The sequence below is a fragment of the Pseudochaenichthys georgianus genome, chromosome 13 (assembly GCF_902827115.2).
Source record: "Pseudochaenichthys georgianus chromosome 13, fPseGeo1.2, whole genome shotgun sequence".
NCBI classification, from domain to species: Eukaryota; Metazoa; Chordata; class Actinopteri; order Perciformes; family Channichthyidae; genus Pseudochaenichthys; species Pseudochaenichthys georgianus.
This window is the reverse complement of record NC_047515.1, coordinates 17336248-17480426: the sequence shown is the minus strand read 5'-3', so window position 1 is coordinate 17480426 and position 144179 is coordinate 17336248. Positions and strand designations below refer to the sequence as shown.

Below are 144179 nucleotides of genomic sequence, written 5' to 3'. Positions count from 1 at the left end.
TTTGTAATCCAGTGAAGAAATTCAAGACCAGTAAATATTGATTGATTAAAAAACACTAAATAAAATGTTAGTGTTTTTTTCAAATTCAGACTCTCTGCTGCAGCTGTACCTCAAAGACGAAACAATTGTCTGATGATCTTTGTTGAACAAGGTCTGATTGTCCTGTACAATGTGGGGTATTTTTAAATACTTTACTAAACCACATTCAATATTATGTTAGACACAAGTTAATTATTACTCACATATCAAAGTCTTTTCATCTGCAAGATGGAATAATAGCTGGGTGCTGCCTGGAGAGACTGATGAGAGGGACACAGGCTGGCATCAGCAGCTTTCCACACAAAGCCATCACATCTTCTCTTCCATTGTCCTCACTGTCCACTGGTGCTCTGTCAAAAGAGTGAACATCACAGCTGTCATGTTAACCCTTTGTTACACAACATACAACCAACATGTGTCAAAAGCATAGACTGTATATATAAATGGACGTAGTGTCCGTGACGTCACCCATAGGATTCTGCAGAGTTGCTGTGACGCCCTTAGTAGGCGGAGTCGGCCACTAACGGCTCAACTGTGACATCAGAGTCTAATCCCGCCTGCTCCAGGGCAAAGATGCGGAGCCGAGGCGGGACCTCCTGCCTCCGAACTGGAAGTAAACAGAGCTAGCTCAGGCTAAGAAGCTAACATGAAATACATGCATACCAAGTTACTGCTAACAGTGTAGTTCCCCTATATAAGCGTTACATTCATAATCAAATGAGACAATCTGCAAGAGAATTAGCTATATTTTGTTATTCTTAATGCTTGTCATTCACACGTTGAGAAAAGACGGACTCCACCGCCCGGACCTAACGGAGCCGCAGTGGGCTAGCTCCGGGATGCCGGCTGGAGCTAGCCCCCTGCGGCTCCGTTAGCTCCGGCGGCCACCACTGGGATAATTGGGTCCCCTATTAACATTTGCTCCCGTTTAGTATTATGGGCGTCATAGCCATAGACCAGGGGTCTTCAACTAAAATTCAACAAGGTCCAGTTAGAGAAAATCTCCCCATGCAAAGGTCCGGAACATCAAAATGTCTAACTTGCTTCATGAATTAGTGTGATATATATTGAAGTGACCTGTAGCTTTATCAACGTCTGCATGTAATCAACAACTGACTGCCAATCAAATAAAGTACAATTAAAAAACAACAATATTTATTGTCAATTAACATTGAACTATACAGTAAATACTGTGGATATGTGTAATGTTCCTCTCGGGTTGCATTTACAAATAAAATAGAGAAAATAAAATAGCTTTTGAAAATATGTGCATCTTAAAAGTGCTTAATTTTAGATAAATAAAATAAAGTGTAGCAGCAGCTTGAGAGTCCCTTTTTCTTTGTTAACCGTTTCACATCATGACTTAACAGTTTCAGACGATTATAGAACAATATCAGTCTTAACACATCATAACAATTTAACAGTTTTAAAGTTTCTCTTTCTTTCCCTCTTATATTGCAGTCCCTCACTCACTTTTTTAAAATTCAGTGTAAGAATTGAGCTCGAGCTTGTCCTGCCAGGAGTTTGTAAATCTGGGCCGACATGGAGTCAGGGCTATTCTCATACACATGCAGGTGCTTATTGGTTACAGTGATGCAAACACAGGTATGGTGAAAAAAGAGAGAACTATACGAAGCAGAAAAAAAACAGCGTAATATACCATCTGACAAAGGCCTGTGCTACAATGCTTCAATTAACTGGCTATTCTTTATAATATACTCAGATCAATAGGAGACAGAGATGTTAAGTTAAAAATCAAGGGTTTTTATTATTATTTACAGCAGGGGTGGGGAATCTTTTTCCTTTCAATTTTTACAACATCCTCCGAGGGTCGTACAAATTATTGAACTCAACCTCTGCTTAAAAAAAACTAAAATCACAGCCCATTCATTTGGCCTTTCTGTCATGCTGTGCAAAGAAAAAGCAACCTCTTAATCCAGATATTTCACCATGACTCACGTATGCATGCATGTGTACGGTGTGGCGTGACCACCAACACAGAAAGATATGGACACAAGATGTGTGCAAATGTATTTAGTATCCTATCCATGTGAACATGATTTCAGTGGGGGGGGACCTAACCTCCTCTAGGGGGGTCCGGGGGCATGCTCCCCCGGGAAGATTTTTTTTTTTTTTTAAATATTGAAGTTAAAAGCATCAATCTGGTACACTTCGAGCGCAACATTAAGAGATCTATGGATACATCTCTCAACACCCATATGAAACAGAACTGTAAGCATATTTTTCTTTTTGGATATTTTACAAATCACTCCCATTTTAAACTCTATTCTTGTTATTTTTAACAACTTTTTTGTTACTGTCATATAGTATTTTATACCTGTTTTTCCATTTAGTCTCATTAATAACTATATTGATCATATCAAGGTGTGCCTTAACCTCACTGAGCTGAGGTTATTTGAGCCTCTCAGGAGAGAGCTCTCTTCCACCTGGTTGTAGAAAAGCGCTTTAAATTCGTTAGCATAGCTAGCTAACCAGATGCTAATAACAACAGATCTCCACTGTGCTTACAACTAAAGACACAGCCACGCAAACACTGCGGCATGTGTACGGCTCCTGATGGGTATTGCAATATTTTAAGGGCTGGAGCGGCGTTCCGGTGCTCTCTGTCAGCACTCCTTTCAGACGAGACATATACCACGTGAAGACACGTTACGCTCGTGTTGTGTTCAAGGAACCTGTCCTTGGCCAGGAAAAACAGGTAGGCTACTCGCTTGTTTAATTATTTTTGCGGTCTAGATTTCTTCTTCTTTTTTCAAGAGAGAAGTTGTCCGTCAGTCAGTCAGACTGACTGACTGAGTCAGTCAGACTGACTGACTGACTGACTGACGGACGGACTCCCCCCCCCACCCCCACCCCAAAACGAAAACTCTTCGGTTCTCCACGAATTACACAAGTCACCCAAATCAGCGTTAAAAAAGCGGGAGGAGCCGAAAAATCCCCTATTAATGTATTGATTATAGCTCCGGGTCCGTATAGGTCGGCGTATAGGTCGGCGTATAGGTCGGCGTATAGGTCGGCGTCTAGACCGCGGTCCGCCTGTTGCCGACCCCTGCCATAGACTATAAAAGTCTTACCCAAGGCTGAATCATAAACTAAAATGTATATGTATGCATAAAGGGTTACGTCCTTAGCTGGCTAATAAGTAACAAGCTAAGCTACCAAGCACAAACACCTGCGAACGGGGTTAACATGTATAATATTATCATTTTAGACTTCTTGGAAGTTCTGTTGGTACATTCAAGCGCACAGCACGACATTTTAATTGTCTGGCATTTGTAACAACATTCCCTAAAAGGCACAATCACCACGAACACGGCTAAAGCTAAAGGGTCAAGTACAGTACTATGACTAACTAATGTTGTAGCTAGGGATGTCCCGATCACCTTTTTTTGCTCCCGATCCGATTCCGATTATTTGATTTTGACAATCTGCCGATACCGATTTTTCCCGATCCGATATTTATGCAATGCATTAAGAAAAAAAAAGGAACAGATAACGGCTGGTCATCCAACGCGATGAATTCAGCTATCTTGGCTGTTATTGTTTGGCCTTTTCACTGTTCTGGGGCAGTTTCTCTTTCCTTTTTGAAGTCTCTGAAATTGTCGGTTGTTTCAGTGCCGTTACCTGAGTGGCCGCTGTGTACTCGTCGTGTTGTTGTTTGTGTTTGTTTCTCAGGTGGCGTATTAGATTGGTCGTGTTGAACGTAGCTCTGTTCTTTCCACCACGCGGAACCTCCGCCTTGCAAACATTGCATCTGGCTGTTACACTGCCTTCACTTTCAATTTTATAATATTTCCAAACTCCTGACATTTTCTCTGTCCCGACTCCCCAGCTGAACGTAGCCTCTCGTTAGCTTACTGCTACTATTAGACACTGCGCCCACTCTGTTGCCAGCTTTGAGAGAAATAAGCAACCAGGTCTGAAAACAAGCCCAAAAGAAGCAACACATACATGATGTTGTCATTTTAAACCAAAACTAAGGCCTCAGGATGACTTTAAGACGTGAACATGGTCATTTTTGTTTTGTAACATTAAATATTAATAAAAAAATATTTTATATAAAGAATCCAGAGCCCCAATTTTATTCTCCCGATTCCGATCTTTTGAAAATCACGTGATCGGCTCCGATCCCCGATCACGTGATCGGATCGGGACATCTCTAGTTGTAGCCTCTATGGTTGTAGCCTAGCAGAGTGGACAAGTTGCTGTTAGCTGACAGTGAGGCATGTGTCCATCAAAGTGACCACGCCCTAATTTATGCAAAAACTTTAAGACCTAATATAAATAAAAGGGTCGTGTTAGAAAACAATTCACTCACAGATTCATAATCATGAAGGTGGAATCTAACTATATCGATAATAATATTTATTGCATCCATGGGTAGAAACATGTTTTTTTCTGCTGTAAAGTTGGGCATTTTAACATGGGGGTCTATGGAAATTGCTCCTTTCTGCAGCCAGTCCCTAGCGGCCCATGTATGAACTGCAGTGTGTGGCACTTCCGTATTGGCTTCCCGGCTGTTCCCCAGAGTTTGCTGCTTGGTCAAAAGTGACCCGAATTAGTTTTAATTGTAAATATATTTGCAATAAATTACTTTAACCATTCAGGATTCCAGGTATTCCTCAATTAACATGTTTTGGATCAACACCAATTCTAATTGTTCCCTTTCTTACTTTTTGAATAAAAATCATGTTTGTATCACTACACTTCTAAGGCACAACATGGGTCAAACATTACCCGTATTCTTTCCTATGTTATTTCATGCATGGCTGAGTGTTTCTTTACTATACATTTTCAAAAATAATTAATTTTAGCAGTGATTTGGACCAAGCATGTATGATGTAGTAATACAAAAAGTATTTTAGTTCACTGTGTGACATTAGCTAGTCATGTTAGCGTGTAATATATAGAGCAGAGCTAACTAGCAAGTTAGCCGAACGTTAGCGGTTAGCTGTTTATGCTATGCTAGCTGTTGGCTACTGAACATTAACAAACTAGATTCCGCTGTAAGAAAGCTGTGAAACGTTACATTAAACTTGGCGACAACACTGTGATACCCCACTGCATGTTTATGTGTAATTCTCCCGTGTTGGAGACGAGAGGGTGGGGGGCAGCACTGCAATAAGCTGTAAGCTAACGTTAGCAGCCGCATGTTAAGCCGGGTTTCCCGGGCGCAACATCTTGCAAGAAACAGCATCTCAGGGCTTCTTAACATTTAACAACCTATTAATGATGCATACCAACTTAACGGGAAGAAACTCAGCTAACTAGAAGAAGAAACGTAACCTTAAATAAAAAATAAAACATTCACAAACTAAGTAAGGATTATCTACATGTTTAACTCCATTAAAGTTGCAGGACTCACCAGATCTCAAGTCTTCTGTTCTTTGTTGACGTCCCGATGCTCATATTTAACGCGTAGATGTAAAACGATCCCGATTATCATAAACTCCTGTAGCAGACATACAGACAGCTGTAGCTCCAGGAGGAGACCCGCTCAAACTGACTTGGATGTTTCAAATGTGAACGACAGGCGCGGACAGTTCTCATTGGCAGGTTTCATCAGGAGTGTTGTGGACTCATTCAAAACATGCCTGACTCTTCTGCCATGTTTTGGCTGAATTCTATTTCAAGTGCCGTAGCTCTGGCTGTCGGCCGTCGGCCAGAATCCGAAAACCATACATTATACTGTAAAACTAAGGTTTATTACTGTAAATTGATCAATGGAAAAAAAGCACAGCAACATAAATAAAACAAGGATAACTGTGACTTATTGTTGAGTAAATAACAGTGTGTGTTTTAAACCTTGGTCCTCCCTGCAGAGATTTCTCCACTTTCTATGATTTTCATTTTTTTTAATGATATTGTCAACTGTAGATGTTTACAATATAGTAAGTTAGGAATTTCATGAAAACATATTTATTTACTTTTGTTTCAACATTGGATATTTTATGTTTGTGGTGGATTCAATCGAATATTGAGAAAATGATTTATGTAAAAATGTTTTACTTACATTTTACGTTTTTTTTATTTTACGCTTTTTTTTACAGTTTTATGTTTACCTTAAAATTACAAAGAAAATCTTAAAGTCTTATAATAGTAATACACTTTTATATTACGAGTTACATATTTAATTACAGAAAAAAACATTTTATTTTATGTACATCTGCATGTATTTTCTTGTGTGCAAGTGCAAAAATACTGTAAATATTATATAGTAAATTTACTGTAAAAAAAAAAAAGGAAATAAACGTTATTTGTTGTTATTGTCCAAATACTTAAAATAATGTCTGTAATTTTACAGGATTTTGCAAGTTATTTAAAAAAACATGATAATTACTATAAAAATGTACAGTTATTTCCTGTAAAATTACGATCTTTTTTACAGTGCAGATACCGAACCTGCATGGTCATTCTGTGTTTAAATGAAAACAAGTTGGCATCAAAACCTTCAACCAGTCCTGGACAGACAGTTAATATGTGATACTTTACAACCTGGTCAGACAGTCAATAATTATGTGATACTTTATCATTAGTCCTGGACAAACAATTAATATGTGATCATTTTTGTTTATCATTTATGTGATGATTCAATTATGATATGATGTGTTAGTGTTGTCAATAAGTACCGGTAATGTGATAATAAGTATGTCATTCAAAATGTGATAGCTTACAGTATTATGCCTGCTCAGAATCTATAAATCATACTAAAATATCACTTTAATCATGTTAATGTGTACACTATTCAATTTCACCCCAGTTTCCAGTTTCTGATTTCTTGAATTATGACTTTTGCTTCATAATCAATGATAACATTCATTTGAACTCTGCATAGTTTAATATCTCTACATAAAGTTAAACTGACTTACTAAATGAACTAAGTTGAGAATCTGATCACAATTTGAAATCTATTTTATTAATGTGACTAGTTTATGAATGTGACATGAATTGCTCATTAAATGCTCATTAAACAGTTGGTGAAAATGTAAAGACTATTTTATATACATTCATCGGGTGACGGTGCCTGCATGAGCCTCATTAGAATGATTGTCGACCATGGTTTCTGTAGACCATGGTTTCTTGAGACCATGGTTCAAATATTCAAATGGCTGACCATGGTTTCTGGAGATGACATTGTGAACATGGTAGGCTGACCATGGTAGACCATGGTTTCTTCCCCATGGTACTGTGACCATGGCAGGCTGACCATGGTGGACCATGGTTTCCGGAGTTGACATTGTGACCATGGTAGGCTGACCATGGTAGACCATGGTTTCTTCCCCATGGTACTGTGACCATCATGGTATTTTGTGGTCAACCATGGTCAACCATGGTCAACCATGGTTACGTTTCGCAGGGGTGAACAGCACCAAGCGGCTAAACGCACCAGGGTTCGATTCAACCGGACTATACAAGGCAGGTGTGAACGCACCCTAACAGACTACTGGAAACCAGGCACAGTTAATTATGCAACGCCATTACTTATTTTAATAAGTTTAAAACTTAAACAAACTTATTACCAATTATGTACTACTTAACCCACGTTGCCTTGAATTATTTTACATTTATTGTAATGAAGTTTTCTTCAAGAATTCAAGGTCGCACAGAAGAAACTGAGCCATATTGAGGTTGAGTATTCCAGTGGTCCAGTGATAGTATTTTCTGCCTCATACACATAAATGCTAGTCGATAGGAGACAATGAACAAATTCAATTACAGGTAACCTATTTAGTAGACAGGTCATGACCGAAAGAACGAGATCGCGGATACAAGCGGCCGAGATGGGTTTTCTCCGCAGGGTGGCTGGTGTCTCCCTTAGGGATAAGGTGAGAAGTTCGGTCATCCGGGAGGGACTCGGAGTTGAGCCGCTCCTCCTTCGCGTCGAAAGGAGCCAGTTGAGGTGGTTCGGGCATCTAGTTAGGATGCCACCTGGGCGCCTCCCTAGGGAGGTGTTCCAGGCACATCCAGCTGGGAAGAGACCAAGGGGTAGACCTAGGACCAGGTGGAGGGATTATATCTCTTCGCTGGCCTGGGAGCGCCTTGGGATCCCCCAGTCAGAGCTGGTTGATGTCGCCAGGGAAAAGGAAGTTTGGGGCTCTCTGCTGGAACTGCTACCCCCGCGACCCGACCACGGATAAGCGGGAGAAGATGGATGGATGGATATTTAGTAGAACGAGCAAAAGACGAGTATTTAACTGGACCAAACATAAAGGCTCACATCCATAGACATCATAAAATGACCTGGAGGCCTACTGTGGTTGTGTTCCATATCCTTAGTAGTATTTTCTATTGGTTTGTAAAGCTAAACAAAACAGAACTAAATAAAGGATATCCATGCCATATTACGAACTGTAGCACATAGGCTATGTCCTTAATAGACTCAACTTTGATATCAGCAGCGACACGAACGATAACAACCAGCACACCTGCTTTCATCAAATCATTAATGACGCTAGCTCTTGCAAAGCCTCCACATCTGTCAGGCAAAATGAATATGTGCATTAGAGTGTACTCACTTACTTGTCAAAGTTTCTTCCTGCAAGTAGAAATGTAATTATTGTCGGGCTACGTTTGTATTTTCTGTTAAATTAGCTTAAAGAACAATTTAAGCAAAGCAAAAAGTAAGCACCTACCTCGCGCTCTTTTCATTGGGCACGTCATGCGCAGTGTATATATACTGACGTCATATGTTATTTCCCGTTATTTCCCGTTATTTCCCATCAACCCATCGCCTGGCCCTAGCCTCTCCTCAGAAATGTTGACCAGATAAAAACTATTTTATAATGTCAAGAAACGAATGTGTGTAGGAGAATACTAAACCATGAATTAGTTTATGTTTTCTCCTAAAATGAGTCTTAAAAAACTGGAAAATATGCCAGAGTTTAAGGGACACTTCTAGGTGAAAAACTCAAGTCAAAATATTTGGGATAGGCCTACAGAGTTACAATCTCCTAATAATAAAGTCAGACAAATACAAGCTTTTTGCAATATTAAGATAAAGTTGCATTAATAAATGAAACAACTGACTGAGTATACTTGATCAGATGTATGTGTGCATGCTTCCTGACATTTCCTATGCAGTTACTATCTCTTTAAAAAAGACAAATAATAATATAATGTTATATTGTCTTACTTTCGGCAATAGTCGCAATATCACAAGAACACGCCCTGAAATGACTTGAGGGAGAGGCTTTGAATTAGGTCTATATAGCCGCTTTCACACCGCAGGACTTGCGGTACTTTAGTGCCGGCACTAAAGTACCACGGCACTAAATCCGCCAGGGGGCTAGTGCCAGTCGCATTCACACCGCAGTACTTTCCCTGATGCACGATTACGCTGACGTCACTTCGCCTTCTTCTTCTCTGGGTTTACTGGCAGGCCGCAAAACCACTTCACGGCGAGTACAACAAAAAAACGAGAGAAGAAGAACTACACGGGGGAGGGGGTATAAAGCCCACCCGCTGTATGAGGCGTTTGTTTACTTTCAGACCTCAGACATGATGGAGTTCAATGAGCTTGTTGTCTTTGTGCTCATGTTATACAGCTTTGTAACTGGGTTATTGCAGCCAACTAGGGATTTGACCCACTCGTCGGATGCTGTAAGTGCAATGCTGGTTCGGAATCGAAGGCGTACCATAACAAGTATTTCAACCGCAAAGGCTGGCACTCGCTCGTCCTGCAGGGTGTTGTGGATGCTAGGGGCCTCTTTTGAAGTGTTTTTGTTGGCTTACCAGGTAGCATGCATGATAGCAGAGTGTTCAGCATGTCCTCACTGGTTAGTTTTGTGGATAGGGGTGGTCTACTTCCTCATGTAACAAGGAATATTGGGGACATGATGTGGGTTACTATATTCTTGGTGACTCAGCCTACCCTCTGCAAAGATGGCTGATGAAACCTTTCCAGGACAATGGAAGGCTTTGTACAGTGCATTTGGTTCTCTCTTTTATTTACCACATTCAAGACAGGCACAATTACAATAGTGCACACACCTTTGTGCAAAGAAAATATGTCAGTATCAAAACAGTGTGGCAATATAATAACAAACTGCCAGGTGTCATATGCACATTAAATAGGCTCAGCAGTTAACACACCTTTATTATATATCCTCCTGAGAGGAACTCGGTACACTAACTCCTAAGATGTTCCCTTACTATAATTAATTAAAATATTGAACTCACAACACTGGTAATTACAAACTTAACCATTTATCTTTCAATAAATAGTGCTTGTGTTGATGGACGCCGTTTTGAAATACAATGAAATTATCTATTTCAAAGCCACATTGTGGGTGGGACACAACTAAAGCTTCGCCAGTTTATAACCGATGAAACATGATGGTATCAGAATAATCACTTACATGTGATTTATAGGATGCTACAACACAGGTCACTGTAAAGATAGTGTCAGAGGAGAAATAAGCAAGATACATTATCTGTTAAATCGCCATGGAGGTTATCTTTTATTTATCAGCAGCAGATCAATAAGTGTCAGTATCAAAACATAACACTGGCAAATACAATAGGTAGGCTCAGCAGACAGACCGTAGTGCAAAGTTAAAGTGTCACATGATTATCTACTAAATAGTGAATTCAGCATCAACTTCACCAAGATGAAGTTCAAAACAATGTAACAGACACACCTTAGTGCAAGTTAGGTGTCAGTATTAAAAAACAGTGGCAATATATATATAATAACAATAGAAAATCAACTTAAATAAAATGTACCCAAAAAAAATACACTTATAACAAATATATAAAAATAGCACCGTAAGAGTTGAACTGTGGGCTAAGCCCTGAATGTTTCCATGTCCAGGAAACACCGCTGTGTGTCAATATTTAAAACAATACTACAGGGAGGAAGGCCTGTTTGACTTCACTAGCTCTGAAAGCACTCCCAGAAACCCCTGCTGAAAAGCCTTTTGTTGCTCCATTTGCTGTGCCAAGACTGCGTCCCGTTCATCCTGGCGCTCCATCATCGCAATCACCCTGTCCTCTGTTTCCTGGGCCTTGTGTAAAAGCATCATCTGGTCCTCGTGCATCGCCTTGCTGGCCATGGCACGCCTGTCCTCCATAGTCTCGATGGTGGCAAAGAAGTTCTCATCATGTGTGTCCTGTGCGCGCTTTCCTAAGAGGAAACATTATTTAATCACCATGTAGTTTTACAGGCAGAAGGGACACGGTCAGGCTGTTAGGGCTATTCCGACTGATAGGGTTAGGCACAGACACACACACTCACAGACACACACAAAGACATAAACACATACACGAGAGACACACGTTACGTTTTCTTACCGGAAGTCATGTGACCTAGCCCGGATGTTTACAATTTTGTGAGCGTAAAATGGGCGCGAAAAGTGTAAACGCCTGCCTAGGCAAACACGTTTTCCACGGTGTTTCATAATTCATAATTGTACCACGAAGGAAGTAAACGTGATTGTGAAGCTACAGTGTGTGTGAACGTACTTTTGCGTTTGGTTGATGGAAAGGGAGACGAGCAACGGCTGCTGTTGCGATCGGGAAAGGAAAGTCCACTCGTTTTCAATCCAGCGAGTTGTCCCGCCTCGCCTGAAACAAACAAATGTAGTGTCATGAGTTAGTGAAGCACATTACAGAAAACACTGCCCACTTATTCACAAGTAAAAACGTTTTCATGGCGGCCGAGAATAGCTAGTTAGATGTTATGTTATTAGCCAGCTCAGGGCCGGCTAACAGTGTTAGCCAGGTCAGCCTGCTCATGGCTACCTCGATCTACTGAGCAAATAAAAGTACATCTGAGACCAGTAATGTGCATATTAAAAACCCCAGTACAAGTAGTTTATTTTACCTTCGTCGTTGTCGTCGTTGCTCACTTCACAGCCGACTGAATCCGCCGTTTCAGCGAGCTCCCACAGCAGCGTGCCCGAGTCGATGGTCATTTCAAATAGCTTTTGCGAACATCGCTCAAAACATTTAGAGTTGGGAACTGCTTTTTGTAGAAGCTGCTGCATCCCTGCATCTGAGTAAATTGACAGAAGCGCCGACACTTCCTCATCATTCCACTGCTCCGGTGCTGTACGTGTTGTCATAACTGCAAACAACCTACTCGCTCAGGTGTGGATGTGGTTTTGTAGCGAGGGAAAAAATGGCTGCCTAACAAAACAAATTCAGAGTCTAACGGGGCGTGGTTTGCAATTCGCCCAGCCAATAGAAATAGAATAGAAATTGGCACTCTTTTGTCACCAGGTTCGTACCACCTCTCTAGCAGGGACTACAAAGTACCAAAAGAGTTCCAAAAGAGTTCCCAGCACTGAGTAGTCCCGGCGGTGTGAACGCGACATTATTGGTACTAACGGAACTAAAGTACCAGGGAAAGTCCTGCGGTGTGAACGCGGCTATTGTTATCAAATGACTTGAAAATCTGAGGCCTGGTTCCACCTTCTCTGCTCTGCTCTGCTGTGCTGCTGTAGCTGAGGCCTGGTTCCACCTGCTCTGCTCTGCTGTGCTGCTGTAGCTGAGGCCTGGCCGGATTTTAAAAACCTGTGTACCTCTTTGAATTTTACCCAGATTATAGACAGTCATACTCGCCCAAATATTAAGTCCCCAAATAAATCCTCCTTAATTGATCTAATTTTAACAAATGTTCCACATAAATACTCATCTGTGGGAGTATTTGCTAATGATGTGAGTGACCACTGTGTTGTAGCCACAATTAGGGACACTAAGGTCCAAAAGGTTAAACCACGTATCATCACAAAGAGAGACAAAAAAACACTTTGTGGAGCAGGGTTTTTTACATGATCTGTTTGATTTTGATTGGGGTAAAATCAATCTGTGTGCTGATGTAGAAACTGCATGGTCTTATTTTTATCTTGGTTTTATGAAAATTATAGATAGACATGCACCTCTGCGTACATTTAGAGTGAAGGAACGAAACAATCCCTGGTTTTCTGCTAAGCTGTCCAGTCTACTTCATGAGAGAAATAATGCTTGGGCTAAGGCTAGGAAATCAGGCTCAGAGGTAGAATGGCTACGTTTTAGGCAGCTAAGAAATAGCTTCACATCTCAAATAAAAAGTGCTAAATCAAAGTACTATTTGTCAGTTACCACAGAAAACCTGAATAATCCTAGGAAATTTTGGAAAGCCATAAAATCGATTTCCACTGGTGATATCCCAAATGAGCTACCTCCGTGCCTCACCACAGCATCTGGCATTATATCAGACAGTGCTACTATGCTAAATTGCTTTAATAAGCATGTTGTGTCTTGTGGCTCACTGTTTGATTCTGTCACCGACTGTACTTCTGCTTCTGTGAACGCTCCAATCCTTGACTCTGAACAATGTGGTCTGGAAAACCCTTTCAGTTTTACTCCTTTAACTATTGGTATTGTTCATGAAGCATTATCCAAATTAGATCCTAGGAAACCGGCTGGCCCGGACAACTTAGAACCTTTCTTTTTAAAGATAGCTGCAGATTTTATTGCTCCACCTCTTACTTCTCTTTTTAACCTCTCCCTCAGCACAAATACAATTCCAAAAGTATGGAAGTCTGCTTATGTCTTGCCTTTACTGAAAGGAGGGGAGGCAACTATTTTAAATAACTATAGGCCAATCTCTAAATTGTCAGTTCTGGCTAAGGTGCTCGAACGACTTGTGAGTGAACAAGTAAAGGAGTTTTTATGTATAAATGATATCCTGTCTAAACATCAGTCAAGATTCAGAAAGAAACACAGCACCATCACTGCGACAATGAAAGTGGTAAATGACATTACTAGTATTTTAGATAATAAGCAGAGTTGTGCAGCTCTGTTTATTGACCTTTCCAAAGCGTTTGACACCGTTGATCATCGCATTTTAAAGCAGAGGCTACTCAGTATTGGCATATCCAGCCATGCAGTGGGGTGGTTTCTAATGGTGACCACAAGGTTCTGTTTTAGGACCACTTTTATTCTCCATCTACATCAACAGTTTAGGTGATAATGTGGATGAAGCTACTTTACATTTTTATGCGGATGATACTGTGATGTATTGTGCAGGTCCCTCCATTAAAGAGGCTGTTGTTAAATTACAGGCTGTTTTTAACACTATTCAGACTCAGCTCTCTGAATTAAAGCTTCTTTTAAATGTGGATAAAACCAAGGTAATGCTCTTTTCAAAAGCAAAAAAGACACCAGAGCCTGTTTTAGATATTGTAACTACGCAAGGAACAAAACTATAGGTTACTTACCTAACCCCAGTTCTCAGAGTAACATGAAGTGAGATGTCTCACTATGGGATGCGCCTCATCGTGGAGCAAACAGAAGCATCAATCTCATTACGCCAATCCTGATTGGCTGGTGATCTTGACGTCAACGTCAGGGGAAATCACCCCCTATAAGTAGCTTGCGCCACGACGCATGCGTCATTCAAAATAAGCACATCTTCTCGCTTCACCATAGCAAGGAGGGCCGTCTGGTGAGACATCTCACTTCATGTTACTCTGAGGTCTGGGGTTACGTAAGTAACCTATAGTTCTCATTCATAACACTCCGTTCGATGTCTCACTATGGGATATTGTAGCTCCCGTATTGCCAGACGAGCTTATCTCGAAGATCACCGATCAACCAGAATTTAACAGGTGGAGTCCCGACTCAACATGGTGCCCAGCACTGCTCGGGCCACGCTTGGAGCGGAGACGTCTAGCCTGTAAAAGCGGACAAAAGTGAGCGGCGAAGACCAGCTTGCCGCTGCACAGATGTCTTGGATGGAAACACCCTTGAACAAAGCCCAGGATGTAGCCAGGCCCGAGTCGAGTGAGCCCGCAGACCCGAAGGTGCTTGCAGATTCTGACTCGTATAGGCCAAAGCAATCGCCTCCACGATCTAGTGGGATAGTCGTTGCTTAGTAACAGGCTTACCCTTGTGAGGTTTAGCCCAGGACACGAAGAGTTGGTCATTAAGACGAAGCTCTTTTGATCTGTCCATATATGTGTGTACAGCCCGGACTGGACACAATAGATCCTGCTGCTGCTCCCCGGAGGAAACCAGCTGCGGAGGAAATGCCTCAATGTCAATCGGGGTACACGAACCAACCACCTTTGGTGTAAAGGCAGGGTTGGGTTTCAACAACACTCTCGTTTGCCCTGGGGCGAACTGAGTGCATGAGGGATGTACAGACAGTGCATGGATATCACTGACCCGTTTAGCGGATGCCAGGGCCAGTAACAGCACTGTCTTGAGTGACAGATGTTTCATGTCAGCTCCTTCCAGGGGTTCAAATGGGGTCATTTTGAGCCCATTTAAAACCACTGCCAGGTCCCATAAGGGCACCAGCGACCTGGAGACAGGGAGGAGCCTGCGCGCTCCCTTCATAAAACGGCAAACCAAAGGATGTTGGCTAGCCTTTTTACCCTCAAAGCCCACATGGCATGCAGCAATAGCAGCCAGGTACACCTTGATCATGGAGAAAGCTCTGTGTTTATCGATCAACTCACCCCGACAGGACATTGAAAAGAGATGTGCCCTTCTTGAAGGCACCACTCCTCAAACACCCTCCACTTTACAGTCGTAAAGAGACCTGGTGGAGGAAGCTCTCGCACTCTGAATAGTGTTTATCACCTTCTGAGGGAGTCCCACTGTATTCAGATTGTACCACTCACGGGTCAGGCCCATAGTGCCCCGTGCTCTGGGTGTGGGTGAAGGATCGCCCTCCCCGCCTGAGACAATCTGTCCCTGCGTGGTGGGGGCTGCCATGGCTGCCCGCACAACAGCTGATATATCTCTGCCAGCCCGTATATTACGGGCTATGGTGGAAACATCGGAGTAAGTGTGTGGCGTTGCTCCTTCACTCTGGCCAGAGTTAAGGGTAACAGAACCAGGGGTGGGAACGTGTACAGAGGACCCGGAGGTCAATCGTGTACGAGTGAGTCCCCGCCTAACGGTGCATTTAAATCGTGCATTAAAGAGAAACAGCTGTCATTGAGCATTTTCTCCCTTTGCAAACAGACTTAACGCGGTTCCGCCGTAACGCACCCACAGCGGACTCCCGATCCTTGGATGAGGAGTCCAGTCTGCATAGAGTGGTGCACCTTTTGACAGTAATTCTGTCCCTAGGTGCATAACTCCCGGTACCTGTGTCGTTCTCAGAGAGAGGAGACGTCTGCCGCTCCAAGGGATCAGTTTGTGTGCCAGTGTGTGTGACTGGAGACAACGCAATCTCCCCTGACGGTTCATACACGATATCGTGTTGTCTGTCCTCACGAGGACATGAAGTCCTCTGAGAGAAGGCAGGAAGCGTTTTTGGGTGGGGAACACCGCTAAAAGCTCCGGGTAGTTTACGCGTGCCCGCTGGAAGTCTCTGTTCTAGGGACCTCTCACCGGGCGACCTTCGTAAATCCCCTATCAGCAGGGGTTAAATTGGGCCGGGGCTGTCTGGGGCTAAGCACCGGCACATAGGAAAATGCTCTGACGTCATGCCCCTCGCATATTTTTAACAATGTATGCAGCATGCCTATATTATATGTTAACACAAAAAATATATACATATTAAAACTTTTCTTTCTATATGTTTAAGGTTCTTAATAATTCGAAAAATCAATAAAACACTCTTTCTAGCTGTAGGGAACATAAATAAGATGACGCACTTTTCAAATTTTTCGCGGGTTTCCCCTTTCTTTATTTTCTTCAAATCTATTTGGCTGATCGGCGACCACACTGTCTCTTCCGTCAGTCACACAGACAGCCGGCAGAGTGACAGGTGAATCCGGGAAAAAGTGTGGAGAAAAATAGGTAATACGCTGACAGGTTTCTTAACATGAATTCGTCTGATATTCGGGTTTTACGTTCGACTACCATTAAGTTAAATAACGTTTTTTTGTTTGACTAACTTTTGATCAAATCAAGCATTTCTTAAACTAAGAGAAAGACACCAGCCAATGGTCGATATTGTTGACTTTATTTTAGAATAGCAGATCTCTGCGACCAGCTATAGTTTGTCGGCTTTGTCAGTGAACGTGTGTCTCTGCTCCGATCGTGAGCTTTACACCGCAGCACCTCCCGCGGGATTCTGCTGCGGTTCTTCCGTGCAGAGCGCCCGTTTCATAAACCATGCTAAGGAGGGGCGGTTCTAGGGGGGGGGGGGCAAACCCTCCAAAAAAAAAGGTTACAATATCACGATTTATTGGAATTAAATCAAATCAGAGACCCAGATGTACAGTGGAGATTAAACTGTTCATTACCTTATAAAAGCAAATACTGTTTATGTTTTTTAATTAAATTGTCACTTAAATTTACCAAAACAAATACCAATTATTGTATTTTATGTTTATTTTTACAAAATTACTATATACTGTCTTTGTCAATTTAACCTGCTTTTATTGTACCCCTCTCATGAAACAACTGGCCCCAGCCTGATGCTATATATGTGTGTGCATAAAGCTGAGATATGCATATATTTATTTCCTTTCTCTTTGAAAGTTTCAGAGTTTAAAGTGAGGCATGATGCAGAAATGAGTGAAGCAAAAAGGAGGAAAGTTACAGACTTCTTAAAAAGGTATCAAGACATCACTGCTACTTAGCGTGTCAAAGCCATTTGTATCTTATTTATTCACCATAAGTTCCTTTGTTAATTATCCTACATTTAAATGCAGAGTTGAGCAGAACAAGGCAGGTGATGGGCGAGCAGGGCAGCTTGGAAAAGAGAGAGGATCAGAGCAGCATAAAGAAGGGAAGGGAGTGGAGGAACTTGAGGAGAGGAGAGCAGGCTGAGGAGAGCAGAGCAGCCTGACCCCCTAAACACACCAGGAGCGTCTGCGCCGCGTTACGTTGCGGCTGCGCCGCGCTACGACCTCCTCCTGCGACCTAACACACCAGGCGCGTTTCAAAACGTTGCGGAAGCGGAGCGTCGTGTGTGCAGCCTGCAGTTCTTCTTCTTCTTCTTCTTCTTCTTCTTCTTCTTCTTCTTCTTCTTCTTCTTCTTCTTCTCTTTAATGGCGAATCGCTTCCACTTGGAGCATATATCGCCACCTACTGTTGAGTTATTAAATGTTCATATTAAATTCTTATCCTCAAACTAGTGCTTTTGAGGAATTTGAAGATCAGCTTGTTTGCTTCATTTCTTGATTTACTTTACATATATTGACTTGAAATCCATGTCCTTGATGTTGAGTTGTTCCACTGCAGTTTTCAGAATGAGTCTTTGCCTTGTATATTCCGGGCAGCTAACAAATACATGATGTATTGTCTCTGGTTGTTGGCAACCATCACAATTGCCATTTGGATGTTTTCCAATCAGATGCAGTGATGAGTTTAATCCAGAGTGACCCAATGTTATCCTGCTGTTAATGCTCTGTTCTCTTCTACTACTCCCCGAGTGCTTCCTGTTCCCACTTCCCTTTGTATCTGGTATAAATGTCTTTGATGTTAGCCTCGCAGTTGTTGTTGATTTTGGAATATTTCCTGGACATTTGTACTTCTACAAGTAAGTAGGCTACGTAGTTAAATAGTTTATGTTTGTGTCTGTTTAAATCGGGTTTATTGTTGTTATTTCCTATGTTGTTGTGTTGTAGACTACAGACACAGTTAATAATAATTGTAATATTCCAGTTATAAACGACATGAATCAAAGATGTGTTGCTGTATTTTAGTGGTAAAAAAATATGCATTCATCATCATAATTATTCTATATATATATATAATTTACAGTGCCTGTAAACCGGAGGAGAACGCTGGCATGTATTCTCCTACTTGAAAGACTACGGGGGGATGGGGGGAGCCGGTTTTGGGTGCACCCCCTCAACCAGCAAAGGAGACAACAAGGTGATTTTCATCACCTCGTGGCTGAGCTGAGGCTGGACAGCCAACGACATCACCAATATTTTCGGATGAGTGCAGAGCAGATGGATGAACTGCTGTCCCTCCTGGGCCCTGAACTGACCAGACAATCCACAAATTACAGAGCTGCCATTGAACCCAAGCAGAGACTGGCTGTTGCACTTAGGTCAAATGCCCATTTCACAGACAATACATCACTGACCACAAATTTAATAAAGGTTTTATTTTTTAACAATTTCACCCCAAACAACACTTTAAACAGAAACATCAAATATAAACAATCAACACAAAAAAAGTAACTATTTACAGTAAAAAAAACAATGAACTCAATTGCTCAACTATTGTTCGTAAAAAGACTCCTGCCAAGCTGAGCTACTGCTGGAGGACAGCATGTCTGATGGCCCTGTAGGTGTTGATTGGGCGCGTGGGGGTTGGGGTACACTTGGCCGAAAGGCTACTGGCCTGGAGGTGTGAATGGAATGTTGAGTGGCGGGGGGATGGTCAATGGGCTGCCAATGTTGCTGGTGTTGGGTGTCTCTTTCCAAGTTGTGGAAGGTGTTTAAAATAGAGATTTTTGCCTGATGTTTTCTGTCTTTGTCCAGTCTTTGCAACATGGGCACAAGACTGAGAGCAAAGTAGTATGACTCCTCTAATTCTGAGTCTGGCATGTGTGGTGCAGTTGGAGGTTCCTGCAGTAGAGATATCAGCTGCTCTCCAAGGTCTGTGCTCTGTGGCCTCCTCCTTGTGTCCCGTGTGGAACGCTGGGCCGCTGCTGGTGTGGAAATGGGATCCCTGGGGCTACGGGACCTAGAGGGCCTTTGCCTCTCTGCAGAGGTTGTGGGTACCAGAGGTGGTGGGGCTGGAGATCCACATGCTGTCCTGGCATGTTCCTCTGTTTCCAATGACAGGGGTGTAGATGCTCTCTCCATGTCTTCTACAGGGGAAGGATTGCTCAGCTGCTTTTTGAACTATATGAACTATATGAAAAGAAACAACATGAAAACAATTAAAACCTTTTTTCTGGGGATTAATTTATGCAATAGGAACATATGTATGTAATTTAAAATAAAGTCTTTCATACCCTTTGCAATACATCATCACAAATTACAAAATTATATAAATTAAAATATGTGCATACATACCTCCTTTGCTGTACATAGGGCAAAAGGAAGGACATTATGTCTGTATACTTCCAGCCCTTTTGCGTGCCGCCTGCAGATCCACTTGGGAGAGATTTCTTCCTGTTTTTAACAAAAGCATCCCGGAGTGACTTCCATCGTGCCTTGCAAATGTCGACTGAAACAAAGAATAGATTCAGATTAATAACATGATTTCACATATTTTTCTTTGCTTTTTTTTAGCATTCAGCTATCGCCTAGGATGCGCTACTGTGTATGTAATACAATTTATAATAAATGGTTTTATCTGACAAATGACTGCCAAATTATTCTTGTCTGTCCTCACAATTTATCTGACTATAAATGCAAGATTTTCCACCACAGCATACTGTATTTAAACATTATTGAGAGTATTTTGGGTAGTTGTTATAACACATGAATAAAAACAAATTATAATACAAAAATATAATATCATTATAAAGAGTTAAACACAACTGTATTGATCCCTGGGCGAAATTCACAAGATAAAGTATAGTTAAAAAACCAATATTTATAAAAATATAAATACAAAATAATAATAATATAATAATATTATAATCTTGATATAGGAAATAAGATCTTACTTTATTGTGAAATGCAAGTTTACTGAACAGTTTTTTAACGACTTTCACAAGATGTTAAACTACTGAATGGCTCTGTACTGTACCTACAAGTATTAATTAACTTTAAAACATTAATATGTAGTTGTTACCTTCCACTCCACAAACTGCAGCGACTAAAAACCAGGCCTTGTCCTTTCTGATGTTGTCCTTGTAAAAAGCATTGGTTACATCGTATAAAATTGTGTGTTTCTCCACTTCCATTATGAACACCTCGTCGTCCATTGTGCGTATCGTAGTGGAGGTGTTGTGATGAAGGAGGGGGGTCTGCTAAATTAGTATATACGCGGGATGGGCCTGGCCCGGATGCTCACCTTTCCACTTCCTGCGAGGGGGGGGCTGCCTGCCCGACCTTACCTTACGGCTGCGCCGCGGCAAAAATAGGATTCATCCTAATTTTAGAGAAGCGCTGCGCCGAGCCGCTTCTGGGACGCGTCTGAGCCGTAACGCGGCGCGTGTGGTGGAACAGCACCCATTGACTAGAGTGGCCGCAATCCTTACGACCGCCGAGGCGCGGCCGTAACGCGGCGCAGACGCTCCTGGTGCGTTTAGGGGGTGAGGAGGACAGAGGAGCAGAGCAGGGAAGCAGTGTAGGAAAGGCTGACAACTTGCCTGACTGCTGGAATCAAAGTCAATTGGAATATTTTACACAGAAATATACATTTCTAATAGTTGGAAATAAAAAAAATGGGATGCAAATCATGCAGGGAAGCGGGATCCCTTGGGGCAATGAGAACAGGGAAACAGAGGTGCTCATTCTCTACTGAATGGCAGAACTGTAGGGTAGGCCCATATGGCAACAGCAATGAGAAGCAAATGAAATCTTTGAGAAAGAAAATAAATGAACATAGTGTCTCACAGAGTCACAAATTAACACAGGACATAGTAAAAAGACAAAATGAAGAAGCTAAAATCAAGCTTTCTAAAAACTCAAAAAGACATTTTGGCTTCCACCCATAATGTCTTTAGAACGGCATACTACATTGCAAAAAATAACCGGCCATACTCAGTGAAGAGGAATCCCTCTTTCAAAAGGTCAATGTTCTTGATACAAAGACATGGCCAAGCCCTCTACCATTAATGTATGGTGAGTGTGAGTAGTGATACAAATGCCATATCAATCTCATTAGTATGCAGAAAAAGTGACAGGTCGCCCCGCCCCTTTTCGGCCGGAAGTCCCGCCTTATTTGACCGGAAGTCCCGCCTTTTTATTTTGAAAACCGGAAGTCCCGCCTCGTTCGACCGGATGTCCCGCCCCCGCTTCCGGCGGATGTCCCGCCCCCGCTTCCGGTTTACAAAATAAAATTAAAATAAAATTAAAATTAAAAAAAATGAGAAAAATAAAATGCCGTTGTTTTCAATCAATTAATATGTCTAGGATATATATATCCCGCCTCCTAACCACTTCCTGTGTGGTTAATCCTGTATATAGTATCGAATGTAACTTACAAATACTTGCAAAATAACATGAAATTAATCAAAAGTAAAAGCATCTAAAAACATATATTTAAACCTCTCTGTTTTTGCAAACAGGACATGACAGGACATGAGGGGAGAAAACATATGGTGAAGGAGGGGGAACACACACACACACACACACACACACACACACACACACACACACACACACACACACACACACACACACACACACACACACACACACACACACACACACTTTCCCCGCCCCTCACCCTCTCCCTCTGTCTAAATAAAAAGCCAGCGTCTTTGGTCACTCTTAAATATTTTTCAAGTCGAGAGAAAATGGCCAAGAGACGTCTTGATATGAATTTAATCAGCGAGACACCGGTGACAACTTACAGCCATCCGTTGGGTGCTCCAATCAAGAAACGAATGCAGTTTGTATGCCGGGTTCAGACGCCCACAGCCGAAGAACTTCACGAAGAATGGATTCTAAAAAATGGCGATGTTTGGGGTTATATATTCAACTATATGGCTAATGAACTGCATTTCTACAATCTGAAGAATGGAGAAACGTATGGACCCCGTAGTGTTAAAGCGACACTGACCTCAACAGATTGGGCTGTGTTAACTCTGGTGTCTTCCCGAGATCTACACGCAACCATTGTATCGGAAGAAGTAGTGCATCAAGAAACCATCGTGGAACCAGAGGTGTACAAGATATTTGCAAAGAAAAACAAAGAAACACAAACAGCATGCGAGATTAAAGAAGAGCCTGCATCCTTACCCCTCAATGTGGAGGAAGAAGAAGGAGATATTCCCACACAACCAGAGGGGAGAAGAGTCCTGACAGGCACCGTCTGGGAAACTAAAAGCGGACCCTCTGGGCGTTGGTATTACCGCTCAAGCCGTTTGGTGACGTTGGGTAAGGACTCCTCTGATGATTTTGTTTTGGAGTATTTTAATTCTACCTGCGGGGTATTTCAAACGTCCTTGAGGGTGCCTCTGACTGCATGGATGGAAATGATTGATGGAAAAGCTACAAAGCTTAAAGAACTTTTTAAACAAAGTCAGACATCGATGGACATTATACTGGTGAAAAAGACCCTCACGTTTGCAGAGGACTCCGCCCCCCAGTCAACATAACAAGTCCCACCCACCTCAGCAGATCATTTAAAAACGAAGGACCCCGCAAGGACATTTTTAGAGAGCAGCAACCATGGATCTGAGAAAAAACACGATCTACAGCCTGGATCAAACGCCTACAGGACCGCCATCCTCACCAACATTTTGGACACCAGATCTGGACAGCGCTATGGCTGACATTGATATCACGGGATGGCTGGATATGCCTCAACCTCCATCCAAGTCTCCAGAGGAATCAACAACAACAGTAGGCATTGATTCGCCATGCTTTCCTTGTGCTCCCAAGGGTGATGCTACAGAGCGTATTAGGACATCGGCATTCCTGAACACGGTAAAAGCGGTTGTAGTTCATCTGTTGGATAGAGTCGTGTACCTTTACAGAAAGGAAACATGTAACGGATGTCAAGTCGATCACCCCAGTCAGAGGCAGCACGAGTGTTTATTCCCTACCGATGAATACTACTTGGATCGACACTATGATGAAGTGGTAAAGAGACTGTGGACCGTTCGTTTCATTCCAGCCATTCGGGACGCTCTGCACCAGAACCACCTTCATGTGTCAGAGAGGAGAGTCTTTGGAGCTACCGAGGCGATTCTGCACAACCTCAGAAACACCAGACTCTTTGAGGCTAAAATAGAGAAACTATACGAACAGCTGGTAGAGAACGACGAAACCCAAATGAAGATTACAAGAGCAGCTTGGGCCTTCTGGCAGCATTAGGAAGAGTTTTTATTTTATTTTTGATACTTTTTCGTTTTTTTTTATTTTATTTTTATTTTTTTGATCTGTTTTTATATTTTACTTCTTTTGTAACATGTTTTTTATATACATGGGTGTGACATATCAATAAAATGCATTGTAAGAAAAACTGTTGTACTCATTACCTCATCGGGGCTGTAACAGGAAACATGTCTGAGAAACGTGTTATGCATAGGGTGTATTACAATCCATCTAATCCAGGGAGTTTAGGAGGTGTGGATAAACTCCATAGAGCTGTACAGAATGAAATGGGTAAACAAATAAATGTAGAGAAAGTCAGAGAATATTTATCTGAGCAAGACGCATATACTTTGCATAAACCGGCAAGGGTGCATTTTGCAAGAAACAGAGTTTTCGTACTCAGACCGCTGCAACAATTTCAAGCAGATCTCTGCGATATGCAGTCGCTGTCCGAATATAATGATGGCTTTAATTATTTATTAACAGTCGTAGATGTGTTTTCGAAAAAAGCCTATGCTCAAGCATTAAAGAAAAAGACGGGTATAGAGGTTACCAAAGCTTTTGATACAGTTTTAACACACAGCGAGATCCCTAAAAAATTACAAACAGACGCGGGGAAAGAATTCTTTAATAAAGTTTTTCAAAACTTGTTGAAGAAAAGAGGTATTGCACATTATACAACAGCCAGTGACATGAAGGCATGTGTGATAGAAAGATTTAACCGTACGCTGAAAACTAAAATGTGGAGGTATTTTACAGCTAAAAACACTCATAGATATATAGACATCTTACCCGAACTAATTGAAAGTTACAATAATAGTTATCACCGGAGTATTAAAATGACACCAATGCAGGTGACAAAGGAAAATGCGGCTCAAGTGTTTCGGAACCTGTATAACCCCTCTAGCCAACGTAAAAAAGCTGCTGTCAAAATGAACTTTAAGAAGGGCGAACTTGTAAGGATATCCAAATTGAGAGGGGTATTTGATAAAAAATATGAGCAGAGTTATACTGACGAACTATTTACGGTGTCTGAAGGCTTACCTCGGCAGCCACCTGTTTACAAGCTCAAAGATTATGATGGAGAAGAGATCAATGGGACTTTTTATGAGAAAGAGTTACAAAAAGTGAAGATAACCAATGACAAGGCTTTTTAAGTCGAGAAAATTCTAAAAAGGCGTGTGGTGAGAGGGAAAAAACAAATGTTTGTATCTTGGCATAATTGGCCCGAAAAGTTCAACAGCTGGGTTGATGCAGGCGAAATCAAAGATGTATAAAAGCATACGGAATCAGCGCTCAGTCCTTCAGTACAGCCATGGAGATAAATGAAGGGTTCTACATTACGCTGCCGTCCAATGCCAGCATAGAGGTATTTCAAAACAATACAAGCTCTAGTTATCAAGTGAACCTGGCACAACCTTTACACTTGGATGGTTCGTGGCAGGTCGCCCTGACAGAAATATCATACCCACACACCTGGTATAACTTACCTAAGGAAGCAGCATGGTTTGAGTGGTTTAAGAAATCAAAACCCCCCGATATGACCCTGAATAGCAAGTTAAGGCTTCATATGTTTAGAGCTGGTTACTATAGTAGCATAACTCAGCTCATGGAGGAACTAGGGTCCTGCTTCAAAAAAATTGACTCTGATGTCAGTTTATACTATAGTCCGATTCACAGGAAAATCGAATTTCTAGGAGGGGCCCAGTATCGTTTCCGCTTTCCAAAACCCCTCGCTTACATGCTTGGAATACAATCAGACCAGTGGCTCAAATTTGATGATAAATCAGCAGCCTACTCCGCGGATATAAATGCTGGCTCAACACATCTATACTGTTATACCAATGTGGTCAGTCATCAGAGGGTTGGCGACGCTTTTGCTCCTCTATTGAGAACCGTAGATATAAGAGGATCATTCGGCGATACCGTAACTCAGTATTTTAATCCTGCGTATTACTTACCGGTAACCAAAACGCACATCGAGAATATACAGATAGAAATAAAAAACGATCAGAACAAACCAGTAAATTTCACCTACGGAAAGAGTGTAGTGAAACTTCATTTCCGACCGTCAAAAGCAGGACAATCTTTTACAAAACGATGATTGATAACGACCCCCAGCGTTTTGTGAGTTATTATGAAAATCAAGCGGGGGGATCCCTGCCGGGTTTTTATGGAGCCCCGGTGATGTACGGGCGAGGCATTGGCTCTATATTTTCGAGATTATTTCGTTTTGTAGCACCCCTGGTGAGAAAAGGGTTCGCCATAGCTAAACCTCATCTGAAATCGGCGGCCAAAAATATTGCGTCAGATGTCATCGGTAAGGCTGTCCGTAAATTCGGCCGCCAATCAGACCCCGAATCTCAAGAAGGATCAGGTGGTCTGATGGTTTTTGCAAGAAGGGCCAGGAAGAGACCTCCAGGCAAACGGATTCCGAGGGGTGTCAAGAAAGTAAAACACTCTGTCAAAAGAAAATCATTAAGCAAAAAACACCCTCGGAGAAGGAACGTATTGGGAGGAGATATATTTTAGAGTGTTAAATATGGCTCTTTTACATCATAAATCTGCAGAATGCAGCATGGCAGAACTGGATTTATTTTCTGCCCCTATGACACAACTTTCTATCGATGAAAAACACTACACAGAGGTCCTTCCGTTGTCTGCCATTACGGAGGACGGACCGATTGAATTTTTTATTCCCGGGGACGGGGATAAATACCTAGATATGAATGACACCTTGATACATCTCAGGATCAAAATAACCAACGCCAATGGGACTAATCTGGCAGCTGATGCCCCCGTGGCCCTGGTTAATTATCCTCTGAATACCATTTTTAGCCAATGCGACGTTATTCTAGGGGACAGGCTAATTTCTCAATCCAGCTTGACTCATCCTTACCGTGCTATGATTGAAACGCTATTGAATTACTCTGATTCTACTTTAAAAACTCAATTCACTGCCGGCTTATTTTATAAAGACACAGCGGGAGCTATGGACTCTGTAATGATTGCCGATGGACCAAACAAGGGTTTGGTAAAGAGATCTACATTCACAGCAGAATCCAGAGAGCTTCATCTGATGGGAGCCTTACACACGGATATTTTTTTCAGCGAGAGGCTTCTCCTGAACTCTGTAGATTTGAGAATCAAACTCACCAGATCTAACGATGCCTTTACTCTCATGTGTGCTAATGATTCTACATACCGTCTAAAAATACTGGGGGCTTCACTTTTTATCAAAAAAGCCACCATTTCCCCTGCTGTGCGATTGGGACACGCAGCGGCTCTGATGAGAGGTAACGCCCTCTACCCCTTATCAAGAGTAAACATCAAAACCTATAGTATACCCGTGAATTCCAGAATATGCAACCAAGAAAATCTCTTTTTGGGTAATATGCCAAAATACCTAGTTTTGGGTATGGTAAATCACGAAGCCTTCACTGGTAGGAGAGAGCTTTCACCTTTTAATTTCCTTCATAATGATATAGAATACATGGCTCTGTGTCAAGATGGTAGGCAGGTACCGGCCAAAGCATTTCAACCTCAATTTAACCGGGGGTCGTCAGTCAGAGAGTTTTACAACATGTTCACTGCTACAGGGAGACACATGAAAGACTTACCTCAGAGTATAGACAGAGATGATTTCGAACAAGGATACTCATTATTTGTGTTTAATTTAACTGCGGCGGAAGACGCTGAAGCCCTGTCTCCCATCACGAGCGGCAGTTTAAGATTGGAAATGAGGTTCAGAGTACCGCTGCCACAGACTACCACTTTAATCGTATATTCTTGTTTTGATTCGATTCTGGAGATTAATTCAAAACGTCAAGTGTTGGTAGATTATTACTAAGAAGACTACAACATGAATAATCATCAATTGGACAGTCTCCTGCGTCATATGGTGGGGGACTCTTTTGGGGGGGTATGGGCCTCAGACCAGCTCCCCCGAGGAAAACAAAAATGTAGATATCCTGTTTACCTGATTGTAAACACCCACCCATCCCACATGCCCGGAGAACACTGGCTAGCAGTGACTTTGGAGGAAGAGGAAGGGGTTGGAACCTTTTTTGACTCATTCGGATTATCACCAGAAATGAATTATTACCCAAAAACCATCTTACATTTTCTAGAAAAACAATGTAAAACTATTTTATACCATAATCGGCAACTTCAGAATGTCATGTCTACAGCCTGTGGTCAGCATTGTGTTTTCTATCTATGTAAAAGAGCATCGGGATTGTCATATGAAAATGTATTATCTCTGTATCAGGATGATGTGATAAAAAATGATACTGCTGTAACGAATTTTGTGAAAAAATACCAACGGTGTGAGAGACGTCATAAAGACACTCATTTTAATCACAGTGTTGGCTCTCTGCAGATGTTTAAAGATTGTTACAAAATGTAGAAAATAAAAAAGGTCTGGAGACAAAATTAATTCTGATGGCTCTGTTTTTTATTAGGAATAAAAAAAAAAATACAACTTTAGGAGGTAAAATGTAACCAGCTAGGACTTAATATTCTATCTTTCCTTATTCTTTTCTTCTTCTTAAGAGGGGCACTCGGAGGTTCTTCCTCCTCTGCGGGGTCCGAGATTCCAGCCATCTCCCAAGATTTATTATTTCCTCTTCTTCTTCTTCTTTTTAGGGGAATATTCTCTCCGTTTATTTCGCCCTCTCTGATTATACGATATTGTTCACGAGCGTGCAGGTTTTGAAAAGCTGATAAAGGAATGTTGAGCTCATTCAGACTATTTAAAAAAACCCGCCAGCCTTTAGGCTCGCGGACATTTGTTTTATACGCGTAGGACAAATGTTTAAATAAATCTAACATGTGTGAACCTTTTACAACTGTACCCTTTTCTATAAATTCCCCCGTCGGTGTCCATCCATCTGTACTAGTGGTTAATTTGTTCATAACGTAATCGGCATTCTTACGGTAACGCATAGGGAGGTTTTGAAGTACCTCATGTTTTATTTTATCAATGGACGTGGCATCCTTTTCTTCTCTTTTTACCACCCCCTTGTCTTCAGGTAGAGTTAGAGTAATATTTCGTTCCTCATCCCCGTCTTGTTTGAGTAAGGCGAGATATCTCTGTAGAAGGGTGTTGTATTTTCTTATTTTTTCATAAGGGGGTAATCCTGTTTCATTTAGCACGGCTCTCATTTTTTCATCCAGAACATCTTCGGCAGTACGTCTCATTGCTTCCTTACTATGAGGGTTGTTTACACCATTCTGATTGAGCTGATTAAACTGGTGAGGTGATAGCAAAAACATCTTTTGACTCATGATCGAACGAGCCCCCCTAAAAGTTGTCCTAGAATGGGGATCACAGCACCGAGCAGCGGCAAAAGAAAACCTCCAGATTGTTTTCTTAAGGCTTTGAATTTAATAGAAAGCATTTTATTTTTTACCTGGTAGTTTTTAATTCTCGAGCACAGTCTTTATTGAGGTTGTCAAGCCTGACTTGATGCAGAGATCCGAGCTGAGACCATTTCAGCTGTAGGATGGCCACAGCACCTGTTAGAGCATGTATGTTAAAAAACGTTATTCAGGATACTTTCACATCAATCTATCCTTCATTTTACTTGAGGGCTTCATTATGTATTTTGTATTTAGAAGGATACTTCATTAAAAGCTTCTTAAAAAAATTGCAATCTACGTTTGTTATATATAATAGAAAAACCAACAATTGCATAGAGGTTCTTTAACACACATCAAGCAGCATTAACTAACTAACTACATGATATTATAACATTAAAATAAAAGTACTTACCAGATATCTTTGTCTGATGGAGGAAAAGTGGAGAGAGGCTGTTTAGATGTTCGGAATTTACTTATATAGGCTAGGCAATATGTAAATGACTCTAAAAACAGCCAATAGGGTTATTCCTGTTTAACAAATTAGCGTTATATTGGCGTGTTTTTAACTGTAAAATACCTCCACATTTTAGTTTTCAGCGTACGGTTAAATCTTTCTACCATACATGCCTTTATGTCAATGGCTGTTATATATAATGTTGTATACCGTTTTTCTTCAACAAGTTTTGAAAAACTTTATTAAAGAATTCTTTCCCCGCAGCTGTTAGTAACTTTTTAAGGATCTCACTGTGTGTTAAAACTGTATCAAAAAGCTTTGGTAACCTTACCCTTCTTTTTCTTTTTAATGTTTGAGCACAGGTTTTTGTAAATACATTTATGACTGTTAACAAATAATTAAAGCCTTCATTATATTCGGACAGCGACTGCATATCGCAGAGATCTGCTTGAAATTGTTGCAGCGGTCTGAGTACGAAAACTCTGTTTTCTTACCAAAATCCACCCGTGTCGACTTGTACAAAATGTATATGCGTTATCCTCTGATAAATATTCTCTGACTTTCTATATATATTTAAGTATATTACCTACCTCCCTCTGTTTACAACATGTTTGTCTCCATAGGGGGTTTATGACTTCTCCATAGGGGGTTTGGGGTTTTCCCCCTCCCTTATCCTTTAGCAAAAAGGCTGACTTTTTAAAATATCTGTTTTTTATATGCTTTACTTTGATTTGGAGCACCCAACGGATGGCTGTAAGTTGTCACCGGTGTCTCGCTGATTAAATTCATATCAAGACGTCTCTTGGCCATTTTCTCTCGACTTGAAAAATATTTAAGAGTGACCAAAGACGCTGGCTTTTTATTTAGACAGCCCTAAAGCGAGAGGGGTGAGGGGCAGGGAAAGTGTGTGTGTGTGTGTGTGTGTGTGTGTTCCCCCTCCTTCACCATATGTTTTCTCCCCTCATGTCCTGTCATGTCCTGTTTGCAAAAACAGAGAGGTTTAAATATATGTTTTTAGATGCTTTTACTTTTGATTAATTTCATGTTATTTGCAAGTATTTGTAAGTTACATTCGATACTGTATACAGGATTAACCACACAGGAAGTGGTTAGGAGGCGGGACATATATCCTAGACATATTAATTGATTGAAAACAACAGCATTTTATTTTTCTCATTTTTTTAATTTTAATTTATTTTATTTTGTAAACCGGAAGCGGGGGCGGGACATCCGCCGGAAGCGGGGGCGGGACATCCGCCGGAAGCGGGGGCGGGACATCCGGTCGAACGAGGCGGGACTTCCGGTCGAACGAGGCGGGACTTCCGGTTTTCAAAATAAAAATAAAAAGGCGGGACTTCCGGTCAAATAAGGCGGGACTTCCGGTCGAAAAGGGGCGGGGCGACCTGTCACTTTTTCTGCATACTAATGAGATTGATATGGCATTTGTATCACTACTACGGGACTTCCGGTCGAACGAGGCGGGACTTCCGGTTTTCAAAATAAAAATAAAAAGGCGGGACTTCCGGTCAAATAAGGCGGGACTTCCGGCCGAAAAGGGGCGGGGCGACCTGTCACTTTTTCTGCATACTAATGAGATTGATATGGCATTTGTATCACTACTAGTGTGAAATAAGAGAGCTATGCACTCTTTTGAAAATCGGATTCTCTGATGTTAAGCAAAGTTATAGGGACTTTAAGGAGAATGCCAGTGTGCCGATGCACATGTCCCTTCTAAAGCTTAAGAATGCAGTGGAAATCATTGCTGTGAGCAGTGCAGAGTGTGAGAGGGGTTTCTCAGAAATGAATGCAGTTGTAATATCAATGCGCTCACAACTGAAAACTGTCTCTGCTCTAATGTTCATTCAAATGGTTGGACCTCCTCTTACCTCTTGGGACCCCACAAAATATGTGAGGAAGTGGGTAGCTACCAGAAGGTCTGCAGACCATTTAGCCTGTAGACAAAGATGCACGACTACGCAGGCTTCCCCTATCAGCCCATCGGGGATTTGATGAAGTAGCTGGTCGTACATACAGTAATGTTGTTGAACTGCTTATATTGATGTGGACTTTCATTCCTCAATCAATTCAGATAATATGTCTCTGTACTCATATAGTTGTTTTTTAATGTTCTTGAGTAAGTGTGCAGGGAAATGTTGACTTAAAATGGCAATTTGAAGGTCTGTAATTTGTGAAAAATGTTTGTGTATATATTAAAGGTGGGAGGTAAGTTTGAGAAACCGGCTCGAGATCGCTAGAATTTGAAAATACACAACCGGATACCTTATAGAGCCCCTCCTCCAACACACACGAACGCGCACATGACCAATGAGGGCACGAGATAAGTTTGTGCCCCGATGGAAGGCTGACAGGCAGGTAGGTCATCCAATCCGTTTAGCCGGGCCGGCTAAACGGATTGGATGTACTTTTTACAGTATTACAGCTTCTACAGATGACATTTTTTTATGAATTTGTTGTCAAGCACTTAAGATATTCATTGCTATCGGGATGTTAAGAGCATTCCATGGAATATAACAAAAAGTGTATCTCGAGCCGGTTTCTGAAACTTACCTACCCCACCTTTAATAATTTCAAATGTAAATTCATTCCAGTTAAATAATACTAATAAAAAGACGGTCTATTTGACATACTTTCTATGTTTACTTTCTCGATTGGTGGCATGAAATAGTGCATCTGATACAGGAGCAGTTGCTTTAGGATTGGGCATCATATATTGCCCCCCCCCCAAAAAAAAACACAGCCCCCCCACATATCAAATCCCAATTTAACCCCTGGATTCAGCCCGTCTGACCTGCGTCCGTGGTGACCACCTTCCGTGAAAGGACTGCACCCGTAGGCGCGTCCCGCACTGGAAAAGTCGGGTGTAGTGCCACTACGCATTTCATAATAACCAAAACTCTCCGTACGCCGCGGCGTTCGGGGTTTAGTTTTATTATGAGGCCCATGTTGAGCGGGTGCTTTACGAGGACATTTTCCTCCGTAATCTGACTCCGCTCGGTGGGCTTTATAGATAAAACCCTTCTTTCTAGGAGAGAGAGAACCTCTCTCCAGAATATGGGTTGACTCTCTCTGGGTTTGTGAAAACAGATAAATTAGAACTGTTTTGAGAAGCCCAGGCAGACATCGTGAGTATCTGCTGCTGTATGCTCCTTAGAGCCAGCTGGGATGTCACTCTTACGGCTCCGACCGGCACTGCGCATGTGCGTGACGGAGGTGCCTTTACAGCTCCAGACGGTACTGCGCATGTGTGTACCGGTGGTGCCCTCACAGCTTCAGTCGGCACTGCGCCTGCGCGTGCCGGTGGTGCCCTTAAAGCCCCGGCCGGCACTGAGCATGTGTGTGGCAGTGGCTTCACGGACCCGTCAATAATCCGTTCTTTGAGAGGTGCCCTAGCTGCTCTCAAAAGGGGAAGAATTGGCGGCTGTCCATTACAGCTCTAGCCGGCACTGCGCATGTGCGTGACGGTAGTGCCCTTAAAGCCCCAACCGGCACTGCACATGCGTGTGGCGGTGGTGCCTTCACACATAGATATATATAAACACTAGATGGCTCATGGGAGATTTTCCAGCGTAGCTGACTGGCCGCCATCTTGCTACAGTCAACAGTTACTCTGATTCGCGTTATGGTAGCTGTTGTAAGGTGAGTGATCTGCACAAAAATACTCTTAACTCGCTGAAATCTTGACTGATTTACAAACGGTTTGGTTTATTATAAACATTATTAGCATGGCTATGATACAGGATGCTTGGACATGTTGAAATTGCAGCTTTTCTTTGTGTATGTGGTTGTATTTATTAGCTGGCTAATAACAAGAGGCTGTCAGTGAGACCTAGTATTACAAAGTTCACCCAGCAACTTTACACCAGTGGGAGAGGCAGAACTGCTCTTTCTTTTCAACATAACTTAAGTTACACATGATTTCTTCCAAGTGGGTTGGCTTGTTAAAAACATCTTGCATTATGATACAGGAATTTGCTGGCTTTGTGTTTACAGAAGTACCTGACTATGCCGGACTTTTGTGCAGCCTACGGATGCTCCAATCGCCGCTGTCTGCAAACAAGAACCCGTGGGATCACCACATATGTTTATGTTTGCTCAGTCTAATAAACCCATAACATGGTTGTGAAAGAATACCAAAGCTGAGGCTGGACGATGATTGATTGTTAGTGTGCCATGTGTCACTGTGTGTCTTATTGGTTTTGTGGTATACTGTATTTTATTTTATTGTGTGCAAGACACATTTAAAACAAATAACCTTGAACCTTGAAGCCCCATCTCTCCCCACCTGCTCCTGCTTCCTACATCCCCTCCACACCACACCAAGTTGTTCTTCTTAATAATAATAATACATTTATGTTGGGGGGCCGCCTTTCATAACACCCAAAGACACCTTACAGGGGCATAGGGGCAATATAGGGAACAATTTAAACAGTGGATTTTGTGATATATCAGCCGGGGTGAGTCAAGACAAACCACAAATGGACTACAGAAGGACATATGGTACAGTTTATATTATTCTTGGTCTTTTTTCAATAACATATTTCAAAGGTTCTGGATTTGTTTACAAATCTAGAAACTAAATACAAAACTAGGATTATATGAAGATCTCATGTCAAAAATAATTGTGATAAATTAGACAGAACTGGCCTGTCTGTGAGCACATTTTATGTTGGTTTGGTTCTTCTGATAAAGGTGTGAATATCTAAATAATATACCAACATATGCTATTGTCATTAGTTGTGTCCCTGTTCTTCAAGCTAAGGCATTGCTCAATTAACAACTCTTGCTTTACAGAGTGGTAACATGAGACCGATTTTTATATATAAAATATAAATGTATTTTAATTTTATAATTTATTTATAATTTATTTTAAATATTGATAATATAATAAAATAAATGGAAATATATACACCGGCAAATATTTAATATAAATACCTTGTGTGTGTGTATAGCTATTGCTTTATCTGATTAATGTTATTTTCATATGAAAGTCCATGATTATAAGTATGCAGTATCATATACATCTTTGATGTTTATAAAAAACCAAACCGTTTGAAAATCGGTTGAAAATTGAGCAAGCTATGGTTATTTAAATAGTAAACCATAATGTTATGAATGAGAGCACTGCCTGTAGCAAGATGGCGGCCAAGTGGCAACGTCGGTCTCCATTGGCCAGCAGCGCGTGTGAGCCATCTAGTGTTTATATATATCTATGCCTTCACAGACCCGTTTATTATCCGCCTTTTGAGAGAGGCCGTAGCTGCTCTCAGAAGGGGATTTATAGTTAACGGACTGTTTATTGTCTTTCTTTTCATTTTTTTGAGCTGCGCCCTTGGCCGGAGCCTGGATGCATCAGCGGAAAATGGTTTATTCAGACAAGAAAGATGTGACATGTGTTTTATGCGGACTTGAGGATGACGTTGAGGCATCTCTCGAGGCGGCGGGAACACATTCACGGAGGGGAGAAGGAGGGGCTGTCACGCCGCTCGCTTCTTCTTCCTCGACTGCTGGCCGAAATTCTGGGTTGGCTGAGCCTGAGCTGCAGCCGGAACCGGAGATTTCCTCGGCCAACTTGCCCTTGTCTCCAGCCTGGGCTGGGGACTCGGGATGGGCTGCGACCTCTGCGTCTTCGGTGTTTTAAACCGAGCAGGGTTCGAGGCAGCTTGGGTGTCGTGAGTATCTCCTGCTGCATGCTCCTTAGAGCCAGCTGAGATGTCACGCTTACGGCTCCAGCCGGCACTGCGCATGCTTGTGACGGTGGTGCCTTCACAGACCCGTCAATAATCCGCCTTTTGAGAGATGCCGTAGCTGCTCTCAAAAGGGGAGAAAATTGGCTGGCTGCTTATTGGTTTTATTGATTTTCTATTCATTTTTTTGAGCTGCGCCCTCGGCCTGAAGCCTGGATGCGTCAGCGGCAAATGTTTAATGACAGAGGAATCAACCAACGTGTGACATGTGTTTGTGCGGACTTGAGGATGGCGTTTAGGCATCTCTCGAGGCGGCGGGAACACATTCACGGAGGGGAGAAGGAGGGGCTGTCACGCCGCTCGCTTCTTCTTCCTCGACTGCTGGCCGAAATTCTGGGTTGGCTGAGCCTGAGCTGCAGCCGGAACCCGAGATTTTCTCGGCCAACTTGTCTAGTCTGGCCGCAGCGCGCTGACACACGGCTTGTAGGTCCATACTGAGACAGGGCGAAGCTGGTGTGCTATCGCCGAGAGAGCAGCCATCGCTCCCGGCTTTGCAGCCTGAGCTGGTGACACGAAGACGTCGTCTTCTTGCTCGTCCGAATCAGACAGGAGGAACTCAGAGGCATCCTCTTCGTCCTCCATGTAATCCAATTCTAGGACATCCTCCGCGGGTGAAACCATGGTGAGGTCCAGCCGGGAGCCCCAGCTTGGTATAGCGTGGGGTCCCATTCCCGCGTCCTTTGCCGCCACCGGGTCCCGGCCTGATATGGCGCGGGAACCCGGTTCCGCGGCTGCCGCAGTTGATGAGCCCCAGGCCGTGAAGGTGAGGGACTCAGTCTCTGCGGCGGACGCCCCCGTGTCTTGATTGCCAGCCGGCCAATCAGTGGACATGAGGGGATCCTGTCCCGACAGGCTAGCTTGTCGTGCTAACCGTCGGCGGAGGCTCTTTATGGTGAGGCGGGCACAATGCCCGCATGAGCCGGGGTTGTCGATAGCCTCCTGGGCGTGTTCCAGCCCGAGGCAGGACGAGCAGACCTGGTGTGAGTCTGTACCTGATATCTTCAACCCGCAGCCGCAGAACCGAGCCTTCGAGTCCCTGACTCCTCTGGTGTGAGGGAGAGAGGCGTCCATGGAGAGGACCCGCTCTTAACAGGTACGTCGAGAAAGAGTGTCCCAATCTGTCCTTTATCCGGAGAAAAAAGGTAGTGTGGGTCTTTTCCTCTCCAAGAATATTACCTGGTGTGGCAATATTCTTTAAATCCTTTTCTCCTCCGGGGAAGAGAAAAGAAGAAAAACGTCCTCGCTACTTTGGTGTCGGCACTGCAGTGAGGGAAAAAAGCACAAGCTAGCAACTAGTGTGTTGCTAACTTGAAAGTCAAAATCTTACCTTACTTCCAGAGGAAGAATTCGGCGAGGTTGACTATAATACTCTTCTGTGAGAGAATAGGGTAGCCGGCTAACGCCCGTCGACCGAAATTAGCTTTGGTTCAGTCTGTGGACTGTTAAGCTAGCCCGGCTACCATTAGAGATGTGCTCTGAAGCGAGAAGAGGTGTTTGAATGACGCATGCGTCGTGGCGCAGGCTACTTATAGGGGGTGATTTCCCCTGACGTTGACGTCAAGATCACCAGCCAATCAGGATTGGCGTAATGAGATTGATGCTTCTGTTTGCTCCCGATGAGGCGCATCCCATAGTGAGACATCGAACGGAGTGTTATGAATGAGAACTTGAAGTTGTTGCCTGTTACAAATACCTTGGTATCTGGCTTGATGATTGTCTCTCTTTTAAACTTCATGTCAATAACCTGCTTAAAAAACTGAGGGTTAGGCTAGGTTTCTTTTTCAGAAACAAGTCCTGTTTCTCGCTTGAGGCCAGGAAAAGGCTAGTCACTGTGACCTTTTTACCTGTGCTGGACTATGGTGATTTGTTGTATATGAATGCACCTGCCAATTACCTGAGCAAATTGGATGCTGCGTATCACAGTGCTCTGAGATTTGTCACAAATTGTAAAGCGCTTACACATCACTGTACACTGTATACCAAGGCAGGTTTACCATCACTCTCTGTACGGAGGCTCAGTCATTAGTACACGTTTATTTATAAAGCTTTGTTGGGTAAACTCCCGTATTATATCTGCTCTCTGATAACACAGAGAGTTGCAAGCAGCTATTGTCTGAGATCACATGATGTAGTCTTGTTAGATGTGCCAAGAGCAAGGACTGTCTTAGGTAAGACAGCTTTTATGTGCGCAGCTCCACTTGCTTGGAACAATATTCTGCAAGAATTGAAACTGAGCAATCTCATTCCTCTGCATGTTTTTAAAGCTAGGCTAAATGAAATGCTTGCTGATACAATGGGCACTTGTAAATGTCTATAACTATGTATCCTGTAAATATAATGTATAATGTCCTTTATTGTTTTATGTTTCATGTGGAACCTATATGCTGCAGGTCTCCCTTGAAAAAGAGATCTATGATCTCAATGGGACCAATCTGGTTAAATAAAGGTTTGAAATGAAATGAAAATGAAATGTATGTATTTAATTGTAGAATATAAACTGCCCTGCCCTCTATTGCTACAACCCTCCAAATGTACACAAAACAAACCTAAATTGGGGCAACATTCATGTTATGCCAGGTGGAGCATATCTGGGAAATGATTGTTTGTCATCAGGAACAACAATATGGTCAGAATAGATATGCATACTAAACTACATTCCACGTTTTTTTCTTTCTTAAAAACTGATTAAAAGTACACAATTCTTTATTTGTCTCACTCCATCATTAGCCCCAACAAATTCATAATAATTCCAACAAGCAGAAGCAAAGCAATTAAACTTGTCTGCTGGTGTTAATGAGATGTTGAGGGTTGAATGGATTTCGTCTCATGAGAAGTGTCTGTAATTGCTTGCTTGACTTTGGTCCATAGAATATAAATTGCTTGAAATGATCTGGAATACTTGTTTTCCATACTTGGTGAGCAGCACTTGTGTTATATGCAAATTATGATAAATAAAAGACAGATTTTTTTTGGGAACGCTTTTATTCAACAGTAGAATATTTATAAACTCAAAAACGTGTCGGACAAATGGTAAAAACTATATATATTTTTAATAACATTTACATTTGTTCTTTACAGTGATTCGATAAACATATGTAAACTAACACAGAATGTGTTGATGCCGTTGCCGTGCAGGTTGAGTTTGCTGTTTTATTCAAGATTTGTTTGTGTGTAGACCATCCTATGAAGAATGTTGGCTCTAGGTGGGAGAGGGGACATGTCTCCGGAGCATACCAAGGATGATTAAGAATATCATTGGAGTTGCAACTGCTGCAACAGTAGTGGAGAACTGTGGGACATAATATGGCCAATATGTCAACAAAATGTTCACAATATCACAATAATGCCTGTTTACTTTGGCCAGTTATCATTATTGTAATAATAATAATAATAATAATTATTATTATTATAATAGTTATTATCAGCAAGGTACTTGAAATGACTTTTGGTAATTAATGCATTGCTAATTATACTTATGTACTTTCATTTTAAAATTGTTAACCTTTACTTAAGAATATCAAACTTACCGTGATAGCAGTGCTGTAGTCTTTTTGGAAAGATTGAAGATGCACTTTGAAGAGGGCGAGGCTGCAAGGCAAGTATGAATCTGTATCTTCTGAGTCTCTGCATCTTTTGGAAGAAAATATGTAACAGATATATAATTTAGAATAGAAAATAGTGTACTGCAATGCATTTACTGGACATTACCGATGTATAAACATATACAGTTTGAACACACCTTTCGTACAAAGTGCTTAGGAGCAAACTATTGTCTGCCATGTAGAGCTCTGAAAGGCCAAGTTGGATCAATACTGACAGCGGCAGCCTGTAACCCTCTGCAGTGAGAAGGCCAAGGTTGTACAATCCCTGTGGAAGAACAGTATGGCTTTCACAAACACATAAGTGCACTCTCAATAATGAATATAAAACAACATTGAACAAAAATGTACAGCAAGAAAATCTATTTAAAAGAAGCAGACCTGTGGTTCATCCCTTAGTGCTGCACGCGTGTACATCTCTGCTGCAGAACACAGATCTTTCTGCCCCTCACACAACAGGTCACCCATCCTAATAAAGGCTGGAGGGGTGGTAGAATTCAAGATTTTTCTTTTTATGGTTTACTTATGTTTCCAAAAACTGGAAAAAATAAATGTTAGTTACCATGAGGGTCAGGATTTTGACTTTGGATTGTAAGGTTATAATATCTCCACATACAGTTTGATGCAAAAGAAGGATCCAGAAAACCTAACTAGAGTAAAAAAATATATATTTAAAATGTATTTAAAAATGTAATATTTAACAATGAACAAATCAAACCATACTACAGCTAATAGAGATATCTCACCATATTCTGATCACAAAGATATGCGGCATTGAATTGTGCAGGAGGGTACCCAGACTCAGCAGCCATCATGTAATATAACAGCGAGCTGAACCTGTTGAAAAGCTGGCATATTAATTTTCTCCAACTGCTTTGAAGTAATCAGGATCATGGCAAGTGTGAATAGAGAAACAGATTACATGTCACTCTTGAGATTTGAATCCAAGGCCTTCCGTAAGATGCTGCCCAGGTACCCATTGTGTTCAGCGGCCCACTTTGCCCACCTGCAGTCAGTTAAAAGGACACATCAGTCAGGGCATAATGACAAATAATATATGGGAATCTAATTATTTGTTTGAAGTAAGTAGCTAACAAAACAGCATCTGATGGACGTCTGTTGACTTGGCCTGGTATCCCAGTGGTCCAGTAGCTAGCGAGTTGAACTGCTCCTCGGATGTGCCCTCTCTCTGCAGACTTCAGATAGTACTGATAGGCCATAAACTGTCAACAAACAAATTATGTACCTGTTGATACAGTATAAGAACTCAATACATGTATGTAAACACACAACTAGACAATAACAAAAAGCATACTTGAGCTAACCTGGTCTGCAGCTTTTCCTGGGTACAGACCCTGTGAGTGCATGACAGCGAGATTCAGAGCAGCGTCCGGACTCCCGAGCTCATCCGCCTGCTCCCACAGCTTCACCGCCTGCTCGTAGTCCTGGTTAAATTTCTCGTAATACCAGGCCAGGGCATTGATTGCAGGCACAAAATCCTGTGGGATGGAGTAATGAAACAACCAATATATGGAGTGAAAACCCCCAAAGAAATAAATAATACAGTAATTAGTGTTAATGATAATTAATGAATCATAAAAAACTTTTTCCATTGCTTTCTTCAGGAAAGTCAGAGCTTTTGGAATGTCCTTTTGAACTCCATGCCCCTGCAGAGACACAGTTTTAATCAATAAAGGCTCATACTAAATTATCTTTCAGTGGATTGTCATGTTTCTTATGTATATGAGCTGTAGTTCTCACATGCATTAGGACTATGCCATAGTCATACATCAACACAGGGTCCTCCCACTGGACAGCTCCCCGTTCGTAGTGCCTTGCAGCAGTCTGGATATCTGGAGTCACTCCCTGCTGACCCCAGTACAGCATGCGTGCAACTGCTTGCTGAAAAAACAGTTAAATAAAATATCAATCCTCTCCTTGTTCGATTGTCTGTAGCCATTCTTTTACTCTGAAATGCGTACCCTTAATAAACGTAAAGTTTATGAATCTTAAGATTATTTGTTTTATTTTTTATCCCACTTGTTTTTATCCCACTTTCTGTTCTGGTGTTTATAGGTTCAACTTAAAAAGACAAGATGCCAAAACAGGTACCTCTTCTTCAGCTGCTCCCCTGCGTGCCTGCAGTTTCAGCCATTGGAAGATATGATGATGTGTATTGGTCTGGAGACTCAACACCTCATCATTGTTTAAGTAAACAGCCTCAACATATGTCTGAAAAAAGGGAAGACAAATGTAAAATCAAAAGCCTTGGTGCATTGAATACAAAATGTAGCCCTTTTGAGCATTGTAATATTATCAAAGGTGTATAATACTTCTATCTATCTTGATAAAACAGCAACAAAGGTAAACAAATGTATGGAAATCTAAGAATTATAGCCACCATAAGGAGAAACTTTTTCTTATATAATATGTATAAAACAATTGATATCATGCCATTAATTACCATGAATTTATTTATGCAAGAGAAAGTTCATATTGACTCCAAAAATAGAAATCAAAATATTAAGTTCTAAAGAAATTGGACTGCATACTTTAATTTAGAAATCACATTCAAAATGAGCATGCAAACCATATAGTCACATCCACATACATTACCTGCTCTGGTGTGTGATTGTGACGGTCTAAAGTTGTCTGTTTAGCAATGTTTGCATAATATGCATAGGCCAGGTCGGGGTCTGTGGGGAGGCCATGGACACCCTGATGGTGCATGTGCCCAAGATGCAGAAGAGCTAACCGATCATCCTTCTGGGCTGCCATCAGGGCCAGGAGCCAAGCCTATACCAAACACAAGAGATAATATGGCAGAAATGTTCACCACAGGCAGAATATTCTTCTATAGCTGACCCAGTAGCACACACCTTATTGGGCTGCTCCTTCACTCCCAGGCCAGCGCTGTAGAGCACAGAGGACATGTGCAGAGCTCGGTTATCAGCTAAGCAGCCAGCTTGGAGCAGCAGTGGTAATATTCTGCTGACCACTCCAGTGCTGCTCGCTCTGCTCAGCTTATGAAGTGATAAGGAGTACAGTGCTCTGCCCAAAGCTGGCAGGCTGGCTCCTTCTCCTGCAAGTCAGCAAGTGAACTGATTTCAGTGCTTCATGTGGAATAACACATGGATATCATCAGGGAAAAACATTGGGAATACAAATTCTGATTGTTTACATTAGAGAAATGTGTCATTCGGTAAACAATTTCAGCGACACTTTGTTTAGATCACCCTTAACATTTAAGTGGATATCCTTGATGCAATCCCTAAGCTCTGGATGAACAGTGTTCATCGTGAAAAAGCAATTGGTTATCTATTTCAGTGTCGTTAATCCTTAAATTATTTTAGGTATGAATATGACATGATAAATCCGCAAATAATTTATTGCATGCAGGAAAAGTTGTATACATTTAAAGCATCTAAAAATGGGCTCGAGGTTTGACAGAATTTATTTCGGTCAAAAATCTTCATCTACCAATAAGAATTGTAAAAGTGTAATTGTTCCACCCTTGCAAACGAAAAAGTTAATTGAAGATTCATACAGATTTTTAATAAATAACAGGTTCACCGTTTTGGTGGTCAGAAGCTCAAACAAGTCAACAACGTATACCTTCATATTTGTTGTTACTTACCCATACATATATTGTACCAGTGCAAGGTTACTCACTTTTACGCAGGTTATCTCTTACCATGCTTGAAAGCCAGAAACTTGGCCAGGTCTGCAGCCTGTCTTCTATGAGGGACAGCTGCCTCCCACAGCTCGCAATGTGAGTACGATGGTAATCTGTCTTTTCCCATCCACTCATGGAAAGCATCAAAACAGGTGTCTGAAAAGAAATCATGGATAGTTCATTTGCACATTCAGTTGCACTGCAGAGAATATTTAAGATACAGTAACTTTAGCACCATCTGGTGGTTATATAAGCCTACTACCAGACTCTTTCTCCTGTTCAGCCCTGAAAGAATAGCCACTGATTTTAACATCCATCTCGAGACGAAATCGTTGACAGGTCTGCAGCCATCCAGTCAGGTTCAAGGCCCTGATAACATCTGGAATAACAACTTCAGACTGGAGAAGATAACAAAAAAGATCAGTCACAAATGTAGTTAAAGGCTGCAATGGGAAATAACCGTGGGCAGGTGCATTATATTACCATGCTGTACGGTGGTATTCTGTTGCGGTGGTAAACCACTGGCCCAAAATAACCCTCCACACCTCTTATGTATTTCCCTCCACCAATCACAAAATATCCCTCTGTGTCATCGAGCACGACAGCATGACCCATCCTGCAAGACACAACGTGAACATGTTGACCCTTGAAGTGCATTTTCATGTTTGGTATAACTGAATTATGTAATGAATCTATTTGTATTGTCAGAAGTACACGTACACATATTCTTGTGAATAAACTGTCCTCTGCTCTTTATCCATGCGCACCATGGACAGAGTAACCTGAGATGCAAACACATGATTATGAACTACTTATTTGTAGTTTCTACAATTATTCACATACTTTATAGAGTCTAAGGACAATCCTTTGCCAACAGGAGACTACTCACCGTTCTACCATGCAACATCACACTGATTTGGCACCACTCATTCAAAGACACCTTGAATTGAGAAACAAATGCAGAGGATTGCTCTGCCTCTCCATCCATCTGGACGTGTAGCTGTCCTGTACACATGAGGAAATTACTCATGTACGTCCAGATAATAACATCTAATAGTTATTACAGAGAGAATATCTGAGAGGTAATAGAAAAATCCAAATTATACCTGATTCTTTGAGGAACAGTGTTGGTGTAACATAGTTTAGATGGGAGTCTATGTGATAAAACACACCACACAATCTGTCCTGGCAGTTACTGGTCACAAATATCCAGATGGAAAACATACACCTGACAAAAATACAAAGCACATTAAGTTAACCATCCCTAAATAGTATCTGAATAACAGAAATCAAGCTATATTTGGTGTGACTTTTGATGTCTTACCATGGAAGAGAGATGGCTTTAACACGCAAGTACTCCAGAAACTCACTGCTGTAAGAGTCCAGTGTCTTCGTGATACCGAAGCTTTCTCCAGTTGAAGCATACATCGAAGGCAGGAAATGCACTGTTTCTGAATGAAAATAAAGCGTTTTGATTGGGATTTTAAATATATTTGTAAAATCTAAAAACACCACCATCCTTTCAAGACAAGTAAAGCACGACAGTAAAGTGGACATATTATGAAAAACTGACTTTTGTATCGCTTGTGCATATACATATGGGTTTTTGGGGAGCCTACCCACCCAAACACTGTCAATTAGGACCACCCAGTCAGCTTTTTGTGTGCTATGGGTCAGAATCTGTCATATTCAGACAGATGGTATGAGAAGCATGTTCTTATGAAATACAATTACCTGAATGAATCTCCCCCTTAACATGTTTTACACACCCTAAGATAATTAATTTGTATATCTGAATAGTGTGTTCTCTGTTGTTAAATGTTACATGTTAGTTGCCTTTTTCCACATAGTTTGAAGCAAGTTTTCCAACCTTACCTTGCTCCAAAGGGCATTGTTTCTTGGCAGAGTGTTGAGTTAACTTCAGCATTTGTGTACTCCAGGAGAAGCATAGTTGATGCTGCTTTACAGGTCGACTAAAGAAAGCTTTAGGCTGCAAAGTTGCCAAATTCTGAGCAGTGACAGACCCTTCGCTGTCATCAAGTCCACTGTATCTGACTGACGCCAGAAGGATGCAACTCAGCACCCACTGGGAGTCAGGGATAATCCCATCAGGTTGATACACAAGCCAATCCGGAAAGTTCACCACCAGGGTCTTTATTTCAGGGTCACCGGGGACACAGCTCCATTTTTTCAGCTGGAGTGTGGAAGTGATGCCACTTTCGAAATATACAATACAGTCCAGCTGTACTGTGGCAGGAGCATCGCAAGAGTAAAGTATTTTCAAAAGATGATCTGACAGAGGCTCGTCTGGAGGATTCAGGAGTTTCACCGAGTCTAAACCCCAGACGATCTGTTTGAGGCAGGGGGGATTAACACATTATATAATGTGTTTAAATCAAATAACACGGGTACCACAGATAATGAAGTTAAAACCAGCTCCTACCTGCACGAGACAAAACTGACAGATGTATTTGTATAGTATTTGGAAATCCATGTTTTCATTAAACACCCCATTAAAGAGTTTCAAGCTGAAAAGAAACAAGGAGCCTTAAGATCCGGCATTCATCCTGCTCCACCTTATACTTATATTGAACCATAGGTCAATATTTAACAGCACATAGCCCCACCCTCATTGCTATCACAGTGCAGTTTGGGTGGAGCTTTGTTGATAGAGTTGTATGTCAATACTTAACATATAACCACAGGGAAACTGCAATATTTCACCTGTTATGCTCCATCAACATTTAAATGTAAATTACAATTATGTTTGGGGGCAAACTTGTTGAGAAAATAATATTTAGAAGCCAACCTTTGTTGATTTCTACTGATCTGAGGTGTTGAATGTGGTGTAATGTTCATAAGAAATCAACTCATTTTTCATTCAAAATAGTTTATTGCTATCATGCAGGAGTGCCGTAAAAGTCTAGACCATCACAGAAGATGCAAAATTGTCATTTTCTCTGTACAAATATACTGTGTGAATTCATAAATAGAAGCTGAAAATGAAGAGATAGAAGTAGGGTGGGTCTTTTGACCCAATATAGGTTTGTTACAGCATTTGACATGCATCAACATTACATTATACTCGGAGCAGACGGACACACGCACACATTCAGATGGCAAAAACGTTAACAGCTCTGTCGTGCAAAGAGGTGCAAATGACACTTTAACAAAAAGTACCAGTAGGAAATCGATTTTTTTGTTGTTGCTGGTTTCTAAAATAAAGCATTCAAACAAGTCGTATACATTTAGACCACCTGTTTATTATGAGGCCGTCGAGGCCCACTGTGTCGTCTGCAGCACTTTTTGGTTGTTCATTGGTCAGGAACACCATGGCGTCCTTACTACTTTAGCAATCACCTACAACTACCGATGCATAGTTCTGTGCTCATATGAAGCCGTCAATATTAAAACGGGCACAATGTGTTTTGCTGCGATAATCTGAGAGTAGTAATTATCTGTAACAAATGTAAACATATTGTACTGATGATACTGTTACAGGAACATTACCCTCGGACATTCAGCGTTGAAGCTCAGGAGATACATTACAGACTGTTCATATAAAGCATGTGTTCTTTGTAAAGGGGGCGGACACACTACATATACAAAGGCTTCTGACAGTTTGGATAGATTTGGCACTTTGACATGACAAGCTAAGTCTTCAAAAAAGGTGAATTATAAAGTAGTTAGAACTTGAACATTTATATCGAACAGAGCAAATTAATTTGCCTGGTAACTATAGCCCTTACCAGCACCCACCGTACAAACTGCAGAGAAGTTTTCATTCTCAGCTAAAGAGTTATTTAAACAAAAGCAATAGGACTGGGGATAGCAGGAGCCAAAAGGAACGGTAAACTTGAACCAAATCTTAAAACACAAAAGATTACTCTATATCAAATAGTTCAGTAAAAATGTGCTTTAGTATTTTGTGTTAAAATATTTGATATATGTTGTCTCGGTATATAATGTACTAGTTTCTCTGATGTAACTTTTAAATTCAATACAAAGATAAATAAAAGCACAATAACACGCAGTCTCAGGTCATCGTGTTCTTGGTAATCGACGCACACGTTGATCACTACCTACTCCATTGAGAAAACGTGATATTCCAAATATTAATCAGTGGTTAAACTTGTTGGCATATTTTAAAAGCTAGACACTTAAAGCAAAGCATTTCTCTCACTCTCATGCACTCGACACCTAAATACTAAAAGTAAAGCAAAAATATCTAATGCTGGAATTTGATGGTCCTTTTGTAACTTGTTAAAGGGAAATGTACTTTATTGTAAACATCTTAAGATCAAACGTTACAAATTATTAATATCTATATTGTTTCTAAATCAACCAATAGCTGAAATTGCTGTTCCCAAAAGTATCTGTATGTCACTGTTGTACCCCTCTTGAGATTGTATTGACATACTCTTCAGTTTGAGGATCTCTTGATTGTGAAAATTGTAACCTTCGATAAAAAACAAAGTATTGAGTGAAACAAAGAGGTGCACATTCGCTTTGAACGTGTAGGCTAGGTAGTTAGGTAGTAATAAAAGAAACATCAAGTGTTGTCTAAGCAGGTTAACAACATAACCAAGCAAACACTAAGAGCATTCAAGTAGCCTACCAGTCAAACAAAAGTGAAGACATGCAAAATGTTAAATATTTAGGAACAAGAGAGAAAACTGGTGACAAAACATTTGCCTTTGGGACTGGCACAACTTCCCGCAGAATAAATAATACTTTACACTCCAATATACAAACTTACCCATTCCCCACATATTGAACATTGACCAAAAAGCAGATACAACTGAACAGCTGGTTGCTCCCACAGTTTCTTAGAGTAGGTGTCGTACCTACCAAAAGATGCTACGACAACAAATTGTGCCATCTTTTCACCCTTAAAGAACCCATAAAACTTTTCTCAAAAACAGACCAGAGGAACACAGTCACACAGCGTCGATAGCCCTGTAGTTCATGTAGCCCTTATTTCCTCTGTTTCTTGAAGATCTTGAAGGTGTGTTTCTTGCGACTGGCAGTGGAATCTGTGTCTTCTCCAGTAGAGCCGCTGTCCTCCTCCAGCGGGCTCTTCTTGGAGGACAGCTGCGGGATCCGAGTGTTGGCCTTTGCCCCCACGGCCCCTGGTTGACCCCCAGTAGGTGACGGCGTGTCAGGTTCAGTGGAGTTGGGGCTGAGGGAGCGGGACGACTCGGACATACTTTGGATCTCTGCCAGGGTGGGACTCTGCTCCAAGCCGTACATCTTCTTCATGAGTATTGGGCTGTCATGGCCAAGCTCTACAGGACTGACCTCAAGAATGCGGTTCCCTCCGTTGGGGGTGTACGCATGCAGAGACACGGTGTCATCTGCCCGACCAGATATGCTGTGGATGAGAGAGACGGGCTTGATAAGGTGGCCTTTGGAGCTGTAGGCAGATAGCCGATCACCAACTTGGGAGAGAGACAGGGAGGAGTCAGAGTCCGAGCGATTTAGGTCTCTGTGGGGGGACATAAAGCACAAGTTAGAGGAAGATTAAGTGAAAAAAAAAAAAAAGGTAAAGACTTGCATGCTGGGGTTTGTCTACACAATGCCTGCAAAGCCACGGACACACGCTGGGCACAGCCTGGACACTGGAACTCCACACTTGTTAGTTGTGCAGACAGAGAACAACAACACCGAGAGGTTAAAAAGAGTAAATGTGTAGATTATGAGATGCTTCATGACGTGGAAAAGAAACTAAAGAAAATATATTAAAAAGGGAAAGCAAGTGATTAAAAAAAACGCATCAACACACATGCGATGTGTGTAAAATAACTGGAAAAAATATGGATACCCGAAGCTGTCGCTGCGCTCTGCATTGGAGACCTCGGAGAAAGTGAAATCAGGAATGGGGTCCATGGGCTGGAAAGAAGAACCATGACATATATGGGAGGAATGATGCGCTGCAACACCGGACACAGAACTGGGCAAGCAGTAGGAAGAGGAGGACAAAGAGGACTGGGGATGGTGATTGAAGTTGGAAGCACAGATGATGGAGGGGTGAGACACAGCCGAGGACAGAGGAGGCAGAGGGAGAGAGTCGAGCTGCCCGAACGACTGGCTGCGTGAGTTTGAGAAGGCAGCCCTGGACCTGGGCGCATACAGGGCACCCTCTCCCTGATGCCCAGCCAACAGGCAACTGTCTACCAACCTCTGGGAGCCCATGGCCAGCTGGGGGTCAATGTGGCGTTGGCGCAGAGACATCATACTGGGAGCTGTGGGCACAAAACAACAGCATTATCAACAACCACTTGGTAAATAAAGACTGACGGACACAGGGAGACTGACTGGGATTAGTGGAAAGATACTCAGGTGCTGGGAAACATTTATCCTGACTTAAACCGATTTAAAGCTTGTAATATGATTAAGGCGCCAAGAAAAACCTCATTTAATAATATAAAATCCCTACACCACTGTTTTATGTTCTTGTCCTCACAAGGAAAAATATAAAAATCAAAAGGAGAAATCAAACCAACTTGAACTGCTTGTTTGAATTAATAAATAAAAACATAATTCAGTAATATTTTGCCCATTTACAATAAAAGTAATAGACAAATCACATTGGGAGGAGAGCAGGAGTGCACTGGGAAGACAAGATTTAGAGGAGAGGTGGAAAGCAAGCAACTAAGGAAAGGCAAGATGAACGCAGCATGGAGTCGTTGCTTATTGTCCAGTTAAATAAATATAAAGGCTCCGTGGGGTTTTGAGTCAGGGGAAGAGGCAGGGGTGTCAAACTGAGGGTTGAACTAGGGCATGAATAAATGGCCAACCACAAATGTTCCTCATGTGCCGACAGTCTGAACCGACAGACCACAGGTCGCTGGCTCGCCGCTCCAACAGTCGGGGGCCATCTGTAGTTAGCCCAATGAGACAGCAGTGCAGCCAAATGCCAAGAGAAGTGGTGGAGGAAGAGAGGGCAGTGAGATAGGGAGTGCAGTTAATGTTGATAAAAAGAATTACTCACTATTGCGGTCGGAAAAGGACTCCGCAGAACAAGTTTCGCCTGCAGTTAGTGAAACCCATACTAAGCGAGTCAAGGTCGGTCATAATAATAAGTCAAATATTGAGCTCATAACGAGGTGGAAAGACATCAAGTTTTCATAACGAGATAGGTGTGGTTGATGTGTTTACCTAAGAATTCTACAATTAAATTATAATGAGTTTTGTACATTAGGATTTTGTAAAAGATGATGAGGCAGTTTTAGTGCATTTGTTTGTCTCATATGTAACCTTAAGACATTAAGTTAGGCACTGGCTGCATTTAATACACTTCCATTAGTTTTACCCATTTCACTTAAATCTAATACTAAAAGGTTTGTAGCACACATTAGGACACAACCACTACAAATAAGTTTGCACAAAAAGGTGTTCTCATTAAGAGGTGTATTTTTCTTGACATTTCAATTTCCAGAGGAAAGTCACAGGAGTAAGTTCAGTCTCCATTATCGACTAAGTCAAGTTAACACTTTTATCCAAAAATGAGAACATTCAACAAAAAGCATTCAACTGGAATTGTGCGAAAAAAGATCAAGACAATTATGTGGATTTACAAGGTACATCTTACACAACTGTAAAACAACACTCATTCAATCGTAGACATGTGTGACGCTCACTATCTCCATCACCAGGAAGGCCACAAACACAATTTCAGTTTGTGTTATGGAATAAAGGTCCAAATTCTCATGTGGGCTGATATCTGGATTTTCTCCCAGCAGGCCCATGGAATGTTTAGGGGTTCGTTTGCTACTCCCCATAGACTGGCCCAGAGATTCGGAGGAACTCTTACATTGCAGAGTTCCATGCACGAAATCCTCGTCCATGTCGTCCATGTCCTCGGACATCATGAAGTGCTGAGGCGTCGCTCTGCCGCTCGAGTGGCTGCCATCAAGGTTGAGGGACGAGGCCAGAGAAGGGAGGCCGGGGTTGTTGACGATGGTGAAGCCGGTGAGGATCTCGATCTGCTGCCAACGGTGAAGCCTCTCACGCAGAGCAGCCGTCACCTCACCCAGGGCTTGTCTATGGAAGAGGAGGAGAACAAAGGAGAGGGGAAATAAGTTCAGAGGAAAAAGGAGATTATTATGAATTTATTAGGAGACAAAATATCCAAAACAAGTAAGTTACCTGTCAACCAATTTTATACTTTAGAGAACCAAAATGAAAAAGGAAACTATCCAAAGAGCAAGAAATCATTAAATGTGCTGTTGAGTGAGCTACAGTTTGGGTAGTCCTACACCATTTGTATTTCCATTATAGACCCACATCCTGTAACTCTGATGGTTGCTGTCAGAACAAGAGTCAAATACAGAGGAGTGCAGTGAATGCTTTTGACCCTCCCTCTGTAATGTTAATGCTGTCCAAATGGTCACTAACAAAGTCACTTGTTATTTTGAAATTAAAATGCTGCTTATTTCTAAAAGTGTAGGAAAAGTATTCCACCATTACATTCTGTAACTTACTTTGCAGACAGTATTTTGTGGTCCACATCATCCAGAGAGGAGCTGTGAGCCACGTGGAAAGTCCCAAAGAGAGTGTTTCTCTTCTTCTTTATCTTCTCTGCCTGAGAAAACAAATGAACAAACATTTATCTCGGCCTCATGGACGTCATCCACACACAGATAGTGCCACATTTAAGTGTGACAGTGAAGTTGTAAATAGCAGCTTTGGAATAGGATTCAGGAATTGAAACACAATCATTAAAGCAATATTATGAACTAAAACAGTATGGCTTTCCCCTTCAGGTTTCGACATGCTTACCCCTTCTTTGGCCACCAGGAGCTGCCGTTCAGCATTTTGCTTCTTGATGTTGTAGTACTGCACTTCCACCTCATGGGTGAGCTGCAGCCACTTCTGCAGAGACTCTGGAGGGGACCAGCTGCTCCGGGACTCCAGCTCCTTCTCTGCTTTCCTCAACGCCATGCGCACCTTTGACACATGAAACCATTAGATGCATTAACACATACAATGACACAACCAGAAATTGATCATTTCAAAGCAACCAAAATGCAAGATTAGTTTGTTGACCGCTTCTTAAAATGGACCACTTTGACAAACTAGATGCATCAGATGCACATTGACTGAATTACTGTAAATCATTTGCATTTATATGAACCACAGTACATGATTTGCTTACATGCAGTTGGATCATAAAAGGGACAACAACAACATATTGGTGAACGTCTGATGAAAGAAGTTATTGATGCAAAGAATACATTCACATAAAAAAATGTATATCTTTTGTTTGTCCATCTGCCTAAGCATAGAAACAATTATTATTACATGGGCAACGAATTTAAATACTTTAGTTTAAACCTCCATAATAATGAAACTTTAAAAAAGGATTTTCATTTCATTTGTAAAGATGATAACAATATATTTGTAAATCCAGTTTAAACAGACTAGGTGGTGGCAATGGTGAAATACATATGTTTAAGCTGGTTAATACCACTGTTCTAATTATATGTGGCAATACCTAATGGTATGGTGACCTATGGTGAAAAACAAGCTGAATATAAACGTGATGTTGAAACTCTAGAAGCCATGACATCTCTCCTTACACATTGTAGGCTACCTAATTTGCATGGGGGGTGTTTACTTTCCCTCAAAATGTCCTAGCATAGGGTAGGTAACATACTACACATATTAATGAAATGTGTACAGTTTTGCGGGCCTGTAATTTGATATTAATCAACGAACACACAATTTATAGAGAAATCTATCCAACATCTGAAAACAGTCACCATGTTTTCTAACACACACATTCAAAGACTTACATCTAACATTCTCCTAACCTCAAAGGCAATTAAAACCAACATGTTTAAAGAAGCAAGAGTTGAGGAATGATGGACACCTGCCTCCTGAATATGGGTCTGGGAAACTACGCAACATCTGAAGGCCTAGCATGTTTCTGAATACAAAACATACTGTGACAAAGGTGTGGATCACTGTGATAGTCCTTAAAGCTAGTATTCATGTTTTTTCTTAATTGTGTGGGATGTGCTGTGTTGTCCCCTGCCAAAGGCCTAATGGGACAAAGACTTCAGTGGGCGTATTTATATGATAGTCAGTGTGAATTTGATCAAACTAAAAACATACTGTGCAGTTGCCACCCTGGAGGTTCATTCTAGTCACTCTGTGTTGAAGAACCATGATTGAATCAAAAGGTACCTGATCCAGCTCTTCCTCTGCATACTTTTGGCGACTCAGTTCGTTCACTGTGCCCTCGCGCAGCTCCCTCAGACGTTGGGCCTCCTGCTTGGCTGAGTCAATCTCATCCCTCATCTTCTGCTCCAGGTTCACCTTCTCCACTTCTACCGTACGGTGCTCCTCTTGGGCGATCTGCAGCCTGAGACAAAGAGAAACAATTATTTTTCACATAGCGTAGTAGGTGCCAGTGTCTGTGGGAATTTTGCGGGCAGGCGTGACGTGATGGCATGCGAGTGCCATGTTATGTGTAGAATGCAAGACTTGCATCAGCTATGTAAAACCGGAAACAATGGCTAGCATGAAGAAAGCACAGAGCCGTGGTCAGCTGCTGGCCAGCAGTGACATCAGAGGGACACAGCGAAGAATAGGAACAGCTGCACAGTGTAACTCTAGAACAGTACAGTGTGGTACCCGATGCTCCTGGAGTGTCATGTGTGTTGCTTTGTACGGGGTTATTTTTAGGATAGCCTCTTAAAGAAAAGTCCTACTTTTGGCTAGTGATATGTGACGTGCTCCATCGAAATCAGTCGCATTGACCTGAAGACACATTTTGAGTTGTATACACTGCTGGAAAGAGGATATTCCTAGATTTCTAATGATATCAGGATTGTTGTTCTACTCCAAATATTAAGCGAAATATGTCACATTATATAATGATGACTGTCACAGAGTCCTCATTTTGAGAAAAAGGCCTTCAAAGTTTCCTCTTCTCTGGAATCCATCGATCTGATTGATTATTAGTGGAGCAAATGATCAAAATACTACGGAGGGAAGATATTTTCGTTTGGAGGGGAAGCTCGCGAGTGTGTGTGTATACCATAAGTGTATACGTGTGTGTGTGCGTGTGTGTAATTTTGCGTTTGTGTGTATTGTGTTTGTTTCCCGGGGAAAACACTCACGAGAAACACAGGCTGTTGTTATGCCTGCTGGGACGTCAAGTTACTCCGTTCTCCGCTTGTAATTATGCCGTTACAAGCTTCAAAGCTGTATTTATCATCTGAATTTGTCGAAACAAGTTTAATATTCTGAAAGACTGTGTTTAATTGAAATCAGATGAAAACAAACTGTAACGGACCCTGCCGTGTTATCTATGATTACTATACGCGTACATTCATAATTTCAGCCGGAGGGAGGGGGGGCTGCGCTGCGGAAGAGCAGATTGCGAATGAGAGGTGCCTGTCATCTTCTCTTTACAAGCTTCAAAAATGTATTTGTCGTGTGATTTTGGAAATAAAAGTTTTATATTCTGAAAGCCAAGACTTTGTTTGTTTAAAATCAAACAAAACACCCGAACCCCGAAAAAATTGTTTTTTACGTAAATCCACGTTTATTTTGAAATGAGCCGTTGCGACTTCCGACTGATTTCGATAGAGCGGGTCACATATGCAGTAGCTGTAAAAAGACCTCTCAGCACATCCATTGTGATTAAGATAGATTGGTAATCTACACCATTTAAACCAAGAAATAGACTATATTAACCAAGCTAATGTTGGTGATCTAGTGTGATAACACTTGCCATGAAATGTTGCTTTTTCATAGTCTTAAGACACTTAAGGGCAGGAAGCAGTATTATTTTTCAGTCTCTAGGAAGAAGTAGAATAACTCTTCTTTTGTCTGGCCACACACAACAGAGTGAGCACAGAAATGAAAGGTGATCCAGAGAGCTGGCCATGGAAATTGTGGGTGGTGGGCGGTCCAGCTAATGCTTTCGACCCTGACCCCTGCCATTCTCTAGCTAAGATTCAGGAGCACTGGCAGAGCTACAATGCTCAGCGAGAAGACGCCAAATGCTGTTTCCCCTGACCTGCATTGCAGGGATTACAGACTGCAGACAGAAAGTCTCTGCAAACACAAGGTAAAACACAACCCATATCTTATATGCTGATACTATTCTATTTATCTTACTTCCCTTACCCCCAACACAACTTTATGAACAGATAAAATGATATGTGGAAGAAAATAAGCATTTGAATGCTTATCACATGCAGTGTTTTTGTCCTTGTTGCCAGTCCTTTTCAAGGATGTCTGTGTGGTGAATTAGCAGTAGAGCAGTTATGCTTAACATCTCCGACCCGTGAGGCAGGGGCTAGGTCAAACAGGGCTTTAATAGGCAAGCATGAAATCCAGCTACAGCCAAAGCCCCTCCCACTGCCTCCCAACAGTGCAGTCACGGCTAGGCAAGGCTACTTGATATCACCACAGGATCTGCTTGAATGCATGGAAAGACAGCAGCTGGCAGCAGGGATCAGGAAGCAAAGCACGCTACAGACAGAGGACATCTCTCTCTCTCCCTCTCTCGCTCCATCAGCTCCAAAAACATGACCCGTCTTGAAGGTGTCATCTTGCGAGTCATACTGACCTACAATTTAATATAACATCCCTGAGTCCTTGGCTGTCCTTTTATAACACTAACACTTCAAACCAAGTGTGCAATGTCTGAGAATCTTCAATTGTTGTTAGAGTAGATACACAGGTACCTTGACTGCTAAAGATTGTCTTTTGATTATTAATACATAAGCTAGTGAAAAACTCAGTTGTAATTAAAAAGGCATTTTAAAATGTTTATGCTTCATGAGACTTTTTTTCTTTTCACAAGACAATTGGTTTGCTTGTCTCCTAATTCAACACAGAATGGATTTTTTTTTTATAGTCTGTACAGATAATGCTGAATAAATCTGCACAAGTGCAACCTTTACGATGTATTAAAAGTTATCTTGTTTTGATCTTGCGGGCTAGAATTAAGTATGAACAATTAGCTGAGCAAAAATAATGTCAAAGCCAACTTCAATGTTGGGAGTGGCAGGTGTGTTTTGAAAAGCGATTAAAGTATAAAGCCACAGAGGGAAAACATAGACTGGGCTGGCAGGCAACCAAAGGGAAAAAGCTGGACCTCAATTGTCTCACCCAAATAGAGCAGTCAATTGCTCTTCAGTAGGCAAACACAACTTCAAAAAACCTCTTCTCCTGTATTGCACTGCCCCAAAAAAAGCAATGCCCCTTATATTATACAGTATAAAATATGAATAGATGGGAGCCATGACTGACTTGCTACAGCAAAGTTGGAGGCGGTGTTACTTCAGAAGATTCAGGCCTCATTTCAGTCAGTGAAACCTAAGTCGTGTCTTAACAGTCTATTTGCTGTTCATCAGATCACGTTTCAACAATCTGCATCCCCTAAACAGCCAGCTGACACAAAGAGCAACTCATGTGGGTAATACGGGTACACATAACAGCTCATCCCCCCTGGTTCAATATCCCCAAGCATTGGACCAGAGACGTTATGCAGTTATGTGGCAACACATGTCGCTGCTCCCCAGAGGTCAATCTGTTTCCATGCTGGACACTCAGAGACCTTTCTATTACAAACAACTTGAGGTCAAATTCAACTTTGTACACAATTTCAAAAACAAATAAATATATTTTATGTAAATATCCTGCATTGGTCCACGAAGATGAATCCTTCGGTATTAAGTAATAAAACAAGCCGACCACCAACTTTACTTCCTTAACTAGCAAGTTCCTCTATGACGTGGTTTAATACGACTACAGGGAAGGAAGTCACCTATGAAAAGTTGCTTTTCATGTAAGGTTTTCCCCCACCCCCTGTGCACCTAATCCTATTAAAAGTTAAAAAAACAAACCCTGCTCTGTGTTAAAGAAGAAGCAATCTTTGAGTATCCTTTAAAGGAATAAAAGGAAACAGTGCACGCTTCAAGCACATTCCGAGCATACCTTGAAGCATTAACAGGACCAAAATAGTTAGATTTGGCTTGAAACACTCAATCATTCATCATGACACTGCATTTATTTTTAAAACATCTCCTCTCAAAATATTACATCATTAAGGCAGACATTGCCTGATGCTTCTTAGGGTGGAATACACCAGGTGTCAGCATGTAGTATTCTGTGATAATGCAGACACAACCTTTGTATGGCTTAACTGCTAGGTTACTTTTAATTCCTCCTCAAAGTTAAAAGCATGATTACGGGTGAGGCCTGGAAAGACACTGGGCTGCTAAACTGAGAATCTCTTCACCATAGATACACAGTTAGAATGACTCCAGCCAGTGCTACCAAAAACACTCACCGTCACAATCAAAAGTATGTCATTACCTGAAGTGGATGCCTTCATGATGTGCATACGTGTTCTCAAAGCAGGAGATAGCCACACTGTACTGCGATGTCATGGTCATGCTTGGGAGCGGGCTTAACCCTGATGGTCTTGACACACCTGTTCTTTGGCCTTTCAAAGGCCTGAGCAGAAATACCAGTGAAAATGTGGAGAACACTGCACTAGAGTGTTGCATCAGCTTGTAATGCTTGCAATACTGTGTTGCAGCCGAATGGTAACTTAGAGGACACTTCCTGATTGGTGACATGCACAGAGTTATAAAACCAGCTTTAATACCATTCCTACTGTCCAAACGACACACCTAAACAAAGAGTGCACTGATGTGTCCTTGAACCATTAACACATTTATATTAGAAGTATCTTGTCATATAGTTTATCATTTGATGGTTAAATGTCTGTCCACTGAAGCATAGCGCACCTCTAACTGTGTTGCACCTCCCATTTTAGAACAACGTGGCTCTGATCATGCAATCCTGTGAAAGTGATGACTTGTGCCAGTTGAACTATACTTTAGAAAAGATGGTGCGAATAAATGTAGTTCTAACATGAGGACTAAAACAGGATGTGCATTCATTTCCGTGCTTTATGAGCAAACTACTGGGGTGCGTGCACAGCGTTTAACATATTGCTTGTGTGGGTGGTGCGGGAAAACCCTCACTTCTGTTGCAGATCATGCAGGCTCTGCTCAGCTCTCTGCAGGCCGTCCAGGTCCTTCATCATCTTCTTCATGTGATCCTTAGAGTAGCGATTCTGGATGAAGGCAAACCAGCAGCCACCCATGCCAATGACTATTGACACAACCAGCATGAAGTCCTTCAAGTGGCTATGTCTATTCACTGGTAGAAAGAGAAAAATAAATGAGAAGTTACATTTTAGCATTTTAATAAACACAAACATCTCAAGTGCTGACAGGAAAGGATCTATAGTTCAGCCAGGCAACATCTATGTAGATCATACAGCTGTCTAACAATGAGCAAGTTTCACCAGGATGTGGTGAAGCTTGTGTTTGATATAGCCAAGTCATACACCCGAGTGACACAAATAGAAGAGTCGGTAGCACAGGTTCAGGTTGCGGTGAGAAGGCCTAGTGCAAAAGACCACGATAAAGCCAGCTTAACACTGCCTATTTCGGTCTGGTAACCAATGCTGATAAACATGCATAGAAAACCAAACAATGGCAACTATAACATTCTGGTAAACATAAGGAGCTTGAAATGGAATCCTTATATTTACAAAGTGTGGGTATGCTGTCATGTTGTCATTGTAAGGGATTCATAGCTATTACAATTCACAGCAGCTAAAAAGCAGCTATCATCTGTGAGAAATCTTTGTTTCATTTCAACTTTAATGAGAAGAACTTCTATAATCTTAACATGTGACCCAAAAAATGGTTTGCTTTTATTTTTCATTTGTAGTTGTCATGCAGCAGCTTGACACAAAGCTTGCATTTCAGCCTAGAAAGCCACACAAGGAGGCAAGTTTTTCTTGCAAAACCTGAAAAGGGGTGTGTGGGAAAGTGATGTCAAAACTATGACTTCTACTTCCTGGAGTGAGAGAAAAAAGAAGTAAAATTAGGATAAGATGTTACTACACAAGCTTGTTTCTCTTAAGATATGATCAGGAGTACATTTCCCTTAAAAACAAAGTTCTCTACAAACATGTTCCTGCACTACTGGCTGATAATGACATAGATCAAAGTGAAATCATCATGTGGATCAAACTTCACATGAGTATGGTCAAAGGCACAACACAAAGTTTCTAGCTTGTGATAAATGATCTTTCAGGAAGGCTGTGTATATTCCTGTGGACTTAGAATGTCCATAACAAACACTGGTGCAACAGAGTCAGCTGTGCCTGCTATTGTGTCAAAGCAAAAACTAGAAGTGAGAAATAGAAAATATACAGGGGAGGTGTAGGGTATAGGGAGGTGTGTGGCGCAGTGGGTTGTCCGTAGGTGTTCGGAGCAGGGGGTCACAGGTTCAAACCCCACTGCAGTCAGCATGTCGTTGTGTCCCTGGGCAAGACACTTCACCCCAAATTGCTCCTGTGGTGATTGTCCACAGTATTGAGTATGTAAGTCGCTTTGGATAAAAGCGTCTAAAAAGTGACATGTAATAAAGTAATGTAATAATAATAATACAGGACAGCTGTAAACTACTGCTCCCATGTGTTCTTTGGCCGGTAGATGCAGGCCATTACCTTTAAGCCACGAGAGGAAAATCCCAAAGATGAGGTCATGGTATTTAACTGAAATGCATGTGTGCTAAATGTGTCTTTGGTCTGCATAGTGACTGGGAACAGATGCTTAAAAAGGAAATACTGTGCATTATCTCTGAGATAATATAAAACAATGTCCAAATGCTAGACTGTTCTGTACTGCTACTATCAGACCTCAGCAGGAAACAGTGTGCTTCCTGTCATCACTCAAGTTCTAGCAAATACTACATTGACTGCCTTACAGAATTACCACCCAGAGAGCATTAAGTGACATTTAATTAACAACAAAACTGGAAATGTCCTTTGGTTGATTATTTTGTACACAACAGTCCACTTGATTAAGATCAACCCATTGTGAGATGTGTCTTAAAATGCTGCTGCTCTACACAGTGTGTCACACTGACTATTAGTGGGACCCCCTGGCTTTGAGAGGCTGTCAAAGCCAGAGAGTGCTCACAAATGTCTTCCTTCGGGTGTGATTCTAGCAAAACACAGTCACAAAGACACATGCCAGACACAGACGACTACACACTGTCGCCCTGTGCAATCTCTTTCTAATGAAGAAGACTCCTTTCTTTGAAGGTTCATTACATTTTCTATGATGATCACACATATCTGCCCCTCAGAATCAATTCTCTTCAGCAGGGAGTCCCTGCACAACATAAATATGTGTGTAAACTCGAAAAATCCATATTTTTTTCAGCTTAGTATTGCAAATGTTTCAGCTGCCAGGCTGTAACTAAGCTTGAAGGAACCAACCCTGTTTTTCTAGAAATCAAAAAGGAGTTGGTCAGACATTCTGGGAACAATATGTTAACACAGATTTCGTAAAAATAATATAATGTGCTGCCAAGAGGAATGAAAGAAGAGACACACCATATCCATTGTGAGGCAATGAAACCCTTAAGAGAAGAAAACAATAGTAGTTACATATATGGAGCAGTATAACTGGAGAAAGAGAGGAGAGGATGAGAGCATGTTAATCTTAGTACGCAGTGAAAAGCGTATCAAGTGGGGTCTAACCATCTAACTACGTCTCACTTCCTCAAACCGATACAGGTGGTGACAGGACTACCCCAACATATCAAAGTTGGGCCGACTGAAGTCAGTAAATCAGTGAGTAGATGATTGAGTGACTCGCATATTACAGGGACAAGGTGCTGATTAAAAATGAGTCAGTAAAAAGCTGTGGTCAGGAATCGGGATATAGGAAATGGTGGTTTGCCGTTGAAACAAACTCAAATCTTCCGAGTGATGTCTCACAGTAATAGTCTTCCAATGCAAGAGAATCAAGTCAAGTTTTCCCATGAGGGAGTGACATGTGTGAACAAGTGTTGACTTGGAAGTTGAAGATGATTTCTAGCTCTCTGATAACCAGTTTTCTGTGACGAAACCGGCTCCAACACATTGACATAGTATGAAAGCCTTATTTAGAAATAATGAGGCATTCTAGAAGTACATAAATGTCCAGGGTGCCGGATCCCAAACATGTTTTTATACATTTTTTTATCTGCATCTGGATCAATATCTACACAAAAATAATAACTGAAAACTAAAATATGCAAAAAAAAAAGGAAATGTGTATCCAGGTAAGCTTTGAATTTTTAAATCTTCCCACTATATTTTAAAGAATTTTGCTGACAATGTTTTGAGTTTTCCTGCTTTTCTATAGAAGAGGTAACAAGAACTGAACTTCCCTCTCAACTCTGCTTAGGGGTGTGAAGTACCAACCAACTCATGTTGTATGATTGGGTGTATGAGTGTGTATGAATAGGAGCTGCAACGTTAACAAAAAGGAATAACGTCACATACTCAGGGGTGCTCCAAACAGCACGGTGTCCAAAGATTTGAGCTGCAACTTTTGCACGTGGCTGCGATCCAGGATCTTCAGAATAGAGAGCGTCAGGGAGGTGTTCTTAACAGCCAGCCTGAGAGAGAACAGACACAAAGTCATTATGCAGGAACAAGGAAGGAAGAGCAAAGGGTGTAATCTATTCTGAGCCATGTGTAACGTGACCGCTTAACAAATCTTTATTATCTATCATTCAGAGTCAAATCACAAAAACGGTCACTCGATACACTAGCTGCGGAAAATCTCAATTAATGTTCTAAAACTGACACTGACTGATCAGAATAGGGAATGTAATAACTTCTAAAGAAAGTCATTTAAATGGGATTTAATAGCTGGCACTAAAGAAGATGCATCAAATCCATGTTATGTGTTGGGGTCATGTCCTCCACACTGGCATCACTGTTGTACATTTGTGAGTTTAACAGTTTTATATAAACCACAACTTATTTGTGGTACATTTCACTTTGGAGAAGTTAGAAAAGTCTTGACATGTTACCTTGGCATGACGCTTCCATTAAAATTCATCTTGCGAAAGGCCTCGACATATTGTGGCAGTTCCACATAAGTGATGAGCCATTCCACCACTTCATCCAATGTCCAATTATACACTGTGGGGGAAAATAAAAACACATTTAGTTATAGTGCCCACAGATACTTATTCATCCAATTCCTGCAGACGTCCAGTATTGATAAGGCTCTAAGGTGCAGTTAGGAAGTACAACTAATATGTTCTTTATTGTTGCTCTCTTTCAAATGAATAAAACATTGGCTATGTGATACAAAGCTGACTTGTATCATATGATGTTTGAGGGTCTTCTTATTGAATGGACAATGTACTTAAAAGACTTTTAGCTTTGTAGCGCCTCATTTGAGAACAGTGACCCTACACAGCATCTTTAAAACTCATTCCAAATGATCATGCGTTTTGCTCATTTAAAAAACAGGCTTACGGTAAAGATGCTACGATAAAATGACCCAGCAATAAAGATGACTGCAGCACAGGCCCAGCAGAGCATCACATAGTAGATACCGACTGTAGCAAAGGTTGTGCTAACTTGCCCAATAATGGCTGTCCCTTAATGCCCCCTTTCTACCTACACTGCTGCTGAAATGAATATCAAGAGTCAGCACTGACCTGGTGGATATTGTTTGATTTTAAACCCAGTGAACAGAGCCAAAACAACCACCATATGCAGCTACCATAACACTATCAAACTGCACTGTAAATACAACTTGACACATGAGACATATCAAACAAACATGGACAACTGTATCCGGAATGATCTATGATGTATCCTGTAGCGTAGCATACAGTGACCTGCCCATAGTGATAACCAGCAGAGACAACAGTTTGGGCTGTCTGTGTTAGTCTTATTTTCTTGGACAAAAACCCAGTTTCCTGGCTCCAAATCTCCAGAGCCTTGTCAAAAAACTGCATTGCAGGATAAGTCAGTGCTATGAGCAAAAAAGGGGGGAAAGGCAGCCAGAGCAAAGGGTGTGAATAGACATAAGTGCCAGATACGGCACATGAAAAGTGCTCTCTAAGAGTACACGATAGCCCAGCCAAACAGATAGGCAGAAGGAGGTGATAGTGAACATGTGAATTTTTCATGCTGACAAGAGTCAATAAGAGTGACACACTTGCTGGTGCTGATAACTAGACTGCACTTTGCTTGACATGACATCTGATTGACTGTTGGGCCAGTGAGTGTCAAGCAGGGGAATGAGAGACCCACCCTTTCAGTCAGAAGAAAAAACTAACTCTAATTTACAAGCTACTAACAGACACTCAAAGTTTAAATAAACAGTCAAATATCAAACAGTAAGTATTAGCAGAGCGTGTCAATGCGGTACACAGTTTGCAGAAACAAAGTTTACAGTCTTTAAACTCAAACAAGCACAACACAAACGGAGAGATTGGCCTTTGTTTGCAGTCACTGCTGGTTTTAGTAGGAACATGTATCAAAGCAATACCTTCCGAGCCCTTCCAGGCCTTCCACAAGTCCTCCACACTGATGAACTGGTCGTCACCATGGAAGGTGTTGTGCTTGGCCTTGGGGTCATGGTAGTTAAGATCTTCTCTCAGGAACTGTAGAATGACAAGGATGTTTGTAATGGTTAGAGAGAATACAGTGAAAGTATCGAGTCTTTGAAGTTTGAGCAATTCTAAATGTATCATATTTTTTTTAAAGTACACAATTATTATGTATTGATCTTGAACCATTTAGAACTGGTGATAATCTACATGAAAATAATAAACCTAAACCTGAACAACAGAGGTCTCTGGATTTATTTTTGTATCTCTGTTTTAAAATGGCATGTTGACACCATGGCACCAAAACCCACATTTAGGGCGCGAGTGGTAGTGGTCCACTACAAGATATGGAACCACACGGGTGGTTGCCCACTATATCGTAGGCTTACTCAGTCACAAACATAACATCTTGCACTCCTACAACATGGGTGGAAACCAGTAATAAGTCATGATGCCTTTCTTTCTTGCTATATCTGTGTGGGAGGATTTCACTACAGTGTATAGAGATAGTCTGTACTGCAGGTGAAGTATCACGCTCCTCAAAGTATCGTCTTTGTGCTAAAATGTGCATCATTGTGGCTAAGGCCTATAGCTTATTCTTTAAAGCCAGATGCAGACTTTGAACTGTGACATGAAGAATTCAGCTATCCTCTATTTATTTACTGTATGATAACAGGAAGTCGGATTATTGTCTTTAAGTGCTCTTAATCGTTTTAAGCTTTCTATTTCCTGGCTCTACAGATGTGGGTGCTCACTGTCCAGACAGGGGTAGACATTAAGGGTAAAATTCCACTGGCCCAAGAGCATTCGTCCAAAAAATAGACTAATAATGAAGAAAATTAACACATTTGTTGCAATAGTATTGTATGCACAAATTACATTACAACTTGTACTACAACATTTTAATCATCAGTTCTTCCTCATTTTCCTCAATTGTTCATATTTGGTTTATTAAAATAATTATATTGCAGTCCTTGTTAAAAAAGGTCTGCTATTATCATTATTATGAGTATTATTATTTGTATAATGTGCTTTCTGCCTTCCTGTCATTAGGAGTTAGAAAAGTAATGCTACGTAATAGCCTAGATTAGAACCTTCATTATCCTAAACGGCTAGGACATTTCCCTAAAGCCAATACCTTTATATTGTTTCTACTCGTCACTTACTTGTCAGCATAGGTCAGCATTGATGTACAGAGCCGACAAAATACCTTGTTTATGTTGGCATCATATTGAAGCCACCTCCATCCATCAAGCCAGTGTGGCTGAAACTGTCTCTCCCTCTTCTCATGTCACTCTCCTGGTGCTTTCATTATGCTTCACTGTACTTAAGAGAAAAGTAGCTAACACTATTTGTCATGCATATCTACCTACAAACTACACAGTCTGATGAAAGGTACACTAACCTTCTGTGTTACCATGTGTGTACTAATGTGGCAGCATGTACGCCAGTGAATTAGGTTAATTATTGACAAACACTTGAGTAAAAAGGGCACTGGAGCGGAAACAGAACCAATCCTCTTGTTACTCAGTGTAAGTGAAGAACATTACAGGGGTATGATTAACTGACCATGTTAGCAGCCAATCCGATGATCAGTTTACAGAGGATTACAGTAATGATACCTGTAAGCCTCTTGAACCTGAAGGAAGACCACCTCTGTGACTTTACAAACCAGAGTGCCCCCTTCAACAGAGCATCAGCTCCTGTTGAAGATGAATTCTGAGGTTGATACTTACGCCGTCTGTCTCGGACACGTCTACATTGCCGTTTGCGTCATCATCCATCTGCTTGTGAATACTACGGATCGCCTCGTAGCTGAGAACTTCATTCTCATCGTTGCAAAGCTTCTCATCGATGCGACAAAAATCTATTGGAGAATCAAAGTCATGAAGATAGTGTTAACTGGGTACTACCACAACAACAAAATGAAGATTAGAAAACATGAATCAAATGTCTTTATTGTCTGCTCAAGATAATTAAACAACATCTCTTTTTACAATAGGTGTTAACAGATCATTTTGCTTTATTTTTGTTACCTTCATTCTTGGGAAACAGCAAATATTTGACATAATCCTAAATCTGTGAGATTTTTTGTAGGCAATTTCTCTGTTGTTCTTGCTCCATCATAAGGAGTGTCCAAAACAACCAATATAGTCAGGGGTGCACATAACTGGTACGCATGCTCGGCAAAAATCTGAATTGCGTAACGTCACTTGTGTCACTACGCGCACCTCAAAACAAAACACATATTTCGTCTACACGTGTTTCTTGTCAACAGTCAATGAAGTAAACTACGAGACATGTAAAAAAAAAAACAAAGACATTAATCAGCTACGTTGCCGTTTCGCTCCCTGCAAAAACTCTTCAGAGTTTCTATGACTGATTGAACTGGTGCTGGCCGAGCCGCGCAGGACATAACCGACGGACCTGTGAAGCTTACAGGAGGCAGAGGCTTAGATCACCGGACAACAGAGTTGGTCGCCGTGTGCACAGACAGAGTTAACGTCGGTATGAACAACAGAATTGTGCCAAAACTCTGCCAACTGGCTGCAGTGGGAGACTCCCCTGAGCACACTGTGCCCCGCGCACACACTGGAGAACTGCGCAAAATCAGCTGATCACAACGTTCACGCTCTGTGGTCAAGCTGCTGCAGTTTTATTTACAACAGAGTGGAGTGAAACACACAGTTACAAACTTACGCAGGGTGTTATGGAAGAGTTTGAAATCAGACAGAGGTGGAAGACGTACTCAGATATTGTACTTGAGTAAGAGTAGAAGTACCAGAGTGTTACTCTGTTGCAATAAAAGTCCTGCATTCAAAATGTTACTCAAGTAAAATTAGAAAAGTATTATCATCAAAATATAGTTAAAGTACCAAAATTAAAAGTAGTCATTGTGCAGATTGGTCCTTTTCAGAATAATATATATGATATGTTTTGTAATGATTGATCATTAAAGTGTTCTCAAACCTGGTAAAGGTGCAGCTAATTTTACAAATTAGATCCAAGTAAAGTACAAATATCATATAAGTACAGTACTTGAAGAAGTGTACTTAGTAAGTCATGTGATCATTTCTTAGTATTTGATCCTCCAACTTGGCCTTAGGAAATGCAAGGACTTCACAGTTTTGGCAACAAGTTTTGGAGAAAGCAAATCGGAGGCTTAAAAAGAGACAGGGAGGTGCATCTTCATCATCTAGCATGCAAGAAGTGTAAATAGAGGACAGTGAAGGAGACACTGAGGAGGACCACGCTTCGTGTGGGGTGAGTACCAAACGCTGTCTCCTGGTACTCATCTGAGTAACTCACTCAAAAAGTTATGTGCACCCCTGAATATGGTTACACACAGAACAGCCCCCAAAGTATAAAATAATACTTTTCAAAGTAGGTAGGAATTAAATCCCAGACATTATCCTTCCAGCTGCTTTGTGATATTTCAGAAAACTGCTATATTAGCAATGTCAAGATTATACAATAACAAGTTTAAAAAAAAAAAAATAGAAACAACCAGGCCGATCAAGACAGACCAATACAAAAAGATACAATTTGAATAGTTAAATAATAATTTACTCAAGTACTGATTTAGCATCATACCTACGATAGCTCTTGAATCAAAATAATCCTGTGATGGCGAAAAAAAGTTCATGACTTTGAACCTTTTGTGTTTTTCAGAAGACCTCACTCCTCCTTTCTCTCTCGCAAATATAACCAACTTTAAAAATCCTTCAAGACAAAGAATTATTTATGTAAAGCCTAAAACTCAATGAAGGGATGTAACCCCCTATATGTAAATATACTTTAATATTGTTTTAATGAAAATCACCACAAGTCTGGGCATGTTGAGAGCTGTACATACACACAAGGGGAGTTAGTCGATTCCGTAAGAGCCAGCATGCGGACCGGGATTTGTAGTCTTTCTAGTTGCGTATTTTTCAGTCTTATATTTCAATAGTTTTACGACAAACTGTGACTTTTTTGACATGGAAATTATTTTTTAAGATTGACAAACATCATATGTGTGATTCGTGGCACAATTCAAACGGGATCGAAAGATACGTTTTTTCTCTCCATTGACTTCAATACACAATTTTTCCGAAATAAGGTCCCATGGACCGGAGGTAGATGGGGGTGACTTCGCCACTCTATTATTGTGTTGCATTGTTGGAGAAGCCTGTGACCGAAGATTTTCAACGACATAATTACTCTGTAGCTATGCTAGTTTGACAATAAAGAACCTTGAACTAACCAAGAAGCTAGACAGCATGACTGTCAGACCAAAAACTGGCCTCGTCCTAAGGCAAAGCAGCTTTTGATAATTGTGTGCTCTACATTTTTCACAGTTTAGACTTTAAAGTTTGATCAAAATTATGTTTTGGTTGTTAACATTTGTTTACTTTCAATTGTCTTTTTGACAGTCAGGCCTCTGTAACTTGTTAGGTTTTCAGTGTGAAGGGCTCCACAATCATTTGTAAATAAATTAGAAATGCATATATCAATGGCTACATATCATGATATGTAGCCATCTGAAAAGTATCTAGTGAAGCTCATCAGCCCTCTGCTTCCTGAGGGATTAGAGATCCTCTGCGCTAGATCAAAGATAACGCCAACGCTCCCTGAGAGGAAACCTTGTTTGGCCTGTTCTGCAGAGATTCAGGATCTGTGTGAATGTGCCTGTAGTAACAGTACATTTCATTTCAATGTAATCCATGGTTTGAGTGAATTCAGAAGAATCCTGCCCCTGAAACCTTCAGACATGTATATATATATATATATATTATGGAGTTCAACATGAGTCTTATAGAACCTCTATGTGCTGCTTCTGCTGCCATCTGATCCTGGACACTCCAGTTAATTTGTGATTACCAATCTCAGAGAGGTCTTTTCCTGGTTAAATTAAGTTAAGGGAGAAGCATATGTCCAAACAGTATGCTTTATTTAGTATTTCATTGCATTACAACCACAAAAAGAGGAAGCGGCCATGAGGGTTAAGGGGGAAGCTGCCTTGTTCACCAACATGAATGAGTGGCTTGCATTTCCTGGGCTTGGTTTTGTACCAACAACAATGTACCTCTATAAACCATTTAAAACTGAACTTTTCTAATTATATCATTACAGTCCTATGAATAAAATGCTTGATTCTTGTAGTTTATTCTGGTTTGCAGGGTAGGGGCATTCTTTGGATAAACACTTGGATGAAAGTCATTTATAGAATCATCATTCTCACAACAATAGGGTGCAACAGTTTGCATAATCAAACTCACTTCCCCTTTTATACATGGCCGAGCTCAAGTCCATATATCAATTGATACTGCTTTATCATTCATTAATGTCACCAACACAATAGTGTATCCAATGCAGGTGTTTGGTTTGCATCAGGCTGGCATTTACAGCGTAATGCCCCCCTCCCAAGAATCCCCTTATCATTACCCACCCATGTTTTTTTAATTCCCAGAACCATCTGGTATGACAGGCTGGCTCTGCAGTTAGAGACAAAACAGAAAGTAGGCTAAACATTGTCAGAGATTAATCCCTGCAACGGTACAGTGTCCATAAAAGCGTCTATTTAAGGGTTTTTGATTGGCAAATAGAGACTTATATTTCTGCTAGATGAACAAGGACGGCTTGACACACACTCGCACATACTGCACCGTAGCAAAAGGTTAATTTTTAAGCCAAAGTAAGCAAGAATTCAGTTTGAGAGAACCTGCAAAGCCACATACCAAAAAGGCAATTACTCTTCTGCATTATCCCTCATTCACACTCACCATGTTAAACAAAGAGTGACAGTTAGCTTAGTGAAAACCTACCACCTGCAACACTCTCATACACCCAACCTGGCCTTCATTCTCATTTGGCTTGCAAACCTCAGGATACGCAAGATAAGATATTTACATACCAGTCAGCCGGCCTTTTTTAAGAGCTCAAGTTACGCAACTCATTCTGTGTGTCTGCATGTGGCGGAATAACACACTCCAAACTTTGCTACTTCAAAAGTACCGCAGGTAATAGGCTCTACGCCATTCAGAAACACTGTCATGCTTTGAAAATCAGTCAATAATACAGTTTATTCTCAGAGGGGCCTCATGGGACATAAGTAAGAACAATGTAACTTTAACAATGTCTCAATAGATGCTGTTTAATTGTTTAGAAGTACTAATATAATATCTTAACAGAGCTAGGGTTGCATGTGTGGATATTTGCCTCTCTCCTGCTTAAAATTAGTGGGGAAAAAAACATAATCCTGAACAACTGTCATGCCTTTTGGGAGTAGACAATGATAATTACACTAGCACATTTCCAAAAACCCTGAGTCATGGTGTGTCTTTAGCGGCTAATACTTATTTCTAGCAGACTCAGACTCAAGATATGGATCGAAAGATGTAATCACTGTTACCATTGATTTAGAATCACTTCATGGTTTGAGGCAAGACATTGTCAGTGATAGGAGACCATGGATCATTTTTCTTTTACGAGAGGAGGTTGTTACATTCACCAAACATGTTGATCAATTTATTATATAAAAAATGAATGCTTTATAATGTAATGCAGTATTTCACTGCGGGAGGATGCTGTGAGTGGATTACACTAATCTCTTACATATATCCATGTCAGCGAACACACTGTAAAAGGAATCCTTGTCCATAACATACTCTACACCTAAATACCGGGAGGTCATTTTTGATGTTGAAAACTAAGTTGCAATACAAGCATAGGAAATTAGAAAGTTTAAGGGTGGCACAAACAATATTTTGATTGTAATGTATTGGAAATAATAATGGATTATTACCATCTGATTCTGAAACAACCTAAAACCCTGCTCTAATGTCAACTAACCATTAGACCAGTTAGGCTAATAATGCCAGACTATTCTCAACATGTCTACTTTTAGGGCCTGCATAATCACAAAGACGTGGCATTAACACTTATACACCCGATTGTGTGTCATCAACAGTTGGAAGAAATAGACAAATTAAAAGCTACAACAAATGAATACCATGATTGATCACTTACCCGACACGCCATTTTCAACAATATGATTGTCTGATGTAGATCTTTCAGTCCAACTTTTTCCAACGAGACACAAGCAAAATATCCACAATGTCTTCAATTTGTTGAACTCCATGACTGGTGTGTGCTGGAAAGTAGACAACAGAGTCCATTCACAATTCAGATCATTCCTGCAACACAATTTTGCAGGGTTTCTATCCAGGTACATCAATTAAACATTGCCTAGAACAGAAACTGCTTTGTCTCTTAGAACATATGAAAAGGAGAGGAAAAACGCATTAATTTGGCTTGTTTTAGAGCACACAAATATTGTTAGTTAGCATTACAAAAATGTCCCCTGCAGCAAAAGCGGAAACATGCCATCACTTCTCAGTGTCACTGTTTTCTATTCTTGCTAAATAAATTAAGGTACACAGTTGTTTGTAAGTTATCTAATACCTGGCTTTTGCTAAGTCAGTTTGTTAAGCCCTATTTTGACGGTTTAGCTGTGCTTCAGGGTTCTTGGCATCATGTTTTAAAACACATGTTGCCTCAGGGAGAATAATAATAAGATTATCAGAACTGCAGCCTGGTCTGTGTGAGTCTGGTGTGCAGATGTCTAACAAGCTTCAACAAGCTATGAAATGCTATTTTATTCAATTATAAATAAACAAGCCTATAGAAAAGCTTGATGCCACATTTAATTATTTCAGTGAACCTTTATTTCATAATTCCACATTTATTTCCCAGTTATCCACATACTCAGATCAATGGTTGTTTGGTAATTTGTTGTCAAGTCATCAATTGTCCCACAGCACAACAACCAATCAAAGGAGCTTAATCAACTCCATGCCAAAGCTCGGTTGCCATCTCTTATGAACCAGACTTGCAGGGAGCAGAGCAAGTCGGAAACCGCAGCTCGAGCCTTGTTCCCGTAGGTTACAGCAGGGTAGGGATCTCTCTCTCTAAAGAAACTGGCTTTGTAGACACAACTGCGGGGACAGTCCTCCCTGTTCTGCTGGTCCCTGCCGACAGACTTCCCGAAAACGGACCCAGTGGCACTATTTTTTTCTACATAAAGAAGCAGAACATACATGCAATTTGGCTTCTTAAACCACTAGTTATTTGATGTTGGTTTGGTGTTTGAGCATTGAGATCTCCAGCCACTTCGCAGCAGGTTCTGAGCGTGACTGGATTTTGGCAGCATACGATTGAGAGACATCTAGATCTAGTATTCTACCTAAGGCTACAGGAACAAACAAGCATGTCTAAGTCATAGGGTTGGACAGCAACTTGGCTAAACTAAAAAAGCAGCAACTAATCCCAACATAGCACCCTGCCTGTCAGTTTGCTATGTCAATAAATGTAGAATGATAACAACTAAAAAGGTCCCCTAAAATAGTTAATATTACACTGAAATAAAAGTGCCCCTTACATAAATCAATGTGACATCAAATACAAGTCTCTCTTGTAATAAACACATTAAAAGTGTAGTTCTAAAATGAAGTGACCTTAAATAAATGAATACCTGTGTTATTATGAAACAGAAGATCCCTGAAAAAAACGAAATGTGGGATTGTACACAACAAAACACATTTGGAATTCTGAAATGAAGTCGCCTGAAATAAATACATGTGAAATTAGAAAACAAATGTGAACTGAATCTAATTAATACGGCATTGTGCAATAAAAGTCCCTTTAAAAAAAAGGGGGACATATAAAGGTCCCAGAACATAAATTAATGTGGCATTAAATACATGTCATTGTTCAATAATACTCCCTAAAATGCGTGTTCTTCATTAAATACAACCATTTGTTCATGATTTATTAAAAAGCCATAATAATTCATTTCATAGGCATTTTTTTTTTACTATGTGTCAAATGGCATTCCATAACTAGCTAGCTTAACATCTCGGTTAAGTAGGACATGTGTAATATCCAACAAAGAAGGAGTAGCACTCCACAGCCCTCTCAAAACCCTTCCGTGTTTTTCACTTCTGGTAGGTGTCGACTCTGCATTTTCAACGGACGAACATTAGCCGCCGTCGGCGTTAAGCTAACGAGCAGACACAAGTCAGAACAGGGTCGTTAATAGAGAGCATCTGTAATGTTAGTTTTAGCTAGACTATATGATAACTACGGACACACCGTAATGCTGAATAACATAAACACAAAGTTACCTGTCATGTATCAGAGCCAGCAGATCTGTAGCTTCAGCTCTGTGTTAACATCGCAGCAGACGCTTGGTCACCCTTAGTTGAAGCACTGCGAACTCCCAACGTAGGAGAGATTTCGGTCTGGTCTTTCCCCCGATCGTACTGGACCGAAAAAGCCGCAGAATGTGGCAAGGCAGCGGGCTACTCTTACTCTACGCCACAGGGTGCGTGGTTATTAACAGCAAGTGTCGCCCCCTAAAGGCTGGAGGGTGTAGGCCAACTGGATATCACGTCCAATTGACTTAAACAAATTGCTAAAGTGTGCCATCTCGTGGATTGTTTGAGCCAACACCCCTGGCCTACAATGATATGTTAAAGAACATGTTTACACTCAAATTGTCAACCTTCCTTCTACAGTATGTAGCATGTATACCTGTCATTAGGACTGTGGATTAATAGCTAGTTCACAGAAGACATTTTAACATGTCAGAAGTTGGATGACAACAGTGTGACAGCACTCCTATCGCTTACTTGGATCCTTGAATAAAACATAACCATCGCCAATGTTATTGGTAACACCTAATTTTTAAATTGAATCAAAGGTTTTGCTGTGTTGTTGCTGTGTTCATTTTATAAATTGAACTGCTTTGATAAATACATTACAAAGAAAAAATAACTTGGTTATTGAAGGTTTTGATAGAATGATTTGAAGAGCCTTTGTCTAAAGGCAATGACATTGATTTTAATTGTATGCTTTACATGTGATTGCTTCATTATTTGCATATTTTAAATATTGTTATATATTGATATCAGAAAACTATTGCTATTAATAATGGAACTATGCCGGCCATCTTAGCCTTTACATTTGTATGCACCTTTTATTTGGAAAAACAGCATATACATGATGTACACTATGGGTTGGAACCTTAAGAAAGTAACATTCCAGTTTTCCAGTTTTTGCTGTACAGTAAATATTATGATACAACGTATTGCAAACACAATGAAATGTCTTTTTAGTGCTTGGCCAGTACTTGCATCATCAGGTTCTGGGTTTAGGGAGGAGGATGGCAAGAGGCTTCTGAGCATTCAAATGTTGTTATGGTGTATATCATCCCCTTATATCCAAACAACATATTTAAATTACACTTACCTCGAACTTCTTACATGGCAAAGTGTTACATAAAATAACACAAGTATATGTAAGGCGCTTTTAGAACTATCTAAAAAAATTGCAGAACTTTGTGCTTGCTGCTGGGTCTATCCAGCTGCATGAACTTTTGGGTGTCAGTTAGGTAACTGATGTGTGATCATAATATCTTGTGCAGATTTACAACAGGCCATGAAGGTCACATGTAGTACAGAAAATGTCACACTTGGGAAACTTTGCATAAAGTTCAAGTGCTAACAATTATATTGTTGTTGCAAGTGCAGATATTGTACAACTCTATCTGAAGTGGCACTCAATTTTTTTGGTGTATGGTGTGAAATAGTGTCAGAAACCATTGTGTTTGTGTGTTGACCCTATTTGAGACTTAAAGGAAAGACCACAAGGAGACTTTGCTTTTCACCATGTCACTCTTTACTTAATAATTAATAGATATTTACCCCTTTTTTGTATTTCAAATAGAAGGCCAAACGTACTTGAAGGACTGTCACTTAATTTCAACACATGTACGGGATGACGACTTTGTATTTGCAGTGTACACATATTCAAATGTCACATAACATGGAATAGTGTACTGTATTTGTCACTGCATGTAAGTCAAGGCATCGAATGATGAGACACTGAGGCAGAAAATTCACTTATAGTTCACTCAATTGACAAAAGTACATAATGGAAATAAATGGAAATATATGGAAAAGGCCTTCATCCCACTCTTCCCCTGGGGCAGGATTAAGGCTGTTCACATCAGGTGGTTATGTGGTTGCACTCAGTCCTTGAGTTTATTCAGAAGTCTTTATCTTCTGAGGATGATATGACCATGACCTCCCGGCTCTTAAAGTCCCAAACTGCTGTGAGATGGAAGGCCATATTGGAGAAGACCACTAGATACTCAAACAGGGCGAATAATGTGTAACCTGTAAAAAAGAAAAGGAAAACAAAAAGAACGTAGATGTAGAAATGTTTTTAAGTAAGCACTTTCTAGCTTCATTTTACATTACTGTTCATATAATTGATATGTTTTGGAATTGTGTGTATTCTCCATGGATCACTGTTATCAACCCTCCCAAATTAGATGGACATTATCAAACTGAAGTAGTACTTACTCCCTGATTCGCAGAACACGTTGTGTTTCCAAAAAAAAAATCCGGCAAAAGCACAGAAGGATAAGTTGAGAAGTAAGAAGCGCACTTTCCAATAGTGAGACTTTGCATCCTATAAGGGAGAAAAACATGTATTTGATTGGAATGCCTCAAATGACATGATTGATTTTAGTCTGTGGTGCGTGATTTTGCATTCCTTACCTCAGGACTTAATGAATACTTCTTAATGGTCTTCCATAAACGGCAGGTTATCAACATGTGGATAGTGGAACTGACAAGGAAGAGGACAAAACCTTCTTTATGTACAACTAAGAAACAAAATGTACAAAGAGAAGAAGAAGTTCAGTCAGAAAAGCACAGTCATTGTAATAAATAAAAAGAGCATCAACCAGCCAAACAAAAACTCTATAACGTACTGTAAACAACTTTAAAATGTGTTCCCTTCCTCTTATGTTCATTTCCACCTTCCTTTTTTAAAACTACATTTAATGTATGCCTGGAAAGTTTACTAATGTTGCTGATAAGATGATGACAAGTTTAGAATACTTTGTTTCAAAAAGAACAACATTTCAGAACATTTAAATACATCTAAAATCAAGTCAGAACTTTTGGTTACTTGGCCAAATGCAAGCTTGATTATGATCCATGCTTCAAGGGAAACATATGTTTGTATTAAACCTCTCAAATAATATAATACTCACAGTATGTTTCACTAGATGACACGTATGTGAGGAGCAAGAGGCCGAGATTTTCGAGAAGGGCAAAGGCCAGATTGAGGGCAACTGAGCAAACTCTCAGAGAACTTAGAGGCAAAACGTGTCTTGTAGAATTTGAAGTAGGTAAATGCCACCAGCAGCCTCGGTGCTGAGTGCAGTCCAATACAGAACCGCCATATGTGACATTCAGGACTCAGGCTTATTGAGGCACTGATGGATGGCAGGTAATTAGGAACCTGGAAACAGACAAAAATGCTTTAGTATATCAGTAGCATCAAATGAAAACATGGTTGGTTCAGATTGCAAAATATAAATATTACCTGGCAATGTGTACCAGTAGAGTCCTCATAATGAAAAACAGAGGATATGAAAACACAAGTTATTAGCCCAAGCAGCGGTAGGCCCACAGTGCCAACAACACAGGTGCTGAATGAAACCCTGATGACCAGGGGCCTGTCATGACCCAAGATACCGGATCCTTGTAGCATTTCTGAAACTGTGAAAAATTGTAATTAATTAATGTACATGTGGCAATAATAACTTTCTTCAAATATGAATACAATAGATACATTTTAAGTATTTATGATGATAAGTAAAAATGTATGCACAGTTAAAGGAATTATCACTCAATTATTTGGTGGCATTTTTTTAATCCGGCATGCATTTACTGACCATCTCAGTCGGAAAAAAAACATAATCAACCTACCTCCACCAGATTTGCTGTTCACCAATAACTGCAAGCAATTACCTTGTAAATAACTACGCTATTACCAAATCATCACATTCATGATATCAGGTTACAGGATGGACCTGCATTTTCGGTACCAACAATAGGGTTGCAATTCCTTAATCAGAGCTGGGGATGATCTTGACATGTAAAACCCCGGTGCCATTTTTTGCTTCTACTAAGATTAATTTCCATTGCCCAAGAAGACGATAGTCACACGGATGCAGCATCCTCCTTGTTGAAAGGGAAAAAAAGAGGCGTGAAAAACATCCGCACCCGGAAGAGAAAGCAAGCGGGGGAGAGTGATGAGGCTACGTATGGGCGGCGCAGCCTATCAAAATATGATGCACACAACACAGACCAGAGACCACGTTTTAAATAATGTATATATTGTGTCTCTTATGACTAATAGGCCTACATACACAAATAATAGTGCAAGACCGTTATTAGGTGGCGAGGCTGAGAGCTCTATGTTGTGCTGCAGAACAAAGGATATTTGTTTAAATACATTTTGTAATATACATATCGTGTGTGTGAAGAGTTGTTTGTGTGTCCGATGGTCCTGGTGTTTGTGGTTAACATGTGGTGCTGCTTGCCCCCGCCTCTCTCCGACTGTCTCTCAGCAGCACTGGGTGGAGTGCAGTTCACAAACAGCTGCAGTCGCTCTCAGTCTGATTTCATTTCTTTTTGGATTATTTTTAGTGAAGAAACTCTGAAAAAACTGAAAGGCACACATCAGCTCAAATGGTCTTTGGATCAGGATAGTTTGTTTCAGCAATATGAAACGATGGAGAATCCAAACGTTATTCTGCTTGCTTCTGTGTGTCAGTATTTTACCAAGTAAGTTCCCACTCATTCATTCTATAATTATTTTTTAACAGTATTATTGAAGATTGTTGCATTCTCGAGTCAAGTACATTCTAGAGAAAACCTCCAACGCTCTTCTAGCAAAAATGGCGATGAGATGCTAGAACATGAGCAGCAGATACATAATTGAGTAACAACTTTGATTAGTTTTGGATGCTTTTTTCTCTTTTATTAATGTCAGTGTTTTGATATCTTTTGAATCAAATATTCCCTCTCTGATTTCCATTCCTCTTTCATACAATCTGTTGCCCAGACTCTGCAAACATGATGCCAGTAGTTCAGGGATTTGCTGTAATCATAATCCTTTCCTTTCCTTGTATCCCGTTCAGAGACTTTATCAAAACAGCGGTCCAGGGTTAACAAACTGGCCTTCCCAATCTATTGTGACACTCAAAACAAGCTCCAGTCACAATATACAGTAAACACGTTTTTTCATTGAAAAATAAACATCTTATTCCAAAATGTACTTTTGTAATTATTAAGTGTAAAAGGCATGAAAGCCTTCTTATAAGATATGTACAAATATATTTAAGATGGCTTATACCATGCTTCTCCTTCACATGCTTGTATTGATTTATCTCCCTGTTGAGGCTCATTTTGATAATCATATGTTGTTTAAGATATTACAGTTCAATCAATACATGCAAAATATACACAATTCAAACTGACAACAACTTACTGCTGCTTAATGGCAGATTGCCTGATCTCTCTGTAGAGCTGTAGAGCTTAATAGAGAGGGTGATCTAGCTTGAACATCGACTCTTTGTCCCCTTCACCATCTGTCATGGATTCACATTTTCTCTCCACATGTACCCCTCCTCAGCATCCATATCGTTTCATTTATTCAGATTATCACTGGCCAGAAATTGAATGATGAAAAAATGATCCACATCCGAATGTTGTGTTAGAGAACACATTTTTTACCTGAAAAATAATATTAAATACAACGGTGCTTTGTGGCGATATGCATCTAATCATCAATTGTTTCTCTTTTTGTTTTAGCCTGTTGGTGTGCTCAGGGAAAATACGCCCAGAAGCTCCTGAATGATTTATTCACAAACTACACTAGTGCACTGAGGCCTGTGAATGACACTAACACCATACTGAATGTGACCCTGCAGATCACACTATCTACAAATTATCGACATGGTAACACACCACAGTGCACAAGTCTCCACCAGATTGAATGTGTTATAGGGCTGCATGATATATCGTGTCGTGACGATAATTGCGTTATGCGCATGCGCGATATTGACATCGCCAGGATGTGGGCGATTTTATTTATTTTATTTGATTTATTTTTTAGGACTTGCGATATTAAGTAGGCAAATGAACTCAAAACACGTCATGTTACAATTATTTTGCTGCTTGCTTGCGTGGCTCTCATGTCAGGGTTACTTGAGTGACGGTACGTCCACACAGCAGCTTTTCAAAAATCTTGAAAATCTTGGAGCTGGGCGTGTCTGACAGCTTGGGGATTTTTGCGAGCAATGCGACCAACAACCAATCACATGAATCTCCCGCCCCCGACATACAAAGCAAAAAACCTCGGGGATTTTATGCGAGCAATATATATATATATATAAACTCCCCAAACAGGCGAAAACCTACCAGTTTCACCCACTGTCTCTGCCACCTCCCTCCATGCCTGGTTCCTCCGGTTTGTATCTCGTTAATAGTTCTGGTTGTAAGAACCGGGTGATTTGCTACCGTAATTTCTCGTTTGGAATATGAGGAAATAAACTGCGGTCTGGTTCTCCCTGCTTACACGCGGTTTGATTGGCTAGCGCTTCTACTGTCAGATTTGCATAAACGTGTTTGATTGGCTGGCGCTTCCAGCTCAGCTTCAAAAGTTGAACATTGCTCATCTTTTGAATCCTGGAGATCCTGGACATCCTGGAAATCTTCGCTTCGCTCCCCCCACAATGCAGTTCGGCGAAAAGCGAGGCAAAGTGACGTCATCCCCATTCAAAGTCAATGGGCAGAGAAGCGTTGGAAGATTTGCTGTGCAGGCTCTGCATGCACAGCAAACCACCAATCACAACCATTCTTGATCAGATCACAGAAGGATAACCGAGCTAGCTCAGCTTGTTACTGTGATAACTTAAGATCCAGAAGTCCGTGACTAAATCCTTCATCCGGTTAAATATTGTTAAAAAAATACCAATTGTATAGCATTAAAATTCAAGAAAGGATGGTTTGCGGACAAAAAAAAAACGGTCTTTTCTTCAATTCCTGTATTTTTTCATATCGCAATATATATCGCAGGGGAAGAAAATATCGCAATGTCAGTTTTTTCCAATATCGTGCAGCCCTAATGTGTTATCCAGATCAAATCATTAAATATTTAAAAAAAAAACATATTTCTGTTCAACCTGCACTCTTTCCCCTGTTGTTGTCAATTGTTTTCTATTAATTTCAATGTTTTACAGGATGAGCGAAACCAAATTCTGACTGCGTATTTATGGATACGTCAAGTGTGGGTTGATTCACACGTTCAATGGAATAAAGATGATTACGATGGACTCGATACCATCCGTATACCTGGTAGTTATGTATGGAGACCTGATATTGTCCTATATAACAAGTAGGTCGGATTGGTATTGGGTTAATCAGAGTGGCTCCTTTTGGTTGGTATAAAAGGCACAAGCTGAACACTCCTTGAAGCCATTATTGACAGGAGTGTCCAGGCCTTTGTCTGCTTTTTATACAAAGGCAATGTCAACTTTACAATTAAGACAGAGGTACCATATGTTTGACAAAGAGGAAGGAGGAAGGAATAATCACCTGAGTATTTGTGAGGCCAGTGCGCAAGAACTCCTATGCCTCTGATGACATTTCAGGATAACAGCTCACACTATGAACACTTATCAAATGCTGACACACATAAACACAAACACTTAGCATTAATCAAAAGATATGAAAAACAGACACAAACACTGAGCAATGAGTACAACTCTCATACATGTGTTGACTCTTCCCTCAGTTGGTGTACTTGTGCCTTTGTATTCTGATCAACCTTTCAAGTTGTCTCAACCTACTGAGGACATCACAACTGCTCCTTTTTTATTTAGTTTTCATGGTATGGACAAATATATTTTCTCTTGGTATGATACTCAATGTTTTCTTTGTTTTTCCAGTGCTGATGACCATTTCAAAGGCTCCATGGACACCAATGTAGTGATCCGGCATGATGGCCAGATCATGTGGGATTCCCCAGCTATCACAAAGAGCTCCTGCAAAGTGGACGTGTCATACTTCCCCTTCGATTCTCAGCAGTGCAGGTTCACATATGGCTCCTGGACATACAACGGCAACCAGGTGGACATCCTGAATGCCATGGAGAGCGCTGACCTGGCCGACCTGGTGGATAATGTGGAATGGGAGGTGTTGGGTATGCCGGCCAAGAAGAACATTATTCAGTATGGCTGCTGTGCTGATCCTTACCCTGATGTGACCTACACACTGAAACTACAGAGAAGAGCTTCATTTTATGTCTTTAACCTCCTTATACCATGTGTAATGATCTCTTTTCTGGCTCCACTGGGCTTTTACCTGCCTGCTGATTCTGGAGAGAAGGTGTCTTTGGGTGTCACTGTTATGCTGGCACTGACTGTCTTTCAGCTGTTGGTGGCAGAGATCATGCCACCCTCTGAGAATGTGCCCACTTATTGGTGAGGGTAATACAAATCCAAACATGTGTGATTAAGATGCATTAGAACTCTATGTTGATGTCCTCTTTTCATCCACAGGAAAGTACTACATTGCAACGATGACCATGATCACTGCCTCCACTGCCCTGACCATCTTCATCATGAACATACACCATTGTGGCCCGGATGCCAAGCCTGTTCCCAAGTGGGCCAAGAAGGTCATTCTGCAGTACTTGGCCAGAATATGCTTTGTTTATGAGGTTGGGGAGAACTGCTTGTCACCACAGCCCGAGAAGCAGGAGCCTCCACATGTAAAGAACACCAACTGCACCATGAATGGTCAGGCAGGACCAGGCAGAGAGGAGTGTGTCTGCAAACTGGACAGAGGACAAGAGACAGTGGGCTCCATGACCACAGAGGAGAGGGAGGACATGGATCAGATGATGAGCCCAGGTGGCTCCATCGGGAAAAACCCAACCAACAACTACTGCACTTGGAAGAATGGTATTTTCATGAGCATGGACTGTGGAGATTCCAGGGTCAGAGGAGATGCCGGAAGGGGGGTGTGAGTGATGGAGAGAGAAAAGACAGAGAGGTCTCCTCCAACAGTCAAAAGCAACGAGACGCAACTAATGCGTAACATCGAGTACATAGCCAACTGTTACAGGGATCAGAGGGCGACACAGAAAAGGACTGGGGAGTGGAAGAAAGTAGCCAAAGTTTTAGATCGCTTTTCATGTGGATATTTTTCATTATGGTGTTTTATTGAGCCTTCTCATCATGGGCAAAGCCATCTAACTGAAGACGTTAGACTTAATGAAAGTGTTTATGGTGTACCCAACAAGAGATTATAACAGTTTATAATAAATCATTAAGTAAGGTACTTAGCAGTAGTTAATTTACATTCAGATTGCACTTTTTCCTCAGACCATGTGATCCATCCTACTGCAGTCCTAATTAATAAAAAAGTAGAATTATATCTTATAATACATTTTTGTAAATAAGTTTGTTGTTGACCAATTTGCCATCCCAAACTCCAGGTACCCATTGTAGCAAATCGACTGACGCTATTTACACAATGTTGTGATTTTAACCTAAATGATAAAATATTGATTTGTGTCCATACATTTATTTATTTGTTTCTGAAACAATAGGCCAAGGGATTTATAAAGCAACATGAACTGATAAATACATCTGATATTAAAAATTTTTTTTCTATTTATTTACATTATGGGTAATGGAAAGTGTGTCTCAGAAGCAGGGTAAAAGATAAAAAGTAATTTTGAAACCAATTTATATATTTTTACTGATACAGTACAAAATGACAATGATGAAACGAAACAACACACCAGACATGAAATAGTTTGAGGTTAGAATAATTGACATTTGTAAAAGACTTTAGAAGGTCGAAAATAATAAGTATTGTATTAAGCCCTCATTGTGGAAAATGTGATTTTACCCTCATGACATGAATCGGAGAGAATTACCCAACTTTACAGAATAGTAAATATGTTCAGAGATATCACCAGGAAAGCTTCTGTACATAAAATCATAGCAGGAGAAAACAATGTCTCAAAAAAGCTTATATGGATTATCTGTTTAATCCCTATCAGCACCATGTACTTCAAATTGATACGTTTTAATCTGATCTGGCAACACTCTATAATCTCAAACCAAAGGGAGATACAATGCTTAATCATCAGAACTGTGTTTTAAACTATTTTGGATTTGGAAAAAACGTTCACGATTTAACTGAGATGCACTGGACAGCAGAACAACTGATATGACCTTTTTGGGCCTTTTTTGTTATAAATGGAAAGAATAAAATTCCGTTTAAAAAAAGTTGATAAATATAATTAGTCTTTACAGCATTAACAGGCCAAGAAACATTTTTTGTAATTTGGAAGGCCTGATACCAAATACCAGTATAAGTACAGGTATTTAGTATTAGGCATTGTAATATACACCAACACACAGTATTCACATCTTATTTTCAATGTATTTCTGTCAATATCTAGATTACATGAAACATTACTATTATACCTGAAACTCAATGAAAACAAAAACATGAATAGACACAAATGTTATGCTCATTAATTATTCCTATTATATGAACAGTTTAGGGACAAGAATGGACATTGTGCTTTTAGTATGTGCATGCTATACAAGCATAAAGACAGAAGAGGTTGGTAAAGAGCTTGTCACTGGGCAATAGCACACAGGGGCCGTGTCGACGCTCATTTTACTGTCGGTACACTTTATGAGGATAAAGTAATTTCCCATGTTGTAAAAAAAAGCCAATTGCTATTAATATTCATCCATAAACCACATTAATAATAGATTATATTTGTAAAGTGCCTTTCAACGGACCCAAGGTCGCTTTACATGGTGAACAAACAAACAAACGGGGCAAATATGTTACCATTAACTTTGGTAACAGATGTTTCCTTGTTTATGATTGCTGAGATATACAAAATAAGTTTATGCAGAAGGATAGACAAGCATACATGTATAAATATTATTATGTTCCAGATACAAGTGTGCACAGTGCAGAAGACAGATTAGGTTGGAGTCACTTTTTTTTGCAGAATTTGAATAATCTTTTCACGCAATGACCTTGTTTGCATACCATAAATAATCGGATTTAAATTAGCAGGGACCACATGGAATAAAATGTAAGCAATTTTCCTTAAATCTGGGTAATTTGGGAAACGATGCAATATGATAGTTAAAAACCCTGACCAGAGCATGATGAGATAGAGAACAAGGTGGCTGGCACAGGTCTGAAGTGCTCTGCTCTCTCTCTCTTTGTTTTTCTTGACCCAGCAAATGACAGCTATTCTAAAGTATGTGACAGCAATACCTCCCATTGAGCAACCAAAAAGCAGCACAGTGAAGAAGAGTCCATAAATATTGTTGATGGACACATCCTCACAAGAAAGCTTGAAGAGTGATGCGTTGTCACAGTAAGCATTTTGAATAAAGGAACTACAACGGGAGAGCCTCACTGTCAGACCTATCAAAACCGACACCAGCACCAAGGACACCCCCCAAGCACTGGCTGATAGTGCAATCAAAGTTTTGCTAGTCATGATTGAGCTGTACCTCAAAGGATGACATATCGCCACATATCTGTCTATTGCCATAATAATCAGGATCATATGTGAGGCTGATCCAAACGTGTGGCTGTAGAAGGCTTGGACCACACACTGGTTGTAGGTGATGAAGCGTTCTGTTGAGATGATGTGAGCCATCAGCTGAGGCAGTAGCACTGTGTTCCCTATTAGATCATTGACAGACAGGTTACAAAAAAGAGATGTACATGGGCTGGTGCAAACTCTTCTCAGTGATGATAAGCACTAGGACTCCCAATGTTAGAGAAGAGCAAGATTAGGTACACAAACAGCAGTAGAAAAATAGAGGGTAGATGAACCCTGGAGATATGTCAAAGCCTTGGATCTCTATGATATCACTTGTCTTGTTGCTTTCCATTCTTTTAAATTGATGAAAGACCTAAATGAGAGAGAAAAACATGTTAGAAGCTTTAATAGTGATACAGTAGGTCGAAATAATGTGCATTGTTATATATTAGGCATAATTCTGTTACTCATTGCAATTGATTCTAGATCCCAAACACAAAGAAAAAAAACAAGAGGTGCAATGTGAGTACAACATTAAATACTAATAATCACTAATACAAATCAAACATAACGTTCGTTAATTCAATAGAAAAGTTAAAAACATTATGCATTTAAAGACAATACTTACTTTCTCAAGAGTTGATTCAGTGTCCATTTCCTGCAAAAAATACTTTATAACCATTTTAGCAAAATGTGTTTTGTGGTAGTGGAAACTAATAATAAAGTACATCAAATGTAAAGACCTAGATACATTAAATTGACATTAAATGTTACACCACAATGACGCTAAGCAAAGCCAAGCAGGCCCAGTGTTGTATCAGCATCTGTTCTCACAGATGATAGTACCTTCTCTGTGGAGGTGGGAATCAGAGCCCAGCAGCTTCCAACTGGATCTCTTTTATATTCAACTTGAGTAACATGACCTCATCGTTAGAGACTCTTAGGCACCTTGTACCGATGGAACTATTACGTTTAAATTTAATTTGAGTCTACAGCAACATAGTCTTCATATACAAGCAGCTTTCCAGTCATACACACTAACACACCCCTGGGCCACCACACTTAATGCAATAACCGTAACCATCTTCACACATATATACACACTTTGAATGCACTTTAAAAATTAAAAACTATTTTTAACTATTCCGTATGATTGCTTATGTTGTCTGTCCTACTGCCGTGTTATGTATGTCGAGTTTTTGCACACTGGGACAGAGTTGCACTCGGAATCTCGTTGTATTTTTTGTAGAATGAACATAAAGGCTTAACTTAACTTTAACACTGGGCCCTGACTGAGGCCTTTCCCAATACATACAATAATACAATACAGCTTTATTTATAAAGCACTTTAAAACCTCCACCTATTTTTATATTGGATGTGTGAATTCCTGCTTTTTTATAATACATAAAAAGTTTTAAGCAATTTCAAACTTATTTTGAAAAAAAAGGCTACATCAATAACATTTGATATCATTATTATAAGACATTATAAAAGAAGAAGAAAACAGTTACAAACATTGTAAACTACAATTGTAAACATGTTACAATGTATTAATACGTTCAGGGACAACATAGTTTAAAGTTCACATAACCGATGTGTGTGTTGTAGGGAAATTGAAGAATCAAAAGACTGTGTTAACTTTGAAAAGAAAGCCCAATCACTTTGCTGTAAGGCGAAATTATCTCTGAACCCAATAATCATGATTATGATTCACGTAATTGTTGAACTGCCAAACCGGAGAAAAAACAGAGAAAATAATTAGAGGGTCAATCAATATTATCAAGGGCCCATCCTGACCATTCTCTTGGGTGAGATGGTTTGTCTTTACTGAGGTCCTAATGTCCTTACAGCTCTTTTGTCCGCATCCACAAGGTCCATATTCCCAAAGGCCTGATGTGACCACTTCAACGCTGTGTTTCAATGAGAATCTTTCTCCTGGGACACATACACGAACAAGAAATGCTTTAGAATATGGTTTACATGTTTAATTAATTGAGCCATTTGACATATTAATGAAAAGTGTGGACTTGCTTATCAAACATGGCAGTTTAATGGAGAAAACAAACACACAAAGCAAATACTATTTCATGTGATGCTTCAACTCACTTTAAACGTATTCTTTTTAAATGTTATACATATTAACACTCGTAGCATTAAAGTTAAGGAATATAATGTTTACAAGATGTATTGTGACATGCCTCCCATGTGACAGCTTCCCTTGGGTTTATTAGACAACATGCTTCATTAGCAAACAACAAGGAATCTTATTATCAACAAGAGGTTTACTAATTATCCAGGGGTTAATTACAATGTGAGACAGTTTAATAACATCATTTTATTATATCTCAAAGGGGCTCATTAATACATTTGTTTTGCCTAAAGTAATGGGGCATCCAGCTGATGTAACTCTGGATATTTGTATTGTATCATAGATACATTATATGCTACAGTAGCGCTTTGCCTGAAAAGCTTAATAAAATAAAAGTTGGAATAAATATGTTTTATTTGTGTTGATATCAATACTCTATAAACATTTTAAAATCAATAGAAACTAAAAAAAAGACTTCAGATATATTAGCAGCAGGTTTTTTAACTAATGCAGTTGGCCAAAATGTGTTTTTTTTATTCGGCTGAACCAGGGTCTGCCAACCCAAAATCTAGATAACAAAACTGGGCACATACACACTGTAGATGTAACAGAGTAAAGTGATAGTGAAAATCATTTGTTTACCGTCCTGCAGCAAAGAGACGGTGATACTATGAGTCATTTTTGTAATTGGGAAAAGTAGGCCCAGTTGTTATGTCATTTAAAAGACAAATAACATTTTGGGCCAATAATAGACTAACATTTTGGTACGATGATCCCTAGCCTCCCTATAAGGACAGTGTCAGGGAATCATTTCCCCTGCATGTCATCTTTCGCCCTCTGACGCAGATGCCCAAGCATTTTGTTGTTGTTACCAGTTTATGACAACAAGGCAACTTCGGTCAGAGATAGTTATTGTTGTGGGACACCTGGAACACATCCTTCTCGGGGTGTAGATGACCCCGAGCCATAAGCGACAACAAATGTCATTCAGTGTCCCTCAGCTGTTTGGTCTATCTATTGAAGAATGTTGATTATTACACTCTGAACTAGTTAAAATGTTGTCGAGCTACAGGAGGGTGCTTCAGAATTGATTTGGCATCTCATCCGTGTGTTCAGATCGTGGCCCGTGACATGTCTAGTGAATTCTCCGGCCTTAGCTCCAAATAAACCGTCAGTGTTTGCCATCAAAGCTCCAGCTTTTTTTGTTGATTTTATTATAAATAGCACCACCATTACAAATGAACATCATGCTGTTTAAAATAACACTTGAAATTGTTTGTTGAGACCATAAACTAATCAGGATCACTTTTACTGAGTAATACATTAAGTAAGAAGTGGGGTCATAGGCATCAACACAATCAGACTTATTTGCAATCAGTGGAGCTATAAGTGTTTTTTTTAATATTATTATTATTAAGAATATCTTAGTACATTTGCATGTTTCGGAACGTCCTAATAGCCTTCGCTGTTCACCTGGAGTTTGCAGGGTTGCTTCACTAACAGTAATCCACATATTATTCATCTATGCAAAGCTAATGACAATCCCAAAAGCATGTGACGTCAACAAATTATGGTGCAGTAGCATGACTTAAAAAAGGATGGGCAGGGAAGTTGTCATCCCTCATGCCACTCTTCTAAGAGAGTGACATGTTGTCTTTAGATTAATTTCATAACAGTTTTTGTTTTAATATACTAGTGAAGATTAAATGGAGAACACGTCTTTTTTGTTCAGCTCTGCATTAACCCTCGACCCATTTGTTATTCCACCTGGAGGAAGATATCCCATCTTTTTTCTCGGTATTGCAATTTATTTGTTGTAATTTTTTGCAACCTGACCTTGATGACACTGATCATTTTCAAGAAGATCTTCACAAGCCCATGTATTTTATCCTGTTCAGTTTCCTCTCAATGATCTGATAGGCATAACTGCCATGCTACAAAGTACTTTCAGACATTGTTACTGAGACAAATAAGGTGTACTACCCTCTCTGTGTTTTACAACATTCTTATTCTTACTCCACATGTATGGTGGTGGAATTCTGTTTATTCTTGCAGCAATGTCTTTTGACCGTTATGCTGCCATCTGCATGCCGTTACGCTACAGTTCTATTATGACCCCCAGAGTGGTGACATGTATTATCTCTCTAGTTTGGGGTCTTGACTTTGTCTTGATTGTATCATTGTTCTCCTTACAGACAAGGCTTCCCAGGTGCAAATCTGTGATTATGAATGTGTTCTGTGATAACCCATCTCTACTGAAGCTCACATGTGGAAACACGACACTCAATAATATCATAGGATTGTTTAACACAGCTGTCATGCATGTATCTGTGTCTATTCAGCTTTTCCTATGTGAAGATTCTGATTGCATGTGTGTTACGAGGAGGTCTGAGGAAAAGACCAAAGCTGTCAACACTTGTGTTGCACAGTTGCTTATATTGATTATATTTGAGATTGTAGGGACATTCACAATTTTATCTCATAGGTTCAAAAATGTCTCAGCCGACTTGCAAAAGATAATGGGCATGCTAATATTTCTTGTACCTCCACTTTTGAATCCAATTGTTTATGGGCTGTATACAAGTGAAATACGAAACACTCTTCTGCAAGTTATGAAAAAGAAAAATAGACTATTTACCTGAATCTTTACACAAGGTGCTTTATTTTTTGTTTTTCAAACCTTTTTATTTTCAGAGGAGCGACACTGAGCGAGCGACACTCAGTTCTCCACTGAGAGAACAAGGAAGCTGCTCAGTGTATCCACTCTGATCTGCTGCTCACTGAGTAGCTCGGGTCAAGGGTCACACTCACAGGCACCTGAGTGATGGTAATGAGGATATTTGTCTTTTAAAGTGCAAACACATTCACAATACTGTGTTTTTCTGGTAGTCTCTCAGTTGGGGCAAACAACATTCATCAGTGGATGAACTTGAACACAAACTGAAATCACTTTTAACAGTTTTGTTGGTTGTGGACATAGAAATGCTGATGTGTTGTAGTACAAGAAGTTTAAATCTGGATCGGAAGTGCATTAACTTGTCAAATTGTTCCTCAATACACAACAACAATTGTTTTGTGCAGGAGGGAAAGATATTTAGTTTAATCAATCTGTGATGGGGCCAAGATGCAACTGATGTAACTTTTCCTACTGCAATCATATAAATATGTCACTTGTTAAAGGTTTGTAAAAAATACTTTTTATTGTGATCTTTCCCAATGTGTTTCTATTGGTGGAACAGCACTTTGTTCTGTATAATTACAACGCTGTGTGGTTAAAAAAAGGGATACTAGTCTTAAACTACACACAGTCTGACACTCAATACTTAATTTGGCATACATTGCAATTTTATTTAAAGTATTTTGTAAAAATGTATGAGATTTTGCCTGCTCTTTGCTTGCTTTTATCTTCCTCACATTTGATTGCTGTTTAAATTATGTTTGCTATATCAAGATGGTTACATTTCTGTTTACTCATGCACTCCTAATGTTAGAGCCATTTTCATTTAGTTATTATTGTCTGAATGTTAGGCTTAATAATAATATAAACTAGATTGAACTCTTAATTAATCAGGTATTTTTGTGAGTCACACTATGGTTTAAAATGTATTAATTTAAGGCTCACTTATCATTTGTTTTATGTGCGTCAGTATCACGTGCATGCTATATGCCCTATATATGGTAGGTTGCTAGGACACAGCTGAGGTTGATGAGACGGGGAAACGAAACATTCAGATGTGTTGATGTTAAATGTGTGATCCATTAAATCCAAATATTCTGAAACATACTGTATTTCATTTTGTTCCAAACATTTAATTCATTTTCATAGTAGCCCATTTTGACTGAAGTTAGATGAGAACCCAATATATAGTCAGGATTGTTTTATATGCAAATTGAGAGGGTTAGGGAAAAAAGAAGAAAACAGAAAAGGATGCAGATAAGGTTGCCAAGAGCAATTCTACCACCGATTATGACGTGTAGTTGTGTGTTTATTCAATAGAAGTAGTACCGTGTATATATATATATATATATATATATATAATGTTTTACTCACTATGCCAGTCCAAACTACTTTTGCATCTGGAAGAATCACAATTGTTGCATGATTTATCATTCTGTTGCGTAATACATCTTACAGTAAAGTAAGGCTCTGCTACAGGTAATTCAAGAAATGTGTCTATTTAACACTGAATCGAGAAACATCTAAAAGATTCTATATTATAAATCATTTTGTAATGTTTTTTATATCTGAATTCTTAACTCCTTCTTCTAAGCGCTCCAAAACATTGGATCTTGTCCCCTCAAAAGAAGACAACATCATACTGAGTATCAAGAGTCCCTCATTACTGTATGACTGTCTTAAATCATAAATCATAGCATCAACCTTTTTGTTCCCCTTCATGTTAAGTAAAGCAGATTATTACAAAACTAAGAATCAGCTAAATTGTTTGAACTGGGGAAATTCAGTGCCATTAAACCAAATCAGATATATAAATGAAAATGTAAAAAAAATAATACAATTCGTACCAGTGGTAATACGTCTATAAAGATATAATAGTTCAAAGAAGTGTGTGGAAAGGCAAAATCACCTAACACAATATGCTTTCACTGTGTTTAATAAATAAAAGGACTCAAGTGAGGACCCCGATCATCTTGGAAAAACTTTATATTGATGTGAACATGTGTATGTACCAAAAACCCACAAAAAAGTTACAAAATTAATTGTTCCCGTATTACTATTACTATATTATTGATGTTGAATTGTGCTTGCCTGGCAGGCCTCGAGTGTTTCTGGTTCTCAGGTCTCAATAGGTTAAACCTGATCTCATAAAAAGCGGGCTATATGAAATGAAATAATAAAGTCAAAAGAAACTAGTGTGATTATGTCATATCTGATTGTGTGTGGGCTCAAAAAGTGACAACACAAACCAACTGGAAAATATATAGTAAGGTAGCGGTTTAAACATTTAATTGTGTTAGATGAGGGATGGGCAACTTTGATGATGGTGGTGGCCAAATAATGTATGTACTGGCCACCAGGGGGCCGCAGATTCAATTGGAAACACACAAAAACACAAATTCCACGTATTGTATGTAATTATTAACACATATACTAAGTTTGACATTTTCATTGATATGTTTCTATCTTTAAGGGAACATCCTCTAATAAGCTCACAAAACAAACATCAGTTCACAGAAATGTTATTTCACTAGCAGGAACCACGCCACAACAAGGTGATGTTTGTAAGTTTATTGAAGTAACATGTGAATGATATGAGGGGGGTGAAGAGATGATCTGGGAGGACGAGCTGTGGTCCGTGCAGTGGGAGACTCAGAGTGGGGGTTCCGTCTCCGGCATGATCTGCGTGGGCTGATTACGGGCCCCCAAAAGAGTCGGATTAAAGCAGCTGACTTAAGCGTGTGCGTGTCTGAGATCATTAAGATTGTTGTGGATGTAAGTGTGATACGCTTGGGATGACGAGCGGCCGAGGGCCTGGATGGTTGTATACGGATGCCCGGTCTAGCTGCTGTGGACGCTGCGCCAATGCGGGAGGAATGGCTCGAATAATATTCTGAGCATATCCCCAAAGTGAGCGACACGTTTGTGGAAGTGTTTCTGGAACCAGAAACGTGTGGCCGTTTTCCCTGTTTCGGTGAGAGAGAGTGGGTGTTGAGGCGTTGCGTATGCATCGTATCTTGCGCTGAAGTATTTGGTTAGTGGCTCGTATGGCTGGGATACGAGTTCAGGCGGAAGATGTGGATGGGGAAAGAAATTCCCAGCTGATCCGTTTTATTCCGGAGTGTGAATATGAGAGTCGTTTGCCGTGGAGGGCTAACGGCTGCCGTTTCGTGCATCTGTCTGCCTGTAAGTAGTTTGACAAGAGGAGAGTGATGCGCTGTACTTTCTCTGAGGATAGAGAAGCCCGGAAAGACATTGAGTCCAGGGTGATGCCTAGAAACTCAATGGAGGTTGTAGGCCCTGAGCCTAAGCATGCTAAGGCTGGGTGGGCAGGGGGCTCCGCATAATTGGCAAGGGAGGGATGCGCGTGCTGCGAAGATGCTGCAGTAACGCTCGGGAGTCTGGAGCACCCCGGTATGTTCCCTGGTTGAGCGGGTTGATAATAAATAATAATAATAATCCTTATATTTATTATAGCGCTTTATCAACGACTCTCAAAGTGCTTTACAAATACACTGCACGTACAGATCATACATACATGTAATGGTCATCTGATGCGGCCGGCGGCTTGGCTAGCGAAGTTTATTTTATTATTTGTATTATTTATTTATTTTTCTGAGAGAGAGACCGGAGCGTCTGCTCACGGCGAGAGTCGGAGTGAGAGAGACCGGAGCATCTGCTCACTGCGAGGGTCAGAGAGAGAGAGACCGGAGTGTCTGCTCGCTGCGAGGGTCAGAGAGGGAGAGACCGGAGCCTCTGCTCACTGCGAGGGTCAGAGAGAGAGACCGGAGCATCTGCTCACTGCGAGGGTCAGAGAGAGAGACCGGAGCGTCTACTCACTGCGAGGGTCAGAGAGATAGACCGGAGCGTCTGCTCACTGCGAGGGTCAGAGAGAGAGACCGGAGCATCTGCTCACTGCGAGGGTCAGAGAGAGACCGGAGCATCTGCTCACTGCGAGGGTCAGAGAGAGAGACCGGAGCGTCTGTTCACTGCAAGGGTCAGAGAGAGAGACCGGAGCTTCTGCTCACTGCGAGGGTCAGAGAGAGAGAGACAGGAACGTCTACTCACTGCGAGGGTCAGAGCGAGAGAGACCGGAGCGTCTGCTCGCTGCGAGGGTCGAGAGAGAGAGACCGGAGCGTCTGCTCACTGCGAGGGTCGAGAGAGAGAGAGACCGGAGCCTCTGCTCACTGCGAGGGTCGAGAGAGAGAGACCGGAGCGTCTGCTCACTGCGAGGGTCGAGAGAGAGAGACCGGAGCGCCTGCTCACTGCGAGGGTCGAGAGAGAGACCGGAGCGTCTGCTCACTGCGAGGGTCGAGAGAGAGAGACAGGAGCGTCTGCTCACTGCGAGGGTCAGAGAGAGACCGGAGCCTCTGCTCACTGCGAGGGTCGAGAGAGAGACCGGAGCGTCTGCTCACTGCGAGGGTCGAGAGAGAGAGAGACCGGAGCCTCTGCTCACTGCGAGGGTCGAGAGAGAGAGACCGGAACGTCTACTCACTGCGAGGGTCGAGAGAGAGAGACCGGAGCCTCTGCTCACTGCGGGGGTCGAGAGAGAGACCGGAGCCTCTGCTCACTGCGAGGGTCGAGAGAGAGAGACCGGAACGTCTACTCACTGCGAGGGTCGAGAGAGAGAGAGACCGGAGCCTCTGCTCACTGCGAGGGTCAGAGAGAGACCGGAGCCTCTGCTCACTGCGAGGGTCAGAGAGAGACCGGAGCATCTGCTCACTGCGAGGGTCAGAGAGAGAGACCGGAGCGTCTGTTCACTGCGAGGGTCAGAGAGAGAGACCGGAGCTTCTGCTCACTGCGAGGGTCAGAGAGAGAGAGACAGGAACGTCTACTCACTGCGAGGGTCAAAGCGAGAGAGACCGGAGTGTCTGCTCGCTGCGAGGGTCGAGAGAGAGAGACCGGAGCGTCTGCTCACTGCGAGGGTCGAGAGAGAGAGAGACCGGAGCCTCTGCTCACTGCGAGGGTCGAGAGAGAGAGACCGGAGCGTCTGCTCACTGCGAGGGTCGAGAGAGAGACCGGAGCGTCTGCTCACTGCGAGGGTCGAGAGAGAGAGACAGGAGCGTCTGCTCACTGCGAGGGTCAGAGAGAGAGAGAGACCGGAGCCTCTGCTCACTGCGAGGGTCGAGAGAGAGACCGGAGCATCTGCTCACTGCGAGGGTCGAGAGAGAGAGAGACTGGAGCCCTCTGCTCACTGCGAGGGTCGAGAGAGAGAGAGAGACCGGAACGTCTGCTCACTGCGAGGGTCGAGAGAGAGACCGGAGCCTCTGCTCACTGCGAGGGTCGAGAGAGAGAGACCGGAACGTCTACTCACTGCGAGGGTCGAGAGAGAGAGAGACCGGAGCCTCTGCTCACTGCGAGGGGTCGAGAGAGAGACCGGAGCCTCTGCTCACTGCGAGGGTCAGAGAGAGAGACCGGAGCCTCTGCTCACTGCGAGGGTCGAGAGAGAGACCGGAGCCTCTGCTCACTGCGAGGGTCGAGAGAGAGAGACCGGAACGTCTACTCACCTGCGAGGGTCGAGAGAGAGAGACCGGAACGTCTACTCACTGCGAGGGTCGAGAGAGAGAGAGACCGGCGCCTCTGCTCACTGCGAGGGTCAGAGAGAGAGACCGGAGCATCTGCTCACTGCGAGGGTCAGAGAGAGAGACCGGAGCTTCTGCTCACTGCGAGGGTCGAGAGAGAGAGACCGGAGCGTCTGCTCACTGCGAGGGTCAGAGAGAGAGACCAGAGCCTCTGCTCACTGCGGGAGGGTCGAGAGAGAGACCCGGAGCGTCTGCTCACTGCGAGGGTCGAGAGAGAGAGAGACCGGAGCCTCTGCTCACTGCGAGGGTCAGAGAGAGAGACCGGAGCCTCTGCTCACTGCGGGGGTCGAGAGAGAGAGACCGGAGCCTCTGCTCACTGCGAGGGTCGAGAGAGAGAGACCGGAACGTCTGCTCACTGCGAGGGTCGAGAGAGAGAGAGAGACCGGAGCCTCTGCTCACTGCGAGAGTCGAGAGAGAGAGACCGGAGCCTCTGCTCACTGCGAGGGTCGAGAGAGAGAGAGACCGGAGCCTCTGCTCACTGCGAGGGTCGAGAGAGAGAGACCGGAACGTCTGCTCACTGCGAGGGTCGAGAGAGACCGGAGCCTCTGCTCACTGCGAGGGTCGAGAGAGAGAGAGACCGGAGCCTCTGCTCACTGCGAGGGTCAGAGAGAGAGGACCGGAGCCTCTGCTCACTGCGAGGCTCGAGAGAGAGAGACCGGAGCCTCTGCTCACTGCGAGGGTCGAGAGAGAGAGACCGGAGCCTCTGCTCACTGCGAGGGTCGAGAGAGACCGGAGCGTTGGCTCACTGCGAGGGTCGAGTGAGAGAGACCGGAGCCTCTACTCACTGCGAGGGTCGAGAGAGAGAGACCGGAGCCTCTACTCACTGCGAGGGTCGAGAGAGAGACCGGAGCGTCTGCTCACTGTGGGGGGCGAGAGAGAGAGACCGGAGCCTCTGCTCACTGCGGGGGTCGAGAGAGAGAGAGACCGGAGCCTCTGCTCACTGCGAGGGTCGAGAGAGAGAGAGACCGGAACGTCTACTCACTGCGAGGTCGAGAGAGAGAGACAGGAGCCTCTGCTCACTGCGGGGGTCGAGAGAGAGAGAGACCGGAACGTCTACTCACTGCGAGGGTCGAGAGAGAGAGAGACCGGAACGTCTACTCACTGCGAGGGTCGAGAGAGAGAGACCGGAACGTCTACTCACTGCGAGGGGTCGAGAGAGAGCGGAGCGTCTGCTCTCTGTGAGGGTCGAGAGAGAGAGACCGGAGCGTTTGCTCACTGCGAGGGTCGAGAGAGAGAGACCGGAGCGTCTGCTCACTGCGAGGGTCAGAGAGAGGGAGACCGGAGCGTCTGCTCACTGGGTGAGGCGCTGTTGCTACGGGGTTAGCTGCTAGAGGAGGAAGGTAAGCGGAAGCTGGGTTGCTGTGGATTGCTGAAGGTAGGAAAGAAGAAGGGATGGAGGGATGAAGGGATGTATGTGCAAGGGGATTTTTGTTTAGCCTGTGAGCAGGTACAGAGGGCAATACGACCTGGCCCCCACCAGGGGGTGCTGGTGAGTCGGGCTGTGTCCGTGGAGGAGGACGGCGGCCTGTGACGTCACGACCCGTGGTGCGCGCGCCGCACGGTGGTTGGCTCTGGAGCAGGGAGAGCTGTGTGTGTCGTTGCTCTTGCCGTTGTGCTGCTGTAGGCTTTGTAGAGATTGAACAGTCTAGCCTTGTTGTCGTTTCGGCGAAAGTGGATGCCGTTTTCTCTCAGGAAACGTTGGAGTTGAGTGAATGTCCACCTCCGTAGTTCAGGCTCCGTTTCGGAGCGCGGCTCCGTCCGAGAGGCGTGTCGCGTGCGCCGCCGCGAGTGGCTGCTAATGAGGGCAGGCTGCCGGTGGTGGGGAGATTGGAGCTGGCTGTGCCTGTTGTGGCCCCGGTTGTTTGCCCTCGCTGGCGGAGTAGACGAAGCCTGGGACCTGTCTGGAGTTGGAGGTGTCTCGTTGGGGGAGCTTGAGTGGGAGCTGTGGCGGCTGGTGTGTGGAACACTGATTGCCGAGCGCACGCGGCTCCGTTCGGATGCTTGGCTTAGATCCAACTGCTGAAACGTGGATGGCGGGTAGCCGATGTCGAAGAGATCTTCGTCTGACTCTGGTGAGTTGATCAGCAGTTCGGGATCCATGGTAAGTTGAATGTTCTGGTGGTAGAGTGTAGCTTGTTTGAACCGTGATGAAGCGCGGCGTGAATCACGGTCTGGCTGTCAGTCCTTGAAAGGATGGAGACGAGCAGTGGCCGGAAGTTTTGCCGGATATAAATAGGGGTGGTTGTGGTTCGAGGCGGAGTTTTAGGCGTGGCCATGCTCCTGAACCTATGTTAACATTTTAACCTCATTTAATTTTTACAAGTGGCATGTTTGTATTGAACAGGTTATTTAACAGTGGAATACAACTTTTAAATTATTGGAAAGTGTGCATTAAGATTAAACAGTAACATGACATAAACATGAAGTCAGACCCCCCCCTCCTCTCAGATCTGCCCCCCCCCCCCCTCCCTCTCATCCACAGCAGAAAAGCTGCGCTCACAGCTGCTCAGCCCAGCCACACACCTAGGGCCTCTGGAAGCGGCGGGCGAGAATAAACCCTGCTCTAACATCAGTGTTGTAGTGGGGATTTTTTTACTGGGGGTACGCTATTTTAAATTAGGTCATCCCAAACAATGCCAAACAAGTGCGCACGCGCGCAGTGCACTCACAAAACGGGCAGACAGGTCCACAGAAACTACCGGTATGCTTAGTCCTACTTTACTTACTGTACTGCAAAAAGCAGACGGCGCTGTGCTCAACAGACACACACAGACTCAAAACCATGGACACACTGGCACATACGTTACATAAACAATGTATAGGCTGTGGTGACTACCTATTTAACCGCTGGGTCATAATTCAAACCTGGAACTACAGTTGCGGTTATTGTTCCCACACGGACATGTTATGGGTTACCTATAAATAGGTGTGCCCTCTTGGCTCTGTCTCTTGTCGACCCGGGCTGCGACCTGACAACATGTCCTTTGCAGCTTGTGATTAAAGTTCCCTTTTGCACCTTCGATGCACCGCCTCTGACTCCATATCTCTCGGCACTACACTGGTGACCCTGATACGTCTTGAGAAGTTTCCGGGACGGAGCCGAACACGGCAAAAGGAACTCGAGTTCCTTTCTCGAAATGCCGGGGTTTGATTGGAGACGTCCGTGGCTGCCACCGGCACGCGGACTGAGGCTCGGTGCGCGCTCCGCAGAAGGCTGGAGACTTTGCTCGCCGTTCCCGCATCGGCTTTCTATCCAACGGGGGGACGATGCACGACCTGCTGGGTCGACCAGCAACCCCATTGCTACCTCGTGGGCTTGTTTCTTCGGGGCGTGCGGCTGCACGTCCTGGCTGCGCTAGCTGACGACGACTAGCGGCTAACCACGAGGGGCTAATAACGGCTAGCAGCTACCGACGACAGCTAACAGCTAACAACGGCTAACAGCTAACGACAACTAGCAGTGGCAGCTAACGGCTAGCAACAACAGCTCACGGCTAACGACGGCTAGCAGCTAACGGCTAGCAACTAACGACGTGTTGACATCTGACTGTTAACAATTTTTTTTCCGGTGCCGGAGAGGAGGTTCGACCAGCCGGTTGACCTCATGTGGACACTCTCATTTTTTTCACCACCTCGACGGCGGTTCCAGACGCCACTCACGGTGTCATCGACGCTTGGGTGGTGCACTCCTGGACCCCGTCTCGCCTCAACGGTTTTGGACGTCGCCCATGCTGCCATCGGCCCGTGGGTGGCGCGCTCCGGAGCCTGTTTGGCCTCTCCTGCCTTCCGGGGATATCCAGACCCCACTCACGTTCATCGACGCCTGGGTGGCGCACTCCTGGACCCCCTCTCGCCTCGACAGTTCCGGACGTCGCCCATGCTCCATCGGCCCATGAGTGGCGTGCTCCGGGACCCTGTCTGGCCTCTCCTGCTTCCCGGTGATGCCTCAGCACCTGCTGAGGACTTCATGCCCGCCGCCGCGGCACGTCTGCCTGCGGCCGGGTTGTGCTCCTTTTTTTTCCCGGGGATACCTCGACGCCTGCCGAGGACTTCATGCCCGCCGCCGTTGTGCGTCTGCCTGCGGCCGGGTTGCCCTCTTTCCTGCTGGGTTCTCCGCAACACCTAGTGCGGCACCCTTACGACGGCCCGCCCTCGGTGTGGGTGCCCTCGCCCTCGTTAGGGCCCCTGCCCTCTCCTGCGGCCCCCTTTCGTGGCCCGTTCCATGGCCCGGTCCTCACCTGCGGCCCCACCCTCCTCGGCCCTTGTGGTGCTTCCTCCACGGACGTGGGGATATATTTTTTATTTTGCCATGTTTGAATTCTGGGGGGGCTTGTGTGGTGACTACCTATTTAACCGCTGGGTCATAATTCAAACCTGGAACTACAGTTGCGGTTATTGTTCCCACACGGACATGTTATGGGTTACCTATAAATAGGTGTGCCCTCTTGGCTCTGTCTCTTGTCGACCCGGGCTGCGACCCGACAACATGTCCTTTGCAGCTTGTGATTAAAGTTCCCTTTTGCACCTTCGATGCACCGCCTCTGACTCCATATATCTCGGCACTACAAGGCCTACATTGCATAAACTACAGTATTGCAGACAGCGCTGCTTTTCTCTCTCTCTATCTCCACTTTCAAAATCTATTTAAAACTCATAACAAACAAAACAAAATTCCCAAAGTTGTCCTGAAATTAACTTATTAAATAAACAAAACGAAAAATATATATAGCCTACTAATGCAAACATTGAATCTGGACTGGAAATTATTCTGATTAGGCCTAGCCTACATTGCAAATAAGCAGACAGCGCTGCTTTTTTCACACACACACACACACACCTTGCGTTTTGAAGACTGATGCATCAGATATGGATGAACAAACTTTGCAGCCCAGTGTCCCAGCTTTGCAGTCTATCCACGGGTATGTCTCTTGTTTCCTCCGCCACATCTCCTCCGTCCATACCTCTGGGAAAGGTGAGCTTGAGCTAGCCAGGGGAACGTTGCTCGCGCAGCTAACGTGCACGTTAGCTAGCATTATCCACGTCTTTAGGCGGCTCTTCTGATGATGTACTGTAGTACTAGTAGCAGCTTCACTTGTAGCTTCGGTGCTGCTAGACTCTTTCTTCTTGTGAATTATATTCTTTTTAGAAAAGAAGTCAAGTAAAAAAGGTTTGCCTGCCATTATAGAGCTTTTTCTTTAGCGTTCTTGAGGGAAAGAGCTGCCGCAAAATCGGCGGGCGGTAAACTGGCCGTGGGTGTGTCACTGACACACCCCCAGCTCGCCGCGGGGTCACGAGCCTGATGACTAATCATAATTATTTAAGGAAATCGTTTTTATTTATTTTTTATAATTACTGTGAAATGTATTATGTTTTTGTCATTATTACAACAAATACACACTTGCAACTGATAAGACTGGCAATGATTTTATATTTATTAGACTATTACAAAAAAGATCATGCTCCAAATAAGTGGGGGTACGGCGTACCCCCGCGTCCAACGCCCACTACACCACTGTCTAACATGACATAAACATGAACACTAACCCAGACATTAGTTGTCTAACTGGAATGTAAGAGACTTGTAGCCTGTCTCTGCTGACGCACAATAAGGGGAATGTCAACATCGATGCCAGTGCATCCAAGCTGCATCAGATGAAACAGCGTTTCGTCTGACAGTCTGTTTCTCTCTTTTGATTTGATGTGCTTCATCATGGAGAAGTTGCTCTCACATATGTATGTGCTCCCGAACATGCTGGCCTGTTTAAGCGCAAAATCTCTCAAGAGAGGGAAGCGAGTCTCGGGCAACAGTCTCCAAAACGACACTCCCCTCTCATTCCGTTTCATTTGGAAAAATAAGTCACCTTGTAGTTCGCACAGTTCCATTTGTAGTTCAGGTGGCTGGTCATTCACAACCGCTGAGATGGGGTCAGTGAAAAGCTGGATTGTGCCTCGCATGTCGTGGAAATCCTGAAAGCGATTGTTGAATTGATCCTGCAACATTTTAAGGGCTTCTCTGTAGCGGTGGATCGTCATCTCACATTCGGCCAATTCGGGGATGTCATTGCGCAGCTCTCCACATGCGGGGAAGTGTGTCAAATTCGGGGGATCTGACGCAAGGTTATCTCTGAACAGGCTGAGTTTCATCTGAAAACTATTCACATGACCAAAAAGGTCGGACACGGTCTGATCTTTATGAAGGTCAGGGCCGGACTGGGACAATAAGTCAGGCCGGGAATTATACACCCAGCCAGGCCACTACCAGTTTTTTTTGTGCCATTCTGCTGGATTTATTTGTAAATATTTACAGCGTAGCTGCCCATAGTGATAGCCCTATAGTTTAAATCTACCCAATAATAAACATATGGACAGGGGTTACTATTTAAAAAACTGTGCAAATGTATTTGGGAACCTATCCATGTGAACATATTTTAAGTGGGGGTGGACCTCAAATCCTCTAGGGGGGTCTGGGGGCATGCCCCCCGGTAAGATTTATTTTAAAATGTTGGAGTTTAATGCATCAACCTTTTGAGGGGAAAATAAAGAGACTACACCTGGAACACCTATATGAAACAGAACTGTATACATTTCAATAATCATAAAATCATGGCCATAACCAATAACATATGAAAAACACTGAAAGTTATTTATTTATGTTTGGGTCATTTATAGTTGTGAGTGTGTCTGTGCTCCTGAATCAGCCTCCCCTGTCTCCCTCCTCTCCCCCCTGCTCTTCTTTGAGGCAGCAGCAAAGACTAGTTTTAGCTCTCAACAAGTTTTACAAGTGTATCTTACCTTCTTTCTTTTTATTCATGCATATTTTACTAATCACTCCCCCCTCAAATGGAAATATGGGTTTACATAAATGGTGACCAAACAGTTTGAGCCTCGCAACCGTGCCGCGCCACACTATGCGCCGCATAAGCGCATAGGTGCGCCGTATTTGCGGCTCCCTCCGCGAGGTGAGGCTCCCTCCGCGAGGTGAGGCCCCACGCAGTTTGTGTGATCAGCCTGTAGGGAGGGACAGCCCTGTCGGCAGGCCACATCATGTGTGGACAGACAACACCCTGTGTGAGGCAGACCCACATTTGCGCAGCGTTGCGTTCACAATACATTAAAAAAGGAAAATCGCCAGGCCAGCAGGCCACTTAACAGGCCAGGCAATCGGGAAACCTCCCGGTCCTCCCGATGGCCAGTCCGGGCCTGATGAAGGTAGATATGGTGCAAAATGCGAGAGCGTGAAAACCTGATGTGAGCACTTGCAGAAAAAAAAATCTGAGTTTGTGTGCTTACATTTACACTTGTATACAATATCCACATAACTGTGAACCAGATGTACACTTGTATAAAATATCCACGTAACTGTGAATCAAATGTACACTTGTAAAAAATATCCACGTAACTGTGAACCAAATTTGAAGTCACAGAAGAAAAAAAAATGTTTTGTAGCTTGTAGGAAAAAAATTAACTTAGAGATGAAATGTTCACTTGCAGAAAAATACACATTTTTTAAATATATTTTCCATTACAACTGCAACTTTATTTATTACAACCTCTCAAATCAGTCATTACAACTTGACGAATCTGCTCTGTGGCAGTATAAATCGACGAATCTGCGGTCTTGACTTTTGCTACACTTCTTGCGATAAATGTGTCGCAAAAGTAATTTTCACCTGTAGATGTGGGGGGAGGGAGGGGGGTTGGAGCGAAGGGGCGGAGCTATCAGAACAACGAGGCTTGGGTCAGTCACAGTCACAGTCAGGTCGAACCGGATGACAGCGGGGCTACTGTCCGCTGACATGGCGCGTCAATCAACGGTAAGTTGTGCCCATTACTTGCCCAGTATTACTTTGAATATTATTATTATGATTGAGGATTAAATCCGCTTTGAAGACCACCGTTTTATATCGTGCAGTTTAGCGGCGAAATAACGTCAGTCAGCCAGCTAACGCTAGCTTTGTTGAGTGTATGCTAGCTAAACAAGTAGTGGTTGTAGTCTATTGGTTCCCAAACTTTTTGTGCCCAAGGCACACCAAAGGACAAGTAAAAATCTCAAGGCACACCTATTGTGCAAAATAGCCGTTATAACACGTGTTATCACTCGTATCATGTAAAATATCTGTAAATGTGCATAATTATTTACTAATGCCAAATAAAATGTGACAAAGACAACTATATTACTCATGAAATATTTATTAACGAAATATTTCAGAAATTAATTTGAAACGTTATCAAATTAGGCTTCATCAAAGCAGCAACACACTCATTTAAACCAGACAGGTCACAACATTAAAAATGAGACAAAGGAAATTCAGCACAGAGAATTGTCAATGCAAGGAAGCTGCATTGTCCATGGTCTTGAACTACAAATCATAAATGTAACATTTCAGCAGAGATGGGGTCGTTACTAAAAAAAGTAATATATTACATATTACTTTAAAAAAGTAATATATTACACTACTTCGTTACTCTCTACATAAAGTAACTCGTTACTTTACTCGTTACTTTACTCGCAGGGCCGGCCCGCCCCTCCCTGCAGGCAGATCACGCAGACTGCTAAAGTTTCAAATGTTCTCTTTAGTTCAGTTTCCATTGTCGCGTAAAACTAATCCAGATCCTGAATGTTTTCCTATCTGACCATGGCTGTCCTCTGTCTCCTGCTATCTGACCGTGGCTGTCCTCTGTCTCCTGCTATCTGACCATGGCTGTTCTCTGTCTCCTGCTATCTGACCGTGGCTGTCCTCTGTCTCCTGCTATCTGTATATTTTTGCGCAGTCTATCTCTGCTCACTCTATTGCGTCGGCGTGTTCTCCTGCGTGTTGGCCATGTGTTGCACTGGAACCAGACACCGCAAAGACTTCAGCCGAGCACGTACGAACTGCGCATGCGTGAGTGGCAATAACTCTCCTTACCAGCAGGCGGCGGTAGTGTGTATTCGTCATTCAAAACAGGCAACAACCGGAAGACAGAGAAGAAGAACTACGTGATATAAACAAACAACAAATAGCGTGTGCGGTAGCTCCACTTTAGCATGTGTTCTTTGCAGGTGCTTGTTGAGGTTTGACGTGGTGTTTACAGCAGTGGATAACAGCTTCTGGCCTGGACACAGTTTGCACCTCACCGTCACATTCCTGTCTATTCTTCGGATGAACTCAAAATAATGGGCATACCTCCACCCCTCGAGAGTTATCGCTGACTCAGCCATGTTTATGCAGCACTGCACGTGGAGATGTGGTGGACGTGCAAGTCGCGCAGATTACATACATATAAACCAAAAAAAAGAGTCACATTTAGATGTTAACAAGCAATATGACTTTGTCAGTTTTCTAATTTAATGTATTGAAGGCAAAGATATTTAACACATAGTGAGAACTGCTACTATTTATCTCTCAATATTGTCTGTAAAAAACGTGGTAAAAGTTATTCTTTCAGTGAGACAACAGAGCAAGCTTCTACAGTTGCACTATGTTTTGATAACAGTTAAATATTATTTTGATAATAACATATATTTCAATGTTGATGAATTTCATACTGTTCATTCATAATCTAATTACAATTAAAAAATAATTATATCAACAGCCCCATAACACACAAACACACCTCTTTCATAAATAACACACTTGTTCTGCAATAATGTTTTATGTTTCCTGTAATTTTTGTTATGAAAGGACATTCCCGAAAGACACGACATCTTCTCCTTCTCTGAGGGTCAAGAAGAACATCCAAGAGGAACATTAAAAGCTGAAGTTATGAGATTTTAAGACCAGTACAAGACATTCACTAAGAAACTACTTTTATTGTGAAAACAAAGATCTGCACACCGAATATTTTTGTAGTCTATCAGGACCATCATTTGTTTGTGACACTGCCTGCACCTCAGAGAAGGGGTGGTTATAGTCAGGCTTATAAAGTGTGGCGAAAAACATAGTCAGCTGATCGAATGCACCTATTTCCACATCTACACTCCATCAGCTGATTATTTCTATTTGCCTCACTTTATGAGCTTCACATCGCTTGTGTGTACCGCAGAGTTTGCAACGTCACAAATAAATGGGGCCAATCTTCAGTCAGATGTGAATGTGTAATCTAACATTTTCAGTAAGAATAATGGACAAAAGGAGTGCAAATACAAATACAGTTTATTGAAATGTGAACCAAAAGTTAATCAAATGTTTTAAATAAAAAGCACATATGGACAGAAGGTGTAAACCTATTAAATGTATAAGTAAACACATTTAGTCAAATAACGTGACAGACTAGGCCTGTGCAGTTGGTATCAGCTTTGCCCAGCATGGGCTCCTCCATCAGGCCTGGTCTTCCTCGCTGAGGAAAGACCCTCAGTCCTCTCCAAACAAACAGACAGGACGTCCATCACACGGAGGTTTCTCCCTGAAGTCTCTGCAGCCCTCTGGACACCACGCTGTCTCAATCCGTCCACACTGAATATGAGAGGGGAAAAATGAAAATAATAAATGCTTTAGAGACAATAAGAAACATATTTGTCAATACTATTACTGTATAACTAATATCTCAGGTTAAGAGGCACCTTCAAATAAAGATTGGTCTTTAAATACATGTTGTCTTTTGAATTGTTTGTCTAAAGTCAAGGATCTAGAACTGGTACTTAGTTTTAATGGTCTGGTTATTATGCTGTTTGGAGGAGGCATCGGTAAGAGCACTAACTAGCTGTACACATGTAACACATGTACCTTAGCTTGACTTAAATGTATTAAACGTATAGTTCAGTGATGGCAAAATATAAATAACTAATGTCATGCAAACATATTAATATTTGCTTGATTCCAGAGTTGAATTTAGCACAATTGCATACAAACGTTAAGGGATTTTAAGATTCTGAAGTCTTCGTTCTAAATAGAAAATAGCATGGATAATTTACAAAGGCTTTAAAAACACAGCAGGAGCCCAAGACAATTATAAAACTTGTCATTATTTCAGTACAGTTCAATTGGTTTTATTTTCATAAACGGTTATCAACCATTAGTGCCAAAGCAGTAGGCTATAATATATGAATTACTGCTGTATAGACGACAACCACTACTTGTTTAGCTAGAATAAACTCAACAAAGCTATCGTTAGCTGGCTAACTGACGTTATTTTGCCGCTAAACTGCACGATATAAAACGGTGGTCTTCAAAGCGGATTTAATCCTCAATCACAATAATAATATTCAAAGTAATACTGGGCAAGTAATGGGCCAAAATGTACCGTTGATTGATGCGCCATGTCAGCGGACTGGGAGCGACACGAACCGTTAGCCCCGCAGTCTCCAGTCACCCGAGCCTCGTCCTTCTGATAGCTCCGCCCCTTCGCTCCAACCCCCCTCCCTCCCCCACATCTACAGGTGAAAATTACTTTTGCGACACATTTATCGCAAGAAGTGTAGCAAAAGTCAAGACCGCAGATTCGTCGATTTATACTGCCACAGAGCAGATTCGTCAAGTTGTAATGACTGATTTGAGAGGTTGTAATAAATAAAGTTGCAGTTGTAATGGAAAATATATTTAAAAAATGTGTATTTTTCTGCAAGTGAACATTTCATCTCAAAGTTCATTTTTTTCCTACAAGCTACAAAACATTTTTTTTTCTTCTGTGACTTCAAATTTGGTTCACAGTTACGTGGATATTTTTTACAAGTGTACATTTGATTCACAGTTACGTGGATATTTTATACAAGTGTACATTTGGTTCACAGTTACGTGGATATTTTATACAAGTGTAAATGTATGCACACAAGCACAGATTTTTTTTCTGCAAGTGCTCACATCCGGTTTTCACGCTCTCGCATTTTGCACCATATCTACCTTCATAGATCTTTGCCTTGCAACCGGACATTCAAGCAATTGAGATGTCCACTTATATCAGTGAGAAAGGCCATGTCACAGAGAAAGTGTGGATCCCTCAATGTGTCACAGTCAAGCGGCAAACTGTGGGGTAGAGCCGGGAAGCCAATACGGAAGTGTCACACACTGCAGTTCATATATTGGCCGATAGGCGATGGCTGCAGAAAGGAGCAATTTCCATAGACCCCAATGTTAAAATGCCCAACTTTACAGCAGAAAAAAACATGTTTCTACCCCTGGCTCCATACATTTTTATTATCGATATAGTTAGATTCCACCTTCATGATTATGGATCTGTTTTCTAACGCAACCCTTTTATTTATATTAGGTCTTAAAGTGTGTGCATAAATTAGGGCGTGGTCACATTGAGTGACGGCTCTGTCAAGTGCCTGCCGCTGTTAGCTTCTTGTCTCTCTGCTAGCTGCTCCGTGAAGCTAGCTACAGGGACTCTGCCTGCTCAGCTCATCCAGGAAACACAACTTGTAGCCGGCCGTGGTTGTTTGTTCTTCATGCTTATATATCGGACTATTGTGACTCGCTCTGCGGTTAAAACGGACGGTGCATGAATGCGGTAAGTGAAATTTGAGTGCTTTATTTATGTGTTAATGATTTTAATCAGCTACGTAATGAATGGTAAGGCTTGGGTTAGCATGTAAGTTAGTGGTAGCTACATCGGTGCTAACGATTGTAATCGTAGCCTCCAAGTTAAAATCATAGACTGTATATATAAAGGTTAAAACGAAATAGACAAGTGTTAAGTGGGATAATACTGTTGAACAAACTGCTTCTGTTTGAGGTTGATAAAATAAGGTTACATCCTTGTAACTTAGAGATATTGTATTATGTAGGTAGAACTGTATGCATCTAAGGTTAATTTAAATTGGCTATGCTCAAGTATGTAGACAAGCTAATGTCGAAGTAGTTATGTGAAATCAACCTCACAATAAGATGTGTGTATATTACAATTATTAATGTCATATTTAAAGATGATTACTTAGATATTACAATATGGTTGGTTGAGCTGGAGTTCATTATCGAGCTTACACGTTAACGTCACAGTCATCTGAAGAACGAACCCAAACCTTATTTTTTTTATTAATTGCATTACCAAATGGGTATCAAATAAACAGTAAGTATTGGTAACACAACTTCCAAAGTTACAGTAACATAAAAAGGACCCTGACTCGGACAATACACAATCCAACAGAAGAGAATCAGTTATATTGTTTGTACACATGGTACTTTACATATGTATCTGTTTGTTTAACTTTAAGGCAGGGGTGGGGAACCTTTTTCCTCTCAAGGGCCATTTCAATGTTTTCAACATCCTCCGAGGGCCGTACAAATTATTTACCTCTGCTTAAAAATACTAAAATCACAGCCCACTCATTTCACCTTTCTTTCATTCTGTGCAAAGAAAAAGCAACCTCTGAATCCAGATATCTTGCCATGACTCACTCATGCATGCACGTGCACGGTTGTGGCATGACCACCCAAACAGAAAGATATGGACACAAGATGTGTGCCAATGTATTTAGACTCCTATCCATGTGATTGTGAACATGATTTAAGTGGGGGGGACCTAACCTCCTCTAGGGGGGTCCGCGAAGATTTTTTTTTAAATGTTGAAGTTGAAAGCATCAATCTGGTGCACTTTGAGAGCAACATTAGGAGATCTATGGAAACATCTCTCAGCACCCATGAAACAGAACTGTAAACAGATTTTCTTTTTCTTTATGGATATTTTACAAATCACTCCTTTCAAACTGTATTCTTGTTTATTAATAACAACTGTTATTTACTGTCGTATAGTATGTTATACCTGTTTACTTTATTCTCTTATTTTTTTTATAACTATAATGATCATATAAAGATGTGCCTTTACCTCACTGGTTGAAGAAAAAGCTTCTTATATTCGTTAGCATAGCTAGCTAACCAGATGCTAATAACAACACCGTTATTGACCGTATGATCAGTATGACAGATCACCACTGCGCTTTCAACTAAAGACACAGACACGCAAAAACTGCAGCATGTGTACGGCTCCTTATATTATGTGTACTGCAATTTTTGGAAGTGCTGGAGCGGAGCTGCGTTCTGGTGCTCTCCGTCAGAACTGCACCCCTGTCAGACGAGACATATACCACGTGATGACACGTTAGGCTTGTGTTGTGTTCAAGGACCCTGACCTTGGCCAGGAAAAACAGGCACTCGCTTGTTTAATTATGTTGCGGTCTAGATTTCTTTAATTTTTTTCTTTTTTGCGTGTGTTTATAAATTACCTCGAGGGCCACACCAAATGGTCTCGCGGGCCGTATACGGCCCGGGGGCCGGAGGTTCCCCACCCCTGGTTTAAGGTGTCCAGGTGATGCAGACAGGCTGGACCAGAGAGTGAGAGACATAACTGGACTCCTCACAGCAGTGAACTTCAGCTCAGGTACAAAGACTCTTTTTTCATACTGTACAAAGAATCAAGAAAGATATTGGTTTAAATGAATGAAGTATTGACTTGAATACACTGATATACATTCCATTAAACAATACTAAATACTAGATCACCTACACATCAGTTAAGTTGAGGGTTTTTTCCATGCAAAAAGTTACATTTAGCAATATGACTTTGTCAGCTTTCTAATTTAATGTATTGAAGGCAAAGATATTTAACACATAGTGAGAACTGCTACTATTTATCTCTCAATATTGTCTGTAAAAACGTGGTAAAAGTTATTCTTTCAGTGAGACAACAGAGCAAGCTTCTACAGTTGCACTATGTTTTGTAACAGTTAAATATTATTTTGATAATAACATATATTTCAATGTTGATGAGCTTCATACTGTTCATTCATAATCTGATTGTCTTTGTAGCTCATTGTTGAAATAAAAAAAAAAACATTACAATTACAAAATAATTATATCTACAGCCCCTAAACACACAAACACACCGCTTTCATAAATAACACACTTGTTCTGTAATAATATGTTTTATGTTTCCTGTCATTTTTGTTAGGAAAGGACATGCCTGAAAGACACGACATTTTCTCCTTCTCTGAGGGTCAAGAAGAACATCCAAGAGGAACATTAAAAGCTGATGTTATGAGATTTTAAGACCAGTACAGGACATTCACTAAGAAACTACTTTTATTGTAAAAACAGTCAGCTGATCGAATGCAGCTATTTCCACATCTACACTCCATCAGCTGATTATTTCTATTTGCCTCACTTTATGAGCTTCACAACATGTACCTTGTTTTGCAACGTCACAAATAAATGGGGCCAATCTTCAGTCAGATGTGAATGTGTAATCTAACATTTTCAGTAAGAATAATGGACAAAGGAGTGCAAATACAATTTATTGAAATGTGAACCAAAAGTTAATCAAATGTTTTAAATAAAAAGCACATATGGACAGAAGGTGTAAACCTATTAAATGTATAAGTAAACACATTTAGTCAAATAAAGTGACAGACTAGGCCTGTGCAGTTGGTATCAGCTATGCCCAGCATGGGCTCCTCCATCAGCCCTGGTCCTCCTCGCGGAGGAAAGACCCTCAGTCCTCTCCAAACCAACAGACAGGACGTCCATCACACGGAGGTTTCTCCCTGAAGTCTCTGCAGCCCTCTGGACACCATGCTGTTCCCACAGAACTAAACTGCATTCTCAATTACGTTTAGCTAGAAACGTATTTACTCCCACGTTACGTTAGTTATGAACGTATCTCAAATACGTTTATTTTCTACATATCTTCTAGAAACATGTTTTCTCCCAGGTTACGTTCCTTATGAACGTATCTGAAATACGTTTATTTTCTACATATCTTTGCCATTTATTGTCTTGCTTATAATAATGATAATAGTCATTTATAAATATCATTTTAGAGCACACCTTTGAAATCGACAATCGGGCTCGATATATGGTTAAATTAAAATCAGTAGGCGAGGCTGTAATTTCGCCAGCTGTTACTCTCATGTGCGAGGCAGAACATAATAGTTTTAACATGACAAAAAGCTGCTGTGTCGTTCATTGCACCTCAAACATTAAAACAAATCCAGAGTTACGTGTTTCTGTACTTCCTCTAAGAAGAAAGGACAGTAACAGAAGAGCTCTGTGGCTTCAGGCTTGATCGCCGTTCAAATGACAGCGTTGGTTTCCCCAAAAGTGGGCGGGGCTGTAAAGTGAAGTAGATTTTACTGTCATCTATTATTCAAAACCATTCTATTTATTCTAACGTATTACATGCCAGTGTTTTATCTTTTTATTTATTTGTTTTTATTTTAAATCGTATAATGTCGGACTTTTTTTGTCGTCTTTGAGGAAAAGAAATGGGGTTTAGAGATTCAAAATACTGAAATCTGTATTTTTTAGGGCTGTCAGTCGATTAAAATATTTAATCGCGATTAATCGCATGATTGTCCATAGTTAATCGCGATTAATCGCAAATTAATCGCACATTTTTTATCTGTTCTAAATGTACCTTAGAGGAATATTTTTCAAGTTTTTAATACTCTTATCAACATATGAGTGGACAAATATGCTTTATGCTAATGTTTATTATCATTTGAACAATGACAAATATTCTCATGAATATTAAACACAACAACCTGGAACCTCTCTCATTCAATACAAATGGTGTGTGTGTGTGCATGTGTGTGTGTGTGTGTGTGTGTGTGTGTGTGTGTGTGTGTGTGTGTGTGTGTGTGTGATCGTTGGAGCTATGTGCAACTCAAGGCATATGCTCGAACGGGAGCTGCCTGGACGCTGCACTCATGTTGCTGCAATCATGAGTGTGCTGACTTCTCGTACCATAACGTCCCGCTGTCTGCTTCCTGCATCAAGTCAAGTGCTCGGCGCAGTTGTGCGGATAGGGTGCTCCTCTGTTTTCATTTAAACAGCTCCTTATATCCGTTAGCGCAGCTAGCTAGCACCCGATGCTCACAACAACAATAGCCGCGTTCACACTGCGGTACGGTAATGCACGTAAGGTCTCTCTCTCACTCGCTCGGGCCACACACACCCTCCCGGTCCTCCCGATGGCCAGTCGGTGCCTGCCGGTGAGCGTGGAAGTGTGGTCTGCCACAAGCAGGCGGCAGGAGCGGGGCTGTCAGCATCAGCTTGTAGATGGTATTTTAAACTCGATGCGCTCTGAAACTACGGGGCGGCCGAGGACAAAAAATACACATGCGTTAATCGCGTTAAAATAATTAGTGGCGTTAATTTTTTTTTGCGTTAACGCGTTATTAACGCGTTAACTTGACAGCCCTAGTATTTTTTAAAATCTCTTCCTTCTAATTTGTTATTCTTTTCTAAATAACACACTGTTATTTACTCAACAATAGCACACAATTATCCTTGTTTTTATTTATTTGTTTAATTCTATTATCTTGGGCATTTTAGCATGCTTTTTAGCCGTAAATAAAGTCACCAGAAACAGACGGGACATTTCGAGATTTAGGATGGCCGAAGACACTACACTACCCATAATCCCCAGCTATCGTTTGGGACTACAGTCCCGTTGACAAACCCCGTGATGTTGCGCCAAGGTTACGCCGAGCGTCAAGCTCTTTGAAATGGAACGAAACCACGGCAGACTATTCAAAACTGGACTCGAACGCCCCACCAGAACTACACATGCTGGCTATTGTGTTTCGCAACATGTTCTCTATGGCACGTCTCTTTAAAAGACGTTTTTCCCAAATGTAGAAGTTGACAGTATTAAACTGTGTACAGCCCTGGAGGTTTAGGCGATAGGAAACACATTGGTGTGTACACATTTAAAACATGTAATTACTAAATGGGTGAAAATCGCTTGTATCCATAATGGGCAGCATTAATATATACCCACACGACAGCTCTAGTTACTTTGTTATTCTACTCCACTACAATTCAGAGGTTAACCTGGTATTTTTACTCCACTACATTTAGTTTAGTTACTTTGCAGATTCTGATTAATGATGTGGAATATAAACAACCCTTAAAGCAGACTTTAGTTACACCTGAATACAATTCAGGGAATGTGATTGTCAAGTGCCAACAATCAGGAGAGATATTTGATAGTTGGTGCTTGAGAAGACTAAACATTTATCTGCAGATCTTTATAAAGTATATTCATTACTCGTTATTCTCTACTAATAGTTAATTAAAAACTGTATAATTGCTATTTTGCATATCCCTTTCAAGATTTCAAGGTTTTCTAAGGTGTATTGATCTTATACACAACTTGGGTCGCAGGTTCCTCAACAGACATCTATCAATATGTGTGTTTTCAATTCGTTTTTCTGTTTTGCACATCCTCCTATTAATATCTTTGTACATCCAGCACTAAACTGTTTTATTGTAGAGATCACTTAGTATCTTCTTGACTTTTTATATTCTATATTTCTATCATTGACCTTCTACTTTCCCCCTATGAAAGTATGTACTCTTAATATTGTTTTGATCAAATAACATTATTCAACAAAAATAATTCAATAACATGCTTTAACCACTAGGCGGTGCACACAAGGTACACACAGCATACTAATAATAACTTTGTATTATTAGTGTAGACACTTATGTATAACATCTGAAGATGTGTAGTTTTATTCATGTTTTTACATAATTTTACAGGATATTGCTATACTATTTCTCTTGTTTTACTTCTACACATTAATATCTGATTTGTAAAACATCACAGACTGAAAGGCATAGGCTATCCGTAATTTAATAGTAAGCTATTGAAATTGTGATTCCATAGATGTGTCTCCCATCACCCAAATCCCCTGACTATTCTCTCAACTCAGTATTTAGATTCTTATATTCAAAGAAAATCAGTAATATCTTTAAAAACTACAAGTCCTTTTCTATCAGCTGTGCACCGTTATGGTGTAAATATAACCTATATACCAATTGGATCAAATATAAAAGTGAGCCGAATTACTATTGATACTGCAAGGAGACGTATTTTGTGAAAAGAAATTGAAGATGTTGTTTAATTGTTGATATATTTATGATCCACGTCAAGTATTCAGTTTTGGCAGCAGTTCTCCTGTTTGTCTCTCTCTATAAATAAAGAATTACGGCAGATGTGTAATATTTAATGCAGCCGAACCGTGTATTACAATGCCTTTATGTGATGACTTCCAAAGAGAAAAGCAAGCACACTCTAAATTAGGTATTATTTTATTTTTCGTTGTCGGATATCATATCTCCATATCATATCAACACCATATCCCAGCGTGCATTGCGGCTAAAACATCCAATCAACAAGCTTCAAGCTGAGGATCTTGGGTAATCAGTTTAGTGGGTTTGTGGTGTGTATCGCTCAAAATGTCCCGTCTGTTTCCGGTGACTTTATTTACGGCTAAAAAGCCCAAGATTATAGAATTAAATGAATAAATAAAAACAAGGATAATTGTGTGTTATTGTTGAGTAAATAACAGTGTGTTATTTAGAAAAGAATAATAAATTAGAAGGAAAAGATTTTAAAAAAATACAGATTTCAGTATTTTGAGGCTCTGAGACGGAAAAAAAGTCCGACATTATACGATTTAAAATAAAAACAAATAAATAAAAGATAAAACACTGGCATGTAATTTACGTTAGAATAAATAGAATGGTTTTGAATAATAGATGAGAGTAAATCTACTTCACTTTACAGCCCCGCCCACTTTTGGGGAAACCAGCGCTGTCATTTGAACGGCGATCAAGCCTGAAGCCACAGAGCTCTTCTGTTATTGTCCTTTCTTCTTAGAGGAAGTACAGAAACACGTAACTCTGGATTTGTTTTAATGTTTGAGGTGCAATAAACGACACAGCAGCTTTTTGGCATGTTAAAACTATTATGTTCTGCCTCGCTCATCGGAGTAACAGCTGGCGAAATTACAGCCTCGCCTACTGATTGTAATGTAACCATATATCAAGCCCGATTGTCGATTTCAAAGGTGTGCTCTAAAATGATATTTATAAATAACTAATTATCATTATTATAAGCAAGACAATAAATGGCAAAGATATGTAGAAAATAAACGTATTTAAGTTACATTCATAACTAACGTAACGTGGAAGAAAATCAACACACTCTCACTCCCTAAGCGTCCAATAGCGACGTTTGGTCAGTGTCCGTGGCGTCCAATTGTGACGCTCCTAGGCTCCTTCAGCGTCATAAAGGGACGCAAATAGCTTTCAACTGATTGCAAATGTATTCCCATCTGCGTCGGGATTTGACGCTCATGGAAGCACGGCATTCGTTTATGTCGGCTGCCCTTAAAGGTAATGTGAGCGTCCATTCCCAGGAGTAAAGGATGGCAGAAGACACTACACTACCCATAATCCCCAGCTATCGTTTGGACTACACCATGTGCTCTTGACAAACCGTGATAGTCCTCAAGCTCTGTGATTGGAGAGTGTGCTCCGAGGGTTAAGCCGATTCTCGAACAGCACTTGAAATGGGATGGAACCACGGCAGACTGTCCAAAACTGGATTTGAACGGGTCCACCGCGTCCCCCCTCCCCCACCCCGTCCCCAGAACTACACATGCTGGCTATTCTGTTTCGCAACATGTTCTCTATGGCACGTCTCTACTGGGAATTGTAGTTTTAAAAGACGTTTTCGTATTTCCCATAATAAGAAGTTGACAGTATTAAACTGTGTACATCCCTGGAGGGTTAGGGGACAGGAAACACTCACATTTAAAACATATAATTAATAAATGGGTGAAAATTGCTTGTGCCCATTATGGGCAGTATTAATATATATACCCACATGCCAGCTAAGGTCAGAAAAGCTTTATTTAACAGCTGGTGTGTGTGACCCCTGTGATAACATTACATTACATTAATTGATAAGCCTGAAACATGCACTTGTCAAGGTTCAGAGGCACATTTTGCAAATATGGCAGTAGCCATCGATCAGCTTAAGATAAGATATACTTTATTGATCCCAAGTTGGAACATTTGCGTTACATCAGCATGTGTAACAGTTAAATATGCAGTTGTGTTTATTTGAAAATCATTTAGTATAATCACATAAATTCTGTGTTTTATATTCAACAATTCTGTGTTCTTTATTTATTGATTGTTCAATACCTGACAAGGCCGGAGATGAAATATCTACATACATCTTATAGGAGTGTAATACATTATGTATAATATCAGTTAAAATAAGTGCTTCAACATAGTTAACATTGCTGGAGGCATGCACAAATATTGATAGATGACTTGTAATGCACTATTGAGGAACCTGCAACCCAAGTTTTTCATTCAGTGCAGAACTACACCACAGTTGTGTAGGCCTATATGATATCATATGTCAATAAACCTTAGAAAATCTTGAAATCTTGAAAGGGATGTGCAAAATAGTCATTATATACAGTCTTTACTTAACTATTAGTAGAGAATAACGAGTAATGAATATACTTTATAGGGATCGTTTTAATATCTAATAATAAAAATATTGAAATTCAATAACATGCTTTAACCACCAGGTGTCCCTTTATATCATCTGTGCACCTTTATGGTGTAAATACAGCCTATCTACCAATTGGATCAAATATAAAAGTGAGCCGAATTAGTGCTGATACTGCAAGGAGACGTATTGTGTGAAAAGAAATGTAAGATGTTGTTTAATGGCTGATATATTTATGATCCACGTCACGTTTTCAGTTCCTCATGTTTGTCTTCTCATCAGGGCTCTATAAATACAGAATTACGGCAGATATGTAATATGTAATGCAGCCGAACCGTGTATTACAATGCCGTTATGTGATGACTTTCAAAGAGAAAAGCAAGCACACTCGGAATAAGGTATTATTATTATTTTGGTCTGTTTCCGGTATTTGTTAATGACGATGTGCTCTGACATGTGAGACTGGAATTGCACAGGGGGGAAATAACGTAGGCTATCTTTAGATGCGGATTTTGTTAAACTAATATGTTTAGGCTGTGGACCAACACTATACATTGACGGGGAAGGGGGTAGCAATACAGATAACACCATTAAACAGTTACACAACATAACAGAAATAATATCGATAGCAGCGTCCCTAGCAACCACCTTGGTAACAATGAAAACGTCGCGATTTCCTGAAGTAATCTTCGTAATAACTAGCAAACTAAAGATCATGTACATCCACTGCACACATAATCAGAAATAACAACTCATATTTCTCGCATCAAATGACATCAAAACGCATTTTAATGGCCAAACTAACTTTAAAATAGACATTTTCCACGAGAATAAAACGAATTTCGGCCATGTTTTCTTTTTCTGCAGGGAGAAATTTGAAGATCACGTGACATAGACGCCAGCCATCGGAATGAATGGTGAAAAAAACGGGGTTTGTCAAACAGAGCACATGGTGTAGGCCAAACGATAGCTGGGGATTCTGGGTAGTGTAGTGTCTTCTGCCATCCTTTACTCAGAAAACATATTTGTTTCTCCGAATCGAAGGGGAAAAATACAAAAGCATTGCACACAATTTAAACCAATCAATGTTGTGTAATTAACAAGGATAATCTGGTGTTTTTTAGTCGATGAGTAGTGCAGATATCACTGTAAAATCAATCGACAGTAAGAGGAGTACTTACTTCCGGGTGTAAAATTCTCCGTTATCCAATGGGAATGGATGCTCACATTGCCTTTAAGGGCAGCCGGCATAAACGAATGCCGTGCTTCCATGAGCGTCAAATCCCGACGCAGATGGGAATACATTGCAATCAGTTGAAAGCTATTTGCGTCCCTTTATGACGCTGAAGGAGCCTAGGAGCGTCACAATTGGACGCCACGGACACTGACCAAACGTCGCTATTGGACGCTTAGGGAGTGAGAGTGTGTTGGCTTCTAGAAGATATGTAGAAAATAAATGTATTTGAGATACGTTCATAACTAACGTAACCTGGGAGAAAATACGTTTCTAGAAGATATGTAGAAAATAAACGTATTTGAGATACGTTCATAACTAACGTAACGTGGGAGAAAATACGTTTCTAGCTAAACGTAATTGAGAATGCAGTTTAGTTCTGTGGGAACGTAATTTTTAGGAGACAGGGTTGTCCCCCCCCCCGAATCAGATTGGTAACTTTTGTTACCACATCCATGACATGTGTGAAGTTCAGATTCTTTGCACAGAGGGCCTCCTGGTGTATGATGCAGTGCAGTATCGGGCAATCCACACCACTTTGACGGAGAAGTCCAGCGAAGCCAGTGCGCCTTCCTTGCATTGATGGAGCCCCATCAGTAACAACGGCAGATAGCTTGTCAAATCCACCATATTCGCTGACAACACCCTTCACTGCCTCGAAAATGTCCGATCCCTTTGTTGTGCCGTGCAGTGGTACAAGTTTTAATAGTTCCTCGTGTACATCAAATGACGCATTTATTGATCTTGCGTACACCAGTAGCTGGCTAACATCGGTAACGTCTGTACTCTCATCTAACGCTAACGAAAAGTATGAACAGTCAGACATGATTTATTTCAGCTTTCCCTCCACATGACTTTGAATGTCAAAAATCCTGCGAGTCACTGTGCGTCGGGAGAGGGACACAGTTTCAAAATGTTTAGCCATTTTCTCATTTCCAAAGGCGTTAGCCATCTCAATCGCGCATGTTTTCACCAACTCTCCTTCTGAAAGTGGCTTCTTTGCTTTGGCAAGCTGGAGTGAGACAGCATATGATGCTTTCAGACTTGATTCTTGGACACTTGTGACCTGGGTGAAAAAGCACTGTTGTTTTTGTCCGCTAGGATCGCTGCTCTGGCAGCCCCGGTGTACCTGTCATATTTGTCCTTGTGCACAGTGTTGTAGTGGCGGCTCAAGTTGCTTACTTTCATGACAGCAACGGTCTGCAAACATATTAAACATTGTGGTTTACCCCTGAATTCAGTGAAAAGATACTCGTTCTCCCACTTTTCTTGGAAAACACGATTTTCCTCAAATATCTTTCTCTTGCTCATGCTGACATCCACATAGGGCCGTGTTCATATGTTACCCGCTCTATCGAAATCAGTCGGAAGTAGCAACCAACGGCTGATTTCAAAATAAAAGTGGATTTGTGTAAAAAAAACTAGTTTTTCGGGGTTCGTTACAGTTTGTTTTCATCTGATTTCAAATAAATACAGTCTTGACTTTTAGAATATTAAACTCGTTTTGCCAAATTCAAATTCATGATAAATACAACTTTGAAGCTTGTAACGGCATAATTACAAGCGGAGAACGGAGTAATTTAACGTCACAGCAGGCATAACAACAATCGGTGTTTCTTGTGAGTTTCCCCCGGGAAACAAACACAATACACACAAACACGTCACAGATTATTTCGCGGTATTTGGCCTTGTTTTCTAAATTGATCCGAGGGCCCGCGGGCCGCCATTTGCCCATCCCTGTGTTAGATTCAGCATCCATCAAGTGTATTGTACTCTACTATTACTTTCACAAGTGATCTCTTATGCTGTTTTTATAACATTATAAACATCTGATGCAAGCTGCCACCTATCTGACCTGAAACTATATCTTTTATTTTTAGGTTTTTGTGCAAAAACGCGTTAAAATATAAGTGTAATATTATGGATACATTTATTTTTAAATAAGGGCAATGGGAGAGGAGGTTAAAGAAATGACACAATAAATAATGTTACAGAGATAAGTATTCTATTTAAAGTTGTTGTTCTTTTTAATATGAATTAATGATTAATATTCTGCACAAAAGGCTATTTTACAACTACAATAACTGATAAATGTTGTTCTCATGATGTCAGTTTGGTCACTTCAATTACACACACCGTCATATTATCCTCTCTGACCTCAAGGTTGTAGCATACAAGTCAATAAAAGAAAGAATCTTATTCCTTCCCCTCCCCAACACGGTGCAGTCGAGGGCAAGATAACAAGCTGTAACAGGTATGACACCAGATGTACACTTTTAACCATGTATAGCACTAAATTCTAAATTGTTTGTTTTGATAAAACATTTATTTCAGGGGAAGATCCTTCATCGGCTGGCTTGGTTATTGAGAGAGACGTTTTGTTCCATGTGTGAGGCGAGGACATAACAAAGACAGAATAATTATGTATACGAATACATCTTCTAGGGAATTACTAATGCTAGCACCATTAGGGTTATCTACTACACACATTTATCCAGCGTTTGTATTTGGCACTCTTACCTATCTTATTATTGTCTTTTGTAACTTGTTGGTATTAACAACTATTGCTGTGAGTAAAAAGCTGCACAAGCCCATGTTCATCCTGCTGATTAACTTGCCCATTAGTGACATTGTGGGTGCCACAGCTTTGTTTCCTCAGCTTCTTTTCAGCATGGTGACACAGAACAGACAGATCTCGCACCCTGCATGTGTTATTCAGGCATTGCTGATTCATATTTATGGCACAGGAAACTTGTTGATCTTGAGTGCCATGGCATATGACAGATATATTGCTATATGTTGTCCTTTGAGGTATAATGCAATAATGACCCCACTCAATTTAGTTAGAATAATAATTTTTATATGGTTCCTTAATATTTCGCTCATAGTCACGTTGATTATTCTGGTTGCCCGGATGCAAGTTTGCAGGACGGACATAGTGGATTTGTACTGTAATAATCCATCATTAACTAAACTGGTCTGTGAGGACACCATGCTAAATAACTACTATGGATTGGCAACTATAGTTCTGCTTATGGGCGGACCACTGTTAGTGATAGCATACACATACGCACAGATCTTGCGTACATGTGTCATGAATAATAATAACATGGATGCTCGGAGAAAAGCCATTCAAACATGTGGTACACATTTAGTTGTTTTCCTAATCTTACAGATTAATACTACTTTTACACTCATTGCTCATCGCATTGAAGGTGCATCCCCAAGCATTAGAAGAGTTCTTGGTATATCCGTTTTAATATTTCCCCCTTTATTGGACCCAATTATATATGGACTGAAAATAACAGAACTCAAGGAGAACATACTAATGTTCCTGAGAAGAAATGTTTTTTCAACCCAGTTTTAACCAGATTGTGTATATTCTGCACAAGAGGAATTATTCTCATTGAACAGTCGCATAGTTTTCTATACACCGCCTAAATGAACACTGATTTCAGAATCCGCTTCAAATGAAGCCTCAGAGAGTTTCACTTAACAACAATATGCCATGTTTTACTGTACTGTGCATAAGCCACACACATCTTTGTGTTTGATGAATACCCTGTATATTTCTCTATACTGTATATGTGTAAGCTTGTCTTTATTAGCACAAGTACAAATCAACAGGTCTTTTGTCATTCTAAGGTCCACACTGTACTTACTCAAATGTGAAGAAGAGGACAAAACAATATACTTTGTGCACATGTACTAAATCACATATGAAAGGATATAATGGAGTGAATGTTGTATAAATCAATGCATCTTTGAACATTAGAAACACTAAGAGTATCTGATTACTGGTGATACTCTTGGTGGGCAAATATTTGCCCACCATTTTTGGTTTTCACTCTTCTGTCCATGTTTTGCAAATTTGAGTATAAACAACTATTGCTGAGAGTAAAAAGCTAACTGCAGAGAAACCGAGCTGCTAACTCTCTCACCTTTGACTACTGTACCTTATGCCATGTTTCCAAATTGTTTTATTTACAAAGATGATTTTAAATGTAATTGTGTTATAATGATTTCAGATAATACATTTAAAAGATTTTGACGAGCACACACATCTTGGCAATTTGCAGTTTTATCAATGTATTTGTTGTCATCCTAAGGTTGACACTGCACATACAAATAGCAGCAACATAGACTGTGCACAATGTACTCAATCACATATTCTTGACAATGAAATATATTAAAATACAAGTTACGGTTACAAAGACAGAAGTTTCTCTTTGCTGGGATGCACTTGCAACTGACTATATACATGGAGTGAAAATATATTGAAATGCATAAATAAATATTTTCCTCTATTTGTGAAAGTTTTGCATGACATTCATTTAGTACTACATGTGCTATCTCAAGACTGACTCAATAACACCTGTGCGATTTAGACTGTGAGATGAACTACTAATAAGAAGAATAAAACAATATTGTTTTCTATTTGAAACCCCTGTGTTTTTGCAATATAAAAATAATGTCCTGCCAAATGTCATTGTGTTAAATATGTTGATAGTTTTTTTAAATAGATTCAGATTTGCAAATGTTAGCACTCATAGCAAATTAATCACAAGTTAATGTAATGAATAAATACGATGTACCTCAATGAGCTACTCCTGAAAATCCTCTTTTGTGTTCTGCAGTCTTAGAGTCTTTTTGTGTAGAAATCAGTGGTGTTTCTCAGATTCATTCTTCAAGAAAGTGAACAAAAATCACATCACTGAATATTAGGATATTGATTGTGCATTGTTGCACTTATCATCAGTCATCCAGGACTAGATATCCAAAAGAGTTAATGCCTTTTTTAATATATACATTTCTTTAGACATTTTAAATCTATCCTCATTTTGGCAGATTCAAGACACATAAATATATGAAAAATAATGTAATGTATGCAAAAATACAAACTTTTTTTTTTATGAAACCCCTGTGTTTTTGCAATATATAATATATATATATATATATCAAAAAAACAAAAAGATTATATGTTTGTTTTAAAATAGGTTTGGATCAATGAAAGAAAAAAAGAAAACGGGAGAATGCCCTGTATATCAGCATCATAAAACACACTTGATTCAAAATTGACCCAAACAAAAGACCTCATAGCTGCCTTGATAAGGTCTATCTGTTTGAAGAAAACCACAGTGACGTTTTTTGAGGTCGGATATTCAATATCGCTGCGCTAACCTTCCCATATTTGTGAAAATGAGGCAAAAATAAAATGATTATACATTTTTATAAATGTGGCACACATTTTTGATGACTTTGTCCAGCGTCTGGCCAATCAAAAAAGCCACACGGTGTTGTTCTGCAAGGTCAGCTTTGTTAACATAACAGTAAGGATGATGCCTTTACCACACTAGGTTGGAAACTGTGTAACTTAAAGTATTCAAAGAACTTCCAATTAAATTATTGTTTTTTTATTAACAGAAAGTTCTTCTGTAAACACTTTTTTATTTAGTTTATGTTAATGTGTGGATGGTGGTTCATCAACAAATACATTTATTATTCTTCCAAAGCCCCATGTGAGCCAGTCCTTAAAGCCCACGTCACACTGTCCCGAAATTGACACCCGATGGACACACGATAAAGGAAATGTTCAAATTCGGCTGTGATCTTAACAACATCGGGCCATTCGTGAGGGCATCTAAGCCATCGTATGACCGCCGGTGGAGTTTCTCAGGCTCCGGCAGCAACTTCGTGAGCGGCAACTTCGTAAGGCACTCGTGAGGGCATCTTGTCAAGTCGTGTCATCTTCGTGTTATCATCGGTGCATTCACCCTCACTCTGATCGGGGCGAATGCTCGATGGCACCGATGATAACAAGATGCCCTCACGATGGCTTTACGAAGGGCAAAATTGACACACGAATTCAACACGAAAATGAACCTTCGCAAGGTCCTTCGGCTATTTTTTGGCATGCCAAAGATTTTGCCACCGCTCACGAAGTTGCTGCCGGAGCCTGAGAAACTCCACCGGCGGTCATACGAAGGCTTAAGATGCCCTCACGAATGGCCCGATGTTGCTACGATCACAGCCGAATTTGAACATTTCCTTTATCGTGTGTCCATCAGGTTGTTTTATTGCACAACAAAATCATGTAAATATATTATGTAAATAACCCAATTTGTGTTCTGTGAAACTAAAAAGGATATAATATATTATTTTGAAGGACAGTTGACAGGAAATTGTTGTTGTTATGGAAACAACATTACGAATAAAACGCAATATTTTCTACATATAAAGACGGATAAAGTAAAGAACAAAGTCTGAAGATATCAGTACAGTATCATAGTACTGTAACATAATTATTTTTGGTACTTTCATTGCAGTTGTATGTCTTAAATGTAATGTAAATGTTGCCTTCGTGTGTGGTTCGGGGCCATCTTCGTGCGAAATTCACAATTCCATATTCGTGCGTCCATCGGGTGTCAATTTCGGGACAGTGTGACAGGGGCTTAAGTCATTGCCATAACAATGCAACAATACATTTATGGTGAATCATACTCCAGGGAACTGTCTTCTGTTCAGAAGAAAATCACTCCTATAAAGATGCTAATCCTTCTGAAGATGTTACCAGTTGGTCACTGCTAGTATAGTGCTCACTACATGTTTCTTATTTGTTCAGAGACTGAATGAATGTTTGGTTTGTCTCCTCTCTGTCTATTTTGGTTCTAAAGTGTTGGTGCAAAGCTGTGAATCCAAATCACTATAACTTGTTATTCATGCACAGTATTTGGTAATGTGTCATGATTAACTAAATGTATCTGAGCCCATAGAGGAGTGAAGTTGCGTGGACACATCATTTGGTAAGTTATTGAATTTGCTAAAATATGACTTTTACAACATTATCGCTGTATGCATTTCTTATTCATTCTCACATGTTTGGGCTAAATCGTTAATGTGTACATAGTTGTTATGCTACTAACAATAATGACATTATTAACAATGAAGGCTTTTTCATTTTCTAGGCAGGGAGAGCATCAAAATGAACATCCACTACAATACATCCGATGTTTTGGTGCTAGAACGCTTAAATATCTCCTCTGAATACGTCTTTCCTGCATTTCTTTTTGCAACTCTGAGCTACATGATCATACTTTTCTGCAACCTTCTTCTAATCCTTACCATTGTACTGAGCAAATCTCTGCATCAGCCCATGTATCTAATATTGCTGAACCTTTCTATCAGCGATCTCATAGGATCCACAGCTTTCTTCCCTCTGGTCATTAAGAACATACTCACAAACAACAGGACAATGCAATACTCGGCTTGTGTTGTCCAAGCTTTCTTTATCCACATCTATGCAGCAGGTACAATTTTCAGTCTGACTGCAATGGCATATGATAGATATATTGCCATATGTTGCCCTTTGAAATACAACACAGTTATGACGAATGCTCACATTATGGAATAATCACATTAGTGTGGATGAGTTCACTAGTTTTGATAACTGTCCTTTTTGGTCTGCTTTTGCGTTTACCCCACTGTCGATCTGTATTGAACAACCCCTACTGTGATAACCCCTCTCTGCTTACTCTGGTCTGTGCCGACACAACCATCAATAATATTTACGGGCTCTCTATAGTCGCTCTTACACAACTAATGGCTAATGGGACAATTTTGTACACATATCTCCAGATCCTTGTTGCATGCTTCAGATCCAAGAGACCGACACAAAAGCCAGAGCTCTGCAGACCTGTGCTACACATTTGACAGTTTTCCTCCTTTTGGAGTGTCTTGGTCTTTTTACTATCATATCATACAGGATCAAAGATTTTTCACCACATTTAAGGAGATTCATTGGAATGTCAACTTTAATTTTCCCTCCAACATTAAATCCAATCATCTATGGACTGAAAACCAAAGAAATTAGAGAAAAAGTAGTGTACTTTTTCAGGAATAAAATCTTTCCATCTTAGGCAGGCAGCAAGGTTCAACTTCTTTTTCATGTCTTGCAACCTTATAAATACGTTATTGCTACTAATTCCTTTTTGTGACTTGCAAAACCTAATTTCCCTTTATGTTCCTCTAAGGTTTAAGTTTCGACAAAGATATTTTTCTAATAATAATAATTCTTTAAACTTTTGGCTAATTATTGTACATGGTAATGTGAAACAATAAATGTCCCATTTGGAACGTATAATTAATTATTGCATTATTATTTTACTGTTAACAAAATGTAAATAACCTTTATGACCTTGTCATGTGTTCTGCTCCAGGACATTCTCCCCCAATACAAATTTGTAAAATCACCAGGATTTGTTACTTGAGGAATACTGTGACACACCACTGCTGTTTTTGCATATAAACGTAATTGTAAAAGGCAAATCTGTAATTAAGTGTCTCCGAGTTTGCTTTGACAATGTAAATAAATGTTAATACTAATTTGTTTGATTTGTTAAACTGTAAATAATAAGGAGGTAAACTGAAGACAAGATTATTTTATTAAAATGTTAAGAAATGTCTAATTATCCGAATCAAGCCTTCTCAGTTCTTGGAACACATGTATTCATGTTACTGTGTGTATTCACAATACAAATACAGCAGAGGGCGCCATAAGTACACAAAACCCTAGCCATAGCTACTGTGTATTGGTTCAGCCCCGTGTGGATCTTTTACATTTTGTGTGATTTGCTGCCCTCTTGTCAGCATTTACTGCAGCATTCAACATATACATACAGTAGAGCTTTTAAGGAGCCAGGTAATTCATTGAAGACTATATTACGAGTTAACTTAAAATAGCAATAACTTATAAGAATTGGAAGATAATGTGTTCCAGAAATGATGTACTTTGTGACTCCAAATATAATTTGAACTACATAGAGATTGAAATCTTTATATTTTATATTCTAGCACATTGATCAAATATATAGATATAGGTTTGGATCAACTATCAATTACATCAACCATTATTTTAATAAAGATTGCTGCTTACTTTATAAACTTGTTTGTATTGTTGTCTTTATAAATTGTTTTTGTTAGCTTATCTTTTGTCACGCATGCTGCCTTTTTCGTGGCTTTATATGCAGTGTGTCTTCATGTACATTTGTCTTTGTCTTGACAATATTTGTACATCACAAACAACTAAAGTAAATGTTTCTACATAATTGGACAACTAAGCAGAAACTGAATATATTGTCCATTAAAATAATGCCCTGCACGAGGCTGTAAATTAAATGATCAAATATGTCCAAATAATATACATTTATATTACAGCTAGACAATTTAAAACATTCTTGTTTCTGGTGATATTTTAGACTAAGGCTGTAGATTTTAGACATACAGCCTTGACTACAATGTTAACCCTCACCCTAAACAAAACTACATTGTGAGCATCCTTTAATGATGTATAATATTATACATCATAAGACTACCTAATATGTTAGATCACACATTCAACTTGTAAAAAGTAATTGCACATTGGAAAAAAATCTACGTTGTCCAAAGTTATCTGTTATAGAATTTTGAGGGGCCCGAAATCTGTTAATAAATTAAAATAATTACTACCATTATATTGGGCTTTTCGTAGGCTGCTACTGTTTGTCTGGATAGGAAAAGTGGAGAATGATTGATGACCATTTCTGGGGAAGGGAATGAAAGTTAACAATAGGCGTTACAAAACATTGTAAGATAACCCTTTTTGTATTCTGAGGGACTTTGCAGTGCATCAGTTTCCAGTACAAAGCAGGAAGAGTGCAAATGCAAGATAATGAACAGAAAGACAGATATAACTAAGAGATAGATATGAATCAAAGCTGAACCGAAAAAAAGGAGCTGAAACCACCTCAGAGAGTAAGAAGTTAACTGGAATGAAGTCAAATTTGTAATTGTTTGTTACGTTTTCACAATCTTAAAATATTCTTTCTTTCCCAACAGAGTAGGAAATCTGTCCACTCCATGCAAATGGTGAACAATATTTTTGTACATGATGTTTAAAAAAATGTAAGAATATTATAAATGTAAGTTGCTACAATGACAAAAACATACTTTGTCTCCATCACTGGGGTCAAATTTGATATTGTGCATTTCAATTTTATGACGAGGTCAGAAATATTCGACATAGTTCATTTACAACCTATAATAACAATTCATTTAGAACAAAACTGTTATCACTTATTATTTTAAAAGATGTACCGTAGCAAAATGTTCTGCATTGCCAGATTTAGTAACACTAAGACAAATACATTACTTGTAAGGGGCTCACCACCGCTAGAGCTGACTTTACGAAAAGGCGCACCAAAGGTCTCCATACAACAAATAGAAAACAGTGCTGTAAATTGTGTGGTAGCAATTTAGTTTATTTAAATGTCACATGTAATTATCAGATTATAGAACAATTAAAATGCCTTTTTAGGATAAGGGATTCTTTGCTTTTGTTCTATGAATGCCTCTGTAGCTTGTCAGGAGACAGGATTTGAGATGTTGTGATGAATACTCATAAGTAATATGGATAGTATGACCTGCTGCTGAGAGAAAAATAAAAACCACAATCAGAACAGTGTGGTGAATTCAGATTATCACTTCTCTTTAAAACAGCCTTCACCACCAGAACAAGATAACACTTAAGCCGTATGACAATATTTAAACTAAAATGATATCTAGTCGTCATATTAGGATGTCTATATCATTTTTATATAACGCCCAGCCCTATCAGAGGGCAGGTAATATAGTACATTACATTACATGTTACTTGTTAGACACTTTTATACAAAGCGACTTACATACTCAATACTGTGGACAATCCCCATGGAGCAATTTTGGGGTGAAGTGTCTTGCCCAGCGACACAACGACATGCTGGCTGCAGTGGGGTTTCAACCCGTGACCCCCTGATCCGAACACCTACACACAACCCACTGCGCAACACGCCTCCCCACACATAATAATCAACAAGTGTCAACAAGACCATATTCAATAAAATAAATGGTGTATTTGAAGATTAACAATAATCAAAATGACAATACTATAGACTAACTAAACATTGTTGTTTTAGTTGTTTCAAATGTCTTTGCTGTTTTCTCTTTATACATGATGTGTAATTATACATAATGAATATAAGCTCTTGTGTTTTTAATATTGTTTTTCTTGGTTAAGGGGTGATGCTAAAAAGCTGTTTACTTGTTTTGTAATTCATGCATCTTGGGACACCAATCCACCTTAGCTTCCAATCGTTTTTTTACCAGGATCTGATTAGTTTGCTTTGAGCTTGTCGTCACCCATCGGAGGGTCTCTTCTTCTCCCGCTGAACTTTGTTACCAACATTGTGTCACGGTTACGAACGCGTGGTTACTGTTTCTTTCTTTAACTTCGCTCATTAGGTTAATGACTTCTTTGTTTATGAGGCGTTGATAGGAAAGATGTGTCACTCTCATCCTCTGGTGGGATGAGTCCTCTGCCCCTCAGCTCTGGTAATGATCCTCAGAGGATTTGGTGACATAATGCAGTAAACAGCTACTGACTTGTTTGGCAACATTTACAACAGTGACAACAAGTACACTTTTTTAGAGTTGTTTGCCTCTGAGTTGCGTTTCCTTAACAAAGCTGTATGTATTGTAATAAACTTTATTATCTAATTTAAGTCGATGTAGACGAATGACAGTAACTAAGTACATTTGGGTCATTGACTCCAAAACAATTAATTGCTTTGATGCTAAACATAAAAAAAACATAATTACAATTGATATAAGATCAAAATAAATAAACACACAGTTAATATTTTGCCATGACATGGAAATAAAAGTCTTTCCTAAGTAAATCAGAAATATATTCAATCTCAAATCCATCTTAATACATTCTTATAAAGAGAGTTGTGGACACTTGTGACGTTTGGTACATTTTGCTGCAGTGCTTTGACTTACTTTCTCTTGTGCATTTCGTTAAATGTCAATTGATGATGATAGAAATGATGTCCAGTTTATTGTTATTTGTTCAATAGCTGTTCCTTCAATATTTTTTACCACAATTAAAAGTTTCAAATACACTGTCAGATGTGTGGTGTAATACATAATGTAATACAAACTAGGCATTCATTATCATTTGAATATTTTTCGATAAAGATATTTATTCTGTATTTTATAAGGACAAATATCACGATATGTATCAATATGTAAAACATGCATTACATAAACTGTGATTCAGGCCCTTCAGGGACCGACATGCATATTCATCTAATGTCAGCCCTTGCCAACCTCCACAGATTTACAACAGCACTATTGTTCAGCAACCATAGCGTTGAATTAACTGTTTATTTCAATAATATTTCTTCTGTTTTTATTATTCAATCAAAAACTGCTGAAAGAACCTCCAAAATAATAATAATCAAAATATTGGTCAGCTGCAATACCAATATAGAAGTTAAAAGAATAAATGGGAACATATCAAGTTTTTTTCCCACCTAAAATGCATATATTATGTTCAAAATTTATTCTTGCTGTCCTTTATTTCATTTCATTTCAAACCTTTATTTAACCAGATTGGTCCCATTGAGATCATAGATCTCTTTTTCAAGGGAGACCTGCAGCATATAGGTTCCACATGAAACATAAAACAATAAAGGACATTATACATTATATTTACAGGATACATAGTTATAGACATTTATAAGTGCCCATTGTATCAGCAAGCATTTCATTTAGCCTTAAAAACATCCAGAGGAATGAGATTGCTCAGTTTCAATTCTTGCTGAAGATTGTTCCAAGCAAGTGGAGCTGCGCACATAAAAGCTGTCTTACCTAAGACAGTCCTTGCTCTTGGCACATCTAACAAGACTACATCATGTGACCTCAGACAATAGCCGCTTGCAACTCTCTGTGTTATCAGAGAGCAGATATAATACGGGAGTTTACCCAACAAAGCTTTATAGATAAAAGTGTACCAATGACTGAGCCTCCGTACAGAGAGTGATGGTAAACCTGCCTTGGTATACAGTGTACAGTGATGTGTAAGCGCTTTACAATTTGTGACAAATCTCAGTGCACTGTGATACGCAGCATCCAATTTGCTCAGGTAATTGGCAGGTGCATTCATATACAACAAATCACCATAGTCCAGCACAGGTAAAAAGGTCACAGTGACTAGCCTTTTCCTGGCCTCAAGCGAGAAACAGGACTTGTTTCTGAAAAAGAAACCTAGCCTAACCCTCAGTTTTTTAAGCAGGTTATTGACATGAAGTTTAAAAGAGAGACAATTATCAAGCCAGATACCAAGGTATTTGTAACAGGCAACAACTTCAAGTTTTGTTCCTTGCGTAGTTACAATATCTAAAACAGGCTCTGGTGTCTTTTTAGCTTTTGAAAAGAGCATTACCTTGGTTTTATCCACATTTAAAAGAAGCTTTAATTCAGAGAACTGAGTCTGAATAGTGTTAAAAACAGCTTGTAATTTAACAACAGCCTCTTTAATGGAGGGACCTGCACAATACATCACAGTATCATCCGCATAAAAATGTAAAGTAGCTTCATCCACATTATCACCTACACTGTTAATATATATGGAGAATAAAAGTGGTCCTAAAACAGAACCTTGTGGTACACCATTAGAAATGTTTAACCATTCAGAAGACAGCCCATCAAAGTGAACACATTGGGACCTTTCAGAGAGGTAGTTCACAAACCACCCCACTGCATTGCTGGATATGCCAATACTGAGTAGCCTCTGCTTTAAAATGCGATGATCAACGGTGTCAAATGCTTTGGAAAGGTCAATAAACAGAGCTGCACAACTCTGCTTATTATCTAAAATAGTAGTAATGTCATTCACCACTTTCATTGTCGCAGTGATGGTGCTGTGTTTCTTTCTGAATCCTGACTGATGTTTAGACAGGATATCATTTATACATAAAAACTCCTTTACTTGTTCACTCACTAAGCGTTCGAGCACCTTAGCCAGAACTGACAATTTAGAGATTGGCCTATAGTTATTTAAAATAGTTGCCTCCCCTCCTTTCAGTAAAGGCAAGACATAAGCAGACTTCCATACTTTTGGAATTGTGTTCGTGCTGAGGGAGAGGTTAAAAGAGAAGTAAGAGGTGGAGCAATCAAATCTGCAGCTATCTTTAAAAAGAAAGGTTCTACATTGTCCGGGCCAGCCGGTTTCCTAGGATCTAACTTGGATAATGCTTCATGAACAATACCAATAGTTAAAGGAGTAAAACTGAAAGGGTTTTCCAGACCACATTGTTCAGAGTCAAGGATTGGAGCGTTCACAGGAGCCACACAGCCAAACAGAGAGCCACAAGACACAAAATGCTCATTCAAGCAATTTAGCATAGTAGCCCTGTCTGATATAGTGCCAGATGCTGTGGTGAGGCACGGAGGTAGCTCATTTGGGATATCACCAGTGGAAATCGATTTTATGGCTTTCCAAAATTTCCTAGGATTATTCAGGTTTTCTGTGGTAACCGACAAATAGTACTTTGATTTAGCACTTTTTATTTGAGATGTGAAGCTATTTCTTAGCTGCCTAAAACGTAGCCATTCTACCTCTGAGCCTGATTTCCTAGCCTTAGCCCAAGCATTATTTCTCTCATGAAGGAGACTGGACAGCTCAGCAGAAAACCAGGGATTGTTTCGTCCCTTCACTCTAAATTTACGCAGAGGTGCATGTCTATCTATAATTTTCATAAAACCAAGATAAAAATAAGACCATGCAGTTTCTACATCAGCACACAAATTGATTTACCCCAATCAAAATCAAACAGATCATGCACAAAACCCTGCTCCACAAAGTGTTTTTTGTCTCTCTTTGTGATTATACGTGGTTTAACCTTTTGGACCTTAGTGTCCCCTAATTGTGGCTACAACACAGTGGTCACTCACATCATTAGCAAATACTCCCACAGATGAGTATTTATGTGGAACATTTGTTAAAATTAGATCAATTAAGGAGGATTTATTTGGGGACTTAATATTTGGGCGAGTAGGACTGTCTATAATCTGGGTAAAATTCAATGAGGTACACAGGTTTTTAAAATCCTCTGACACAGAAGTTAACCAGTCCCAATTAAAATCACCAAGCAGCACTATTTCCTTGTAGGAAAGTTGCGATAACAGTTTTTCCAAAGACGATAAAGAGTCCTTGACAGCCGAAGGGGCCCACCACCACCATGACTGTTGACCCTTCGTTACCTCAATATTCACGGCTAAAAATTCTAGCTGTTTACTAACAGATTTGGAAACCATATTAGTTACACAAAACTTATTTTTCTCATAAATGGCAACGCCACCACCTTTTTAGGCCGGTCAGTACGATATACACTGTAACCATTTATGTAAATGTCAGAGGCCAAAATGGATTTATCTAGCCACGTTTCTGATAAGACAATGACATCAGCATCAGTCGAACTCGCCCAAATACGGACAAAATCTAATTTAGGTAACAGGCTACGCACATTTAAATGAATTAAACCTAGCCCAGATTAGATATAAAATCAGCAGGAGTAGCTATTTGACTAATACTGCTAGGTGGACCTGGATTTGGCTGTACATTTCCTGATAGTAACAACAATAAAAATACCAAGCACCTTTTCCTCTTAATCAACACACATACATTGTCAGCTGTTCTAGAGTCACCAGCAAACTTCGCGAAAGTGAGATTAGAGTTTAAAAAACAATTCTGAAGGACCATCATGGCAGGCATGTGAGAAAGACAAACATTTTCCGAAATGAATGTCCGCGACAGTGCAACCAGCAATTGTTTGTGCAACACCTCCGAAACTGTACAGGGGATGTCCACTGCGGGCGGCAGAACATACCCGAATCCAGTAGATTTTTCAGGACGACTAGCGATCTTCTCCTTGTCCAGCACAGCCAAGAAAAGGCACAGCAGAAACACGACACCCGCCATTCTCCCAGACCAGCACAACAGTATCCACGCTGTTCCCGGAGCAAGGTGGAACAGGCCTCAGCTACAGCAGCACAGCAGAGTAGAGAAGGTAATCCCACTGCGTTACACCGGCTATTTAATCCACTTTACATCTCCGCCGGTAGCACAGGCGCGGAGAGGAGCGGCGATACGCGGTGTGAGGAGCGGTGTGAGGAGCGGCGAGAGGAGCGGCAAGAGGAGCGGCAAGAGGAGCGGCGAGAGGAGCGGCGAGAAGGGCGGCGAGAGGAGAGCCGGGACCACACTTCCGACTCTTTATCTCTGCAATGAAGTTAAGCATTATTGGTTGTTAGAAAGACAACTCTAATTTAAAGTCCTGGAAGAAGGATTCATTTAATTCATATTTACATTAGAACCATTTTAAAATATTGCATTACAAGTAAAAGTCCTGCATTGAAAATGTTGCCTATGTAATGATATGTAAGTATTAGCAAAGTATACTTAAAGGGGACCTATCATGCAAAATGCACTTTTGTACGTCTTTTATACATGGATATGTCCCCGGTGTGTCAGGGAACTCACCAAGTGTCAGAAAACACAACCCTCTCTCTTTTCCTCCATACCCACATCTCTAAAAACAGGGCTGCAACGGAGCTGATACAGATTTGAATTTCTCTGACGTCAGAAAATATGGGCTCAGAACAGTCTCATAATACACACATGCACACAGAAGGATTCGCTTGTATTTCATGATCCGCAAAAGGATTCACACTTGTGTTTCCAGATCCACACTTGTGTTTTTCAATGCACACACAAATGTGTTCCGAACACTGATTTCAGAATCCGCTTCAAATGAAGCCTCAGAGAGTTTCACTTAACAACAATATGCCATGTTTTACTGTACTGTGCATAAGCCCACACATCTTTGTGTTTGATGAATACCCTGTATATTTCTCTATACTGTATATGTGTAAGCTTGTCTTTATTAGCACAAGTACAAATCAACAGGTCTTTTGTCATTCTAAGGTCCACACTGTACTTACTCAATGTGAAGAAGAGGACAAAACAATATACTTTGTGCACATGTACTAAATCACATATGAAAGGATATAATGGAGTGAATGTTGTATAAATCAATGCATCTTTGAACATTAGAAACACTAAGAGTAATCTGATTACTGGTGATTACTCTTGGTGGGCAAATATTTGCCCACCATTTTTGGTTTTCACTCTTCTGTCCATGTTTTGCAAATTTGAGTATAAACAACTATTGCTGAGAGTAAAAAGCTAACTGCAGAGAACAACCGAGCTGCTAACTCTCTCACCTTTGACTACGTACCTTATGCCATGTTTCCAAATTGTTTTATTTACAAAGATGATTTTAAATGTAATTGTGTTATAATGATTTCAGATAATACATTTAAAAGATTTTGACGAGCACACACATCTTGGCAATTTGCAGTTTTTATCAATGTAGTTGTTGTCATCCTAAGGTTGACACTGCACATACAAATAGCAGCAACATAGACTGTGCACAATGTACTCAATCACATATTCTTGACAATGAAATATATTAAAATACAGTTACGGTTACAAAGACAGAAGTTTCTCTTGCTGGGATGCACTTGCAAACTGACTATATACATGGAGTGAAAATATATTGAATGCATAAATAAATATTTTCCTCTATTTGTGAAAGTTTTGCATGACATTCATTTAGTACTACAGGTGCTATCTCAAGACTGACTCAATAAACACCTGTGCGATTTAGACTGTGAGATGAACTACTAATAAGAAGAATAAAACAATATTGTTTTCTATTGAAACCCCTGTGGTTTGCAATATAAAAATAATGTCCTGCCAAATGTCATTGTGTTAAATATGTTGATAGTTTTTTTAAATAGATTCAGATTTGCAAATGTTAGCAACTCATAGCAAATTAATCACAAGTTAATGTAATGAATAAATACGATGTACCCTCAATGAGCTACTCCTGAAAATCCTCTTTTGTGTTCTGCAGTCTAGAGTCTTTTGTGTAGAAATCAGTGGTGTTTCTCAGATTCATTCTTCAAGAAAGTGAACAAAAATCACATCACTGAATATTAGGATATTGATTGTGCATTGTTGCACTTATCATCAGTCATCCAGGACTAGATATCCAAAAGAAGTTAATGCCTTTTTTAATATATACATTTCTTAGACATTTTTAAATCTATCCTCATTTTGGCAGATTCAAGACACATAAATATATGAAAAATAATGTAATGTATGCAAAAATACAAACTTTTTTTTTTATGAAACCCCTGTGTTTTTGCAATATATAATATATATATATATATATCAAAAAAACAAAAAGATTATATGTTTGTTTTAAAATAGGTTTGGATCAATGAAAGAAAAAAAGAAAACGGGAGAAGCCCTGTATATCAGCATCATAAAACACACTTGATTCAAAATTGACCCAAACAAAAGACCTCATAGCTGCCTTGATAAGGTCTATCTGTTTGAAGAAAACCACAGTGACGTTTTTTGAGGTCGGATATTCAATATCGCTGCGCTAACCTTCCCATATTTGTGAAAATGAGGCAAAAATAAAATGATTATACATTTTTATAAATGTGGCACACATTTTTGATGACTTTGTCCAGCTGTCTGGCCAATCAAAAAAGCCACACGGTGTTGTTCTGCAAGGTCAGCTTTGTTAACATAACAGTAAGGATGATGCCTTTACCACACTAGGTTGGAAACTGTGTAACTTAAAGTATTCAAAGAACTTCCAATTAAATTATTGTTTTTTATTAACAGAAGTTCTTCTGTAAACACTTTTTTATTTAGTTTATGTTAATGTGTGGATGGTGGTTCATCAACAAATACATTTATTATTCTTCCAAAGCCCCATGTGAGCCAGTCCTTAAAGCCCACGTCACACTGTCCCGAAATTGACACCCGATGGACACACGATAAAGGAAATGTTCAAATTCGGCTGTGATCTTAACAATATCGGGCCATTCGTGAGGGCATCTAAGCCATCGTATGACCGCCGGTGGAGTTTCTCAGGCTCCGGCAGCAACTTCGCGAGCGGCAACTTCGTAAGGCACTCGTGAGGGCATCTTGTCAAGTCGTGTCATCTTCGTGTTATCATCGGTGCATTCACCCTCACTCTGATCGGGGCGAATGCTCGATGGCACCGATGATAACAAGATGCCCTCACGATGGCTTTACGAAGGGCAAAATTGACACACGAATTCAACACGAAAATGAACCTTCGCAAGGTCCTTCGGCTATTTTTTGGCATGCCAAAGATTTTGCCACCGCTCACGAAGTTGCTGCCGGAGCCTGAGAAACTCCACCGGCGGTCATACGAAGGCTTAAGATGCCCTCACGAATGGCCCGATGTTGCTACGATCACAGCCGAATTTGAACATTTCCTTTATCGTGTGTCCATCAGGTTGTTTTATTGCACAACAAAATCATGTAAATATATTATGTAAATAACCCAATTTGTGTTCTGTGAAACTAAAAAGGATATAATATATTATTTTGAAGGACAGTTGACAGGAAATTGTTGTTGTTATGGAAACAACATTACGAATAAAACGCAATATTTTCTACATATAAAGACGGATAAAATAAAGAACAAAGTCTGAAGATATCAGTACAGTATCATAGTACTGTAACATAATTATTTTTGGTACTTTCATTGCAGTTGTATGTCTTAAATGTAATGTAAATGTTGCCTTCGTGTGTGGTTCGGGGCCATCTTCGTGCGAAATTCACAATTCCATATTCGTGTGTCCATCGGGTGTCAATTTCGGGACAGTGTGACAGGGGCTTAAGTCATTGCCATAACAATGCAACAATACATTTATGGTGAATCATACTCCAGGGAACTGTCTTCTGTTCAGAAGAAAATCACTCCTATAAAGATGCTAATCCTTCTGAAGATGTTACCAGTTGGTCACTGCTAGTATAGTGCTCACTACATGTTTCTTATTTGTTCAGAGACTGAATGAATGTTTGGTTTGTCTCCTCTCTGTCTATTTTGGTTCTAAAGTGTTGGTGCAAAGCTGTGAATCCAAATCACTATAACTTGTTATTCATGCACAGTATTTGGTAATGTGTCATGATTAACTAAATGTATCTGAGCCCATAGAGGAGTGAAGTTGCGTGGACACATCATTTGGTAAGTTATTGAATTTGCTAAAATATGACTTTTACAACATTATCGCTGTATGCATTTCTTATTCATTCTCACATGTTTGGGCTAAATCGTTAATGTGTACATAGTTGTTATGCTACTAACAATAATGACATTATTAACAATGAAGGCTTTTTCATTTTCTAGGCAGGGAGAGCATCAAAATGAACATCCACTACAATACATCCGATGTTTTGGTGCTAGAACGCTTAAATATCTCCTCTGAATACGTCTTTCCTGCATTTCTTTTTGCAACTCTGAGCTACATGATCATACTTTTCTGCAACCTTCTTCTAATCCTTACCATTGTACTGAGCAAATCTCTGCATCAGCCCATGTATCTAATATTGCTGAACCTTTCTATCAGCGATCTCATAGGATCCACAGCTTTCTTCCCTCTGGTCATTAAGAACATACTCACAAACAACAGGACAATGCAATACTCGGCTTGTGTTGTCCAAGCTTTCTTTATCCACATCTATGCAGCAGGTACAATTTTCAGTCTGACTGCAATGGCATATGATAGATATATTGCCATATGTTGCCCTTTGAAATACAACACAGTTATGACGAATGCTCACATTATGGGAATAATCACATTAGTGTGGATGAGTTCACTAGTTTTGATAACTGTCCTTTTTGGTCTGCTTTTGCGTTTACCCCACTGTCGATCTGTATTGAACAACCCCTACTGTGATAACCCCTCTCTGCTTACTCTGGTCTGTGCCGACACAACCATCAATAATATTTATGGGCTCTCTATAGTCGCTCTTACACAACTAATGGCTAATGGGACAATTTTGTACACATATCTCCAGATCCTTGTTGCATGCTTCAGATCCAAGAGAACCGACACAAAAGCCAGAGCTCTGCAGACCTGTGCTACACATTTGACAGTTTTCCTCCTTTTGGAGTGTCTTGGTCTTTTTACTATCATATCATACAGGATCAAAGATTTTTCACCACATTTAAGGAGATTCATTGGAATGTCAACTTTAATTTTCCCTCCAACATTAAATCCAATCATCTATGGACTGAAAACCAAAGAAATTAGAGAAAAAGTAGTGTACTTTTTCAGGAATAAAATCTTTCCATCTTAGGCAGGCAGCAAGGTTCAACTTCTTTTTCATGTCTTGCAACCTTATAAATACGTTATTTGCTACTAATTCCTTTTTGTGACTGCAAAACCTAATTTCCCTTTATGTTCCTCTAAGGTTTAAGTTTCTGACAAAAGATATTTTTCTTAATAATAATAATTCTTTAACTTTTGGCTAATTATTGTACATGGTAATGTGAAACAATAAATGTCCCATTTGGAACGTATAATTAATTATTGCATTATTATTTTACTGTTAACAAAATGTAAATAACCTTTATGACCTTGTCATGTGTTCTGCTCCAGGACATTCTCCCCCAATACAAATTTTGTAAAATCACCAGGATTTGTTACTTGAGGAATACTGTGACACACCACTGCTGTTTTTGCATATAAACGTAATTGTAAAAGGCAAATCTGTAAATTAAGTGTCTCCGAGTTTGCTTTGACAATGTAAATAAATGTTAATACTAATTTGTTTGATTTGTTAAACTGTAAATAATAAGGAGGTAAACTGAAGACAAGATTATTTTATTAAAATGTTAAGAAATGTCTAATTATCCGAATCAAGCCTTCTCAGTTTCTTGGAACACATGTATTCATGTTACTGTGTGTATTCACAATACAAATACAGCAGAGGGCGCCATAAGTACACAAAACCCTAGCCATAGCTACTGTGTATTGGTTCAGCCCCGTGTGGATCTTTTACATTTTGTGTGATTTTGCTGCCCTCTTGTCAGCATTTACTGCAGCATTCAACATATACATACAGTAGAGCTTTTAAGGAGCCAGGTAATTCATTGAAGACTATATTACGAGTTAACTTAAAATAGCAATAACTTATAAGAATTGGAAGATAATGTGTTCCAGAAATGATGTACTTTGTGACTCCAAATATAATTTGAACTACATAGAGATTGAAATCTTTATATTTTATATTCTAGCACATTGATCAAATATATAGATATAGGTTTGGATCAACTATCAATTACATCAACCATTATTTTAATAAAGATTGCTGCTTACTTTATAAACTTGTTTGTATTGTTGTCTTTATAAATTGTTTTTGTTAGCTTATCTTTTGTCACGCATGCTGCCTTTTTCGTGGCTTTATATGCAGTGTGTCTTCATGTACATTTGTCTTTGTCTTGACAATATTTGTACATCACAAACAACTAAAGTAAATGTTTCTACATAATTGGACAACTAAGCAGAAACTGAATATATTGTCCATTAAAATAATGCCTGCACGAGGCTGTAAATTAAATGATCAAATATGTCCAAATAATATACATTTATATTACAGCTAGACAATTGTAAAACATTCTTGTTTCTGGTGATATTTTAGACTAAGGCTGTAGATTTTAGACATACAGCCTTGACTACAATGTTAACCCTCACCCTAAACAAAACTACATTGTGAGCATCCTTTAATGATGTATTAATATTATACATCATAAAGACTACCTAATATGTTAGATCACACATTCAACTTGTAAAAAGTAATTGCACATTGGAAAAAAATCTACGTTGTCCAAAGTTATCTGTTATAGAATTTTGAGGGGCCCCGAAATCTGTTAATAAAATTAAAATAATTACTACCATTATATTGGGCTTTTCGTAGGCTGCTACTGTTTGTCTGGATAGGAAAAGTGGAGAATGATTGATGACCATTTCTGGGGAAGGGAATGAAAGTTAACAATAGGCGTTACAAAACATTGTAAGATAACCCTTTTTGTATTCTGAGGGACTTTGCAGTGCATCAGTTTCCAGTACAAAGCAGGAAGAGTGCAAATGCAAGATAATGAACAGAAAGACAGATATAACTAAGAGATAGATATGAATCAAAGCTGAACCGAAAAAAGGAGCTGAAACCACCTCAGAGAGTAAGAAGTTAACTGGAATGAAGTCAAATTTGTAATTGTTTGTTACGTTTTCACAATCTTAAAATATTCTTTCTTTCCCAACAGAGTAGGAAATCTGTCCACTCCATGCAAATGGTGAACAATATTTTGTACATGATGTTTAAAAAAATGTAAGAATATTATAAATGTAAGTTGCTACAATGACAAAAACATACTTTGTCTCCACACTGGGGTCAAATTTGATATTGTGCATTTCAATTTTATGACGAGGTCAGAAATATTCGACATAGTTCATTTACAACCTATAATAACAATTCATTTAGAACAAAACTGTTATCACTTATTATTTTAAAAGATGTACCGTAGCAAAATGTTCTGCATTGCCAGATTTAGTAACACTAAGACAAATACATTACTTGTAAGGGGCTCACCACCGCTAGAGCTGACTTTACGAAAGGCGCACCAAAGGCAACAAATAGAAAACAGTGCTGTAAATTGTGTGGTAGCAATTTAGTTTATTTAAAATGTCACATGTAATTATCAGATTATAGAACAATTAAAATGCCTTTTTAGGATAAGGGATTCTTTGCTTTTGTTCTATGAATGCCTCTGTAGCTTGTCAGGAGACAGGATTTGAGATGTTGTGATGAATACTCATAAGTAATATGGATAGTATGACCTGCTGCTGAGAGAAAAATAAAAACCACAATCAGAACAGTGTGGTGAATTCAGATTATCACTTCTCTTTAAAACAGCCTTCACCACCAGAACAAGATAACACTTAAGCCGTATGACAATATTTAAACTAAAATGATATCTAGTCGTCATATTAGGATGTCTATATCATTTTTTATATAACGCCCAGCCCTATCAGAGGGCAGGTAATATAGTACATTACATTACATGTTACTTGTTAGACACTTTTATACAAAGCGACTTACATACTCAATACTGTGGACAATCCCCATGGAGCAATTTTGGGGTGAAGTGTCTTGCCCAGCGACACAACGACATGCTGGCTGCAGTGGGGTTTCAACCTGTGACCCCCTGATCCGAACACCTACACACAACCCACTGCGCAACACGCCTCCCCACACATAATAATCAACAAGTGTCAACAAGACCATATTCAATAAAATAAATGGTGTATTTGAAGATTAACAATAATCAAAATGACAATACTATAGACTAACTAAACATTGTTGTTTTAGTTGTTTCAAATGTCTTTGCTGTTTTCTCTTTATACATTATGTGTAATTATACATAATGAATATAAGCTCTTGTGTTTTTAATATTGTTTTTCTTGGTTAAGGGGTGATGCTAAAAAGCTGTTTACTTGTTTTGTAATTCATGCATCTTGGGACACCAATCCACCTTAGCTTCCAATCGTTTTTTACCAGGATCTGATTAGTTTGCTTTAAGCTTGTCGTCACCCATCGGAGGGTCTCTTCTTCTCCCGCTGAACTTTGTTACCAACATTGAGTCACGGTTACGAACGCGTGGTTACTGTTTCTTTCTTTAACTTCGCTCATTAGGTTAATGACTTCTTTGTTTATGAGGCGTTGATAGGAAAGATGTGTCACTCTCATCCTCTGGTGGGATGAGTCCTCTGCCCTCAGCTCTGGTAATGATCCTCAGAGGATTTGGTGACATAATGCAGTAAACAGCTACTGACTTGTTTGGCAACATTTACAACAGTGACAAACAAGTACACTTTTTTTAGAGTTGTTTGCCTCTGAGTTGCGTTTCCTTAACAAAGCTGTATGTATTGTAATAAACTTTATTATCTAATTTAAGTCGATGTAGACGAATGACAGTAACTAAGTACATTTGGGTCATTGACTCCAAAACAATTAATTGCTTTGATGCTAAACATAAAAAAACATAATTACAATTTGATATAAGATCAAAAATAAATAAACACACAGTTAATATTTTGCCATGACATGGAAATAAAAGTCTTTCCTAAGTAAATCAGAAATATATTCAATCTCAAATCCATCTTAATACATTCTTATAAAGAGAGTTTGTGACACTTGTGACGTTTGTGTACATTTTGCTGCAGTGCTTTGACTTACTTTTCTCTTGTGCATTTCGTTAAAATGTCAATTGATGATGATAGAAATGATGTCCAGTTTATTGTTATTTGTTCAATAGCTGTTCCTTCAATATTTTTTACCACAATTAAAAGTTCAAATACACTGTCAGATGTGTGGTGTAATACATAATGTAATACAAACTAGGCATTCATTATCATTTTAATATTTTTCGATAAAGATATTTATTCTGTATTTTATAAGGACAAATATCACGATATGTATCAATATGTAAAACATGCATTACATAAACTGTGATTCAGGCCCTTCAGGGACCGACATGCATATTCATCTAATGTCAGCCCTTGCCAACCTCCACAGATTTACAACAGCACTATTGTTCAGCAACCATAGCGTTGAATTAACTGTTTATTTCAATAATATTTCTTCTGTTTTTATTATTCAATCAAAAACTGCTGAAAGAACCTCCAAAATAATAATAATCAAAATATTGGTCAGCTGCAATACCAATATAGAAGTTAAAAGAATAAATGGGAACATATCAAGTTTTTTTCCCACCTAAAATGCATATATTATGTTCAAAATTTATTCTTGCTGTCCTTTATTTCATTTCATTTCAAACCTTTATTTAACCAGATTGGTCCCATTGAGATCATAGATCTCTTTTTCAAGGGAGACCTGCAGCATATAGGTTCCACATGAAACATAAAACAATAAAGGACATTATACATTATATTTACAGGATACATAGTTATAGACATTTATAAGTGCCCATTGTATCAGCAAGCATTTCATTTAGCCTTAAAAACATCCAGAGGAATGAGATTGCTCAGTTTCAATTCTTGCTGAAGATTGTTCCAAGCAAGTGGAGCTGCGCACATAAAAGCTGTCTTACCTAAGACAGTCCTTGCTCTTGGCACATCTAACAAGACTACATCATGTGACCTCAGACAATAGCCGCTTGCAACTCTCTGTGTTATCAGAGAGCAGATATAATACGGGAGTTTACCCAACAAAGCTTTATAGATAAACGTGTACCAATGACTGAGCCTCCGTACAGAGAGTGATGGTAAACCTGCCTTGGTATACAGTGTACAGTGATGTGTAAGCGCTTTACAATTTGTGACAAATCTCAGTGCACTGTGATACGCAGCATCCAATTTGCTCAGGTAATTGGCAGGTGCATTCATATACAACAAATCACCATAGTCCAGCACAGGTAAAAAGGTCACAGTGACTAGCCTTTTCCTGGCCTCAAGCGAGAAACAGGACTTGTTTCTGAAAAAGAAACCTAGCCTAACCCTCAGTTTTTTAAGCAGGTTATTGACATGAAGTTTAAAAGAGAGACAATTATCAAGCCAGATACCAAGGTATTTGTAACAGGCAACAACTTCAAGTTTTGTTCCTTGCGTAGTTACAATATCTAAAACAGGCTCTGGTGTCTTTTTAGCTTTTGAAAAGAGCATTACCTTGGTTTTATCCACATTTAAAAGAAGCTTTAATTCAGAGAACTGAGTCTGAATAGTGTTAAAAACAGCTTGTAATTTAACAACAGCCTCTTTAATGGAGGGACCTGCACAATACATCACAGTATCATCCGCATAAAAATGTAAAGTAGCTTCATCCACATTATCACCTACACTGTTAATATATATGGAGAATAAAAGTGGTCCTAAAACAGAACCTTGTGGTACACCATTAGAAATGTTTAACCATTCAGAAGACAGCCCATCAAAGTGAACACATTGGGACCTTTCAGAGAGGTAGTTCACAAACCACCCCACTGCATTGCTGGATATGCCAATACTGAGTAGCCTCTGCTTTAAAATGCGATGATCAACGGTGTCAAATGCTTTGGAAAGGTCAATAAACAGAGCTGCACAACTCTGCTTATTATCTAAAATAGTAGTAATGTCATTCACCACTTTCATTGTCGCAGTGATGGTGCTGTGTTTCTTTCTGAATCCTGACTGATGTTTAGACAGGATATCATTTATACATAAAAACTCCTTTACTTGTTCACTCACTAAGCGTTCGAGCACCTTAGCCAGAACTGACAATTTAGAGATTGGCCTATAGTTATTTAAAATAGTTGCCTCCCCTCCTTTCAGTAAAGGCAAGACATAAGCAGACTTCCATACTTTTGGAATTGTGTTCGTGCTGAGGGAGAGGTTAAAAGAGAAGTAAGAGGTGGAGCAATCAAATCTGCAGCTATCTTTAAAAAGAAAGGTTCTACATTGTCCGGGCCAGCCGGTTTCCTAGGATCTAACTTGGATAATGCTTCATGAACAATACCAATAGTTAAAGGAGTAAAACTGAAAGGGTTTTCCAGACCACATTGTTCAGAGTCAAGGATTGGAGCGTTCACAGGAGCCACACAGCCAAACAGAGAGCCACAAGACACAAAATGCTCATTCAAGCAATTTAGCATAGTAGCCCTGTCTGATATAGTGCCAGATGCTGTGGTGAGGCACGGAGGTAGCTCATTTGGGATATCACCAGTGGAAATCGATTTTATGGCTTTCCAAAATTTCCTAGGATTATTCAGGTTTTCTGTGGTAACCGACAAATAGTACTTT

At 40.5% G+C, this 144179-nt stretch overlaps 8 protein-coding genes, 1 long non-coding RNA gene and 1 pseudogene across 11 annotated transcripts; 6 read left to right on the top strand and 4 right to left on the bottom strand.

Annotated features, from left to right (window-relative positions):
* Window positions 1-38581: 38581 nt before the first annotated feature.
* LOC117456984 (protein sel-1 homolog 3) lies at window positions 38582-45264 on the bottom strand. Its single transcript, XM_034096858.1, is given in 23 exon segments — window positions 38582-38784; window positions 39023-39125; window positions 39235-39362; window positions 39476-39573; window positions 39657-39744; window positions 39841-39931; window positions 40017-40100; window positions 40190-40317; window positions 40420-40593; window positions 40699-40761; window positions 40856-40996; window positions 41207-41326; window positions 41711-41890; window positions 41974-42163; window positions 42773-42926; window positions 43033-43168; window positions 43254-43386; window positions 43491-43552; window positions 43660-43775; window positions 43877-43998; window positions 44095-44221; window positions 44646-45120; window positions 45214-45264. Coding segments are annotated over 23 exon segments (3054 nt in total). The 3' UTR covers window positions 38582-38694.
* A 379-nt stretch (window positions 45265-45643) lies between these two features.
* Window positions 45644-72610, bottom strand: stim1a (stromal interaction molecule 1a). Of its 3 annotated transcripts, none has more exons than XM_034098143.2 (13): window positions 72407-72610; window positions 70251-70417; window positions 64976-65106; window positions 63179-63293; window positions 61701-61812; window positions 61165-61280; window positions 57794-57971; window positions 52965-53142; window positions 51555-51722; window positions 51257-51357; window positions 50587-50816; window positions 48595-49015; window positions 45644-48258 (listed from the first exon to the last, which is right to left on the bottom strand). In XM_034098143.2, the coding sequence occupies exons 2-13, from the start codon at window positions 70360-70362 to the stop codon at window positions 47748-47750; spliced, it is 2373 nt and encodes a 790-aa protein (XP_033954034.1). In that variant the 5' UTR covers window positions 70363-70417; window positions 72407-72610; the 3' UTR covers window positions 45644-47747. The 3 variants fall into 3 exon arrangements, with proteins under 3 accessions (XP_033954034.1, XP_033954033.1, XP_033954035.1); XM_034098142.2 differs by having other exon boundaries at window positions 70251-70374; XM_034098144.2 differs by having other exon boundaries at window positions 48952-49015; window positions 70251-70374; window positions 72407-72608.
* Window positions 72611-73959: 1349 nt separating this feature from the next.
* Window positions 73960-76352, bottom strand: pgap2 (post-GPI attachment to proteins 2). The gene is given in 7 exon segments (XM_034098145.1): window positions 73960-74461; window positions 74651-74759; window positions 74849-74955; window positions 75349-75427; window positions 75429-75599; window positions 75684-75859; window positions 76070-76352. Coding segments are annotated over 6 exon segments (765 nt in total). The 5' UTR covers window positions 75852-75859; window positions 76070-76352; the 3' UTR covers window positions 73960-74330.
* Window positions 76353-76714: 362 nt separating this feature from the next.
* Window positions 76715-81612, top strand: LOC117457889 (neuronal acetylcholine receptor subunit alpha-10-like). Its single transcript, XM_034098146.2, is given in 10 exon segments — window positions 76715-76930; window positions 77960-78090; window positions 78092-78106; window positions 79390-79544; window positions 80098-80624; window positions 80704-81141; window positions 81144-81223; window positions 81225-81339; window positions 81342-81371; window positions 81374-81612. Coding segments are annotated over 10 exon segments (1587 nt in total). The 5' UTR covers window positions 76715-76869; the 3' UTR covers window positions 81409-81612.
* A 1559-nt stretch (window positions 81613-83171) lies between these two features.
* Window positions 83172-84102, bottom strand: LOC117457749 (olfactory receptor 52N5-like). Its single transcript, XM_071205244.1, is given in 4 exon segments — window positions 83172-83924; window positions 83926-83979; window positions 83981-84021; window positions 84024-84102. Coding segments are annotated over 4 exon segments (927 nt in total).
* A 3444-nt stretch (window positions 84103-87546) lies between these two features.
* On the top strand, window positions 87547-88482 carry LOC117456983 (olfactory receptor 52E8-like). The gene is given in 6 exon segments (XM_034096857.1): window positions 87547-87652; window positions 87655-87702; window positions 87705-87737; window positions 87740-87776; window positions 87778-87847; window positions 87850-88482. Coding segments are annotated over 6 exon segments (927 nt in total).
* Window positions 88483-108292: 19810 nt separating this feature from the next.
* Window positions 108293-109056, top strand: LOC139434973 (uncharacterized). Its single transcript, XR_011644253.1, has 2 exons — window positions 108293-108394; window positions 108965-109056. It is a non-coding gene; the product is annotated as an uncharacterized lncRNA (long non-coding RNA).
* Window positions 109057-118992: 9936 nt separating this feature from the next.
* On the top strand, window positions 118993-119937 carry LOC117456981 (olfactory receptor 52B2-like). The gene has a single exon (XM_034096856.1). The coding sequence runs from the start codon at window positions 118993-118995 to the stop codon at window positions 119935-119937; it is 945 nt and encodes a 314-aa protein (XP_033952747.1).
* Window positions 119938-123552: 3615 nt separating this feature from the next.
* On the top strand, window positions 123553-124486 carry LOC117456980 (olfactory receptor 52E4-like; annotated as a pseudogene).
* Window positions 124487-136746: 12260 nt separating this feature from the next.
* LOC117456979 (olfactory receptor 52E4-like) lies at window positions 136747-137682 on the top strand. The gene has a single exon (XM_034096854.1). The coding sequence runs from the start codon at window positions 136747-136749 to the stop codon at window positions 137680-137682; it is 936 nt and encodes a 311-aa protein (XP_033952745.1).
* Window positions 137683-144179: the final 6497 nt, after the last annotated feature.

What these genes read in the sequence shown, in the direction of transcription:
- stim1a (XM_034098143.2), bottom strand. Translation starts at nt 70,362, where the DNA reads ATGGAGTTCAACAAATTGAAGACATTGTGGATATTTTGCTTGTGTCTC. An exon ending in GCTGTTTGGAGCACCCCTGA is followed by an intron (nt 57,972 to 61,164) that starts GTATGTGACGTT and finishes TCTTTCTACCAG; the next exon opens with TGAATAGACATAGCCACTTG. An exon ending in GAGCGCAGCGACAGCTTCGG is followed by an intron (nt 48,259 to 48,594) that starts GTATCCATATTT and finishes GTCCCCCCACAG; the next exon opens with AGACCTAAATCGCTCGGACT.
- LOC117456981 (XM_034096856.1), top strand. Translation starts at nt 118,993, where the DNA reads ATGTATACGAATACATCTTCTAGGGAATTACTAATGCTAGCACCATTA.
- LOC117456979 (XM_034096854.1), top strand. Translation starts at nt 136,747, where the DNA reads ATGAACATCCACTACAATACATCCGATGTTTTGGTGCTAGAACGCTTA.